The sequence below is a fragment of the Crotalus tigris genome, unplaced genomic scaffold (assembly GCF_016545835.1).
Source record: "Crotalus tigris isolate CLP2741 ecotype Arizona unplaced genomic scaffold, ASM1654583v1 scf7180000020766.1290978, whole genome shotgun sequence".
Taxonomy (NCBI): domain Eukaryota; kingdom Metazoa; phylum Chordata; class Lepidosauria; order Squamata; family Viperidae; genus Crotalus; species Crotalus tigris.
In genome coordinates this window covers 693120-837298 of record NW_024098168.1, presented here as the reverse complement: position 1 = coordinate 837298, position 144179 = coordinate 693120, and positions in this window count along the sequence as shown.

Sequence of the window (144179 nt, the reverse complement as noted above, 5' to 3'; positions counted from 1 at the left end):
TGTCTGCATCTCTCTCAAGCTTCAATTATATTTGAAGGAACTGCAAGTTTAGGAATTAGCCTTAGCCCAGGGCTAAGCAACCTGATGGCTTAGAGCAATGATAAGGATAAGCAATCTGCTGTGTAAGAAGAAAGAAAGAAGGAAGGATAGAAAATGATAAATGATAGCACCATAAAATGAAAGTGTGAAGATCACCTCATTCAGCGTCTGTTTTGGCCTTCTCATCAGTTAACCTCAGCTTCTCCTTCCCTCTCCCAAGATTATCTTCAAGAGGACATGGTTTATGACAAACAAAAGGGACATCACTTCTGGACAAGTTCCTATTCTGTTTCTATTACTTTTTAGATATAGCTCTTGTCTCAAGTGAACTGCATGAAGATGGCCCTTTTTTTCAGATTGTGGGCAACTGCCTGAACTAAAAGTGATTCTTTTTTTTAAGCCTGATTTTCACAGAGTTCTCTTTGGCAAGATCAAAGGGCAACAGTACTGTATATAAGAATTCTTCCAAAGGAACTCTTCAATTTAGAACCAATATACAGGTAGTTATTGCTGTGTATTTTAGGGTAGAGCTCTTCTGTCTTTTTTCTTATTTCTCATATTGTGCACCAAAGAGCAGATAATGCTCTTCACTGATAATGGAAAAGCCTGCAGCTAGTTGCTTACATTACAGTTGCTTGAATCATTAGTAGTCTAGGAACCAACTCTGTTATCCTCCAAGAAGCATCTTTGACCTTAAATCAGCAGGAACTTGCTTCTAATTAATAGTAGATGAGAGATCACAGGGTGCATTACCCAGAAGCAGTCATCTGATTAATTCCAAGTAATCCAGAACGCCATCACCCATATTACAGAAATAGCTCAAGATAAGGCGTTCATTTAGCAGCTGGAAAACTGCATTTTGGAGAAAGCTGACATTTTCAAAAAGTCCCATGGCTGAAAATCATTAGTGGATGGTACACCAAATCTTACATCAGCTTCCCAAACTTCTTCCAAGGGTTCGGGTTGTTGCCTCACTGTAACTTGCTGTTTTGCTTATCCTGCACTTCATTATCACCCAGGCAAGACTCAGATCACACAGGAGATCCATTTTCACCCAGGAGGTTTCCATGCTAATGGTGGCAATCCAGCTGGGCACCTTTGATTTGAACACCTTATTCTTTTTTTCCTCTCACTTCGTGCAGCCAGACCTAAGAAGGAGGCTCTTCTTTTCTTGAAAGAGCAGAGCTTCAGAAATAAGTGGTGTGCTTCTGAAGGCTAGAAAGGTCAAGTTCAATCTGTGACATGTAATCAAGAGGCAGAATGGACCTAATTCAATTTAAGTTCTAATTCAATTTTGTACAAGAAGTTGTTTCCAAGTAAGTAGAATGAAAAGTCATTCTAAAGGTAAAGCAGCAAGGAAGCTCTCTACTCTGTTCCATTAACTGAAGCAGAGATTTTGGGCAAATGAGACTTAAGGGGAAAAAAAAAACCCTTATCAAGTGACCATCGAAACAATTATGTAAGTCAGTAGTAAAAGAAATTCGTAACAACAACCAACTCATATTGAAAGCATTGTCTTGGCATGTATTTGCTAGTCAATCGCATAAAACTTTACTTCTTGGATTGATGGAACTTGAGTTTAATGGAATTTACTCTTAAGTAAATACTCCCGGTGTTGCAGTGCTGTGTTATTAACTATTGCAACATATAGGTACTTTATAAACTGAAATAAACCTATAAGCTAATTTGATACAGTGTAATCAATTTAGTGTAATATAATCAATTGCCAGGAGTCAACACTGACTTGAAGGTACAAAATAAAGCAGCATGGGATAAAGAGTGTAATAATAATAATAATAATAATAATAATGTTGGAAGGGACCTTGGAGGTCATCTAGTCCAACACTTTGCTCAGGTAGTAAACCCTTTACCATTTCAGACAAATGGCTGTCCAGTGTTGGAGTATTCAGTTTCTGGAGGCAGGTTTTCCATTGATTAATTGTTCTTGTTAATTGTCAGGAAAATTCTCCTTAGTTCTATGTTGCTTGTCTCTTTGGTTAGTTAGTATTAGAGTTACCTTCAAATAAAAGAAACCTAAATTCAAAATGCTATTAGCTTTAAATAACCAGATTGGTGTAATAGTTAATACATCAGGTTAGAAACTGGGAGATCATGAGTTCCAGACCTGCCTTAATCATGAAGCCAGCTGAGTGATCTTGGGCCAGTCACTTTCTCTCAGCCCTAGAAAACAGGCAATGGCAAACCCTTCTGATAAACCTTGCCAAGAAAACTGCAGGGACTTCTCCAGGCTGTCTCCAGGAATTGGATACAACTGGACAGAAGAAAAAGAACCAGCCTTACAGTGTCATAATGCCTGTGAAGAAAATGAATTTGTTAAAGGAATACAAGTAATTAAAAAAACTATTAAATAAACTTAATAAAAATATATTGATCAGTATATAAAAACTAAGTCATAGAATAGAAACAGACGTTCAGAACACTTATTGAATCTTGAAAGTTTGCAAGGAAGAGTTCACTGTCAATGGTTTTAAAACAACAAAGAATGTTTTTCTTTCCATCTCTTTGTGCATGTAGATGTGTATGTGTGTGTGTGTGTGTGCCTATCCATAAGCCCATCTTACTCAGAACTGCCCTTTAGAGCACTCTTTTCTTTCCAAATGCCTCACTTAAATCTCTGCACCTATTGATGTGAGAGACAGAGATTTTGGCAGAATACAAATATTTGTGAAGCGTACTCATTAACACCTCAAGGCCATCCATCAAAGTGATTGACATCACAGAGACAACATAATTCTTCCTAGGACCTAGCATATGCTAGAGGTTTCTTTGGACTAATGCAGCACACCTGACAGATGTGTGAGTCATTTGACACAATGGGTAATGTTCATACAAATGCAATTGTTTTGTAATCAGCACAACAGACGTGTTAATCCGTTTTGTCCAAATATTATGATGTTCCATAAACATTATTGGTTTATGAAAATAGCAAGAACAAACTTCAAGCTTTCCTACGAGATAAGATTCCAAGAATAAAGTCTCGCTCCTGTCAGAATGATGCTCCAGTCATTATCTGCAATGTTATTAAGCAAAATAATGATGAACTACCTTGAGAGGCAGGCTTCACATGCTCCAGGCCAGTCCTTTTGCACCACTCTAACAAATGTATCCAGTAAAAGCTAAGTGACACAAATGACACATCAGTTATTTTTCTTTCTTTTTCTTCCATGTATCCTTTTAAGTGACCACAGTTCCTATATAAACCATATTGCATTTATTTATATATTTTTATTTAAATTATTTATATAGATGCCCATCTTTCAACCAGCTCTGGGTGGCTCCCATCAAAAATTAAAAGACATATAAAATCATTTTAAAACTATAAAACTCAACCAATTGAAGCTTTAAAAACAAAAACCTGCTACCAATCAGTTCTAATGTGCAATCATCTAATCTCCCAGTGCTTGGTAGTAAAGTCAAATTCCATTAAACCTGTAATTCATCACCACCACCACCACCATCATCATCATTTATGTTTTTTTTTAATTGATAGGAATCTCTTCCTTCAACCTCTATTCTCCCCTCCCTCCCTATACACATGAAATAAAAATGTAGGCATCCTGGCTGGGTTCACACATTACCACAATGTGGCTAGCTGAATTTTGACTTAGCTGTGACAGCCATAATATGTGATAAAACGTGGTTTATAGCTTATCAATGTGTGCAAATTCAGAATTCAAACCATATAATTGCTTTCAAACACCATGGTTTAGTGTCATTTAGTGTGAACCTCAAGTACATTTTGAATGCTGATATTGCCATCTTTTTATTCTTTTTGGGGGAGAGGGGGAACATAATAGGCTTTGAGGTCAAGTCCACATATTTTAAATTGCTAAGTATGAGATGTTAAAGTCTTCAAACATGTTTTTTAATTGTAAACATTCTAAATCTTGATGGTCTGGAGAAACTCTCTTGCTTCTTATCTTCCCCATGTCCTCAGTGACTGCCCTCAAGTAAGCAGTAGCAAGAGAGCCATGGCAGCAATACATGGAGTTTGGGGGCGAGTCATTAACAGGTCGGATACCTTGCACAGAAGTTGGAGTCTATTGGTTGTGCTTTGTTGCTTCAGATAAGTGATCATCACAATATTGCTTCTTGTTCTCAGACTGTTTCGCATAATTTCCTTTAGAAAACAAGCTGGTTCCACTTCATCGCAACACAAAGTAAGATTACAGGATGCTTGAAAATACATTATGGGCTTGATTCATCCCTGCCGGCATGTTGCAGCTATAGTGCCAGCTTGGGCAACTGTGCCTGAGGGAGGTGGCTCATTAAATGCACCGCTAGCTTCTCCAAGGAGTTTAGTTAAAGCAGATCAGCCTCGATTGGCACATTGGTTTGGGTTAAGATTCACTGTGCTGTGCCTCTCATCGTGTTTTTCAGTCTTGTGCCAAGCTAGGAGTACATGATCAAAATGGGCATCCTGAAAATCAGATACATATTGGGTTGCTTAACAGAATTATCATACAATTGCTGCAGTGGGTAATGACACATAGTTCAAATGGAGCCAGAAATTTGATACACATATGAATGTGGGGAACGGGGGATCGTTAAGCTTTTTTTAAAAAAATATGAAGCTACCATAGGCAACAAGATCAGATCATTTGCAAATGTTTCATGCTTCAGTGTCCATAAACTCAGAAAGATAAATGTCCTCACTTGCAGAAGCCTATGTGTTTGCCTTTTAATAAGATTTGTTTGTTGAAAGAGGTGCTACCAGATGCCTTCTCACTGTAGACTATCTTGTAACCTTCTAAAGAGCCACAAGATGGCGATATGTTTCTTTAGTAACTCTGTACACATAACTCACAACTGAAATCTTAAATGCACCCGGTATAGAAATAAACCACCAAGTCAATAAAACAGTCCAATTGTAATACACTAATTTCATCAGTTAGCATATTCTCTTCCCATCTTTTCTCCTTGAGCAAAGAAAGCAAAACAAAACTGCCAAAACCAAAAGCCTTTCATATCTTTGACATTCACCATGACTAATAAAAATGCAGATTTTTTTCCACCATTATCTAAAACAAAAGAAGGAAAGAATGAACAAACACATGGATGAAAGAAAGAAGCAACATTAATCCTTCTATTGTAAATCTGTCATCTCAGCAAACACTTCGAGCCCATATCTTTATAGTCACACGAAAGAGATGGCATGTACTCTTTTACAAACGCAAGGAAAAGAATATAAAGCTATGGACATAAAAAACAACCAGACTGCCTGTAGAAGTGATGGGATAACTGAGACATTTTCTTATAGTTTCTGTCGCTGAAAGCTTTCCTTTCTCAACCACTATGTCTCTTGTCTTTTATCATTCCTCATCAGAGTTTCCTTTTCCATTAAACCATTTTAGGCAACAGGAGTGCCTAGAATCCTTCAATCTACTAGGTCATATATTGTTTATAGCCTTATAACATGAATGGGCAACATAATATCAGTGGTCACCTAGTTGCATTTGCTCACTCAAAAAATGTAGTGAAAAAGATTCAGTGGTCCACTGATATGGTAGCCAAAAAGAACTGAAATGTGAATTATTTTTGGTGCCATAGAACCAAAAGGTCAGAAGGTATCAACTCCTGATACCAGAGGTGTCAAACTGCCGGCCCGCAGGCCGGATGCATCATATCGAAACCGCGTCCATCCCATTGCTGGCAATGGAAAAAAAGTGGCGATACGTCACAATACATCACGTGACGTTGCGAGTTAAACACCCTTGCCTTATACCATCCAAGACAAATGTCAAATCTCTTTTGCTGCTGTTGTTCTATCAAGGGAAGGAAATCAAATGATTTGGTTCCAGTCATGTAGTTGGCCAGCTGGCTTGAAGGAAGATCATGGATTTTCCACTACTAGCTTGGTAGAAGCAAGGATTCTGAATGTGTGAGTAGTGTGTCTGAATGGATAGGCATATGAATCGATAAGCATATGTGCATCCCTTCATTCAATGATCTATGTTGCCCTGAGACATAGAAGAGCAAGTGTAGGAGGGATTTGTATAAGAGAAAAGTAAGTAGAGCTAAGGAGTCACATCATGTGGAGAACAGTTTCCCTGTTTGAGTGTGATCTGGAGACATTTATAGCTAATAGGGAACAAAAAAAATAGTTGTTATTCTAATTAGATCAACACCTAACTTTAGGTTTAGAGTTGAGAATGTTTTGTTTCCTTCTTGAAAAAGGGCTTCCACAAAACACCTCCCCCCCCCAAAAAAAACAGGGAATCCAATTTAAATGTTTGGAAAACAGTAATACTAGTTAGCATGTGCTAAGGAAATTAATTCAGATTAGCAAACAATAGACTCTCAACAGGAATTTACCAAAAGAGACCCCAAACCATAAATATATCTTTAGTTGCAAATCTATTCTCTCCCAAGCTCTAGCTAGGCAGTAATAAAATATGTTATTGATGGTTAATCATAGGGATAAAGAGAATGAATAGAAATTCTCTTCATGAGCTATGAAGGTGCAGAGTTGACAAATGCTCCAATATATCTAGCTCCAGCAAAGGGCATCAGTGGTTTGGAAGTATTGCAAAGCAGCCTGTTTCAGCAAGGAGTTTAGAGACTCCCACCAGATTCTTTTGATCTCTGCAGCTCCAGGGCAATAAATATTGGGAAAACAATTGCACACTGCTAATGCTGCCCCGAACTTCCATTCTGGAAACCATAAAGGTGACTATACCTGTTTAGTGACTTAATATTATGGAATAAGATGTCTATAATAAATCTTTTACTTTAGTTATTGTACATGGTCCACAGGAAGGTAGAAATGCTGTAAACCTAATTTGTTTTAGAACACATTTGGACAGTAGCAATAAAACACTTGTTGCAGCTTCAGTCAATATACAGATAAGTTCCTTCCTAGCTTTTTTTTTCTTTACCGCTTGTAGATCTCCACGTGTTGCTGAACTACAACTTCCCTTATCATTGGCTATTTGAGATAACGTTGTTGGGAGTTGTAGTACAGAAACACTCCTTCTTGCAGTTTTATCTTAGAATGTATAGCCACCACTAGAAAAAGAATACTTGAAAAAGTATCAGTTGGTGATTTGGTGAAAAGACTCATTGATGGGTTAAAGGATAGGCTGACAGCTCTGGTGCCATCCAGACATGTTGATTTGCATCCTGAAGAGGTTTGAATCAGAGCTCTACTGAGACATTCAACTAAACCCATGATATGCTCAAACTGGGTAGAGAAATATGCATTCACATTGTCTCCTTTTTCTCTCCCTGTTCTAGGCCTACAGATTAATAGAATAGAATAGAAATAGAATAATAACTTTATTGTCACTTTGAATGTATGCTTAATGGCATACATCAAAATAAAATTTCGTTGCATTCAGCTCTCAAAGGGTCACCACCTCCCATATACACCCCACAAATACATCAAAAATAAATAAATAAATAAATACAGAATTATGCATATATTATATGACACAGAGAAGCAACAGTCTAGTGCAGTGATGGCGAACCTTTTAAAGACTGAGTGCCCAAACTGCAACCCAAAACCCACTTATTTATCACTGGGTGCCAGGTGGGCATGGCCCACTGGATTGGCCTGACTGTGGTCATGGCAGACTGGGTAGGTGTGGCCAAGGTAGGTGTGGCTACCTCAATGTTGCTCATGGGGAGGGATGCCTGTGTGGGCCGGGCAGGGTTGGGGGAGATCCAGGGGGTCTCTGGCAGGTGGGTGGTGGCAGGAGGCTCATCCTGAGGGGTGAGGCGAGGCAAGGTGAGGCAGGGTGGGGGTGCCATTGTCGCAGGGCAAGGCGAAGCAGGGGCCGAGGCGGCTACTGCCTGACACCATCAGCCCCCACACACAGAGGCCAGCGAGTGCATGGGGGCCGACAGTGTCCGTCAGCAGCCACAGCCTGCTGGCCCGTCAACCGATGCACTCTGGGCTCCGCAGCCCGCCCCCAGCAGTTCAGAGAAGCTGCCTCTGAGCTGGACGGCTGGCAGACAGCTGAGGAGGCGATGCAGTGGGTCATGCCCGGGAAAAGAAGAGCATGTGAGGCCAGGAGGGATGGGACGGGGGGGGGGGGAGGGAAACCAGCCATGCTGGGATGTATCCAGTCACGTGGGACTTCAGTGAGTTAGCAGGTGGCTGGTTGAAGAGAGATAGTTGCCATCTCCAGGGCAGGGCACGTGCCCACAGAGAGGGCTCTGAGTGCCACCTCTGGCACATGTGCCATAGGTTCACCACCACTGGTCTAGTGTGCATGACAAGAACAACGAATTTTGCGAGTTTACCAGATGGATGGCATAGGGAACAAAGCTATTACAGAATTGGGTAGTCCTGCTAGAAATACTTTGAATCCTCCTCCCAGAGGGGAGCAAGCTGGCAATTTAAAGAAGTGATCTTGGTTTTGCTTGAATGTTAAATGCTACATGATGTTGGACTCTGAATTACTGGGTTCCTGGATTGCTTGGAGAGATATATTTCAAAGCAATTCAAGACAATAGGAGCACCACTTTCCTTCAGCACAGCAGCAAAATGCCTGGATAGTTGGTGAATAAGAGGCAGCACAAGGTTGTCCGAAACCCTCCATGGCTTCAGTTGAGTGCCTGAACAAGGCTAGATTTATCTTATATGAAGTAGGGTGATTAGTTGGAACACGTAGGAAGCAATGGTCAAAGCAGACAAAAAGAGCTAGGGTCTTTTCATGGCTTTTTTAAACAGAGCAGTTTGGGCTCTGGGGGAAGAAAAACATCCCTTAACCACACTGATTCTCCATAATTATATATAACATCCTTACAAATGGAATCAATTTAACAAACTCTGAAATTATTTTACAACGTTTTTTTTTTTAAATTGCATCTGAAGCTGAATTTCAGCTAGAGATAAGACAACATAGTTTTAAGTCCAACTGAAATTAATCTAGCCAGAACTAGCTTTCTGAAATGGCCGACTGAAATCATTCTTGAGTGACACTGATTTTTTTTTTCAGAGGGAGCAGCATTTTCAGGAAGTATAATCATGTATTTCATATGGAATTCCAAAATGACATTTTTAATTGCATCTCAAAATTTACGATGCCATTTTTGTCTGCAAATTTGGGAGAAAAGCCCTATTGTTCTGATTGTCAAAAAATCACTGTGATAATCTTTAGTATGAATTGCTTATGAATTATCCTTGCATTGACCTGTTACTTTGTTTATACATTCTATATACAGTAATTTCCTATCTCATGGTAATGATTCTGGGAAGTATACAAGAATTAAAGCCAACCCTTGCATATATGTTAAATAGATTTTGAACTGATCTTTCTAAACATGTGTCTCTCTAGTTACATGGAGACTATCGTGTCCAAAATTCCCAGCCAGCATGGCCTCTGGCTTATCTGATCTTTTTCAACTGCTATTTTGAATGTACACTATCTACTGACAAGAGCAGATTGGTACAGCTAGATACAGACAAATAATTTGAGGGAAGGAAAAAAATATTTCATCTGAAACTACTGCTGTTTAAATATGGCCATCCCAAACTCTTATGCAACAGAGAGCAAGCTGGTCTTAAAACTGAAACTTCAAAGAACAAATTCCATTGACCATAGGAAAAAGTGAAATCCAGAGGCAATTTAGTTCATAGTAGCTGCTGCTGTTCTTCAGCTCAGTGAATTCTGGCATAAATTTTGAACAGCTCTGTAGAATGGGAACTATCTCACTGCATGAATTTTTAGAGAGCTGTCAGCTAAATCAAAGATCCAAAGGTTAAATCTTGCACTCTGAGACATCTTGATGAATTGTGGGACTTCATACCACAGTGTGCCTTATGTGTGATAAATGGATTGTATTTTTTCATATATGCTAACTTTGATTTAATAATAAACTCTCTTGTAACTGCTTTAAAACTTTGGATTCAGTGTGATGATTCCTGGATGGCCTTGGGATTGACCATTTTTTCCTCTGAGATCAGAAAAATGGTTCTATTCTTGGAGGGGCAATTCAACATCAGATACCCCACCCATCATGCCATTGGCTTTTGTAACTGATGTTTTCCTTAATGTAGCTGGTGCAATGGTTAATGCTAGGATGCGTGGTGGTGCAGTGGTTAGAATGAAAGTATTGTAGGCTAATTCTGCCAACTGCCAGGAGTTTGATCCTCACCAACTCAAGGTTGACTCAGCCTTCCTTCCTTCCTTCCAAAGTTGGTAAAATGAGGATCCAAATTGTTGGGGGCAATATGCTGATTCTGTAAACTGCTTAGAGAGTGCTATAAAGCACTATGAAGCAGTATATAAGTCAAAGTGCTATTGCTGTTTATTTACTTACTTATCTGTCCATTTTATATAGCTGTCTATCTCATCAAACAAGTGACTCGGGCTGGTTTACAATAAAAATATTGATGGTAACATTTTATCCCCAGTCCAGTTTGCTTTTCTCTCTGTGGAATAGCAATAGACATACTTGATTTTAGGCAAGCAGATGAGACAACCTGGCTGCTAAATAATCAAGAATGACTTAGATGATGCTCTTCTACATCACTCCATTCTCCCTGCACTTCCGTAGGTCAGGCTAAAAAACAGCAAGTGGCCAAAGATTGCTCAGCATGTTTGAAGGAAATTGGAATTTTAGTCCAACATTAATTATTACAGCATCTTGGGCTCTTTCTATACTTAATTACTCTAGACCTAATCACATAACATAACTCATTATATATATATATATATATATATATATATATATATATATATATATATATATATATATATATATATATTTTTTAATGGCCAGTACAGGCTCCGATATGCTTTAATAATGATAGTGCTCACATTTACCCTTCACTCAAAGTGTAGGTTAGCCTTCTCAGCCTGCCCTCCAGTCTGCTGATGCTGTACTTAAATGCCAAGTCATTCTATAATAAATCAAGAGTCCTCCATAAGTTGATTGTGGACAAGGGGCTGAGCTGGCACATATTCCTGAGACATTGATAGATGGGCTGAGGAGAGAGTTGATTTTACTGACTTTGCTTTCTTGAGGATTTGGTATGGCCTTCTACCATTCCTTATTTAGCAAAATGCTAACCTTTCCAACTCCCATCATTTTCTCTTGATATCGTAGTATAGCATCCCATGAACTAGTGAGTAGATTTAAAGTTTTCTCTTTGGGTATGAGAATACTGGGTATATTAGCTTGCTAAAAATTAAGCCAGTTATTCTTCTTTTCTTCCTTTTTCAATACTTCACATGGTTGCTTGAGCCTATTATTTTCCAGTTAGAAGTAATTCTTTGCCAGGGACTAAATGTACTGCATAACTGTGAGGTGTCCATGCTGCACCTCTCTAAAGGATCCTTTGTTCTGGCTTCCATCTGTACATGGGCACACATGTGAGGCCACATATGTATATGAATATGCCTGGCAATATCTAGGGCTATAACTATTGGGAAGGCATTGCTAGTCCATTATCAGGGGAACAGCAATTATAATTGTGGATCCATATGGCTATCTTAATTAACTTCTTGCAATACCCAGCCTTCCAACAGAAGGAAAAGTATGTGATATTGTTAAAAAATAAGGATTCAGCCTTACTGGAATAGCCTAGTAGTATTTATTGAAAATAAGTGACATTCCATTCAATTAGCCTGATTCCCTCAAAACTTAGCTTTGTATTGCAACACTTTCCACCTGGATACTTTCCACGACCCCCCCCCCCCTTAATCACTGCACTAACAAAATTGAAGCTGTGTTTGTTACTATTTTCCTTAAATTAGCCCCGTCCTTAAGCTAGATTTTAGAACAATGAAGTGGAACAGAAGAATGAATCCAAATATTTTAAGCAGGCAAATTGCAATTCCATCCCCACTGCATTAGCAAGATCTTCCATTTCTGCTCTTGGACAACTCTTTATAGCCCCAGGAGGAAGTGGCAGCACCCCCCATTCTACCTAATGCTTTGATGCCAATACACTAAAGTCCCTTCTTTAAGCCAGTCTGATGCATCTGCTCCCTTCACTGATATAGGGATATTGTTGGACCAGGCTGGAAGGAACAAGTCAATAAGGAGGATATAGATGGTGCTGATGGCAGCAAGGAGATGGTAGAAGATGCATTTAGGAACATGATGCGACTGGTGTGATTGCACCAAGATCTATCTAATCAATTGAGAAATAAAAAGGATAAGTTTAAAAGATGGATACCTTCATTAAGAGAAATATAAAGTTCTGCATTTAGGGGGAAAAAAAAAGACAGATGTACAGATACAAGGTAGGTGGTGCTTGGCTTAGCAGTAATACTTGTGACAAGGATCATGGAGTTTGGGAAGACCACAGAATTAAATAACCCATCAGTAGGCTTCAGCTGCCAAAACAACTAAAACATTTTTCGGCTTCCTTAATATAACTATAGAGCCAAGATCATGGGAAATGATATTGCCATTATACTGCACTAGTCAGACAGTATCTGGAATATTGTATTCAGTTCTGATCACCACAATGGAAAAAAGGATGTTGAGTTTAAGCTTAAACAAGAGATGGCTAAGGGTAGACATGATAGCAGTCTTCCAAAGGATATCACAAGACAGAGGGTGTGGATTCATTCTCCTTAGTTCCTGAGGGTAAGACAAGTGAGTAGAAACTGGAGTATTTTAAAAGAGGGTAGATAACTATTTTCTGGAATGGTCTGAATATCCATGCAGCAGGCAGGGACTGGACTATACAGTATGTCCTCCAAGGTACTACCCAAGTCTATGCTTCTATATACTGTAGAGAGTAGCAGATTGTCTTGACTTCATTGGGAAATGTAAAGGGTAAAAAATGCCTCTTAATCTCCCCTTCTCTTCTCTTTTATCTACACATACCTTCACGCTCTGTATTTTACAACAACATCAAAGAAAATAACACCTACTTTTATTTTAAAATGACAAGTCAAGGCATTTTATGGAGATGAGTACCCTTATAAAGATGTTTTAGGATACTCCTCCTTCAGACAAATCAGTAGCACATTGCTTCCTCCCAGCCATACAAGCTCTGTGCTCGTATGTAGACATTTTATATATGACAATGGTGAAAAAAGCAGTGTCTCAAAAGTCTACTACAATCTGACAACATCCCTTTGCTGATCTCCAAGACCACTTTTCAGAATGAGCAAGCTCAGAATTTTCAACCTTTTTGGGCCCTGAAATGTCCAGCCTCTACAGTATCTCAAAGGGAAAAAATAAAGTCTGGCTCTTATGCTTTTGGAGGGTGACTTTTGGTGTGTGAAAAATGCCTGGTAGAGATCTCAATATAATGAAAGTTATGGATCTATGACTTATGGTCATGTGAACATACAAGCTGAGACTTGTAACGCCAAGTCTTCTCCAAGACATGTGTTCATCTAGGCATCTTTACATAAAACTGACACACACTGCTCCATGGGAGCAGAACCCTATGGACTCAGGAATCCCCATCTTGCTTGGTGGTCTCTTGCATCCAGTTTTGTATGTAGTGGTCTTCTCCACCAGAAATTTGCATAGTACAAAAGACTGATATATAAATACCACACCTGGAGCAAAGCTTATCTCAGAGGCCTCTTTCTTTCTTGAAAAGTCTTGTAGATTGTAAGCAGAATTCCTAATTAAAGCTATTAGTGCTTTAATTTCAATTAGAAATGAAGTCTAAAAAAGATGGAAACAAAATTCTGTACTCTGGATATGCAGCAATTGTGTTAACTAAGTCTCTATAAAACAAAGAATGTGCAGCAAGAATAAGAACATTCCATACAATGGTCTCTGAATAAATGAAAGGGAAAATTATCATTTTCAATGATAGTGCTATTTATATTTCAGTGAAATTTATGTATCAGTACACCACAATCAAATACATGGATGTCAAATGAAATAAACTACAATGCAACTGTTCAAATAAATAGTTTGAGAGTAGTTTTACTATCCCATGAAGTATGTATTTTGTCAGAGGACAATCAGGAAACATAAAAGGAGTCAATATAATAAAAGAATGAATAATAGTTAGGGTCAGGGTTATGTTTAATCAAAAGGAGGAAATCTGAAATGGATATTTACATATTTCATTCATTCATTTATTAACACCTGGGTCTTCTAGTGACAGAAAATACTTTCTTTGGAGAAGATCCTAACTTCACTTCCAAGGATTTGGAACTCCAAGGATTTAAACTCCAGGAGAACCATTGGTATTCAGTATAAAGGAAATACAATGGTCTGAATCTGTATTGAAGTGGTTTACTCTGCCTCATTAATATGGATTCTTGTTCTGCATATCTCCTTGCCCTTCTAATCTCCTTGCCCTTTTAATTCTGTTGCAATCATATTTCGTGCCTCATGCTATATCATGCTGCATATGCAGATCTACTGGGCCCACAAAAAGTGATTTTTGTAGATAAGTCACAAACAAAACAAATGAAATGGCATAAAGCAAATGCCTCTGGTGTCAGTCTGGCAGTGCAGGTAGTATATTAAGAGGATCAGAAAAAATAAAGGCATATACAGGAAGCACTCAGAAGCTAAACAGCAATCTTGGAGAACAAATCACTGTCAATATCTACTACCTGAGCTACAAATATTTTTGAACATTTCAAACCAGTGCTGCTGCTGTGGCGATAGTTGCTGGTACATTAAAGTTATCAAATAATCAAGTAACTTTGCTTGATCTGGTAGATGAAAGTTAACATTCTCTTAATGTTCTGTAAGGTAACAGCTTTAATTTTTTCCATTTTTCAGATGTGTTAGGAATATTACTCCAGAATTATGACCAGAATTACAACCAATGTGGGTATATATACATTTCTTTCTCCAGAAAGAAACTGAGATCTTTTCTTTCACATGAACATAGAAGCCTACTGTGCACCCAGTAACCATCTCCATACTTTTTGATTGAGATGTCTGTAACCATCCTCAATATGAAGCAGTGTTGCCCTTATAGAAAGCAGTTGCAAATTCAGGGATTTTTGTAATCAACCCATTTTGAGATTCAGGGATTGACAGGCTCTCTCTCTGTATGTGTGTATATGTGTCTGAGAGAGATTGTGTGTGGGCACAGAAGAGTTCCAGCCTCACTGTGTATTTGCTACTAACCTGAACTAGTTTAAATAATTTTGCTCCCAGGCAAAGAGAGAAAATCCTCTTCCCTAATCCCTTGAGCCATCAGCAGTAGCTTTGTGAAGATTTGTGGCTTAATGGTTTAGCCTGAGAGTGGTGTCCTTTCATCACTCCTCTATGATTTATCAACTGTCTTTGACACTTTGACCAAGACATGGCCCTGAGCCTTTTGTGGAACTCTTGGGTCCTGCTCTGGCCAAGAGCATTCTGTGCATTTGATTTAAGTGGGCATTTTCAGTTGTCCTCAATGCATCTCTAACCTTGTTTAGTCACCTTCTTTCCCCCTCAGTTTGGCAATGTCCCCCGAAGCTTTTCAATTTCTGCATCCTATCATTACCCAAAAGCTATTGCTTTTATACTGATGACACACGATTTTACCTCTTGCTGTTTGTTTAGGAGTTTTAGCGAAAATGCATTGCCTTCAGGAGGAAAGCTCTATCTCACTCAGCATTTTCCCAGTCTAATATATTTTGTTAATTATCTCTCCTTTTCTCTCCCTCGTAAAGAGCTTTTGAATGGCCATCTCAATGTTTTCTTTTTCGATTATGTGTTAAGAGCATGGTCGTTGTTTTGCAATTTGTCAATTCTCGGCTTTCCAGTTCTCTTTAATCAGACAATAAAATGTGATTTTATCATCTCTGAAATGTTGCAAAGGGGGCAGGGATTAAAACTCAGAAGGTATCAGCCTGCTAGTTCACATTGGGTCTGGATTTAAGGTTAGCATTGTGGGTGCTACTGCAGAACGCAATGTGCTGTTGGAGGGTGGGAGGATACGAACCTGATGTCTCTCTGTGGCATCACCCAGCAAGGTGCAAATGAAGTTTGAAATAAGAACTCCCTGTCCGCTCAGTGTACCGACAGAAAACAGATATTCTTTTAGCCTCGCTGCTGAGAGGTGTGATTTGCTGTAATATTAATCTCACACAGAGCAAGAAGAGCTCCTCAAGTTTTACAGATGGAGAACCGAGAAATATAATACGTCTTATTGGACCATCTTGGCTCCCTGTTTTCCCACCAATCAGGGAAAACCGCTGTACCCAAAGACTGATATTTAATCAGGCAGAACTAACCTGGAGCTGAGGTGATAAGTGTGCTCGAGGACTTTGCATTAAAAAAAAAAAATGATGCACCAAAGGCAATGAAACGTACACACACAAATAAAGGCAAACAAGGTTGCGAGGAAAGATAAGAAAGCAAAAAATTCCAAACACAGGAAGAACATCTTGTTTATTTTAACATCTATTGCTTTGTTTTATTAGGCCATTCACTTGGGCAGATTCTTTAGAGCAGCTGTATCGATTGGCACCTTTCTACACTATAGCTTGTCTCTTGTGGTAGCATCCCTACCGAGTGGGATATAAAGAATAAATGCTCTTATATTCAGAAGGCTACAAAGCAGAAATATGAGTATTCCTTCTTAAACTTGCAAAACCTCTGTGACAAGGTATATTATTCCCTATTATACCATTTTAGCATATTGCCTATGACATTATGGTTCTAAAATGGATTGCAATTTTGGATTTTTCTAAACTGAGAAATAGCAATAGTAGAAGAAATTAGGGCCACATGATACATTTTTCTGAATACTTAGTTAAGGCAGAAGGGAGGGAATGAGACAGGTCTCTGAAACTAAGACCAAGCACCAACATTTGACATGAAGAGCTTAAAAAGGGGAATATACTCATAGAGGGATACAGGTATTAATGGCCAACTAACCATCATGCTGGCTATAATACTATAATAGTTGTTGAGGAATATGAGTAGGAAGGGACTCCTACCCTTATATTCTGCTTTGGGAACCCATAAACTTTGGAGTAACAGAAAGCTTAACACAATGCTAGACAAAGGTTTTGGTCTGCTTCTCACTTTGTCTTTATGTTCATAGTCATTATATGTTAAGTAAATGGCTCATCTGTATCAGGGATAGACAATTAGAGGCCAATAAACAACAAATAATTTTGTCATGCTTGACAAACTCAAACTAGTACAAACAATTTTTGTACTTTGCTCTAAGAAACACAATTGGCTTAAATCTCTATTGGTTGCATATTTACTATGGTTAATTATTTCATGAATTTATATATTGCTGTTATGCTTACTCGGAGATAAAAGTGATGTGAATTTCAATATATTGTTTAGGTTTCAAGAACTAAGAAAATCTTGCTGTATCAGCTTAGTGGCACATCTAGTTAATCCTATGTTTTAGAAAGATGAACTAGGTGTATTTAGCAAATTCATAGGCATAGATAAGAAGGCATTGGTCTTCCTTCTACCATTGCTTTTCATTAGTTGCTATTCTGGACTTACCTTGTGTATTGTGGAAATAGCAAATAGCCATCCTCAATGGCAGTATGGTCTTCAAGGTTTTGGCCAGTTCTTTTCAAAAGTCATTCCAAATTGATGCCCTTCATAGCATCTGATGTCAGTGAGTTCTATTAGCTTTGATGTTTTTGCTTCTAGATCTGAGCTTAGGTTGTTTGTAATATAATGATTAATTTTCCCCAGGTGCACATATTAGCAGTTAGACTTACATAATGCTTCATAGTTCTTTACAGCCCTCCCTAAGTGATTTACAAAGTCAGCATATTGTCCCAACAGTCTGAGTTCTTATTTTACTGACCTCAGAAGGATGGAAGGCTGAGTCAGCCTTGTGCCAGTCAGGATTAAATTCCTGGCAGTGAGTACAGACAGCTTGCAATACTGCACTCTAACCACTGCACCACCATGGTTCTGTAACTACATAAACAACCCAGAGCCATTTGGGATTTAGACAGCCTTTCAAATCTAAACCAACCAACCAATTAACCAACCAATCCATTATATATTCCATCTGAATATTAGTACATTGGAATCTCATTCACATTCCAGAAAAACAAAGAACTATTAAACTTCTCAAAGTGTCCGGTGAAGGTAAGAGGATTATTGCAGGTCTTGTAGCTCCTCATTCTCTGCAGTTAGAAGACAGTGTTGCATAGGTCATGTGATCTCATGTGCTGCAATGCCATGTGGCCTTCAGAGAGTATAAGGAAGGATGCTTCTCTGCCCCTAGAACAGACATAAGAAGAAACTGATAGTCCAATTGGTTCTATTGGAAAGAATAGAAGGTTTTAGCATTCTTCTCAATTTCATAATAGGCAACTTGGAGTTAATGTTGTAGAGTTATATGAAGTCTTGTCATTGAAGAGTTACAGGCCCTATTATAATAATGCCTTATCCCAGCAGAATTACACACCAAAATGCAATTCTGGACTCTGGGTCACACTATAAAAACCAAATGACTCTCCCCCCGTCAAGACTGCAGTTGACCCATTTCTAATCTGTAGGTTATAAAATATTGTACATAAAATATATGTATTTGATACTCAAGCTATATTTCATACTCAAGTAAAATATATTTTATTTTAAGTTAAGTCTTATTTATTAAAATATTAAAATTTATTAGATGTATTTCCATAATTTTTCAATAACAGAACAAGGTCCATGTGTGCAAAAATGCTAAAGAAACTGGGAAATGAAAAAAAATTGCTATCACAACTTTATGGGCCAGCTGAAAACTATGCTTTTTTTTCTGGAAGAAACTAGGAACATAGATACTTGACAGTATAATTTGCCATTCCATTTGCATGAAGAGTGACAGAGTGATATTTTTTTTATTTCAGATATTCCATAAATTCTGAATATCAGAAAGGATCCTCATTGTGACAGTCAAGGCAGACCATGGAAACAGGATGTGAATTGTTGCAAAAGATAATCCGATACAGAAAAAGTGTATTAAATAGGTTAATAGAATCTGTCTAATCAGATAATGGAGAACCACAGCATAAATTGCTTTCCCCTAGAATAAATATGGCTCCAAAGGTTGGTTTAAATTTTGAATCTTGCATGTACTGCTCTATTGGAAGAGGGTATAACTTTTAATTCATTATTTTTGCTCATCTGTTCATGAAAGTGTTTGGTTTTATATGCATAGTTTTGTTGAATGAACATTTTGTTATCAGTTTTACTCTGTTCTTGTTAAGAACAGAGGAACTATAAATCATTTTCATGTGGATAAGCTTCGGTATTTCAAATGTCTTTATTTATATGCTGTAAAGGCAGGGACACAAAACTAATAGATTCATATCCACCTACTATGAAATTATGGCTGACTTTATTATTAAAGACATCATATTTGTAAATCATACAAACCAAATGGATATTTTAATGGAAATCCAAGTACATAGCCATCAACAGGAATTTAGAGATCATACATGAAAATATATAGAGATGAATATGAAGGGAACATGCTATGTGTTTTAACATCTCTTGAACCATTGCTTTGTTCTATTTATCTTTTATCTCTTATTTTTGTTTGATTGTACCTCAGTTCAGTTTTTGAAAAGTACAAGTAATATGATATTTTTTATAATATGGTACTTTTGTAATATGAAATAGATAATCTCCTTGGATCTTTTACTTATAATGGGAAAAACAGTGTATGCAGATCCTTCTACAAATTAGCCTAGAGACAAATGACTGAAATTAGCTAAAAGTCATAAGAAGAACAGATGTTATAGTAGAAGTATTGTGAATTTCCGTTATACAACAGTAGATAATGTAAGAGAAAATAAAGTGCAGCATAAGTAAACACTTATATGAACTGATTTAATGAACTATTCAGAGGTGTCCTTTAAATCTAAATGTCCGTAGAATCCAACTTTATATCATTTGCCTAATTATGCAATCATTTTGCAGAATAAGCTCAATTCAGCAAATGAAAAAAATGTCCATTGTATCCAGAACTCACTAAATCAAAGTCTGATCAGCCTTTGCTGTTATGTGCCCAGACTGGAGAAACTGTTTGTGTAAGAGATGGACCAGCTACAGAAAAGAAACCCATGAAGTATATCGTGCTTTATTATGACTGATTATTGTTTCCTGTAGTATAGTTTCATCAGTTAATATAATTTACACAGATGCTGATTCTGATTCCAGAAAATATGTTAATTTAATTGAACCGTTTAATAATTGTGCTCTAGATAAAACAAGCTATGAATGGGGGTTAAGATGCGGTGGCAATCTATATTTATTTATTTGTTCAATTTCTATGGCTGCCCATTTTGGTCAATTACTCTGGGTAGCTTACATTTCAGATATATTACTAAAACCTTCATATCTGTTTCCTCATAACTTTCAGCTGGGCAAAACCAGAAGGGATCGGATGAACCAAGGTAACTGTAATGGAAGGTAGGGATGACCCTGGGGAATGAGAGGAAGAGATGCTTTCTAGGTAACAATGAGACAAGAGAGGCAGAAGCCCCCAAATGGCTTAATGATCAGAAGAAGAAACTTAGGAAGGCCGGTCCCTTATGGGTCAAGCAGGGAAATTTGTACTTTCAGACTTGTAAGATTCTGTTTATCTAGCCTGACAATAATGTAGAATTACTTCATTTAATTGTGTTTCCTGTCTGGTTTACCTGGGAGGGCTGACAGTAATAGACAGTTCTGTTGGTTAGCTGAGGAGGAAGGATAATTTCTAATGCTCTCTGCCAGTTTCTCACAACAACATCAATGGGAAGCTGGCAGGAAATTAGAAGTTGTTTCCATTCCCACTGTTTTTTTGCCCATCCATGATCATTTTTTTCCTCAGTTTGGGTAAGGAAATATCTCTGACAGGATGGTACCCAATGGGTCATGTATTGTCTAATACTCATACCAAAAGAACGTTTGTTTTTCCAGATGCCCACTTTAGATCTATAGTGTCTGCATACTTACAGTTATTCTAATGTATGACGTGGTACCTATAAGAATTGTAGCACATTCCTTGAGAGGCAATGTGGGAGTTTATTCAGAAATATCAGCTCAGCTGGGGCTATCACATGTTAACCATGGCAGTCAGTGAAATCTATATCTTGCTGAACAACTAATTATCACAGTACTGTCTTATATTTAAGTATATTTACCCATGTAGTATAGCTGTATTCTATTATCTTTCTCATCTCTTCTGCTATCTTGTCCTATTGGTATTTTAGGATTATATTATTTTGTTATTTGTATGTACACTGAGAGCTTATGCATCAGAGACAAATTCCTTGTGTCCAATCACACTTGGCCACTACAGTAAATGTTCTGTTCTGTTCAGTTGCCCATGTGCTTCTGAGCACAATTTAAACAGAGATTTTTGTCACAATAACATTAGCTACTTTTTTGTTTTAACTATCTCAGTTTGCGAATGGAGAGATGAAAGGATCATATAGGAGAGTAAGTAATCTGAGTGATATGCCATGGCCCAGTAAATGTTTGAGTTGAGAAAAGCTATATCATTGATCATTAATATTTCACACTGATAGTTTCAAAGTGGCATGGGAAGAAGTCATAGAGAAATTCTTCCATTGCAGTAGCATTTGAAGCTATTATGTAATTAGCTACATAATCGCTGGAGAAAGAAAAGTACAAAATTCTCATTACCTGTTAATTAGCATTAGTTTGGCTTCAGCTATTGAATATTGATGCTTAATATTAAATTAATCATTCTTTTATTCTTTTAAAATATTAGATATCTCTGCAATAATATTCCCAGATTACTTTTTCCAGTTTCATTTTCCTAATTATTAATGTGGGTGTATACACCTGTGTGTGAACACAGATAGATAGATATGATGCAGCATTTTTTTTGAAATGAGGAAAGATTCAAAAACTATATCCTTAAGGACCAACTTACTGAGACTTTGCATTTAGTAAATCAGTTTCTTATATAAAAGTGTCTGACACTGACATTAATTCAGGGTATAGGTGTATGGTTTTGTGAAGACTTAAGGTTTGAGGCCACTGAGGAAGTATGCAAGATGCCTTTGGGCCACTCATGATTAAGGTTCTTTTCCCATTTTGAAACCACCATTCATTTCCTTCCCACCACATTCTCCTACCATCCTCAGACAAAAAGACAATATTTTAGTCATGGACTCTTGCAGTCAATTTAACTCTCATGAATTTGAAGACTTTGTTGTGTTGTTTCATTCATTTTATGCAAGCTTATCTTTTTTAGCAGCATTTAGTCCTGAGCCATTTTTCTAGAATATATAATTTGTCTTATGTTCTGTAACTGCACGCATGAGAAACATGTCACTTGATTCTTGCTTTATCCTCACAATAGTTACTAGGTTTTAGCATTTTTTTTTGTTTAGCCTGAATTAATACCATGGCACAGAAAGGTTCCAAAGTAATATATTTTGCATTGTACTTGAAACCAGAAACAGTTTTTGCTCTCTGTTTGTGTCTCTGAGCTTGGTTGCTTTCTCGCAGACGTTTCATGATCCAACAAGATCACATCATCAGTGCTAGAAAGGAGGAAGAGAGGAGGAGAGGAGTGAGGAGGGGGTGGAGGAGGAGGACAACAATAGAATAACAGTATAACAGAGTTGGAAAGGACCTTGGAGGTCTTCTAGTCCAAATCCCCACTCAGGCATGAAAATCTATACCATTTCAGACAAATGGTTTCCAAACACTTCTTATAAACATCCAGTGTTGAAACACCCACAACTTCTGGAGGCAAGTTGTTCCACTGTCTCATGAGAATAAGATTCTCATTCATCCAGGTCATAGTTATCCCAAAGGTGCTTTTCCATGAGGTAACTGGACTTTAATTTGAAGATGTTTCACTTCTCATCCAAGAAGCTTCTTCAGCTCTGACTTGATGGAGCGGAATGGAAAGATTTATACTCCTTGCAGACGGTTGATCATTTGCATTCTTTTTAGAGAGTCATTGAAGCCATCTGGAAGACATTAAGGAAGACAGGCCTTAACACTGAAGTTTACAGAACTCCCCCCCCACATGGATCAATATTTATATTTTGATTCTCACCACCCACTGGAGCACAAAATGGGAGTTATCAGAATCCTACATCATTGAGCTGAAGGTCTGCTTACCAGCAAAGATAGGAAAGAAAAAGAACTAAAACACATCAAGGAAGCCCTCAAAATGTGTGGCTAGCCTTAATCAAATCCCAAAAAAAGACCCAGCAGGAGCTCCTCCATAACAGACAAAGAAGCAATAAATAAATGAAGCAATGTTGTCATTACATACATTGCAGGAATATCAGAAAAGCTCAGGAGGATCTTCAGCCAACACAACATATGTGCACATTTCTAACCTAGGAATACGCTAAGGCAGAGTGTGTCCACCCCAAGGATAAAACACCCAGACACAAACTGAGCAACGTAATATATGAAGTACAATGCAGTGAGCCATGTGCAGTTCTGTACATTGGGGAAACAAAACAACCATTTCATAAATGCATGGCACAACATAGGAAAACAAACCCATCAGGACATGATTCAGCAGTCCATCTGCATTTAAAAGACAAAGGCCAAAGACAGCAAAGTTCACATTTTGGACAGAGAGGACCAATCCTTCCATTCCCCACCATCCAGTCAGAGCTGAAAAAGCTTCTTGGATGAGAAGTGACACGTCTTCAAAGAAAAAACAAGAAAGTTCAGTTGCTTTGTGAAAAAGCATCTTTGGGAGAAGTTGTTCTACTGAATAATTGTTCTAATAGTCAGGAAATTTGTCCTTAGTTCTAGGTTGCTTCTCTCTTTGATTAGTTCCCATCTGTTGCTTCTGCCTTGTCCTGCCTTCTGGTGCTTTGGAGAATAGCTTGACTCCCTCTTCTTTGTGGCAACCCCTGAGATATTGGAACACTGCTATCATGTCACCTCTAGTCCTTCTCTTCATTAAACTAAACATACCCAATTCCAGCAACCATTCTTTATATGTTTTAGCCTCCAGTCCCCTAATCATCTTTGTTGCTCTTCTCTGCATTTTTTTCTACAGTTTCAACATCTTTTTTATATTGTGGTGACCAAAACTGGATGAAGTATTCCAAGTGTGGTGATGGCACCAACAATCTAATGCTATTGTAATTCCATTTCCTAGAATCGCTGAAGAAAGCTGTTGAAATATAAAGAAAGCTGTTGAATCTGCTGGCTAGGAATTCTGGGCTTTATATTTACAACATACATGAATCAAGAAAGCGGAACTGAAGCCAATGCAGAAGAATGATTTTCTAAAGAGGAAAAAAAATGCAGATTCTGTTTTTGGACAGCTTTGCAAGCATTAACTAGAATAACTGTATTGTATTGCCTTTCCATTGATTAAATGTAGCATTTGTTCATGCATAACATGGCTTTGTACAGTGTGCAAAGCATGGCTACCCTAAAATCCACAATGCTGCCATATTGCACAAAAGAGATAAGGTAATGTATGTTTGCAAATGTCCACAAAGTGAGGCCAAATGGCAAAATATTGTTTCTTTAAACAAGCAGAGCATTCACACACACGCACACACACACACACACACACACACACACACACACACACGAAAAGGAGAGAGGAGAAAACCTCATCACTTTGTGATTCTCTATGTATCTGACTTGTAAGTCACTGAAAGAAAAAGGACTGAAAGTTTTCATAAGTAAAGGAATTTAGTTAGTAGGCTGCTTCATCCTAGCATAATCACCTCTCCTAATGATACCTGTCATGAAGGTAGAGAAGAACAGAAGAAAAGAATTGCCAGCAGAGATGAAACAAAAGACTCCCAGCCTGTGTTTCTTGTCTGTTTCACTTTTGGATGTGAAGTTTACAGTCCAGTAGATGGCAATCTACTCCTGCCACTAAAATAGCATTGTTTTATTTACAGAGCCATTCCTTTCTTTTCCCCTTGCTTATTATAATTCATAGAAAGGTTAAAAAATAAGAGATATTCTGAATTCATAGAAACCTTTGTTCGATATAGAAGAACAGGATCTGACAAGCAAAGTCTGTTGCTCTTGTTTAGTCTGTCTGTCTGTCTGTCTGCCTGCCTGCCTGCCTGCCTGCCTCTCTCTCTCTCTCCCTCCCTCCCTCCCTCCCTCCCTCCCTCCCTCCCTCTCTCCATCCTTTGTGACAACCCCTGAGATATTGGAACACTGCTATCATATCACCCCTTATCCTTCTCTTCATTAAACTAGACATACCCAGTTCCAGCAACTGTTCCATATATGTTTTAGCCTCCAGTCCTCTGATCATCTTTGTTGCTCTTCTCTGTACACTTTCTAGAGTCTCAACATCTTTTTTACATTGTGGTGACCAAACCTGGATGCAGAATTCCAAATGTGGCCTTACCAAGGCATTATAAAGTGGTATTAACACTTCACGTGATCTTAATTCTATCCCTCTGTTAATGCAGCCTAGCACTGTGTTGGCTTTTTTGGCATCTGCAACACACTGCTGGCTCATATTTAAGTGATTGTCCACTAGAACTCTGAGATCCCTCTCACAATTACTACTATTGAGTGAGGTACCACCTATACTGTATCTGTGCATTTGGGTTTTTTTGCCTAAATGTAGAACCTTACTTTTTTCACCATTGAATTTCATTTTATGCCCAATGTTTAAGTCTGTCAAGATACTTCTGTATCTTAATTCTATCTTCTGGATTGTTGGTTATTTCTGCCAGCTTGGTGTCATCTGCAAATTTGACAAGTTCCCCATCTATCCCCTCATCCAGATCATTGATGAAGATGTTGAAGAATACTGGGCCTAAAACAGAGCCTTGGGATTCCCTATTGCATGCTTCCCTCCATGTAGATGCAGTTCCATTGAGGACTACACATTGCGTGTGGTTGGTCAGCTAGTTACAAATCCATCTGGTGGTGATGCTTTCTAACTCACATTTTTCTATCTTATCAAATAGTAGGTTGTGGTCTACTTTATCAAATACCTTACTGAAGTCCAAGTAAATTATATCCACAGCATTCCTCTGGTCCACTAATTTTGTCACCTTGTCAAATAATGCAATAACATTTGTCTGGCATGATCTGTTTTTGACAAGCCCGTATTAGCTTTTGATTATGACTTTGCCTGTATGACAGACTATCTGTTTATGATTTAAAATGCTAGACACTGGATTCCATATTAACCACAAGCTTCTACTATTAAATCCATTATACACACAGAAGCAGAATCTGAATTTGTCTTCCTTTTCAGTAGAACTGAAGAAAACAAAATCTAATGTGCTAAAAATAAACATCCAGAAGTCCATCTATTTGTTTATTTGTATATGAAAGAAGGCTTAATTATTTTTGCCAGAGCTGTTTGCCATCAGTGTTCAATACCATTTTTGTATTTTTGGAATATAGACAGTGATCTTTAAAAGAAAACATTAAAAAACATGTTCAGGGAACTTTTTACTATCAACAGTATAGATCTGGAATGAAGATATGACATATCTAGGGCAGAGAGCTATTTTGACTTTTAGAAATTTAGTATAGTTGTAGGAAATTACATATTGAAAATACCATAGGAACAATTTGATGTATTGCTTATAGTTGTTTTTGGAATATAATATCTTTTTGTTAAGAAAAAAAAGCCTAAGCTATCAAGTTGTCAGGTGTCCAGTCTGAGGACCCAACTTGGACCAATAAACAGCTATAGCATTTCTTTTCGAAATTCTAGATTACTGTTATGTATACTCTTTAAAATTCTTTGTTTAGATCTATATTTCTGTCATTTTAAAATTGGAATGTATATACTTACATCATTTGTGTAAGCACTGTTATCTTCTGGAATTTTCCATTTTCTCTCTATCCATATTGCAGAACTTCATTGAAAGGACATTTAAATCTATCATTTTTGTAGCAGGAAGTGATAGATTGCAAAATGCAACAAAGATCATTTCTTTCAGAAAGTCCTGTTTCCTCTTGTTCTTGAGGACATAAAATTATTTCTTTAAACAATCTAGATGTCACTCTTTCTGTCCTATTCACAGGTCTCTCAGGATTGATTCTGAGAGTCATTGAGGCCACTTGGAGGTTTGTGCCCACTGAGGGGGATACTGAAGGTACAGATAAACCTCCAATCGGCCTCAATGACTCTCAGAATGAGTGCTAATGATAATCCTTCCATCATCCTTCCATCATCATCCATTCAGTCAGAACTGAGAAGTGAAATGTCTTCATGAATAAAGTCCAGTTGCCTTTTGGGAAAAAAAGCATCTTTTGGACAACAATGTGATACTGAGACTGAAGTATCAAAGAGCATATAGGATTGCTGAAATGTTGATGCTTTGCCTTGTGCAAATGAAAATGCATTTCATTACTTTAAAATTATATAACCTTTTGACACTATTGATATGTTTGGAATAAATAATGCAAGATAACTGATTGTTCTCTGTAGCTTTGCCCTCATTATTTGAGCTGTGGCATCTATTTCTGTTGTATCACTACATCTTCTCTGATAAAGATATAGCCAAGTTATTTTATTTCTGATCATCACATCATTTTTCATTTTTAAAAAAGCATGACATGCTTCAAGGTTTTGTCCATTACAAAAAATATTGTTACATTTTTGCTGTTTTGCTTAGACAGCATATGTGCAAGTAAATTTAACTGCCAGCTGAGATTACTCAAAGGAAAGCATGAAGAGACTAAAACCTTAAATAATTATTTGTAGTGTTATTGCTTCGGGCGTGTTTTTCACCCTTTGGGTTACAGTATTGCCTTTTGAAATACCAAGATGCCATCATCTATAATAACATGTGACACCATCAAGATACACAAATCTTTCTTAGATCACCCTTTGGTACACCTCTGAAATTGAAAAGATACAAAGGGTAATATCATAAATCTGAACCTGCCAACACACTGTTGAATGTATACTTCTTAGAACTTTTTTATCCAGCTGAATGTTTTGAATTCCACTATTGGTATCAAGGGTTGAAAGCTTACTGTTTCTAAGGGCTTCTTGATATTTTCTTCTGAAGTAAATTGTATAAAATGCTGCCTTATCATTACTCTGCTTATATCTTTGCTGGTAAAGACATTTTTCTTCTGATTATATGTGCAAGTTCTATACATACTCTTAACTAGTTTCTACAAGAAATAATTGACCTCAACTCTATGTTCCTTCATCTTTTCTTCTGCCAGCAAAATTATTTGCTGAATCCTGAAAGAATAGTAGTCAAAATGGGCTCATGGCAAAAAGAAGGAATATCCAGATGTTTAGTAGGATCCGGTCTATATTTCAAGATGTTATCTTCCCAAAAATATTCATGCCAAGGGCTCTGTGAGTTAAATATTGAAGAGAGGTAAGGCCCTCTGGCAGGAATCTTTGAAACACTTCTAGAAAATGAAAACTTTACATTAGTTCATCTATGGAGATTCTCAGTCATCTAGGTCATGGTTGTCCCAAAGAAGTTTTTTCCAAATGGCAGCTGGACTTTCTTTGTTTTTCCTTGAAGACACTTCACTTCTCATCCAAGAAACCTCTTCAGTTCAAGAGAAGCAACCTGGAATTAAGGAGAAACTTCTTAACAATGAAGAAAATTAACCAGTAGAACAGCTTGTCTTCAGAAATTGTAGGTTCATTACTGGAAGTTTTAAAGAAGAGATTGGACGGCCACTTACTTGGACTTCAGTAAGGCATTTGATAAAGTAGATCACAACCTACTACTTGACAAGATAGAAAAATGTGGGGTAGACAGAACCACCACCAGATGGATCCGTAGCTGGCTGACCGGCCGTACTCAGCGAGTGGTCCTCAATGGAACTGCATCTATATTGAGGGAAGTGTGTAGTGGGGTGCCCCAGGGCTCTGTTCTGGGCCCAGTACTCTTCAACATCTTCATCAACGATTTGGATGAAGGGATAGATGGGGAACTCATCAAATTTGCAGACGACACCAAGCTGGCAGGAATAGCCAACACTCCAGAAGACAGGCTTAAGATACAGAAGGATCTGGACAGACTTGAACTCTGGGCACTAACTAACAAAATGAAATTCAATGGTGAAAAAAGCAAGGTTCTACATTTAGGCAAGAAAAACCAAATGCACAAGTACAGCATAGGTGGCACCATGCTCAATAGTAGTAACTGTGAGAGGGACCTCGTAGTCCTAGTAGACAATCACCTAAATATGAGCCAGCAGTGTGCTGCAGCTGCCAAAAGGCCAACACAGTGCTAGGCTGCATTAACAGAGGGATAGAATCAAGATCACGTGAAGTATTAATACCACTCTTCAATGCCTTGGTAAGGCCACACTTGGAATACTGCATCCAGTTTTGGTCACCACGATGTAAAAAGATGTTGAGACTCTAGAAAGAGTACAGAGAAGAGCAACAAAGATGATTAGGGGACTGGAGGCTAAAACATATAAGGAACGGTTGCGAGAATTGGGTATGTCTAGTTTAACGAAGAGAAGGACAAGGGGGGACATGATAGCAGTATTCCAATATCTCAGGGGCTGCCATAAAGAAGAGGGAATTAAGCTATTTTCCAAAGCACCTGAAGGCATGACAAGAAGCAACGGGTGGAAACTAATCAAGGAGAGAAGCAACCTAGAACTAAGGAGAAACTTCCTGACAGTGAGAACAATTAATCAGTGGAACAGCTTGCCTCCAGAAGCAGTAAATGCTCCAACACTGGAAGTTTTTAAGAAGAGACTGGACAGCCATTTGTCCGAAATGGTTTAGGGTTTCCTGCCTGAGCAGGGGGTTGGACTAGATGACCTCCAAGGTCCCTTCCAACTTTACTAATATTACTATATTACTATATTATCTGAAATGGTATAGGGTCTCCTGCTTGAGCAGGGGATTGGACTAGAAGACCTCCAAGGTCCCTTCCAGCTTTATTCTGATTGATTAATTGGTTGAATTGTGGAAAATGGAAGGATTTATACTCCTTGCAGTCATCTGGTCATTAGCACTCTCTCATTGAGACCACTTGGAGGTTTATCTGTGCCCTCAGGGTCACCTGAGTAATGCAAATGGAACTGCACTGTTCTTGGAACTGCTGAAAGGACTGTATTGTAAACAGGAGACAAGTGATGTCATATCCCTTCCTTTCTGTTGAGAGAGGGCTGTCCATTTTTAATGTATATGGCCTCTTTGACCCCTCTTTCAAACCAGTGATCCTCTCTATCCAGAATATCAACTTTGCTGTCTTCAAAAGAGTGGCCTTTGTCTTTCAAATGTAGATGGACTGCTGTATCTTGTCCTGATGAGTTTGTTCTCCTATGTTCTACTAACAACCACCATAAATGCATGGCACAACATACATATATGCATACATACATACACACAGATACATATATACTCATATACATATTGTTCAGCAAGTCATTGAAAAGCACAAGTACACCATGGCTCTCTGCATGACTTTCCTTGACTATAAAAAGGTGTTTGACTCAGTATTCCAGCAAGCAATAATTAAGGCCTTGCTCAACCAAGACATAGATATTGCTTAGATAAACTTTGTACAATTAATATATGAAAAAACAATGGTAACAATTTGCCTTAATGATCTTAAAGTGGAAATCAACATGGAAAGAGCTGTATGACAAAATGATACAATATCACCTATCCTTTTCTCAGCTTGCCTTGAAGAAGTATTTTACAAACTAGACTGGGCAAAAGATGAAATAAAAATCAATGGTGCCTATTTAAATCACTTAAGATTTGCAGATAATGTTACAGATAATGGGTCTCTTCTCACAGGACCCAGAAGAGCTACAAAGACACATACAAGAGCTGCACAAAGCAGGAGAACCATTTGGCTTAAAAATAAACCTGAAAAAGAGCCAGGTTATTTTTAATAAATTTACCAAAGAAAGAAAGAAAAATTATATCTGGAGAACTAGACATAGTAGACCACTACATATACCTTGGCCAATGGATCTCAATGGAAGATGACACAATAAAGGAAATTGAATAGTTTTAAGTGTGTGTTGGCAGACATTCAGCAAGCTAAGCATAATTTTCAAGAACAACATCCCCCTATTCCTGAAGAGAAAAGTTTTCAATCATTGTGTGTGATCTGCTCTAACATATACCAGTGAAACATGGACACTAACCTCACAATTGATACAAAAGTGAAGAATGGTGCAAAGTGCCATGGAAAGATGGATGCTCGGCATTACAAGATAAGATAGAAAGAACAAACAAAGGTATATGATATCATCAAGAGAGTAAAAGAAATGGAAATGAGCTGGTTACATAACAAGAACCTATGAGCCGAGGTGGCGCAGCAGTTAGAGTGCAGTACTGCAGGCCACTTTAGCTGACTGTGTTCAGCAGGTCAGCGGTTCAAATCTCACCGGCTCAAGGTTGACTCAGCCTTCCATCCTTCCAGGGTAGGTAAAATGAGGACCAGATTGTTGGGGGCAATGTATATATATATAAGATATATATATATATATATATCTATATATATATATATATATATATATATATATTGCTTACTGGTGTACACCGCTTAGAGAGTGCTTGCACTTAAAGCGGTATATAAGTCTCATAAATAAATAAATAAATAAATAAGAACAATTGATGGCAGGTGGACCAAGACTGTCATAGAATGGATCCCACTTCATAAAAATTGTCCACGAAAGAGACCTAAAACAAGATTGATCGATAACATCAGCAAATATTATGGATCCAGTTGGCAAAAGAAAGCTCAGGACTATATTGGCTGGAAACATCCTTCATCCTGCAGTGAATAGACAATGGCTAAAATGCAGCTAAATTTTAAATCAATTCTAAATAATTCCAAATTTCAATATATATAGTAGCTGAAGTATGTACAACCCTAATAAGTAATCATTAGCACTTTAAATTATTTCTAAATATGAGGCACAAGTTAGTGCAATTCATATTAGAGTAGATTCACTGCAGAACTGATCTAAGCCCCTATTCTGGTTGAATTCATATAATGACTTATTTATTTATTTATTTAATTTTATTTATATGCCGCCCAATCCCAAAGGACTCAGGACTTGATTAATCATGCTTTTTAATACACTTTGATTGGCTTCACATTTAAAGCACATTAAATATTATGGATAGGTGTCAAGTAAATATCTGATAGCTATATTCATATAACTAAACCTATCTTAGTTTTTTTAAGCATAGTACCACATATAGTTTTGTTATTCTTATAATAAAGTAGGATTAATCCATCTGGTTGTGCCTCTTATTGAATTATCTCACAAGGCTGACATTTTGATGAGTAAACAAAAGGAGGAGGAATGGGTATATTGTGCAGGAAAAATCAGACATGAAATGGGCGGCTATATAAATTCAATAAATAAATAATCAGTTTTCAATCTTTTATTAATTCAGGGGTCTCTGAAGCTGAAAATGCTGCTGGTCCAAACAATATTATTAATAAATGTGGTACTGGTAATTGTAAATATTACCATTAGATTTTATTTGATAGATGATAAGTTTCTCTTAACACAGAGTATGTTAAAAATTCATTTTTGGCATCTATCATTTGACCCAAAGTCAAAATAATAATAGTAACAACAACACCAACAACATCACCAACAATAATAAAGTTGGAAGGGACCTTGGAGATCATCTAGTCTAGGTGTCGGCAACCATAAATACTCAAAGAGCCACTTGGACCCATTTCCCATAGAAAAGAAAACACTGGAAACTGCAAAACTTGTGTGTGCATGTGCACATGCGCCGGGGGGGAGCTTCATTGAAGAGTTTAATTAAAAAGAAATAGAGGGCGCTGTGCATGAATTCTCTCTCTCTCTCTCTCTCTCTCTCTTTCTCTTTCTCTCTCCCCCCTCTCTCTTTCTCTCCCTCTCTGTCTTTTTCTCTCTCCCTCTCTCTCTCTTTCCTCTCCCTCTCTCTCTCCCCCTCTCTCTTTCTCTTTCCCTCCCTCCCCCTCTCTCTCTCCCTCCCTCTCTCTCTCTCTCTCTCTCTTCCACCTCTCTCTCTCCCTCTCTCTGATCTTCTGCTCACCTGGCAAGCTGGCTTCATGTTGTTCTCCAACAAGCTGACACACATTTTTATTGGGCTGGCTCTTTCCTGCCCTTCCTGCTTCCTGCAGAGACACAGCCAAGGCAGGAGCCCTGCCCAATAAGCTTGTCAGCTCATCAGAGAACAGCGTGAGGCCACTCTATTTTTTACACACACACACACACACTCTCTCTCACACACACATGCACTCACACACACACACACACATACACACACACAAACAGATATTTTCCCATATTACCATATTTCTTCCAGTTTTTAAAATTGGGTTTCTCCATAAAATCTATTTGGAAAAGGAAAAATATTCAATGTTTTTTTATTAAATATTACATCTCATAACTGTCTAACTGATATACTGTAAATTGTTTCCAGAGATACCAGAGTTTTATTATATTTAATTCCTAATATTGTTCATCCAACCAAAATTATATATGTATATTCCAAAATTGCCCAGATTCAAAAATGAACACAAATGATTGGCTTTTGGTATTTAATACTTGATAACAATAGCACTTAGATTTATATACTGCTCTATAGTGCTTTACCACTCTAAGCGGTTTACAGAGTCAGCATATTGTCCCCAACAATCTGGGTTCTCATTTTTATCAACTTGAAGGATGGAAGGATGAGTCAACCCTGAGCCGGTGAGACTTGAACTGCCAAACTGCTGGTAGCTGACACTCAGCAGAAGTAACCTGTAGTATTGCATTCTAACCATTGCGGTCCTCACGGCTCTTCACAATGATGTAGCTCCAGATTCAGAAAATTTGCCTCATTAATTGGTAATTGGATTTCCTCTAAAGATATTTTTGGAATCTAAGAATCAAAAAGAAATTTTATAAACAAAGGATTTATTTTCTGAAAATGTTTTCCAGTTATATAAACTGGAATATTCAGAATATGAATTAACCCGGGAATAAGATTCATTTTGAAAGCATTCACCTTTTCCCAAGGGTAAAGTTTAATGACTCCCCTCAATTGATATCAGCAGAAACCTCTCTATATTTTATTAATATTACCTGTTACTCACTGAGTTATATCATTTGATATAAACATACCTAAATATTTGATGGATTCAGTACAACCACAAAATTGACCTTCCTTACATGGATGGGTAACCCAATTTTCACCTATTGGCATCAATTTCAATTTGAATCAGTTAATAGACTATCCTGCTATTTTGCTAAAGGATCTATCTTTTGCAGCAACACTAGAATAGTAGTGTGAGGTTTAGAAATAAAAGAATGCTGTCTGTAAATAATGCCAATTTGTGTCCAACTGAGTTATATACTACTCCATAGATCTATGTTGTCTAATTGCATAAGCCAAGGGATCCACACAGATATTAAAAAGCAAGGGTAAAATGGATATCCTTGTCTAGTTCCTTTGAATAATGGAAAAGGAGAAACATTCCATTAGCTTTTACTTTAGATGTCGGTGACTCATAATATTTTAATCCATTTTATAAATTCCAAAGGAAACCCAAATCTATTTAGTACACCAAACATGTACTGTTTATGCACTTTGTCAAAGGCTTTTTCAGCATCTAATAATAAGATGACAAATTGATCTTTAATTTTTATTCAAGTCTATTAGATCTACAACTAATCCAATGTTATCTGCTACTTGCCTAGTTTTTATAAATCCTGCTTGATCTTTCTTAATAACAAATAGAATCAGTTGCTTTAAACTATTTGCTAACCCTGCTACACTAACACTTTTTGGAAACTTGAGAACTTGTTAGAGGCTCTCCTGCAAAACAAATTCAGTGAAGACATGACCAATATCAAGAGGCCAATTGTTGAGGGTTTTCCCTATTACCCTTCCTACTCCCAAAATATTCTATCAACATCAGTGCACTTCCAAACAAAGAGCTGGTGGCAGGTCTTACCATTTTTATTTTCTAACTTTGCTTTTCAGATCTTCATGGTTGCTAAAGGTGTTCTTGGGAAGAAATATGACACTTAGATTGGTATTTTGCCTTGGTATATGACAGCTTTTCATTTTTTAAAATTAAAATTAAAGAAAAATAAATTCCGATTAAGCAGAATACTTGGTAAATAGTGTCACTAGGCACACATGGGTCACTAAGAATCTATTCCTAGGGTATGCCTCTTTTGGGGCATATTGGGAGTGTGGAATAAAACAGGGAGACTCAGAAAGTCAAAACAGGATCTGGTTAGCTGGATCAGGAATTAGTAATATGCATTTTTTTCCCCCGGAAGAAGTTATTCACATTTATGAAAGAACTCCCTAAAGTTATTTATTCTGAATGTGATTCAGGATCATGTTATAGTGGCCAGATCAGCCTTTTTCAAAACAGGTCCACTAAATTATGCTAGCCATAACTTTTAATAACTATTGGTAGCTGAACTGACTCATCTTTATCTTGCAGTTTAGCTTACATGAAGGTTTAGTATAATAATCAAAATGTCCCATCTTTGATATTTTATTTTCTAATGCTATACCTTCTAATACAAATTTTCACATGCATTACCCACCATGTGCTAGATAGAAATTTATCTCACGACTGTTCTGGTTTCTGACAGAAACCTCTTTGCCACTTCTTCTTTATGAGATTTTTGTCAATGCACTTCTGTTTTTGGTCTAAAGATGGCTGCCCTTTACTTTCTGAAAGGATTATTAAACTGTGAGCAGTTTTTCAGTTTGGTCCTATCTATTTCTTAGTTGCCATTTTCTTTGCCCTACAGATTTCTTTGACATGCTCTACATTTGAAATTATTTTCTCTCGGTAACCACTCTTCATCTGCCTGGCTGCTGGAAATTTGAATTCAGCAGAAACATTTGTTTGAGAATAGAAACATAGTGCTGAAAGATTACTAAGTATTAAGCATCAGAATATCCTATTTTTCTTAGATGCAAAGTGCAGGCTTAGTCCAGCTATCATTCATATATTTGAGGTAAAACATAAATTTATTAAGAAATACATGAGGACAGAAAAACTTCCCTTCAATCTAAGCTGTATATTGAAGAAAAGGAAGCACAATAGAGAGGAAGAGAGAAGAAATGTGTCTTGATGTCTCCATTTTCAATGTCTCTTTGGATGCTACATAACATTCTGGGTATGGACCTTATAAAATGGATCCACACAACTCCAAGCCATCTCTGGTTAACAACATGACCTAAAACATCAGATCTCCAATGCCTACTGCCTTTAAGCCTTAATGTTTTCTGTTTTCTTCTACACCACAAATAAAGGAACATTATGGTTTACCTGCAATGATAATGGTGGTGTCACACTGTCCCTTTAGGATTATTTTAAACTTGACCTTTTGCAAAGTTTGAAGGATTTCAACTTACAGTGACTGAAAATGAAGTCTTGTTGTAGGCTACTTATATCTCATGATTTGTTTCTGCCACAGATGGTTTCATTTCATTTTCTTCTACAATTGGGACTATCAAGATCCTTGAAGAGAATAATAAAATATAATATTAAGACACTATGATTGTTGTTGTTGTTGTTGGATTTACTGAAAACAAAGCTGGAATGTATATATTTCTCTTATTTTGGAAGGATTTGGATAGGTTCATGACATGGTTTTGTTGAGAGTTTGTAATCGGATTATGCAGTTTCCAGTGATAGTTTAGGTTTTGTTTGAAAGGAACAGTTCATATGAAAACACAAAAAGCTGCAAATGATAATTGAGCAGGGAATTTATGCTGGTCCTACCTCAGGGATACTCTCTATATCCTCCATGCATTCAGCCAGGAGGTCTGTATCAGTATTTGGCTGGAAGCAAGTTCAGCTCTCCGGATGTTGCAGGGCAATTTTGCCAACCGTGCTGAAATTTGGTAACAGCCGGTAAACCAACACACAATAGCTTAGCTCCAAATTTTGACTTAAGTTACTATAAACCTGCTTTATTATCTGATCCTGTTACATTTCATGGAAAAGTACAAAAAAACCGCACTGCGGTATGAATGTATGTATGTAATTGGAACCAGTAAATTATATTTTCTCAAACTGGTGCTCTCTTGATATGTTGAAACAATAAGCTCAGAAGCATGATGTAGTATGGCTTTGGCAATTACAGACCAAATATATCTGAAAGTGTGTCAAATTGGGGACGAGCTCTTATTTGTATATTAAGGAAAGTTTTTCCCCAAGAAAGAAGCCAAAAGATTATTCTTCGTATCTATAGTAAATTTTCAAATTGAGACTATTGTAACCCTACATTTGCTAAGAATGGATAGATATCACCCAGTAATCAGATTTGGGTTTTTTAAATGCCCTGTTGATTTTTTCCTCATAAAGTTTCAGTATAGCATCTGCTGTACCTAAAAGCAGACAACTTCCTTGGTGCTCACCAGGTTCAACAACGGCCTGATTTCTTTTTCTTTTTAATTAGCATGCTGTATAGTAAAACACCAGCCTGTAGCATCATTTTTATTTGCAGCAGTGCCTTTTGTTCTGATAAAGTCTGACTGGGATTGTAGAGGACATCCTAGGGATTATTATTATTATTTTTTGCGATAAATGAGACTTTTGTTTCTTGACAATGCCCCCTGCAAGGCAAGTAATTTCATGGTGAGATGGGCAGCAAACTAATTTAATAAATAAAAAAATGTGACTAGGCAAGCCCATAAATGAATGGCCATGGCATTCATTTTGTGAGTGTCCCCACTGCACATTGTCAAAATTCCAAAGGAACCTCTATCTGCCTCCCAACGTTATCTATCTTTTTACCTTTAAATGATGTTGGCGAGTTCTATCAGTGTGTACTGTATAGGAATCATTTTGTTTGACCTCTAGTATCCTTTTGCAACAAATGAAGCAAAGTTGTTAAAAGTTTCAGTGCCCATGTGCATGGTATTTAAAACACTGCCATCAGTGACTGAATTATTGGAGCTAATGTATAATTAATTTTTAAATTAATAAATAATAAAATGAACAACTTGCTGGCTTTAGGGAAAATGTGACAGAACAATTAAGGAGTGACAAAAAGGCAATGAATTATTCATCCATTAACATAAAAAAGAGACTTTGGCCTTCATATTCAGAAAACAATACAGTCCCTCAGTTTAGAATGAAAGGCCCATAATGATCAAATTTATACTGAAAAAATATTATCATAGCACACAGTGCAAGAAAGCCAATAATCCTAAATAGTTTGTAGAACTTGATGTGTATGAAGAAATGAGGCTTTACGTGTTTTTGTTTTTCAAATCAAGCTACAGTAGATCCCCAGCAGCATTTTTTTTGTTCTTGATACTAGCAGAGCTATAGAAAGAAAAGAATAAAATAGGTTGAAACAATATGTTTTTGCTATTTTGCTTGAATTCTTTTAACAGGCAAGTTGCATTGATTCAGTATTTTAGTTTCCACTGTGAAAATCCTGGGGACATGCAAGTCGGTAAGAAGTTGCCTTATAAATAGTTCAAACGTAAAATAATAAACATTTTGGATAGCTTCAGCTTTTTACCTAAGAAATTGCAAAGTCACAAGTTCACTGAATGCAAGGACAATTATCCTTGCAATGGGAGACAAATATGAAAAAGCAAGAGAATGGGACAAACAGAGATATCTCCCTCTCTCTATCTCAGAATATGTAGCTTTTTTTTCCAGACCCAGAAGCATTTTGTTATTGTTTACCAAAAGGCTTATCCTCAAAATTGATGGAGTTATTAAAAAAAACTAATTTGGATTCCATTTCAATATAATTGAATTTAAATCAAATTAATTAAATATCATTCATAGATTACTCCCCACGTACTTAATATTCTTCCCCTTTCATTACATCAAAATGCAATTTGGTGGCAACTCCTAGGGGGCTGAAGACATAACCAGAGCTTTAAATGGTTGCCCTGATCAAACCACTTCAGATCTTCCTGACCTCTCCAGAACAACATGAATTGGGCTAATGAATAGTTGAAACATCACTATTAGCAGAAAGCAGCCTTGTTAATAGAACTATGTTCAGACCTTCTCATCTCTTGATAGAGAATCATAATTTCCCCACTGATTTTTGTTAAAGAAAATTGTCTGTTTAAATAAATACTTTTTATGTAACTCCAACTCTTGGTTGTAGTAATGATGAAAATCAAATTGTGCCCTTCTTATCCTCTAGGCTGACTTTTCTGATAATGTAGAAATACGCTCAGAGCTTCTTGAAAATAGAACCCATAATTTCCCGTCTAGTGACAAATGCATTTCAGTTGCCATCATTCACTCTGTTACCTGGAAGATATTTATAGTCTCTGAGAATGCCCACTGGTTTGCTATAAAATCTTTGTTTATCAAACATATAATAAAATTAATGCTGTAGTTTTTGAGTCATCATTGTAAATTGTTATCTTCCAATCCTTAAATTAATGGACAGGGAAATAACACAATGATCACAGAATTTTTCTCCATAATGTGTAAAAAGAGAAGTTACTAAAATTGTTTATACTTATATTATGAAGGGAAAGTCATTTCTTTATGTATCTTTTTTCTCCTTTCTTTTCTACACTTTCTATTTTTTATTAGTTCTTTAATTGTAGTGCCCAATAAAATTACTATAAAAGTAAATTTTAAAAAAATATCAAAAGGGCTCTAATGTAATATTATAGTATTTGTAAGTTGTAGTATTATTATTGTTATTTCTGAAGAAATACTTTTGCATGTTTGTGTTGTTCATGGACAATCATAATCTATTCCTTGATCTTAATCTCCTTAAATAAAGTCCTGATAGTTGATTTCTTCTCATTTTTTCTTTGCCCCTTATCACAAAATTCTTCACAACTTAAATGTTCTCTTTTGTAAATCCAGTATAAGAGAATTATCCAAATAACTTTTTTTTGGTTTTGTCAAGTACTAGCTGGTTTCATTTGTACATCCAGTGTAACATCTCCTTCCACATCATTCCCACAATGTCATTTTTAGATCCACTTTCAAATCAAACTAAGTCCTACCCAGTAAAGCTTATCTTTTTTTTATATCATCTTTCAAACATAATCTGTCTATAATATCTTGGACCATGGTCACAAATATCCTTCAGTTTTCCTCCATTTTGTATTTTTAAGTTTAAATGAGCTTCTCATTTGACACAAACAGAAAAAGATCTACAAGATTCTAATACAACAAGAAAAATGGAATTATTAGGAGAACTATTAAAGTTTGGGGGACAGAAAAAAATTATCTTACTTATTTCATCTTTTGTATCCCCAACAACTTTTGTAAAAATACAGAAACTGTTGGGAAAGCAGATTACATCAACTTGGAAAATTACTTGGCAAAAGAAGAAAATCAGCAACAGATACAAGAGATTTGACTCGCCCTACCAGAGGGACTATTATGTGAATAAACATTTGTTTGAATATGGCTAAAAGAACAGAGAATTTTGAACATAAAGGGGCCTTATAACAAGAAGGATAATGAGATTTAAGTAATACAGTATGTTTTATAATATATTAAATATTAAAATAGTAGGTTGATGTAACTTTTATTAATATATTACACTATAAACTGATTAAAAAGGATGTTATACATAGATAAAAAGACAGATAAAAAGTATAGGGTTTTTATAATGCATGACATAAAATAATGGGATGATGTACCTAAATGGGAAATTTAGACATTGAGATGACTAATATGAAGAAATTATGACTGATAAGAATTGGATTGAATATAAGAGAATTTAAGCAAACAAAAATCATAAAAATAGGATGTATGCTGAACTAATGAGATGATGGTTATGAGAATAATATAAGCTGAAAAATGTTATATATAGAGATTATTATTATTTGTATAAATATAAAAAATGCCTATACTTATTCATTTATATATTGAAAATATTGAGAATTATATTTTAGCTAAGGTTGAAGAAGGAAAATACAAATGGGAGAAGGGAAGATCAAAGAAATGTATCATTAATTAATATATTAATTATGGAGTTATCAAATTTAATCATTACTGCCTGTTAATTAATTATTACTGTCCTTTTTTTCTTGTTAAAATATAAACCAAGAGAACACCAGGCACTGGAGATTGTTATAGTTAAAAACCAATAAAATATCTATTAAAAAAAATAGAAAATGAACTTAACTCAGCACTGCAAATTTAAATTGAATGCACAGGGCTTCAAAGTCAGCCTTTTAAGTGCAGACATACCTTTTTCTGAATGGTTGACTCTGCCAAAAGAATGACAAAACATGCACTACTTCGAAGTCCCTTTAATGAGATGTCTTCTTAAAGCAGCACACAGAAGTCAGAAAAACTAGTGCAATCTCATTTCCGAATGTCAGAATCCTATAAATATCACCAGATTTTTTTTTTAAATTGAAGCTTAATTTTTAATGGCCTATGAACATCAGGTTGCCAGCTGTGATTTAACTTATGAAAATTCCTTTTTTTGTCTCAATCTTTCAACCTAACAAATTTAATTTTATTTAATAAAGTGAGAGTAGCTTGTAGCTTATATATTTTTGTATTAGTCTGTAAATTTTGATAATTTTTATCACACGCTGACTGAAATGTTTTTGGTGAGATGACTTTTCCAATCTCATTGCTGCTTTTCTACAGTACCTGCAATATAATTTATTTTTAAATCTTAAGAGTGCATCAAAAACATTTCCCTTAAGTGCTGTGTGATTTACTACTAGATAATGGTTATAGAATTTAAAGGCTTTTCTCTTTGCTTTTGAGGAACTAGGCAAGTGATGCTACCATCAGAAGGAATGAATTGACAAATGAAGGGAGAATGAGTAGGAAGAACAAATGAAATGTGGAGTGAGTTGATTCCCCTATAATTTTAATCAATCCTTTAAAAAAGGGGGCTTTTAGTGATTCATTAAAATGCCTGTTTTGTGGCCGTTTATATTGTTATTGTTTCCATCAGTTCACAATAATTGCTTTTGGAGTGCCCCCGATATGGTATGAGTGCACATATTTGTATATACGCACAAATAGAAACAACAATTAATATGCATGTCAAGCCTATCAACTACTTAAAAAAGAAAGGAAACAAATATGTTACATTTTGTTATACATTTTGCATCCTATAAGCTTTTTATCGATGAATTTCTGTAGCAATCTCTGTAGAGAGCCGCTGAAATGGAGAACTGCAGTACCCATAAACCTAATAAACAGCTTAAGTTGGCACTGCAGATAAATTAAGGTCTCCAATTCTTTGACCTCTGACTTCAAGTTTGGTGATGTGTTTCAGGCAATCTGATTCCTGCCAGATTAGGTTCATCTTTGCATTTGTATGTGGAACTAGATGAAGATTTTGGACTGAAGAAATCCGGGCCATTCAGTACTGGTAATCCTCAACTTATAACCATTCATGTAGTGATCTTCGAAGTTACAGTGATATTGAAAATGGTGACACGTGACCAGTCCTTGCATTTAGCATCATCATAGTATCTCCATGCTATGAAATTAAAATTTGGCCATTTGACAACAGTATGTGCTTACTACTGTTGCAGCATCCAGAGATGACATGATCATTATTTGTGACCTTCTCAGCCAGCTTTGGAGAAGCAGAGATTGTGGGGGGAAATCTGGATTTGCTTAATGACTATGTGATTCAATTAATGACTTTGGCAAAAGAGATCATAACTTTGAGCCTGACTCATTTAACACCCATCTTACTTAGCAAAGGAGATTCTGGTCCCAATGATGACTGTAAGTCAACTACTACCTCTAGTGAGGAGGGAAGGAGCAGTATGGGGAATGAAGCTTCCGGGGAGTAATTTATAACATAGAAAAGGGGTTAGACTATCTACAATTGTCTAATCTACACTATCCACAATACCACCTCTGAGCATCCTTCCTATTCTCCACAAAGGAAAAGAGGCAGAAGTCTTCCCCAATCACCTTCTATTTGATAGAAGAGAAAGTTGGGCTTTGGAGAAGCAGAATATCAAGAGTATTTAGGCTTCTGAACTTGGGTGCTAGAGAAGACTTCGAAAAATACCATGGAAAGCCAAGAAAGAAAGAAATATTTAGTAATCAAATAAATCCAGAGTTCAAATTATTAAATTATTTAGATACATTGTGCAAAAATCTACCTCTCTGGAGAAGGCTCTAATGCTGGAAAAGGTAGAAGAAAAGAGGAGAAGAGGATGACCAGCAGCAACATGGACAGCTTTCATTATAGTGGTGATGGGTGTATTGTTGGAAGACGTGAGGAGACCTCTCAACCTGGAAAGCCATTTGATATACTGAAAGGGAAAAGGAGCATCATGTGCATGCTCATACTGACATGATGCACACACTAGTGCAGGGGTCCCCAACCCCTGGTCTGTGGACCAGTACCGGGCTCGGCATGCCAGCAAACAAGTAAACCCCCATCCGCAGGATGCAGGCAGCACACAAAACCATGCACCTTCTGGTCTGCGGAAAAACTTCTCTCCATGGAACCAGTCCCTGGTGCCCAAAAGGTTGGGGACTTCTGCACTAGTGTACATAAAAACTTTGTCCTTAATTCCCTTAGATCTCTGTCTTAAACAGACATCCTTTACATAATACAATGTACCTTAGCAAATGAAATATTTCCATATCAGTAGCAACAAGCTAATGCTTCTAAAGTCTATTATTAGCAAAACATTGTTAAAGGAGAACAAATATTTCCTTGCTTTATTTAATTATTGAGTTGTTTCTGAATTTAAGAAGCCTGTTTTAAGCACAATCCATTTCTAGTGAAAAGAATATATGTTTGCCAGAGTCAGCACAGTTTTCTTCCTACCATTAAATATAGCTTAACAATACAGTTCATCATTAATTCTAATGGGGAGTTTAAATAGTTATATGTGATTACAGTGATTGACATGACAATATTAAACTATAAAGAAACATTCTTAACTGGAAAACATTTGAAAAATCAACGTCAGCTTTCATCTCATAATTAATCTTAAACTGCTAACTGCAGAGATATGGTGTACTAGATAATTTTTAGAATATGGTTATATCCGATTTTTTTTATAGTATTGTAAGATTCCACCCTTTTTTGCCGATTCCAATCAAATTCTCTCTAATCACATTATTATTTTTAGATAAGCTAAATGATTCTATGCTTTAATCTTGAAAGTATCAAATCATTTTAATTAAGTCTGTAACTAAAATTAATAATCAAAATCCAAAGTAAAGGTTGATTGTAGTGCACATTTAACATCAGTTGAAATTTTGTGATTTTGTAGACACTCCTATTGGGTAAAACTCTTTTGAAGAGCACTATAACTGAGTGCATGGATTGGAATGGTGATATCTTTTTCATAAAACATTAGATGGAACAATTTCACATTTGCCTGATTGATAATTTGTACTTATGATTAAATTAAGTTGCATCAGAACTGAAACAATTTCCTACGGTATATCACTCTAACTGCTCATGTTCCTTAAGATTACAAATGCAGGATGGCTGTTAGATCTTACCAAGGAGACATGGTGATCATCTAGAGCAGGGGTCCCTAACCTTTTGAGCACCAAGGACTGGTTCTGTGGAGAGAGGTTCTTCTGCAGACCAGAGTGGGTGTGGTTTCATGTACTGCATGCAACCCGTTTGTTTGCGTGGACCAGTTTCTGGCATGCCACAGCCTGGTGCCGGTTCATGGACCGGAGGTTGGTGACCCCTGATTTAGAGCAGAGGCAGGGAACCTTGGCTCTTTTATGACTTATGGACTTCAATACCCAGAATTCCTGAACTAGCCATGCTGACTCAGGAATTCTGGGAGTTGAAGTCCACAAGTCATAAAAAAGCCAAGGTTCCCTACTCCTGATCTAGAGTTTTGAAGCCCAGATGTGGTATTTCTATTATTTGTAAGTTTGGTGCTTTATTACTCAATTATATCTTATTCTGCCTTTCCTACTAATTGTGGATAGTGCTGATTATGCCACCTTCCATAGCTTTCATTGACCGACAAAAGCCAATAGGTTGGGAAGTTTTTATTCTTGACCAAGTCAATTCCTATCTGAATAATAAATCATACTTGGATGACTCAGCCGTTTCATATAATTACACACTGGGAATAGGGCCCAAATTCAAGGGACATATAGTATATATGGTATAGGAATAATTTCAAATGCTGCAAACACCTTCAATTGATTATATCTATATCTGAAGTTGGAGTTGCTGATCTCTAGGTAGAATGATAGAGTTGGAGGAGACCTTGGAGGTCTTTTAGTCCAACCTCTTGGAGGTCTTTTAGTCAAATGGGGGAATCTTTAGACTATTTCAGAGAAATGGGTGTCCATTCTTTTCTTGAAAACATGGAGTAATGGAGAACCTATGACTTCAAATGGGAGACTGTTACGCTGTTTAATAACTATCTCCATCAATAACTTCCTGCTTATTTAAAGTTTGGATTTGTCTCTTTAAGGCTTCTATCTTTGGCTGCCAGTAGTTTGATTCTCACCACCTCACAGTTGAGTCAGCCTTCCCATGTCAGTAAAACGAGGACCCAGATTGTTGGGGGCAATATGTTGACTCTGTAAATCGATTAGAGAGGGCTATGAAGGACTATGAAGCCATATTTAAGTCTAAGCCTAAGTGCTATTGCTAATCTGAAAATTAAATCTATAACCTTTTCCATGTAATCTCTCTTTATGTACTGGAAAACTGCTGCCATGTTTGTCCTTAGGCTTCTCTTTGTCAGGCCAATCATGCTCTTCATAGGATTTAGGTGAGTTATTTAAAATTATCATTTAAAATACAGGTAAACCACTTGACAATGTTAGATATAATATTGAGGATCAATAGATAATATTGATAATATATATTTACAAATTATTCTATTCTATTCCTTGTTAATATCACCCACTGTCTTCCTACAACATGTTAAAGAAATACCTTTTTTACCAGAGATATCTGATATTTACCTCCCATCTGTTTTAATGGATAGCCCCTGGATTTAATCAACATGCATAATAGCTTCTTCTCATGGTTGCTCTCCTAGAACAAGTAGGTTTCGGTGAGAAGATATTGCCTATAATTTGTGCATCAGTACTTAGTTTAGAATTTGCAGGATGGATATCAAAGAACGAGAACATCAAGGGAAACATTGGGATGGCCACAAACTTTGAAAGTTTATTAAGAAATTGTTTCCCCGTAACACTGAGGGTTTTGTTTAATCTTCAGAGTGAGCCCAAATTGCAAGGACAATCTCTGGTCTTGAGTCAAAAAAGAGTTACATTCACTGGGCAAATTTTATATCCCTGCAACCTCTCTGTCCCTCTTCAACCCCAGAATTGCTTAGTTGAGGCATCAAAAAATAAGGGTTGTGTATTAATGAGAATTGGGCAGCTGCTACAACAAAAGAGGGAAATAATTATCCGGCTGGGGTTGGAGCAAACTTGCAAGAGTAAATAGAAAGAACTAGCTTGTCTAAGCAGCTCCTTTTCCAGGTGTTAATTGAAAATGCAAGTCAATCATAAGACATAGGGCAAGATTTCAGAAACTGCTTCTGCCTCCTTCGCCATTTTTGAAATAAGTTTTATTTTTATGTTTTTTTTCTTGTGCTTTAGTTCATTGCTTTTTCCTTCCGGTGTTACAGGCATTTTAGCTACTAGCTAACAAATCAGGACCAATTATTATTTTGTATGGCAGGTTTTTTTAGAAACCTAATATTTGCAGTGTTTCTCAACCTTGACAATTTTAAGGCATGTGGACTTCAACTCCCAGAATTCCACAGCCAGCAATGCTGACTGTGGAATTCTGGGAGTTGAAGTCCACATGCCTTAAAATTGTCAAGGTTGAGAAACACTGAACTAATGGAACTTTTCTGTTTGTTTAAGTACTCCAGTGATGGCCATCCAGGATCAATCTGCATGCATTTCTGACCAGGTGTGACTCACTAAAATTCTTCCACTTTCAGAGTCCAAGAGTTCCTTTTGCTTACTAGTCATTGATTTCCATTCCCAATTTGTTCTGGAAGCTACTTAGAAAGGTAAGGTAGTGGAGTTGAACATTTTCTCGAGACGGGCTTTAGCCCAGTGCCCTGTTTTGTCACAAATATATCAAATAATTTAATCCTGCTTTGCCTTTCAACTCTCCTTTGCTCTCTTTCCATCTTTTCCCATTCCCCCCCCTCTGATTCTACCTTCTTTTAGAGATGAAATACGGATCAGAATAATTCACTATAGCAAACTTTATATCCTTGTTAAACTTTACTCATCACTGTAAATCATCATTTGACTTTTGGTTTTAAAAATTAGAATTCAAGGTTCTTGAGAAAATGGTGTGCTCATATCAGTTTTTTGTTAAAGATTCCTGTTTAGTAGATAACTGACATAAGTGGAAATTAATTTGGTTTTAATATGTGCATATGTGAAGCAAAATAAAATAGAATTTTAATATACTTGTCTTTTCTTGGACAAGGAAACCCACAGACTCAAGACCCATACACTTCCTGAGTGACCAGCAGGATGAATTGTGTTGTGTATAATAAGTATATAATAAATTCAGAAGGAATTTATTATAGAAAAAGTTGAAAGGATCACGCATCTCGGTTCTAATCTACATGAAAGCTGGGACATGACCGCTGAAGTAAAGACAAGGATAGAGAAAGCTCGAATAGCATTCTTCAAAATGAAAAAGTCTTCTGCAATCACGACATAAGCCTAAGAATGAAAATCAGGCTTGTCAGATGCTATATTTTTTCTATTCTGCTCTATGGAGTAGAGAGTTGGTCTCTGACAGAAGGCCACCTGAAGAGACTAGAAACATTTGAAATGTGGATTTACAGGCAGCTGTTATGTATAAGCTGGGTTGACAAGATCAGAAATGAGGAGGTGATAAGCCGCCTGGGAAAGCCAAGGGAAATCATCAAAACAATTAAGAAATGAAAATTAGAATATTTTGGACATGTGATGCGACACCCATAAAAATACGGCATACTCCATTTAATCTTCCAGGGAAAGATTGAAGGCAAATGAGGTCCAGGCAGAAGAAGAACATCATGGCTTCAAAATCTAAGGGACTGGTTTGGACAAAACTCAGCAGCACTTTTTCGTGTGGCTGCTGATAAAAACAGGATCACCAACATGATCGCCAATATGCAATAATGGATATGGAATAATAATAATAATAAGTATACAGTTTGACTCTTTGAACTGTAAATAAATGCACATCTCTGACTCAAGGGTGAGAAAGAACAGAAAAGAATGGTAGAATGAATAAAACAGCTTTATATAAACACAGCTGATGAAGATGGGATTGTTACAAATGATACTTTTGTTCCTGCTGAGCCAATACCAGCACCTGCAGTTAAAATAATTATTTAAACCACTTCCCTTTTGAAAAGAACGAGTAGTTAGTGACATTCTTGTCTTGTTATGGTAAATTAACATCTGCGTTTAATATGATTCTTCTTGGTTGTAAACATTCTGAATTAGAGCTTGTTATCTCCTCTAGGAGGTAAGTTTTGATTATTTCACCAGTTTTTCACAAGATAATTGCACATTTTCTTAAAGGACAAGGTGGACAATGATCATATTTTACTGCTGCATCCATTATGAACTGTTTCAGTGCAAACACTCATTAATTAACCAGGATAGGTTTTGAAGACAGCACAGTAAGATAGCAGTAGAAAGAAATGAAAGGGTCCTCATAAGAAAATGGAACAAGAAGATATAACAATGAAGCCTGCAAATTTTTATTCTCAGAAGTAACGTTAGTGCACTTTATGACTTTGGTTTATGTATTTGACCCCATTATTGCAAGATTTTTGTTTACTGAACAATTGATCCCCACACTAAAACTGACCTGGCTGATTTCAATATATTTGCTAGATGTGTACATAGCTTGGATTCCATTGCCCTTTAGAAGAGTAATCTGGGCTTTCAAAACTAACACTCTGTAAGCAGGAATTATCCTTTGGTTTATGCAATTCCTGATTTCAAAGAAGGTCTTTCTGTTGAGGTTTTCATTATCCTGAAACTGTTTAGCACTGGGAATATTTGCACGCTGAGCCAAACCTGCATTGTTTTCAGTAATCCTGTCCAATTTGATTTTTAGTTCCCCAAATTTTTTTCCTTTGCAAAGATTGCTTTCATTGTTTCTAGCTCATTCTCATGGTGCTTAAAATATCTTTAAGATTTCTTTGGTGGTGCAAATTTGTGAGGATTCTTTTTAGTTCTGTAGCAGCCCTATAACATATGCATTTTCTAATACAAAATCTCCAATATCTTCTGAAATTTAGCTGACATGAAGAAAGTTAAGGAACTGCAGATTAGTGGACAAGCTTAGTTGAGTACACTTTTGTAGTTTTCTAGCAAAACAAGTGCCAGTATGAGAAAGGCTACATGTAAGATTTTCCTTGTAATTCATGTGAGTTGGGTCCTAAGTTGGTGATCCAGTGAAATCACATCAGCCATGCGTGGGACATGGAAACATTTAGCATTGTTTGATCCTAGTAAACATAGTTTAAAATTTTCCCAAAAGACAGTGAACAAAATGCTTTGCTATCAGTGAAGTGGTTTGCCTTCAGAATTTGTGGGCGCTCCATCATTGGGAGTTTTTAAGATGAGATTGGACAGCCATTTGTCTGAAATGATAGAGTCTCCTGCTTGAGTAGAAGACCTCCAAGATCCCCTCCAATTCTGTTATCTGTTATTCTTTTCAGTTTCCTGAGATGAGGCTTCAAAGAGGTTCTAAGATGGACTCCGATGATCATATAGTGTATCTGAATTTGCAATTTGGGATTCGATTTTGACATTTTGATACCATTGACTGAACTCCTACTTTCTCCCTCACTAACTTTAGTCTGTGGCTTAAAGAAGCATTATTTCCATGCATCAGTGCAGTAAACAAACACAATTTTTCACATGTTGGATGCACAAGATTTCCCATACTCCCTAAGCTTTAAAAAGAGGAAGACAGTTGAATTTGGTGCAAATTATTTTAAAACGTATCCTATAGTGTTGTATATAATGCTTCAGAGGAAAGGGAGGGACAGGTTACCTTAACCCTTTGCAAATGGAGGAGTGTGGTAAATAGCTTTTGTTTTTGAAGTATTATTCTGATCTTAACACCCAGACACATCCAGCCCTTACATTCTTTAAAAGAGTTTGTTCACACTCAGAAGGCTCTGAAGAAAGACTCAAAAGCTTTCAAACAGCCATTTCACCTCTGAGCTGACATCCTTCCTGATTAAATTCTGCTTTATTGTGCCCCCAAACTTTCCAGGCTCTGATTGCTCAATCCATTCTTGCCACTGAACTAGCAGTCAGCTGCTTTTGAGATTCCTCCTTTGTACTTGTTCCAAAGAGGGTGCTTGTGAAGGGATGCAGTCAAAAGCCTTTACCACAGGAGATTGAGGGCATCACCTCTATTATCCTCCTTGCTCCTGCCAGAATACAGGGTTAGCGGCAGACTCCTCTTTACCTGCACCAAGCTCTCTCACAAAATACCATGGCGTGTGATTGTTGAGGTCCAAGGGAGACATTCTTTCCACTTTTTATGTTTTATTTCCCTCTTTCTTGGTGAATTTTAATTCATGGGTTTTTTTTGAATGCAGGTGCAACCGAGCAATCCATAATACTAAAAAAGACCTAGCTCTTTTCAGTGTCAGCCAGAAAAGAGGTCAATACAGCATTTAAAGAAAATGAGTGCTGCTCACTGACTGGCATGCTTTAATTAGGCCAGTCCTGTGTTTGGACAGGGAATGAAATACAGCTCTTAAATCTGCAGGTGTGTGTGTGTGTGTGTGTGTGTGTGTGTGTGTGTGTGTGTGTGTGTGTGTTTGTGTCCGCGAGGGCGCATGTGTGTTTTCCTAACTGAAATGCTGACATTGGCATTTGATTCTTGCTCACTGAAACGGGATTCAAGGAGACTAAAAAGAAGTTTAGTCTCAAGGGGAGATTGTTAGAAGTTTGCACAGTTAGGATTTATGTCTTTGCCAGGTTAAAATAAAAGGATTCCTTGGCCATTGTCAGCATAATTTATGCCAATTTCTAAAAGAGATCTCTGTAGTGCTTTTACAAAGAGAACTAAATTCCATCATCATTTCTCCTTTCCAAAGGACTGTTGAGCTCCTTAATTCACCCATGAATCAGATTAAGTGTTAAGGAGTCTTTGGCTCTTAAATTCTGGCTTTGAAAGTGTTCCTGCATACTGTATTCTACATACTGCATTCTGTAGAGCCTCCTTTAATTGAAATCATCCCAAACTGTCTGGAATGGGTAAAGTATGAGATCAGTACAGAGTGCTTTTTTAAAGCCTATTGTAAAATTAGTGGGCTCAAATACAATATTCTGAATATTTGGGAGTTTAATGGAAATACATTCCAGTGACTTCCATAAGGGTGACTTCTAAATGGACATGGATAGGGTTGCACTATTAATTTGAAGTTTGTCTGTAGAAATGTTGACGGTGGAGAAACAGATAGGAGATTATAGATACACATAAAAATTTAAGTCTGTTAAAGAGATTGGAAAGAGCCAAATTAGAAACAGTGTGCAAAATATAGGAATGCATTTCCTAATCTTTTTGTTGTAGGTGCAGGTTACTTAAGCCTTCTTTCACATTCTGTAGATTGCCTCAAACTGCCCTTCTTGAATCTGCTTTTACCTTTCAAGGGAAAACACACATACAAGCACACATGCATGCACCTCTCAAATGTAATGTCTCCATTACTGACACAAGTCATTCTTTCTCTAACTAGCAAGCAGCATGACAAAGATAATTAGGCAGGTATTACAACAATATCTGGAGGGATGAAGATTTCACAGACCAGAATAGAGTTTGTAATTCTCCAGGAAACATTTTGGGTAAAGAGAAGGAACAGGCATGTGGATCAGGTTGTCCATTCCATTCTCTGAATTTCCTGGGTGCCTTTCCTCAATACTTATCACTAGTTAAATAGTGACATCATTTTCTAGCTGGGAATGAAAAAGTTGGTGCTATTATTCTATGGAAATCTTAAATTAAATGGAAACATCAGTATGTCAACAAGTAATTTTGCAAGAAACAGCTGAGCTGCAAAGAAGTACATTCTAGATTCTGCTACTGATTAGGTGGCCAAGACGTTCTGGAATGGAACTGATAAACAGGCATATAAGATTGTCTGATATATTGTATAAAAGTTAATTTCAGCTTTTGCGTGCATCAAGTGAAAGTTATGTTTATATTGCAATCCATGTTCACATTCTTCTTTCACCTACTGATTAAAAAAAAACTTTTTCATGAAAGAATAGAAATTGTACCACCCACTGAAAAGTGGCTGACTTTTTTTTTCATCTTTTCTTTGTTACTGAAATGGGTATTAGCTTCCCACCATAGCAGAAATAGTTTCAGCTATTTCTTAGGCTGGAGTGGAAGAGAGCAGGTTTGTCTCATCCATGAAACAGAGAAAGAGAAATCGAAAAGAGCTCAAATTCCATGTTTGCTTTTGGAAAAAAAAATAATTCTGATTCTAACAATCACTGAACCTGAATTAACAGATTGAAGGGTGCTCATCCCATCTTGTTTCATTGGCTAGGACCCCAAACAACATAGGCAGATATCAGCTTCCCCCCCCCCTAGAATGACTATTATGGCAAGGGGAAGACCATCCATCCATCAACTGCTTCTTGAATTTTGTTTCTTTTATCCCCAGCTAAAAAGAACTCTCACCTTGCTGCTCTAATACTTTCAACTACAGCTCTGTGCATTGCAGATCAACATACTCCCTGAGGACATGCAGATCAACATACTCCCTGCCCTAGTGCAGGAGTGTCAAACTCACAACGTCACGTGACGTGGCTTGATGTATGGCAACTTTTTTCCCATTGTCGGCAATGGGGTGGGCGTGGTTTTGGCATGATGTAGCCAGCCCACGGGCTGGCAGTTTGACACCCCTACCCTAATGTAACCTTCCACTCCTTCCCAGGTGTACCAAGCTTGGTATTGCAGGATACAAACTATTTTAATAGTCCTTTATAATTTCATTAATCCATTATTTGAGTGCTTCCTTCTACCTGCCTTTTGTTCTCCTCCATGAAAGAAATTAGAAAGCTTCTTGAAAACTGAACAAAATTGAGCACCTTTATGATTTATCTCTAATTATGAAATCATTGTACTTAGTTTGCATATTCTCATAAGATGAATGTGGGATTCCATACTTTGTTGTTCTTTTTATAGTCTGTGACATCTGTGTAGCAGCTAGTAGAAAAAATAAGTGCTTTCCCCCTCCCTAATTGGCAAGTACAACATGGTTATTATGAAAGCTTTGGCAAAAACAAAGCAGTGGGGTAATACATAATCCAAGATACCATATTACCCAATAGATTTGTTTTCTTAATAGCTTATTTTAATATGATTATACTTACAACTTCAGAATTGTTTAATTAGACTGATGGCATGATCCTTAGATCAAGGGAAGGCTTAGAACATTAAGGTCATGTTTATTTACAAACTTCTCTCTATTCATCATGATTTGGAACTAAACATTATGAAGGTCTACATATATTTATAAATGTGTACTGTCTGAGTGGAATAGCAGAAGGAGACTTCTTTCTCTCACTTCTTAAAAGATATGAAAGAAAAAGATGAGAAGTATCATTATATTGCTCCTCTTTTTGTTTTAGTGGAGCTCTTAAATAAAAAGGCAATAAAACAACTAATAACTGCATACAGATGATTTGTATCCTTACTTATTGTCCCTTGAGAAGTTTTACAGATCATTTCAGCTCAGCCCAACTTACTAGCAATTGTTCAAATGCATTACGGAAGAGATTAGAACCAGACCTTGAATACACTTAATTAAAACAATGATTAGATTTTTCTGAGCTCCCAGAGCAACAACTCTTGGTTCAACCAAGATGTCTCACAAATAGCCATGTCCAAAGTATAGCCCTATTTTTATTTATTTATTTTTTTGGTAGCAAAAGCTACAAATGCATCAAAGTTTAACAAATGCATTAAGGCATAAACTTTGATAGTTTTGATTTACTTCATCTGATGCATTATTCCAAATTGGATGGTACTGTGTGTGTGTGTGTGTGTGTGTGTGTGTGTGTGTGTAGACACATATACAAACATCATACTCTGATTCATACACCCATTTTATCCATAAAGCATAAGACACACATAATTTTATGCACATATAACTGTATGCAAGTTGCTGTTTATTACTGATTTCAAATTATAAATTATATGTTTGCAAAACTTCATGGATATTATTATCTACATAATAACTATCTTTTTTATTCCTATATTCACAAAATTTTCCTTATTTACTCATACAACATTGGACAAAGGAAAAACTTCAAATAGTGTTGTCTCCACCAAAGTAACAATAACTTTTTTGAATAAAATCAGGATGTAGATAGTCATTTTCTGTTAAAGTTATATAAAGCCTTTATGACATGTATGTATATACAGTATATACATGTATCCAAATTCCTTCAGAAGGTAGGAAAGATCACCACATAACCTTAATGAAAAAAACTAATTGGGAAATGTTTAGTGTCCTACAATTTATTTATTCCATTTTTATGATCACAATATACAACCTTTGGATTTTGTTTCCCCCAACTTTTATTTTTTAAAAGTTTTGATCTTCTTTAGGTATTAATGCTTTATTAGTCCCCTTCCAACTCCCTGGCATCTTTCCAGTCTGCAAAATAAAATTAATCATGTTTTGTAAAAATTGTAATAATTCATTTCAAAATGTTCATAATATGAGGCTGGCAAACCATCTGGCTGGATCACTTTTACCTTTTTTTATAGCTTGACAAACTTCCCATATTTTAATGGGTTCATTCATTAATTGTTTCTATCTTTCTGTGATTTTCAGTAATTTTTTTTCTTTAGTCATCAACCTTGCCAGATAAATTTCTTCTTTTTTATATAATTTACTGTAGTATTTGTGAAATTTTTTTTTTTGCATCTTTAGATTAAGGTAGCCCCATATTGTAATTTTAATATCATTTTGTATTATATTTTTCTTTCTTTAACTTACGTACCATTTTCCTGGCTTATTTGCAAATTTAAGATTCTTTTCTTTTATAAAATCCATTTTTACTTCCATTTCTCTTACCGTTAACAAGACAGCTGCTGTTATAAAAGTTTAATTTGCTTTGGAATAATTTTCTTTTTAGGGAATTTCTTTAATTCTTCTTTCATTTGTAAAATTCCCTGTGTTTTTCTCTTGCAGTTTTGTTTTTTAGTTTATTGGTATGCATAATAAAAGATTCATAAAAGTTTTACATAAGTCCCAAACCATTCTTATATTTGTACCTTTATTAAGGTTATTATAAAAAAATCTGTTTTTTTACAATCTTCCATTACTGTTTTTTTTTCTGCAACAATTTTCATTTGAAAAGCAGATTTTATTTTTTAAATAGTAAAGTTACTGGATTGTAGTCTGAAAAGGTCTTTGGCAATATTTTCACTTTATAAAAGTTAGTAGCAAAATTCCTAGATATTCAGAACATATCTTGAAAAAGATCTGTATCTTTCAGAAAAGTAAGAATATTCTTTTGCACCACCAGTTTTGTGTCCCCATGTATCTACAAGTCCTCAATTGTTCATAAGAACAAAAACAAAAAAGCCTTTTTGTTAATTTACCTTCTATTGTTTTAATATTTTTTCTCAGAGGTTTCTGTCCTTTTGTAGACAAATTTCTCCATTCCAATCTTCCACTAAATTCCAATTTTCATATGGAAAGTCCATTCATTTATTTATCAAATTTGTATAGCTGCCCATCTCATCAAAGACAAGACAAAAAAAAAAAAAACACAGGGAATTTTACAAATGAAAGAAGAATTAAATAAGTCCTTTGTAAAAAGTTATTTTATCTTCATTTGGAATGTAATTTCCCGCTACTAAAGTCTTTGTCCCATGCAGAATAGTTTACACCCCTACATACAGTATACATCATAATCATCAGTCAATATCAGTTTTGGTTGAAATTTGGGGCTTATATACAGAATAATTCCATTTATCTTTTTAACTGCCACTGAAATAATTTCTTCACCCAAATTTAACAGACCAAAGATTTTATATCTTTCTTCTAATATGCATATCTTGAAGACAAGCTACATTTTTCCATTTTTTTAAAATAATAAAATAAATTTCTTCTTTTTTGAGAAGCATTTTCTCTGTTATATTTCATGTTAAACATTTAAAATTCATATTAATGTAGGAAATAACTTGTAAAAATTAATACCTGTAACACCTAGCATTTATTATGGAATAAACTGACAGCGTGGTTCCAGTGGTTATCAGCACACTGGATGCCATACCAAAAATTTTTGGATGGCACTTAGAAAATGTGCTATCTGTCAATTCCAAAAGGCTACACTGTTTGGATAGGAAAAATGCTACACCAATACATTATATTATGACATCTAGGTTCTTGGGAACCACTTGCAGTAAGCACCCTCACTGTCATCATGAATAAGGCCCACTCTTGTTGTATCATATGCGAACTTCACAATATGGTTGGTGGCACAGAGAAGTGTGGCTATGTCTGCTTTTTCTGAAATCAACAATGATCTCTTTGTTTTTTCCGGTATTTAAAACTAGGCTATTTTTCTTACACCAGTTCACCAACCCCTCAACCTCCTTGTGGTAAGCTTCCACCTTGTCATCCTGAATAAGGCTCACTACTGCTGTATCATCTGCAAACTTCACAATATGGTTGGTGGCAAACCTAGCACAACAGTCATGGGTCAACAGGGTGAGCAGCATCGGACTTAGGAGAACCTGTGCTCAAGAAAATGGTATTAGAGGTATTTGTTCCAACTCACACATATTGGGGCCTGTTGCTAAGAAAATCAAGAATCTAGTTGCACAAAGGAATATTTAAACCTAAAAGGCTTAAGATGCTGGGAAATGATTGTGTTAAATGCCAAACTGAAGTTGACAAACAACAAATGCACATGAGTATTTCTTTCCTCTAAGTGCTTCAAACTCAGATGGAGAACGGAAGAAATAGCATCCTCCATAGATCGATTTGGTCGGTAAGCAAATTGAAGTGGGTCAAATGCTGGTAGGCATGTTCTTTCTGGAAGCAGAGTTGCTACTCCAGCTTCTGCAATTTCCATCAGTTTCATTCATGCTTTCCATGTTACTATAAAAATAGCGAAAGATTGCCTTTTTAAAATCTCATTCAGATGAATAATAAGAGCATGTCTTGGGATTAAAAAAAAAAACAAGAGAAAGGTTTACAGACAAGTTGGAAGTCCTATAAGAAGAGAGTTAAGTTTTACACTGAAAGTGCTGACACAACAATAAGGAGAAGTGAATGCTCAGGTTGTTTTGTTCTTATATTGATTGTTCAACTTATACTAATTGCTTCACTTGCTGTAGTCTAAGAGCCAGAGTTTCCCTGGAGAGGTAAATCAACATAACTCAATCATGTTGCTGAAACTCTGCTGATTTACTCTAGTTTAGGATATGTCCTTAAATTAAAAATGGAGAAATAAGTGGAAAGGTCCTGTATTCTGGCCCACAAAAATCATTATTTATTTGGCACTACAATAAAAAAGCAACAGGTAAGTCATTGCATTGCATCAGACAAATCAATTATCCCTCTATGGTTTTCTACCTTATATATCCAGTATAATGTATGTCATTCTGGCAGATAGCCCCATTCTCTATCTCTCCTCCTGACTCTCTTGTATACACATATAATCATTCCATCATTTACCCTCAATGAACCCATTGGATATATAGATTACTGCTGCAAGGTTCAATCTAATAATATATATTGCTGTCAGACTTAAGTTACTATCTGCTTAGAATCTATTGATCAACATTGCTTGGGCAGCCATCTCACACTTCCATGGATCTTAGATGCAAGTTGATGAGAAAAGTTTTCTACCAAAGAGTTTTACATAAGCTTTCTTTTCTTTGGTTCTATTTGCTTCATATGTTGAGAGGAAAAAGATGCAGGAAGAAAGATTGTAGATGTAGATTAAGAAGACACGTATTTAAATTATGCAGCAGGAAGGAGGGAGAAACTTAATTCCTTTTTTGCTTAATTTCTTTTTTGCATCTGTCTTTGTACAAAATGAAAAAAAAAGTCCAACTTGTCAAAAGCAGCACAAAGGGAGATAGAATCAGAATAAAGGTCAAAATAGGCAAGGAAATGATAAGAGAACACTTAGCTGCTTTGAATGAGTACAAGTCTCCTGGACTGAATGGTTTACATACAAAGGTATTGAAGGAGTTGGGAGATATGATTTTTGAATTCCTGAATGCAATCTTTCAGACCTCCTGGAACATGAGGAAACTGCCAAAGGACAGTTGTGGTTCAACACAAGAGCCGAGGTGGCGCAGCAGTTAGAGTGCAGTACTGCAGGCCACTTTAGCTGACTGTGTTCAGCAGGTCAGCGGTTCAAATCTCACCGGTTCAAGGTTGACTCAGCCTTCCATCCTTCCGGGGTAGGTAAAATGAGGACCCAGATTGTTGGGGGCAATGTAAATATATATATACATTGCTTACTGGTGTACACCGCTTAGAGAGTGCTTGCACTTAAAGCAGTATATAAGTCTCATAAATAAATAAATAAATAAATAAATAAACACTTCAAAAAGGGGAGAAAGAGTCAACCCAGGAAACTAGAAATAGTTTCCCAAGTATTGTCTCCAATACTTGAGAAAATTCTGGAAAAAATAATCAAGCAATGGACTTGAGACCACCTAGAATGAATAAGGTGACTAATAGAAGCCAGCACAGGTTTGTTAAGAATAGATTATGCCAAAGAAATCTTATTGCCTTCTTTGATAAAGTGAACATATTAGCAGACCAAGGAAAGCTGTGAATATAGTATATTTAAATTTCAGTAAGGCATTTGATAAAGTAGACCACAGCCTACTTCTTGGTCAGATAGAATAATGTGGAATAGACAATACCACTACCAGGTAGACCTACATTTGGCTGAACAACCACAGCCAGCATGTGGTCCTTAATGGAATGACATCTACAGGGAGGAAAGTATGCAGTGGGCTTCATTAAGATTTTTTTCTTGAGCTCCATGCTCTTCAACATCTTCATAACTAATCTGGACAAGGACATTGAAGAAGCACTCATCAGATTTGTGGTACAGAGACAAAGCTGCAGGATGGCGGGATTGCTAACTCTTTGGAAAATCCATTTAAAATTCAGAAGGATCTTGACAGATTTAAGCATTAGACCTTATTCACAAGATGTAGTTCAGTGGTAAGAAAAGTAAGGCAAGAAAAACCAGATGCACACATACAGGATAGGCAGTGCCTGGCTCAACAATATGAGAGGGATTTATGTTCCTAGTGAGCCACTGTTGGCCAACAAAGCCAACATAGTCCTAGGCTGCATACACAGAGGGAAAGCTTCAAGATTATGGGAAGTGATAATATCGCTCTGTACCACAGTAGTAAGGCCACATTTGGAATATTGTGTCCAGTTCTGGTCACTGCAATAAAAAAATGCTAAGACTTTAACATTAAAGAGTGCAGAAAAAAATCAACAAAAATGATAAGAGGTCTGGAGGCTAAGATGAATAGCTAAAGGAGTTAAGTATGTTTAGTGTAATGAAGAAAAGGCTGAGGGGAGACATGATAGCAATCTCCTAATAGTTGAGGGGCTGCCACAGGGAAGAGGGTGTATTTATTTCCTATAGCACCTGAGTATAGGACAAGAAGCAATGGATGGAAGCTTGTCAGAGAGAGTTCCAACCCGGAAATATGGATGATTTTCCTGAGAATGAGAAAACTATTAATCAGTGGAACACCTTGCCTCCAGGAATTGTGGGTACAGAATTTATTTTGTTCCATTGTTTTAAAGAAAGCATTCTTGCGTCCGGCAGGGATTGGATTAGAAGACCTCCAAAGTACCTTCCTGTCCTATGATTCTATGAAATTCTTACTAGTTATGTCAGTAAATCTATAAAATAAGATTTTCTAAACTATAGAAAACTATTTTTTTTGTCTTGTTAAGATTATTGGTTACAAATTAGGATTTTATTCTTTTTTTTCCAGTGTGGTATCACAGATATCAAATTATGATTACTGATTTAGCTAATATATTAGATTTTACAGCATTTTTCAAGATACTTCTGGAAAATTATTGCTAAGTGAAGAAATATCCAAAAACAATATCCCTAGTCTATAGTCTGAAAGGATGAAATGCATGGTACTACCTTAGGTTTTTACTAAAACTCTGCAAAAATGGGGAAAAAAATCTGGAACCCGTTTCGTTGGCTTAAAAAGTGGTCATTTCAGTTCCAAATCTTGGAATCTCCTGCTTTAGTTCAATTCTGAGGTAGAACATTACCTTGCTTAATTTATGGAACAGTTGGCATATCCATAAATATAATTTAAAGGTCAACAAATGATAATCACTTTATTTTCTGGCAGAATTACTGTAGGTAACAGATGTAGATAGAATTGCCTCTTTGAAGGTTTTACAACTTTAAATAGATGCACAGAGTTTTGTGTTAAATTACTTTAAAAATGGAAGGTTGTGCTTGTTATTGAAAGTATCCCTATCTATTTAATGATTTTGTAATTAATTTGTATGAATATAATGTACAATGTTGCAATATATACTCTTTCTTTTTATTAGAAAATCAAGACCAAAGATTTTGGCTGCTCTAGGAAACTTTTAGTTTGCTGAAATTGGTTTCATGTTTCATTGTTGTCTTGGGCTCCTTTCTCTCCCTGAAAACTTTGTTCTTTCAGATAATGGACATTCAGTGCCTTCCCATTTGAATAGAAAGAGCTTAACAGGAATGGTAAAGATGAGTAAAGTGACTGACAGAAAAATGAATTTCTTATGTGACAGGAAAAAAGAGCAATCAATGAATTCCTCTCAATTGGGAATTGATTATTCTGAAGAACTCCTGACATCTTGAGGTGCCTGAAAAGTTGACTTCTTGTGAATGAAGGCAAATATACATGTTACATGATAATGTTGCCGGATCCAATCTGAGTCAGTCACCAGGACTAAAGGTTTATTCTTCCAAGCTTTTGGGCTCATATTGGAGCCCATCCTCAGGGAACTTCTATCTTTCTCTCCAGAAGTTGACTTCTTCATCACTTTTCCCAGTGGAATATGCTCCTTAAGATAATTAAACTGCCTTGCAGTGGTATCTCTAAAGCAAGAGCTCCGTTTCCATCATTATAGCAACAGTGAAAAGAGAGGTTTTTTGGCGGTAAGTATTACAGCATTAACTATATATTTTTATTCACCTTGGATTTGTAATTGTATTCACCTACAACTGACATGAGATCTTCAGTGTAGCCCTGAGTTTGACAAAAATCTAATCAGTCCCATGCACTTTCACATTGGTCACTATGGATACAAAGCTCAATATGAATAAAAACAACATTCAGAAGATACACCCATTAACTCTTCTTTATGTCCCTGTTTATCCTTAGCTTCATCAGTTCTGGTTGATCAATCATTTCTCTTAAAATAAAGACTTGTTTCCAGGTCGAGTTTTAACCAGTCTTCTTTTTGTGATATTAGGCTGAAAACTGTTGCTATTTTTTTTTTAAAAAAGGTAAAACTGATGTATACTGTGTAATTTTTAATTCAGCTTCTTAGCTGCATCTTGATTATTCAATTTATCTTGCATCACTTGGCTTTTCCTACAACTTGTTAGCATTTCAACACACTAGTTAAAGACAAAACTCATAGACCATTGCATTATTAATGGGCAAGGAGACAGAGTGGAGATTAACTTTGGATAGGATGAGATTGACTGGTAGATAATAGAAGAACCAAGGCATTTGTTTGCACAGAACTTTAAGATGAGTAAAATAATTAATGTATGTTTGAAATCTGTGGTATAAATAGGTGGAATATACTTAATGGGCTTAAGTTGGTAGGTCTTTATTAAACACACTCCAGGAGAGAATCATATAAGAAGTGTATAAATTTACAAAGAACATTAGCTGTGGCACGATAACCAGAATGGAGAAATTCATAGAACTCTATCCAGTTAAGACTAATATGATTTGTCAGACTCTGTCATCAACTACTTGAAACAAGTATGCCTCCTATTGATTATAGCTGCTTGAGGAATTAGTATTTTATCTGAATAATAAATTCAAACTGCTTTCATTTCATGCAGCCCAAATAGGTTTATTTTAAAAATGAATAACGAGGATTCAGTCTTCCATATCTGCTTGATCTTTTATTCCAATTAATCAGTATTTTTCAGTTCTATGTTTTAGAAGTTAGGCAGATATTATTTATTCATCAGGAATAAAAAAATCAGGAATGAAAGCTTAAATGTGGATTAATCTCAAAACAATTTGGATTGTAATTAATGGAGGATCATTAGAAAACTTAGTTAAAAGATAATATAATACTTTTATGGTATACTATATTGATTATAGCAAGACACAATGATTGTGTTAGGTCTGCAGGCTATGTGAGTTTACATAGATCAATGGCATTCACTTACAAGTAATCTGTATGGGCAGCCAGGCAAGGAAATATTATAGCTAACCTAAGATGATTGCCAATATAGTTCTCCAATATCAGTCAGGAGAAAAATAAAAGCACCAACAGGAATTTCACTGATATCACAGGCATCATAAATAGCCAAGGAGAGCAAATGATGAAAGCAGTGTTGGGCTGCTGCAATGCAAGCTCTGTCCCTTTTGTATTTATGTTATGAAGACTCATCCATTGGCCTTGGGCTGGAGTTGGAAAATGGAAAGAAGGACACATAACTAAGGCAGAATATCAGCATATAGCCCAAAGGCTCAGAATAAACTAAGACTTGCAACAAATGCCAATAATAATAATAAAAGAGTTTCTTTCAACATATAAAAATACAAGAAAAACCCCAAGGAAACAGTCAGTCCACTGATGGGAGAAAATGGCAAGGAAGTCATAGACAGCAGGGAGAAAACAGAGCTGCTTAATTCAGTTTTTTTAAATCTATCCTGATGCAAAAAAGAAAAAATCACCCAACCTACCAAAAACAGAACCATAAAAGACAGACTAGCAATACAAATTTAAAAAGGCAAGAAAATGGTAAGAGAACATCTGCCCACACTAGATGAGTCCAAATCACCAGGACCAGATGGATTATATCCCAGCGTTCTGAAGGAGCTGTCAGACATGATCTCAGAATCGTTGAATCATATCTTTCAGAGTTCCTGGAGAATCGGAGAACTACAGAGGACTGGAAAAGAACTGATGTGGTTCCCATTTTCAAAAAAGAAAAAAACAAATAAACCACATCCAGGAAACTATAGCCCAATCAGCCTGACATCAATACCTGGAAAGATCCTGGAAAAGATAATCATGGAACAGATCTGTGAACACCTAGAAGCAAGGAAAGTTATAACCACAAGCCAACATGAGTTTGTCAAAAACAGATGATGTTAAAGAGTTCTTATTTTATTCTTTGACAAAGTGACTAAATTAGTAGACCAGCAAAATGGTATGCACATAGTACACTTGGATTTCAATAAAGCATTTGACAAAGTAGACCACATCCTCCTTCTTGATAAGCTAGAAAAATTGGGATAGACCAGGGGTTTTCAAACTTGGCCCTTTTATGACTTGTGGACTTCAACTACCAGAAGTTTTCAGCCAGCGTGCCTGGCTGAGGAATTCTGGGAGTTGAAGTCCACAAGTTATAAAAGGCCCAAGTTTGAAGACCCCTTGGGATAGACAGTATCATCACCAGATGAATTTATAACTGGCTGACAAACCACACTCAACATGTGGTCCTTAAAGAAATACTGCATTCAATTTTAGTCACCACAATATAAAAAAGATGTTGAGAGTGCAGAGAAGAGAAACAAAGATGATTTAGAGGACTGGAGACTAAAACATACGAAGAATGGTTGCAAGGATTGGGTATGTCTAGTCTAGTGATTGGCCAGCCATTTGTCTGAAATGATACAGGATCTCCTGCTTGAGCAGGGGATTGGACTAGAAGACCTCCAAGGTCCCTCCCAAATCTGATATTCTGTTATTCTATATATGTCTCATGAAGACTCATCAATATGGAAGTGATCTTGTGTTACAACACTGCAATGCTGCTGTCATATTGGATAGGATTGGATCCTGTGAATATTATTATCAGCTGTAATTGTTTTGTAAGTCATCAATCATATAGATCGGATTTCGAATCAACTATTCCTAAAACATACATCTTAGCAGCATCTAGACTAACTAGGCATCTGCTTTTATGCTGAAAAATCAGGATTCTTTTAAGTCTGTCCTTTGCTCACCTTGTCTTTCTGGTTGACTCACCTTTTGCCTATTTTGTGCTATGTGCTCTGCCACTGTTTTCTTTCTTGACAACTCATGATGTTTTTGCAGTTCTCTAAGAAATCTACATGATACTGAATAGAAAATTCTGGGTAACAAGGAGGTAGCTGATGCAAAGAAAAAGCTGATATTTATTCAGCCTTTATTGTTTCTCTTGATGGATGCCAGAGCAAGTTTGTATGTATATATGTCTCTGTGTGTATATATATCTCTTAATATTGTCAAGACCATTGCTGCGATGACCAGCTAATGAAAAGCTCCAAATACAATATGTTGGGGAGAGGGCATGGAGCAAACAGAAAACAGGGAGAAAACAGAGCAAGTTGTGTGTGTATGTATGTGTGTGTGTCTGTGTGTATGTATATATGTATATGTATATGTTTATGTATATCTCTGTGTGTATATATATGTGTGTGTGTATGTGTATATGTATATGTATGAGTGTGTTTATATATATATGTGCATATATGTATATATCTGCATATGCATATGTGTGTGTGTGTGTGTGTGTGTGCACATCACTGCATCCTGCTCGGAGACACAAGAACAATTATTGCTAGTAACAGCTTATTCAAAATGCTAGCCTCCAAAAATTCATTTAATAAAATGGTATTGAGAACACATTTATAAAAAAAGTGATGACCTTATACATTCTACAGTCTGTATTACTGTGGAAATTAGTAGGAAGAGAACGAGTACTATTTAAAGATACATTTTGTCTGAGAAGCACAAGCTGAATACTTAAAAAGCTAGTACATAATCTTGGACATTTTCTCCCAAATCCTCTGTGATGTCCAAAATGATAAAATAACTGCTGTTGACAAAAAATGTGAAGCACTATAGCCCAATAATATGTGGATTGGAATGTAAACATTGATTAAAAAATGTTCAATAGTTTAGACATTGCTAAAAATTTGGCAAGTTGTAAAATGAAGGCAAAACTTTATGTGGAATTTTTTAGTACCATATTCTATATAAAAAATTGGATTACATTAAAAATACCCTTATTTTTCCCTATGGGCAACCAATGATAAATTATCAGACAAATGAAGAGTAGTATCTCCAAGTTTTTATCAAATGGCCAGACATCTTCAAATAACATAAAGATGAAGGTTTCTGATTTTTTCTTTCCATCATGGAGAAGGGCTTACACAAATCCCCCCCCCATTATTTAGAGAAATTAAATTGACTACAAGTGGACAGTTGAAGGAAAACTCCAAAGCTGCAGCAACGTTTCAAAAGACTGCCAAAGTCTTCTGTAGACAACAGAAAGTTGCAAACAGAGACAAGATAGGGCATAAGCACCACACATAAGCACCTTTCAGTGTTCTGCTTTTAGGTAGTTAGGGAATACTCAGATAGATGCATGAGCAGTCTGATTTGAAATTAGACAATTGCTTTCCATAACAAAACAAGAGTTTTACAGAGAAACAGCAAAGGGAGGAAAAGAGTGTGATTCTAATCATAGCATTCAGCATCCAGCATGAGCAAAACTTTGCACAGGTTACATTACCAACATCACTGTTACAAGGATTTCAGATCAAAACAGGAAAACCATAAAACAATAAATGTTGGAAATGCCATGAAAACGAAGCATTCTATTGTATGTGGTGAATATGTAAAAAAAAATGTTGTCATGCATACTATTTAGAGAATTTTAAGGATCCAACTCAAAATGAATCCACATTTTTTTAATTAGATATACTTTTAGAACATATCAATAAAACATATGATAATTTATTAAGATACATACGCATGGATGCAAGGATAAGCTTTGTCCAATCTGTATACTGTACTGCTGAAACTCTTGTTCCTGTAACCTTTAACTGGGCAAAAAAAAGTACATCATGGGGGAGCAATTTTTGAAGCACGGTACCTTAAGTGAGCTAATTTATAGAATGTGTGCAAAATCCAGGACCTATGACTTCCAAGGGAATGATGTTGTGGCTGCTTCAATGCTACCAAGCTGCTGCTATGATCATGGGATGCTCATTCTGAACGTTCTGTTGACAGTTTCTGAGCCACTCTCACTTGCACAATCCCCCCTGCCCCAGCAGCCATCACTTACCTGCCTATTGGAAAGGGACGGGAAGGGGAGGGAAGAAGAAAGGAAAGTCCATGCACCCTACCAAATCCATACTGCTTCCCCCCAGGAAAACTCTTGGATATCTTCATTCTACCATCCCAAACCATGCTGTCCTCCTGCATACCATCCTTGATGTGCAAAGCACCATTCATGCATTCCCTAACACCCAAGCCCCCTTACACAAAGAGCATCACCCCTGCATATCCTCCCTAACTCACGTGGCATCTCTTGTACACACTGATTAATTCTTCCAGACCTCCTAACCTCTTTATTGTTTTATTTTTCATATTCATCTTTTTTTAAAAAAAAAATCATTAATGCCTATTTTAAGAGCAAAGCTTGTTTTGTAAATGTTACTTCTTTTTCTATTTGTAGTTCTATATGTTTTCCAACAGGGTAACAAAGAAACAAAGTTTAGGCCATGCTTCTTGTGTTCCTTATTTCAAGAAAATTATCAGAAATTCAACTGTCCGTTATCTTCTGAAAACAGGCTTAATTAATTAATTCTTTTTATCTTTGACATTAACACATACATTTCTGCTTAGAATTCTAGTATCCACTTGTAATGAATTCTAATAATGCTTCTGTTTTGCATATTTATCAAACCTTTTGTGGACTACTTGATAAATTCTCCATCTTTGTTCCAGTGAAATTGTCATGAGTTCATTTAGTTAATTGTTTAAAACAAAATAATACTTATTTTAAGAGAAAAAAGAAGATATTTCTTAAATATGTTGAATACTGTACAGAATACTACATATAGATATACTTGCAATAATTATCAATTTAAATCAGGAATAATTTGCCCTATGCATTTTTATACATCGAAAAAAAGCTATTTTTTCTTTAAATAGTGCTTGAAAGTAAATATGTATATAAAGGATTATTGTGGTGCAAAGTAGTCCTGTGAAAGCATTAATTTCATAACTGAAAAACTGAAAATTACAAGAGTTATTTTTAGAAGCATAGAATTGGATCCAGGCTAAAAAACAATGCACTGAAATCAATGGTCTAGTCATTTTTAATTTTTTAATGTTGCATTGTTTAAAAAGTTAAAATACAAAACAAAGAAAAAAAGAGGAAACAAATCACCAACAATAAAAAAAACATTAGTCATAACTTTAATTGATTTTAACATTGGTATTGTAACTTGACCTACTTCATCTAATATATATGCTTCATAAAGTAATGTTATTCAAAATAAGATGTAATCGTAAAGGCCATCTCACTGGTGCCATTGAAACTAAGAAAGATCTAAAGCATATTGGGCCCACTCCTCTTCAACTTCTATATAAACTCCATGATGGGTTACCTGTTCAACGCAAACTGTCACTCAAAACTAGCTGGAAGCCACACCTCTGTTTTAATTTATGCAGATGCTATTGCAATACTCTCAAGTGCTCAGATTGGCCTTAAAAGAGCTTTAAGGACACTAACACAATATTGCAAGGAAGACCAGCTAAGACTCAACTACAAAACATCAAAAACTTGGTTCTTGACAAAAGATCCAAAAATCATTCCTAGAGCATAGGTGGCCCAAAAACTAAGCAGGTCTCTTATTTTAAGTATCTGGGAGTAGTCCTACATTCTTCCAATAGTAGGAAACCCCATGGAGACTGAAAAGGCACAGAGAAGCTCATCTGCCATCCTTAAATTCCTCCAGACAAAAAGTGGCTACTGCATCACTGCAGTACTCAGATAATTTGAAACCAAGCCAATAGCACAACTTCTTTATGGTGCTCAGCTGGGACTCTTTTCCAATTTTACATTATTAGAACTTGTTCAGTCCAAATTTCTAAGATTGGCTCTTCAGTCCCACAAAATATGTGTCTAATGCCACCCTGAGACTAGAAGCAGACCTCATGAAAGCAGAGGCTATAGTGCAGGCGATCCTATTCAACTACTGGCTCAGATTATCCTTCCCCCTCTTGGCTTTGCTCCACTGTGAGGGATGAATTTCAGACCATATGGAAAAAGACAGTAGCAACTAAAATCTCATCCTTGGGCTGCTCTCAAAGTCTTCTATTCAGAATGGGATTTGAGCAGGCCAAAGCACCCATTAAACAGCATGTAGCAGACATAGAGCACTGATTGGACCTATCTAGATCCCCAACCTTTATTGTTAGTGAATCCCACAAGTACTCTGCCACCCAATGGCATACTTAACTAACCTTGAAGTAAGTAACTACTAGAAGTCCTTTACTCTGGCACAATGTCATGCCCTTCCCTGAGCTGTCCTTGGAGGCAGATACAGAAAGATCCCCTAGCCAGAGACAATGCCCCTGTGTATTTGGATACACAGAAACAACAGAATATGTACTTCTTCAGTGCCTATACTACAGAGACATTCATACTACTCTCATCTCATTATTATTGCATAAATATCCATGGTGCACAGGACAATTTTATACCGCCCTGCAGCTTTCAGATACCAACCTTGCTATAACACATAATGTTGCTAAGATCTGAGCAGCAGCATTTAAAATTTGTCAGAATATGACCTGTGTCATAAATTGGTTTTAATGAGTACCTAGCTGGTTATTTTAGAGTGATTTGTACTCTGATAGATTTAGTTTGCCATCCTCCCTTAGGCCAATCTACTGTTTCTACCCCTCCTTTTACATTCTTTTTAGATTCCCTTTAGATTTTAGCTTTTCTATTTTTTTAGCTTTTTATATGTATTTTTTGTTTTATTTTGATGTATCTTTTATGTTTTTAAATTTTTATATACCTCCTCCTTATGCTGGTCTTTGACCACAATAAAGGTTTGATCGTTAATGGATTTAATCCACACAACTGGAACAGACTACATTCAATTTTCTGCTGATGTGAGAAATCTATTACAGCATCCAGATATCCCAGATATTTGTCAATTAAACTGTTACATGTAAGCTCTAACAAATGCCAATAAGTTATTATCAAGATAAACTGATTAATATTTCACTTCATGGATTACAATGTTTCAAACAGTATTCAAGCAGTATATGTAACATAGTACTATAGTATGTTATAGTACTTATAGTATTTTACATTTCATAAATAAAACATTACATTATATTATTCCTTTTATCTTTATCAGTAACATTATTACAAAACAAAGGATGGAACTTGTCCATTTTAGACTGGTTAAAGTGCAGTACTTTAGGTACCACTGGGTTTCTAATTTTAACAATGTACTTTGAACAAATCAACAAAGATCAGTACTATAAGGTACAAATGGTAAATGTATGGTGAAATTTCTTTGGAATCAAGATCAGCAGATGGCGATTTACATGGATATACTGTAGCTATGCAGATTACCTGGTATAATACAAAACCAGCTTGATGTTGCCCTTCTTCCAAATATACTATATACACACAACCACTACCTTAGCTTACAACCCTGAATTTCTAAGTTTGTCTTTCATCCAAGAATTAACTAGGTCTGACCCTGCTTGGGCAAGATGCTGGACTTTGCTGAGTTATCATGGACAGTACAGCTGTCATTTTATCGGATCAAAACAAGACAATAGGGTTATTATGATTCGTGACTTTTCCCAAAAAGCAAATAAAGGATTTGATCTTATTCTTTTTTTTACTTCTGCTGATTTATATGCTGTAACTTATTTTGAATGCTGTATTATACCATCAAAATAATATTATTAATTATTATGATGGAATTCTAGATTGCAAATAGGAGTTTTTTTAGGATTATTTAATATATAAAAATCCTCTAGTAATAGTGTCTACCTCAGCCTGCTTCTGCATTTTGATTTATATCTAAATTAGCATTCAGGCAGGGCTGATCATATGAATCATAGCTCATCCTAACTCGGTTCTGACATATATTTACTTTTTACCGTATTTGAAAAGGTTTTCTAACTATTCATACATGTCTCATGGTTGGGGAGAGGTGATAGATATTGCTGATATACTAATGGCTAAGGGAAAACAGATTAAATCATAGGGTTGATTGATTTAAATTAAAGCAATTAAAATGATGATTAATTACCATGCAGAAGACTTTTAATCACTGACTTAAATCCAGTTTCCTGCTCTGTAAATTATGCATTTCTTGAACAAGAGTACATGCCAATAATATGCAAGAGAATAATTAAAAGAGTATTATTTATGCTCTCTAGGACTATGGCCCTAAATGTTTCTTAATTCAAACTACTTATATTTTGCACTACAAATTATAATTGTGTAGTGTCCAGTTATGTCATTAGGCCAAGCCATTGTCAACAAGTCAAATAAGGACCCACTAGACATTTCATGAGAGGAAATAATTATACCGAGGAAGTATTGCTTTCACTAGCTGAGCCAAACTTTTACTTTAACTCTTTTTTTGTCAATTAAAGGAGCAAACAAACAAAAGCAATAGAAATGATAGGGAGGGGGGATAAAATACATTTGATATAGAAAAAAGTATTAACAATTTGGCTTGGAGGCTTTTTTGAAATAGTTGTCACAGCAACAACGGTAGTGGCTTTTCAAGGGAATTTCTTTCTTTAACAAATTGCTTTGCTACCATGCTCTGCCAACTTTCCCCACCAACCATGTGTTTGGAAAGATATAACATCCTAACACAGCAACCCTCAAACAGAGACAGCAGAGGAATATGGCAGCTTCAGACCAATTAGAGAAAGACTTTGTTCCCTATAGCCTCAGAAAAGTTGTGGCTATTGTTTATCATGAAGAATGCTGCCATCAAAGATAATTATTGTGAAGATTTTTTTGTGATCCTGAGAACTAAGTCTGAAATATTACAGACTTTCATGGCCCGAGTAGGCTCCTATAAAAGCTGGACATGTTTTCAGCTGGACCCTATACTGTTGTGAAATTTTTTTTCACAATAACTTCATTCCTACAAAAGGATACATTTCTTTTGCATGCTACTGATGAGGTCTCTCTCTCTCTCTCTCTCTCTCTCTCTCTCTCTCTCTCCCCCCCCCTCTCTCTCAATATTGTGAATAAAGAAGGGTGTCAGTGATTACTCAACATTCAGACTCACATATTTGTCCCTTTCAATTCATTTCTAATAAAAACTGACAAGAATGTCACATATCATCAGGCTATACTAGACTGTACCAGAAGACATGACCAAATATCAGGTAATTGAGTTGAAAGAAATATGGTGTTTGGAAATAAAAGTGCAATGATACCATGCCTGACTAAACCTTTAGTTAAAGTAAAATAGCACTTGACTGTATCATTTCCATTCCCATCTCCTCATACATCACCCTAGCACCCCATTAGAAACAGGAATCCTGCATCAAAAGGGATAAAGCAGCCCAGACATTTGCTATCCCTAAGTTGTTGTGCTTCCTCTTGCCCTCCCTCTCTTCCTGTTGTATACCAATCATCCCATTGGAACCCATGGGGGGCTTACTTATAAAACTTTCAAGATATAATCATAAACAATAAAGTATCCACAATATAAATTATGAAACTTCCACAGAAACATTACTAAATTCCACATCCATCAAAATAACAAAAACAAAAACAACAACAAAAATAATAATAATCTCCCAGTGAGGCACTATCCTGATGTAGTTGTGGGGCCTGTATACTCTGAGGAAGATGAGAGCTATGCCAGAGGTTTAGCCATACTGGACAGGGCTCATCAGAGGAATCAGAGAAAAGAGTTTCTCTCCCATAAAAAATATGTTGAGATGTAAATTTCAGAAAGCCATACTGGCTCAGATGTTCCCCAGGTTAACAAGGTCCGTTGGAATTCCTGAATATCTTGTGAAAATTGAGCTACATAACTCAAGAATGTTGGCTGAACAACCAGGGACAGCAGCTGCAGAACTACTGGAAGAAAAGGTGTTTACCCATTGCAAATACACAGTGATTGAAAACAGAGAAATAATGATCTGTTATTACAGATCAAGTCCAACAAGAAGAGGATATTTGGAACAAATCACAAACAACCACAAACAACATCCAGAATCAGAAATAACAGAACAGAGGCTAGCAGATCAACGTCGATTTATAATATGAAATAAAGTATTCACAGAAGCAGAATTGGAAAAATTGCAAAGGTTTACCCAGGGCAAAGAAATCAAAGCCTTGCCAGAAGTAACCCAGAATGTAGAGGAAAACCAGGAGGAGTTGGCAGTAGAGGAATCCAGCAGAGAAATACAGCTGTTTTCATTTGGAAACCAGGCATCTCTGCCTCAGGAAGAACAAAGCCCTCTAACTAAAGAAATAATAATAATAATAATAATAATAATAATAATGATGATGATGATGATGATGATGATGATGATGATGATGATGATGATGATGATGATGATGATGGAAGGGACCTTGGAGGTCATCAAGTCCAACCCCCTGCTCAGGCAGGACATCCTATACCATTTCAGACAAATGGCTGTCTAATCTCTTCTTAAAGACTTCCAGTGTTGGAACATTCACAGCTTCTGGAGGCAGGTTGTTCCACTGATTAATTGTTATAACTGTCAGGAAATTTCTTCTTAGTTAATGGAAGACACAATGGAAGACACAATTGCAGATCGGTGGTGAGAGACTGGGAGAGGTTAATATCAAGAGAGATTCACTCTGACTACTGTTATTTGTCATTGTACTGTTTCCTCTGTCAACAATACTGAATAACTCAGGCCATGGATATCAAACATCAAAAACATCTGCCAGACTATCCCACCTCCTTTATATGGACGATCTGAAGCTGTATGGAAAAGCTCCATCTGAAATAGAATCACCGCTCAACAGAGTCTGTATATATAGCCAAGATATTGCAATGGAGTTTGGCTTGGACATATGTGCCACACTCACTATCAAACAAGAAAAAATAGTGAAAAATGAAGGAATTAAGATGAAAATAACATTAAGTGTCTGGATGAGCATGATTACTACAAATACCTATGTATTATTCAAGCTGAAAACATCAAGCACACTGAAGTCAAGAAAAAGAATTTAAAAGATTAAATTTGCAGACAACACCAAGCTGGCAGGAATAGCCAACACTCCAGAAGACAGGCTTAGGATACAGTAGGATCTGGACAGACTTGAACACTGGGCACTATCTAACAAAATGAAATTCAATGGTGAAAAAAGTAAGGTTCTACATTTAGGCAAGAAAAACTAAATGTACAGGTATAGCATAGGGGGTACCTTGCTCAATAGTAGTAACTGTGAGAGGGATCTCGGAGTCCTAGTGGACAATCATTGAAATATGAGCCAGCAGTGTGCTGCAGCTGCCAAAAAAGCCAACACAGTGCTAGGCTGCATTAACAGAGGGATAGAATTAAGATCACATGAAGTGTTAATACCACTTTATAATGCCTTGGTAAGGCCACACTTGGAATACTGCATCCAGTTTTGGTCACCACGACGTAAAAAAGACATTGAGACTCTAGAAAGAGTACAGAGAAGAGCAACAAAGATGATTAGGGGACTGGAGGCTAAAACATATAAGGAACGGTTGCTGGAATTGGGTATGTCTAGTTTAATGAAGAGAAGGACGAGGGGGGACATGATAGCAGTGTTCCAATATCTCAGGGGCTGCCACAAAGAAGAGGGTGTCAAGCTATTTTTCAAGGCGCCTGAAGGCAGGACAAGAAGCAACAGGTGGAAACTAAGCAAGGAGAGAAGCAACCTAGAACTAAGGAGAAACTTCCTGACAGTTAGAACAATTAACCAGTGGAACAACCTGCCTCCAGAAGCGGTGAATGCTCCAACACTGGAAGTTTGGATGACATTCCACCCAAGACCTTCTGGGAGAGCTCAATTTTTACTGCCTCTCTGAAAGACATGACTCCCTTTTTACAACCCTGCTAACCTAATATGAAGGAAAAACTGTTCCCCAATATCAGTGCCAAAAAATAGAGTTATCAAGAGCTTCTCCCATGATGATAAAATGAGCTGGATTGATTCTGGTTGGAGAAAGGGATAACAACAACAACAACAACAACAACAATAATAATAATAATAATAATAATAATAATAATAATAATAATAATAAAGTTGGAAGGGACCTTGGAGATATTCAGGTCCAGCCTCCTGCTCAGTAGGAAACCCTATATCATTTCGGACAAATGGCTGTCTAGTCTCTCTTAAAAACTTCCAGTGTTGGAGCATTCACTGCTTCTGGAGGCAGGTTGTTCCACTGGTTAATTGTTCTAACTGTCAGGAAGTTTCTTTGTAGTTCTAAATTGCTTCTCTCCTTGATTAGTTTCCATCCGTTGCTTCTTGTCCTGCCTTCAGGTGCTTTGGAGAACAGCTTGACTCACTCTTCTTTGTGGCAAACCCTGAGATATTGGAACACTGCTATCATGTCCCCCCTCATCCTTCTCTTCATTAAACTAGACATACCCAATTCCAGCAACTGATCCTTAACATACTATTGGTGTCAAATTATATAGGGCTTTAGAAGTCAGACCCAACTTTTAAAAATATGCCAGAATCCTATAAGATGGCATGCTTTTCTTCTTTCTTTCTTTCTTTCTTTCTTTCTTTCTTTCTTTCTTTCTTTCTTTCTTTCTTTCTTTCTTTCTTTCTCTCTCTCTCTCTCTCTCTCTCTCTCTCTCTCTCTTTCTTTCTTTCTTTCTTTCTTTCTTTTAAAAAGAATGGATGCTTTGCAAAAAGCATAAAATATCTACAACATAATTTAAATATAACATACCCTCATACACGTTAATGCTAGTTTATGTTGATTGCCTATTGAAATAATCCTGGTGGCTATGCAGAATACTTATTATCAAATATTTTTTATTACCTTATTTGCCAGCTTTTACATAATTTGCCTGCATGCCTGATGTATACCTTCCTATTTCATTTTTATAGTGCTAACCTTTCAATTCAATCTTAGTTGGAATTTATAGGGTCAAATATAATTCTCCTTTACCAAAGTTAATATGGCTTTATTCCCGTTCAGGAAATTAAAAAAAAAAGAAAAGAAAAAGGAAAAAATCTGAATTTCTGACATATTTTTTGCTCCTTCATTGCAAGGTCTTGTGGTAGCTCTTTTCTCCATTACCCTTTAGCTATTCGTTACCTGATGTGTGAATGCCTGTCACAATTCTTCCTATGGGACAACTGTGTCTTAATATTTTAGCAACAGCGCAGCAGTGTAATTATCTTTAAATAATTCAGCATGTATTTCATCTGTGTGGAAGTGATCCAATCAGTCAAAAGAGGAAAAACACATTTCCTGTCAAACTTTAAGCCCCACACAATATGTTTCTGTCATCTTTGAACTCCTCGAGACCTATTCATTAAAATATTTTCTTTTCCAAATCTTCAAGATAAGTGTATCTGTACATCTCTGTATCTATGTGTATGTTACAAAATTATGCAGTATTTTAGCCTTTATCACAAAAGTAGATTCAGTACCAGAAAGGTCTGTGACATTTTTGCTTACTTAAATCCAGCATCTTCCCTCTCAGTGCTCCGGGTTCTTAATCTAGAGCTAGGCAATTTGAGTTAGTTACAGATGATAGGATTGTAACACTTGCTTAGGGCTGTATCTTTTCATTTTGTACTTTAATCGTGGTGGGTTCTCTCCCCCCATCTTTGTTTTTATTACATTGTAGTGATTTCCATATTAAAAATTTCACAAGGCATATTCATGCCAACAGAAAGTTAAAGTGGGATAGATCATAGTCTGTTTCTCTTTATATATAAACAAGCCTAGATTAGGAAGAAAATAAGAGCACAATTATAGACAATTATCAAATTAGAATTAGATTAACAATTTCTGAACCTCGAGGGCCAAGTGAGAACTGCTGTACCATACTGATAGAAATTGCTTGTACTTCCAATATCCTACTTTAAATATGGTTATTTTAAAGTTTACCACTACCCTTAGTTTAACCAAATCTAAATACCTAGAGCTATAATTAATGCATTTCCCCCCTCTCTTAACCCTGTGTCAGGTTTTTTTTAGCCATGTGTGTGTATATGTTTGTTAGACTTCCAAATGTACATTTCTTTTGTAGAGACATCTATTTTCATAGTTTGGAAAGTGCCATGTTCATTTATTTTATTATATAAATAAACATATTTGTGAATATTATATTATTTATTATTTTTATATACTTATATAACATCTTTCTAATTTTTTTATAGGTAACTTAAAGCACCATACATACTTAATACTCCTTCCTTCTCCTATTTTCCCATATTTCTTTCTTCTCCCACAACAGCCTTGTGAGACGGGGTTTGTTGGAAGAGAGTGACTAAGCTAAAGTCACCAGCCACCTTCACGCCTAAGGTGGGATTAGAAGTAACAGTCTCACAGTTTCTAGCCTGGTGCCTTAACCCCTCAACCAAACTGGCTATATAATGAAATTTCATTTAAAATTATGTAGTAGTGTCCAATTATGTCATAAAAGCTCTTTGATAATCTCACAATATTCTGCATTTCTAGCAGGACCATTTCTATAACCAATCAAAACAAACCCATATTAATCAGAATAACGACATGCTGCATTTTATTTACATTGTATTGTATTAGACAAAAGATTGAAGAAGAAACCAGTCACTTTATTTATGTATTAAATTTATATATGCTACCCATCTCACTGTCAAACAACACTTTGCAATGCAGTGTACTGAATCAACTGGCAACCACAGTTACTCTCAGTGCTCTCTAAACTTGGCAATTTTAAGACTTGTAGACTTCAACTCCCAGAATTCCTCAGCCAGCCATTTTGGCTGGAGAATTCTGGAAGTGGAAGTCCATAAGTCTTAAAGTTGCCAAGTTTGGCAGCCCCTGCTCTAACTCATACTTAGCCATCACTGTATTTGAGGGTTGTTTTTTTTAACCATATGAACATTTCACTGCTCCCCCAGTGGTTTTGTCCTTTCAGGTTAGAACAGAAGTATAGGCTCTGTAACTGTATAAACCATACAGTAATAAACATAAAATTCCTGCTTCTAAAATCTCAAATTGGGTAACTATGCAATTATTAAACACCACACTATTAAATTTGTAAAAAGCCATTTGTATACTTTATAGCAGCAGTGCCAACAATTCCTGTGAATTAGGGCCAGGAAGGATCTTATTTCACTACAGGTGCTCAATGCAAGTATGGTGTAGTAATCCTCTAATTATGGGTTATACTTCACCCTCTTTCTTACAATCGTATCACAAAGTGGAAATTTCCAATTTCTCAAAGGTCTGTGTAATGCATGTTTCCTGCTGATCAGGTATTTTAGAGCAATCTAAGTTTAAAATTATTATATTTTAGGCAACCTAAAAACACTTGATAATGACTCATCCAGATTTTTCTTGAATCACCTTGGTTTCACCTTCCCAGGCACTCTGTAGTAATAGAATGCTTCCCATTTTAAATTGCTATTTTGCAGTTGCTTACCTTGCTCTCTTGCATATATATATATTAAAATTTAAGTCTGCTAGGTAACAGAGAAGCCATATTTATAATTCTAAAGCTTCTTGCACACTCTTGTCACACAATCGATTCTGATTTTGTAACTCATACTGAGGAATCTCAATGCAAGGAAACAATTTACAGAAATAATTATAGGCATTTGGCTTCCACCATTGGTTTCCAAGGTTTGCAATTTCTGTGCTAGGGAATTTTCCAGTAATAGAAAACTCATAGTTGTGTGATGAAGACAGGTTATGTAAGGCTGAAAAATTGCTACATTTAAAGAAGAAGAATAAAGGAATAACAGTTGCTTTGGCTACCTACACCTCTGAATATCAATTAAATTTGGTCTCCCATTATAATAATTTCCCCATTCTCAAGGAAACAGAGAAAGTGGTGAATACTATATCTCCTGTTTCTGATGTGTTAGTTATACTGCGTTTCATACAGGGACAGGCCTTTTAAGTGATTTGAGTGTCTAATACAGTGGCTACCAACCTTTTGGGCACCAGGGACCAGTTCCGTGGAGAGACGTTTTTCTGCGGACTGGAGGGAACGTGGTTTTGCATTCTGCCTGCATCCCGCAGATGGGGCTTCACTTGTTTGCACTGCCTGGTGCCAGTCCATGGACCAGGGCTTGGGATCCCTGGTCTAATGAGTTCTGAACACTAAAAGTAATGCTTTTCTGTTGACAGAACTAGCATTCTATAGCCATGTTCTAGTACTATGCTTAAATTATCTATTCTCATTTCCATTTTTTCTGCCCTCTGTAAGAATGGTAACCTCCATTATCCTTGAGATACTCATCAGTAGACCCTAATAGCCCCTCCCCCAGTAAAAGCCCCTTCAGCAATTGTTATAACCTAGGGAAGCAATATCTATGCATAAGCGTTTTATACAAAGGGCAAATGCTGAATGGTGGCACTGGAAAGTAGAATTCCATAAATTCCATCTTCTAAGTACCTATCCTATCTTTAGATCTTATGAGACATTTTTAAATGTATTTAGTTTTTCAAAATATTCCAGCCATATTGACTGATCATGCATCAATTGATTCAATATACAAAATAAATACATTGGTTTTGTTCTTATTTTTTGTTACAGCATTGTATGTAGCAATCATATTCATCCTGACAATAAAGCATCAGAAGACATTTCACTTCCTCTACCCAATGTATTATTTCAGTTTTTATTGAGTGATTTTCTGTCCTCAGTGTGTCTATTTTCAAAGCTACAGTGATTCAGGTTAATATTCTCTGTAATGCTATCCATCCTAGTTAATTGAGATTATGTTTTTGAAGGCATTCCTTGAGTGATATACTGCAATTGAAAGGGTAAAAGTAAAGGAGTCCCTGTGGATTTTACTCTGCTAGTTATTGCCAACTATAGGTGGTGGTGTTCATCTCTGTTCCAAGGCCATTGAGCCAGCACTCTCCAAAGACACTTCTGTGATCATGTGGCCAAGCATGACATCATGGAGTGCTATTACCTTCCCACCCAAGTGGTACCTATTTATCTACTTACATTTGCATGCTTTCAAACTGCTAGGTTGGTAGGAGCTGGGGTAAGGATGGGAGTTCACCCCGAGTAGACCTTGGGTCTTGAACCTGGACTGCAGGCTTTCCAATGGACAAGCCCAGCATCTTAACTTCTGAACCACCATTCTATTTGGAAATGGGTAGATAAAAATGCCAGATCCAGTCTGAACATCTGGCTGATTGTAAGACAAACCATAATAACAATTGTTGATATGAAAGACAAAAAATCTGGACAGTGGACATGGTGAAACTGCAGAATAGAAGAGAAAGAACTGCAGAATATAACAAAAACCTGCAAATAGAAATCAAACCACTGTGGCAAAAGAAAGCAAAAGTACCAATAATAATAGGTGCCTTGTGTGCATTCCCAAAACAGCTGGAACATTGGCATTGACAAAAACCACCACCAGCCAATTGCAAAAGGCAGCTTTACTCAGAACAGCTTATATTCGGTGACAATATCTTTAACACCATCAAACAGCAATATCTGCCTATCTCAGATCCTTAGAAAGGACTCAGTAGGTGGATAAAAAGGCCAAATCCAGTTTGAACATCTGGCTGAATGTGCAACAAACCATTATAATAATAATACACTTGCCCCTGAACTGTGTAGAGTTAATTTATATTTGCTAGAATGATACCAAAAGGAGTAGTGTGCCCATTTAGAGCACTTTCTGGGCAGTTTACAATGTAGGAGCATTATTTGCATCTTGGCCTCAACAATCTGGGTCTTCAGAATGATGGAAGACTCAGTCAACCTTGAGTCCCATCAGGATCAAACTCCATGCTGTGGCCAGAATTTGCCTGCAATACTGCATTCTAACCACTGTGCCACCAAGGCTCCTATATAGGATATAGTTTTAGCTATAAGTAAAGGCTGGGCCTATAATTTTCTCTTTGCAGACAAGAGTGATTGCAGGAAGGAGGCACCTATAGCTTCATGATTGAAGCCCATCCCTATCCACATGCATTGTCTTGAATTTTGATCCACCTGGGGAACATAATTTACTTATTTGTCTGTTTATTCAACTTGGGACAGCTGGTGTAGTGGTTAAGCTTCAAGGCTAGAAACCAGAAGACTGGGGATTTTACAGTCTTCTTCCTTGGACCAGTCACTATCTCTCAACCCTAGGAAGAAGGCAAAATAGCAAGACTCTTCTGAAAATCTTGCTAAGAAAACTGTAGGGACTAATCCAAACAGTCAGCAGGAATCAATACTGACTTGAAGGCATGTAGCACACGCATGTGCACACGCGCATTCACACAAACAACTTGATACTACTTAATTCCAACCAACTCTGTGTGATTCCTGGCATAAAAACAAACAAAAACAAAAAACAAAAAACAAAATTAAAATGCAAGCAAAAAGACCAACAACATATAACAATAAATAATATAGTGTGGTTTGCAGTTCACTTCTAAATATCTGACAATAGAAGGCAAGGCTCTTAGATGGTATTTCCAAGTGAATTAATGCTTACCTGGAAAAGAAAAGAAGGAAATTAACCAGTAAATGGGTAGAAAAACAATGTTTGTCTTTGTGTTTGAAATTAGTGCTCTTTAAAACAGCATGCCATTCAAATAAACTGGAGTTTACGTAGGAGACTTTATTAGGCTGCTTAACTGATTAGCAAATGAAGTCTGTCAACGATTATGACAAAAATTGCTGGAAGTCTGTCAAATCAAGAGGCCAGAAGTACAGCAATTTTATCTCTATTACCCTACACTGTATTGATTTCAAATTGGATACAGATACAGAAAGGAAAGCTTAAGGCACCTCACTCTCAGTGGAAATAAGTCTTCTGTTTATTACAGACTGTTGGAGTTTAGATTGATTAGATATCAAAGGAAGTGTGTATGTGTGTGTCTTGCACATGTGTATGTGTTTTGCACCCAGGATAGGGTTTGCAAAAAGGGTGATTGTAAAACCAGCATATTAAAGACTTTTATTTTGTTTTATTTTGTTATTGCCCATCTTCCTTCCTTCCTTCCTTCCTTCCTTCCTTCCTTCCTTCCTTCCTTCCTTCCTTCCTTCCTTCCTTCCTTCCTTCCTTCCTTCCTTCCTCAGCATATTAAATTCTCTTGGGGTCACCCTGTCAGTGTCAATTCTTTGGCCTGGATTTAGTTGCATCAATCCTAATTGAAATTCTGCAGAAGTCCAGTATTCTGTGGAGATTGCAGATGAATGACAGTGCAGTGGCAGAAAAGATAAATATGCTGGCAAATGAGATCCTGGATCTCCACAGAGGATGGAATAAATTACTTTACCAATAGAGTGGAGGTAATATGTTGGAAGAAAGAAAGTGAAATCGAAGCAAGCTTAATACCTGTTGTTTGTTCAAGATAGGGGTACAGGGGAGTGAGCACACACAGTTAAGATTGAGTTAAAATAGAGATTGCTATACAACAGCATTTAGTCCTCCCCCCTTTCTTGCTTTTGTATCATGAGGAAGGATTAACACAGAGAGTTTAATTCCATTTTATGCAGGAGACTGTTTGCATGGATTGGAATTCATGTGGCATTCTACATGTAGCTCAAGGCCCTCTAGAAACTGTGGTATAGCATATTGATTAGTCATTTGATAAATATGCCAAATGGCACACTGAGCTTAAGGTGCTTCATGCAAAATGTATTTAAATGACCTTGGCTAATTAGTTGAATAGCTAGGAGGCACTCCTGTGGGATGAAGAGTCACATGTTGTGATGGTGAAGATTTAAGAGCTGGACTAAGTTAAATTCAAACAATAAATGGAAATTAGCCAAATAGCTTGCACTGAAATTCACTATTCCCTACCTCTACTTGGAACACTACAGAAAGGCAATTTTATCAGTTCCCTCCAGAGATAATGCCATAAATGAAAAAGCTGAATCTCCATATATTTGCTTTGATTCTTCTTTTTCAAAATGTCACCCTGTCACTCCCCAAGCAATCTTGTCCTATTATCCTCTACTAAATATTTCTTCACCCTTGTATCTTATTTATACAGTATTTTCTTTCCGTCATTACCAGAAGATAAATCACTACATACCATCATTTAGCAAATTGGTCTGAGTATATCCAAAACATTCTGTTAACTGTTCATAAAAATGGGAGAGCTATTACCCCAGGTTACATTAACAGAAGGATATATTATGTCCATGCTAAATTACCTTGGGACAGCTTATGGTAGCTTGGATATCTAAGATAGTGGAAATCTTTAATATGTGCCTCACGTTTGCACAAATACTTTATAAATTTCAGATGAGTCTAATACCTGCTGTGGAGTGCCAGTGATACAGACTCCAGAGATCTGTCTCTTATCCAGTCACCATAAAAAATATTCTCTTAGCAGCAGTTTGTAGTTTGTGACATGAAGATCTTTCCACTAGAATCAGCAGACATGTCACTTTATACTAGGGATAAGATTAATCCTTTTGTCTTGAAAATTATGCCAGAGAAAATATGTTTTACCACACTGAAGTTTGGGGCTGTAATAGCCTATTTGCACCCTACAGTCTATTTCCAAGAGCAAAGGAAGGTGTGCTGAAGAGATTTGGGAAGATTAACTCAATAGTAAACACATAAGGGAGAAAGATGTGAATTCTTTGCTCTCCTATTGAAACCTCTGTTAAAAGTCTGGTTTATGGAACTCCTTTCCACAATTAGCGTAAAATCTAACTTTATATATATATATATATATATATATATATATATATATATATATATATATAGTAATATATATATATATATGTTTTCTGAGGTTTTCGCGGGTGTTTGTATGTAGGTCTTTGGTTGTTCGGGTTTTCTCCCGCATAAAATTGGAAGTGTCTTGGGACTTCGTCGAAATGTCGCCAAGACACTTCCAATTTTACGCGGGAGAAAACCCGAACAACCAAAGACCTACACACACACACACACACACACATACACACACATATATATATATATATGTATATATGTCTTTGGTTGTTCGGGTTTTCTCCCGCGTAAAATTGGAAGTGTCTTGGCGACGTTTCGACGAAGTCCCATTCGTCATCTTCAGGCTGGTGTTTTCAGCTTCGTGCTTTGAGCAGCAATGTGTGGTCTTAGCTGTTTCTTCCTTTTAACTGCCAGTGGGGGTATGAACTGATTGGGTGGGAGCTTGGCTGTGTTCTGATTGGGTGGAGGTGTGTTCTGAATGGTTAGGGGCTTGGCTGTGCTCTGATTGGCTGGGGGAGTGTTCTGTTTGGTTGTGCTCAGGTTAGTCTGAGTTGCAGAGGGGTTTGAGATTTTGGGCTGCCTTGCTATTTTTTGGCTTCGCGTTCGTGGTTGTGCTTCCTCTTCATGGAGGGTGTCAGTTTGCTTCATGTATGGATTGGAGGGGTTTAAAGTGGCTAATGATGCAGCTGTGGTCTGGCTTCTGGTTTGTGGTCGTGCCTCATCATCGGTGTGGCTTTGGGTTTGTTTTTTTTTGCGTGGATGTGTGGTGGTGACATCCTGTGTGGTTTTTGTGAGTGTGGGTCTGGTATCATTTTTTGTGTTAGGGAGTCGTTTGTCAATAAGGGCGGGTTTCCAAATGGCTGGTAGGCGGGAGGTATCATCTCGCTTGTTCATGCTGTGTGGGCGTTTTTCTATCTCGATGGCTTCTCTGATTATTCTGTTATTAAAATGTTCACTTTTGGCAATGGTTCTGGTATTTTTAAAGTCAATTTCATGTCCTGTGGCTTTAAGGTGTTGGACCAGGGAAGATGTTGGTTCCTCTTTTTTGACTGAGTTCTTATGTTCTTCAATGCGTGCACTTATTCTTCTGTTGGTTTGTCCGATGTATGTGGTGGGACAAGTGGTGCATGGGATTTCGTATACTCCTTGATTTTCTAATTCAATTTTATCTTTGGGGTTTCTAAGGATGGTGGATATTTTTCTGTTTGTGCAGAATGCTGTTTTGATGTTGCGTTTATGGAGGATCTTACTGATTCTGTCTGTGGTGCCTTTTATGTATGGGAGGAGGGCTTTGCCGTTTTCTTGTTCTTTGTCTTGGATTTTAGTGGGGGTTTCTTTTTGGATTAGGTTTGTAATCTTATTTCTATGGAATCCATTGGATGTTAGTACATTGGTGAGAGTGTGTAGTTCGGGTTTTAGGTGTTGTTCGTCAGCTAAGCATTTTGTTCTGGAGATGAGTGTCTTGGCTACAGAGTTGATCTGTGCTGGGTGGTGGTGTGAGAGAGCATGCAGATAGCGGTTTGTGTGTGTTTTTTCTTCTGGTAGATGGTGTGTCCTAGGGAGCCATTGGATTTCTTGTAGACTAAGACATCCAAGAAGGGAAGTTGGTTGTTAGCTTCTGTTTCCATGGTGAACTGTATTTTGGGGTGTAGGCTGTTGAGGTGTGTGAGGAAGTTGTCCAGTTTTTCTTTCCCATGTGGCCAGATTATGAAGGTGTCGTCTACGTATCTGAGCCAGAGTTTGGGTTTGTGATCCGATTTTTCTAGAGCTTGGGTTTCAAAGTGTTCCATGTAGAGGTTGGCAATGACAGGTGAGAGGGGTGATCCCATGGGTGCTCCTTCTGTTTGTTTGTATTTTTGTCCATTATAGATGAAGTATGTGTTGGATAGGCAGTGGTTGGTCAGATCTAAGATGTGTTTGGGGGGGGGGTTATATTTGTTTTGAATAGCTGTCAAGGCTTCTTTGATAGGCACTTGGGTGAAGAGGGATATGACATCGAAGCTCACTAGTAGGTCGCTGGGCTGTAAGTTTTGTTTCTTTATGATCTCTATAAACTGGAATGAGTTTTTTACGTGTGAGGTGATGGATTCTGCATAGGGCTGTAGTTGTTTGGCGAGAAATTTGGCTAGGTTTTGTAGAGGTGAGCCTATGGAGCTGACTATAGGTCTGAGTGGGGTTCCTTCTTTGTTGCCAAGACACTTCAAATTTTACGCGGGAGAAAACCCGAACAACCAAAGACCTACACACACACACACACACACACATATATATATATATATATATATATATATATATATATATATATATTGTGTGTGTGTGTGTGGTGTGTGTGTGTGTGTGTGTGTGTGTGTTTTCTGAGGTTTTCGCGGGTGTTTGTATGTAGGTCTTTGGTTGTTCGGGTTTTCTCCCGCGTAAAATTGGAAGTGTCTTGGCGACGTTTCGACGAAGTCCCATTCGTCATCTTCAGGCTGGTGTTTTCAGCTTCGTGCTTTGAGCAAGAAAAAGGAAAATCCAAAAACAAGTTGATCACCATGAGAAACAATAAAAGAGTTTTAATAACCGAGCTTTCGTTGGGAGTCATCCAACATCATCAGGGTTCTAAAAGGTAGGCGCTGGGATACACTTTTTTATAAGATGTTAATAGCCTGCATCTGGCTTCTAGAACATGTCAACGGGCCCAGCTGATTGTGCCGTGCCTTAGATATTTCACATACGTCATTATGTTCCATTTCCTTCATTCGACCGTGTTTTTCCCATTAGCCCTAGGGCTGAGAGGAATCCCCCTCCCTTTACATGCTGATTGTCTCCCTCCTCCCTCGCTCCTCTGTGCACGTTAAGCAGCAGACAGCCCAGGTTCGAATCTCAGAAAGGTATGTCTGGTTGAAAAGAACTAAAAATTTTGAAATATCTATCCCAGTTCTCCCTTAATTCTTTGCTAGCGATCCAAATTTTAGAAATATATATGGTGTCGCAGTCGTGACTGCTGCCTGTGGACGGCTCTAGTTTGAGCTGATACAAGGCAAAAGATTTCTCTCTCCCATATTGGGCAACAGGGTGTAGCACACAGCTCTCCCTCTCTCTCTCTCTCTCCCCCCCCTCTCTCTCTTTGCTCCTCGAAGCACGAAGCTGAAAACACCAGCCTGAAGATGACGAATGGGACTTTGTCGAAACATCGCCAAAACACTTCCAATTTTACGTGGGAGAAAACCCGAATAACCAAAGACCTACACACACACACACACACACACACACACACACACACACACATATTCAGATTTCTTTTTGCTGACAAAGATTTAAAGAATTAAGTGGGCTGAAAGGCAAAAGTGATTATATATATATTCTGGGTTTTTTTTAGTGAAAGAAAATTTGCATTGCTGTTTGAATGCATCTTCTGCTAGCATATGATCTTCAGACTACTTAAAGAGCCAGCTCATTGAAGTGGCACTTAAATCAGCCAAATCTTTTAATTTTTTTTTTCAGGCTCTAGCTTTAATGAATAGAAGAAAGGAACTCTGCTGTCTTCTGAATAATTCTTGAAGTGTGCATAGCCCTATTTTGTGTATACTGAATCTTATATGCATCATTCTCTAGTATTTTTGTATGCAGCTTCCCACTGTCATGGTTCCGACAAATGAAACTCTTCAAAGAACTTTGAGGCATTGTTTACCTTAAAGAATCTTTATTCAAGTTGCAAGGCATCTGCATGTACATGGTCGAAGCCAAAATCTGAATTCCTCTCCCCTGAGCACATAGTATCAAAGCACAATTACCTCCTTCCAATTAACAGTCATAAATCACATTCTCCAATTAGTTTGAATTGCAGGCTTTCCCTCCTGTTCTCTAATGCCAATTCTTATCATCTCTTATTTCAAGCTCTAAATGCACACACTAGTATAATATTGTTATGTCTAACTAACTCCCACCACATTCTGCCTCCTCCCACAGCATCATCTAATTCTAAGAGTAAAGCATAAGAAAAAGGCTGCATCATCATATGTTGTCAAAACAAGAACATCCAATGTTAGCAATGTTGACACCCATTTTAAAGCTAAGACATATTTTAAGAGAAGTACCAACGTACCTTATGAATATATGCATATCCATGCCACAACAAATCATCTGTTTGTCTGTCCATCCATCTATCCTTCTGTATGTACCAATCCAATAATTGACTGAGTCTGAGCAACTTAACTTCCTATCATGTATAAAACAAGATTAAAATAGCAACACTGAACAATAATAGACAATGTAGATAATAAACTATTCCTATGCTGAGGAAAATAGTCACCATAACCACTCATTAGGAATCTTTCTTAATAATTTCCATCTCAAAGGCCTGTTGCAATACTCCAGTTTTAGTAGCTTTTCTGATTCTCAGTCATGATGGGCCAAACTGAATCTACAAGAAGATGCTGTTCCAGGGCTACAATCTGGTTTGGCAAAAGAAATGTACTACATATATTTTACATGCAGGCAAAAAACCAGATGGCCACTAGACAATGGCAAAAAGCTAGATTGTTTTTCATGTCTCTGCCTCCCCTTAAAAAGGATCTGTGAGGGGTTCCTCTGAATAGAAAGCTTCTGAGTTTTCTACTGGGAGGATTTTTTCACCCCAAAATTTCCTGCTTTGTTCTTCATCTCAAAGCCAATCAGTTATTATTTCTTCATCGACACATGCACCATTTAGCACCTTATCTGTCAAAATGATTTTGCCCCTCCCATCATTTTTTTTTATTGTAAATATTTATTAAGTTTTTAAAATTTTACAAAAACAAAACAACCCATCCCCAACCCTCCCCAACCCTCCCATTTCCTCCCCCGACCTTCCCAGAGCTGAACATAGGCTTAATTAAAATTTCTTCAAATAATCTAAAAGAAAATATAAACCATGAATAAATCTAAATACTAAATACATTAATTAAACAAACTATAAAATAATTAACAATAATATATGTATAAAAAAACATAAATACCAGAAGAATAATACTTGAAAGAAAAAAGAATAAAGAAAAAGAAAAAAGAAAAAGATAAAAGAAAGTATAATAAAAATAAAAATAAAAAAGAGAATAAAATCTATAAAATATTTTAAATTTTAAATATAAGTTATTGAAAAACTAAATAGTATTTTTTAATATCCAACTTAATATCCAACTTATATTGTATAAAATCTATCCATTTTTTCCATACCGCAAAATACTTCTCCTGCGATTGATCCTTCAAGAAAGCCGAAATCTTTGCCATTTCCGCCAAATAAGAAACTTTAAAAACCACTCTTGCAAAGTAGGCAAAGATTCCTTCTTCCAACATTGCCCTACTAGCAGCCTTGCGGCTGTAATTAAATTTAACATCAGTGTAGTCTCCTTAGTATCACAATCAATAACGATACCTAACAAAAACAATTGTGGGGTAAATTTTACCCTCCTTCTAAAAATTCTTTGAATATTCCACCATATCTTAATCCAAAAGGCTTTTATATTTTTACACGACCACCAAATATGATAATAAGTAGCATCCAAACATCCACATCTCCAACATTAAGCTTCTGAGTTTTCTACTGGGAGGATTTTTTCACCCCAAAATTTCCTGCTTTGTTCTTCATCTCAAAGCCAATCAATTATTATTTTTTCATCGACACATGCACCATTTAGCACCTTATCTGTCAAAATGATTTTGCCCCTCCCATCATTTTTTTTTTAAAAGACTCCAGCCAGCAGGCATAGCCAGTTCTATTCTTTCCACCAATCCAACTTTGACCAATTCTAAGCATATGCTTTCTTGAGATGTTGGGGATTTGAAGTCCATACATCTTAAAGTTACTAAGGTTGATACGGTCTTAATCAGTTTTGGCCTCAGATTAGACAGAATGAGGCAATAATCTCAGAGGAGATGGCAAGGAGAGACAACTAATTTCTAGTACCCCAGACAATGCTCTCAGTTGAACTAACTCAATTGTCATTTCATTCAGCTTGAAATGGGGAATGAGTTCCATCTTTCTATTTCTTGAGCCGTCCTACTCTTTCACCTCTCTTTTTAAAGAGATGGATTGAAGCCTCTTTACCATGGCAACTGTAACCAAGGCAATACCATTGTCTTATGCCTATATGTACTAGGCTTGGGGACTACTTAGTAATATTAGAAACTTATATATCATTATCAGAATTTTATAAATGCTGAAGTATATGAAAAACAATCCCATTGTTGCTTAACAGGAGTCACTTCTGGTTTTACATACTTCTGCTGTAAATTCAAGATTAAAAATATATTAATCCTATAAACCATCATATGTTTAATTATTAGGGGCTGGGCAAAAAACTTTTACAACACAGAAATGATTCTGATGAGGAGAGAAACCTTAAAAGCATCATCAAAAAACTTTCCATGCAGACTATTGTTTTCAGGCCATTGGCTTGATAGGGTTTGAGGCATAATAATTAAAGTCATAAACTAGAGCATTCAAACTTTCCCAATGCTTGGGTTGCTGTAATGCTAGTGTTGCAGATCAAGAAATTTTGTTGGATGGTGCTAGCTAAGCCATTATTTCTCAGTTTCAACTCCATCTGCCTTAAGGGCACAATAGTAGTTATTTATTTTCATCACTGTTCAGAGGATTAGCGAGACTATGTTTTTAAAGTATTTTGAATACTCTAATGCAATCACACATGCAAAACATTTCATTATTAAATCATTAGTGCCAGCATGACCCAACACTGAACTTTTGACCGTATTGCAGGAACGTATTTCATTATAGCTATACTTTGTTTTCTCTTGGGTATTTGTTTTTCTAACCTGGATATTGTAACTTGTTTTATTTTCTGTTTTTAAAATACAATTATGTGAAGCTTACTCATTTTACATCAGGTCAAAAATTATTTCTGAGCTTGACACATTAGTTCAATGTGTATCATAGGACTATAGACAAATTGGAGAAATATCACATTTTTAAAGAAAAAAAAATCTAGTTTACAGGTATATTGCTGGTTGCACAGCATTCTCTCAACCCAAGAATAGAGTCAAGATGGACAGCTGTTTCAGCTTTCACAGGTTGGGAATGATGCTATCAATAAATATACACATCTGTTTCCCATGTAGACAAAATATATTTGGCTTGACAAAATATATTTGGCATCTCTATCTGTTGGAATGGCACCTTACCTATTCACAAGTTGTCAGGGCCTTGCCATATGGCAGAAATATCAAATGATAAAATGTTTATTTGGCCACCTTGTATTCCTGTCAAAGTGAACACTGCTTTTGCTGAAAGCCAAGTTGTTGTTAGTATTACTATTGTTCAACAAGATTTCATAAACATTTCTAAATGTTGCAGATGCATATTATCTAGATTGCTTCATGTGACTTTTATTTTAAATATTTTAAATTTATGATGGTTGTGATAGGGGGTTGTAGAGGATTTGTTTATATTAACATGCCCCAGAATTGTTTCAGTACTACAAAACTGCTCAGTGCTTCCTCTTCTATATATTTGTGTCTACAGTATCTGTGTCTCTGTGTGTAGAGAAAAAAAAAAATCAGACAGACAGTGGAAGAAAGAGAAGGGGGCTATGCCCTAAACAGAATTTATTTTGTGGTGTTTTTGCAATAAAAGATATGATAACAATATTGTCCATTTTACCAACAACCAGATTAAGCAACAGTAAAGAAAGAAGGGGCACAATATAAGAAAAAAAAATAGACTAAATGAAAACAGAAGAATAAACAGAGGGTACAAAAGCATTTTGACTTCACATGAATTTATGTTGAGTCAGAATAGGACTGACCAGAAGATGCAAGATGCATAAAGCACATCATAAAAAATGATTTTTTGAACCAATTATATAATGCAGATAATTTGATATGCCATCCGTTTATACTATTGAACAGAATAGCAAAAGTCCGTCATTTAAAAAAGTACAGGGAATGAAAAACTTCATTAAATAAATGTTGATAGTGTTGACAAATAATGCAAAATTGTCAACTGTATGATTTTGAACTTAAAATAATGCCCAATACCCAGTGTCTTTCCCTCACCCCCCAATGAACAATGTCAAACCAAATAATGAAGAGCTGGAGAAATGTCTATGGAGATTTTCAAATGTCTATGGATTCTTTCCCCACCAGTCATTAGAAGTGAAGAAGCTTCTTGGTTGAGAAGTGAAACGTTTTCAAAGACATTCAATTGCCTTTTGGAAGAAGCATTTTTGGGAATACCTGGAGATTTAATGAAGGATTGCCTGGATATCACCCGGCATAATCAACAAAGTATATTGTTAAGAAAAAAGAGAGTGCAGCCAAGGATGATTCAATATCAGAAGTGAAGAAAATTGTTAGAGATATTAATGCTGATCTTGTCATATCAGATGACATCACAAGATACATATAGAGGTTGCAAGTTACAATATATAATAATTGGACTTTTTGAAGTTTCAGTACTCAAAATAGATCTTGGCAGGGATCTTTCTCTAAACTTACTAAAAAAATAGTGTAACTTTGTTTTGTCACTGGATTAAGCTAGCATGGGATCTGATAATTCCAGAAGTTATAGTGAAAGGATTTAAAAAAAATACTATATTTCCAATAAAGTAATGGATCCAAGAAGTAGTCTCCTGAGTCTGAAGAAAATGAGAATACCAAAGATGGTTAATTGGGGGGGGGAGAGATGACAAAGGGAATAAGAAAATGTTGAACAGAGTGATAACAAAATTAGTGATGGAAAATTGTAAAGACTGATGGATGAACGAAGTATTGTAGTAAATTTTATATTTGTATTCTGTTGTACATTGATCACAAGTTCCTCATTCTAAAATTGTGTTTCATCTTTTTTTACTGTCTACTTTCCCTTTTAAATATAGTGGGTTGCTTATTAATTAAGGGACCTAATTTTGTATAGAGTTCCTATAAAGGATGGAAACATTCATGATAAGATATCTCAGTCATACATCCAAATATATGCTAGCTTGAATCTGTTCTCTGAGACCTCCCCTCTAATTTCCCCTTCTTGGCAATTTCTTCAGGCTACATGGACCTGAGTTATTGATCTTTTATAATATGAAGTCAAAAGAATTATAATACTTGCCTGATATTAACCTCTTTTATATCAAGGACAGCATTGATGCATATTCATTATATATTGCATTCAAGAAGCAGGTATTTTATCTACTCTCCTGCCCATTGTCATGAGTATTTAATTTCAGTTGTAGACATCCATTGCTTCCTTCAGCTCTGTTCTGCTGAAGGTATTCTTAAGCCATGTATAGCCATATAGTATTAAAGTGAGGATACATACTTTATACAACTGACATTGCATGATTAACACAGGTGTCAGCTCTACAAATGAGCATGGCTACAGCCATTTTCCTTCTCATTCTAGGTTGCCACATAGAATGGAGGGAGGGGGGTTGCCCAGGTGCTTTGTTAGTCAAAATAATTTTTTGGCCCATGGGAACCAAGGTCATTGGCTGCTCCCAAGATTAGGGACTGGGCATTGCATAAAAAGCCTGCCAAATAATCATATTGGGGAACATAGTTGCTTGCATATTTTTATGGGTGGGACATTTAACTTTGTATCAGGAAATTGTTACTTGTGTATCCAGACTTGGTTTAACTCTTGACCATGCTGACTTTGTAACTAATAAACATATTTTTTGAGGAATTTGCAAGCCTCAGAGTTCTGCTTTATTTGTCTCTGTCTGTTGGAACCATAACAACAGGCCTGGAAACGTGGTTGTTTTGTCAATAGTTTGCAGTTTTGTTTTTATTAATACAATATTAGGTCCATCTTGCAGTGGTCACAACCCACCTGAACATATATTCTTAAAATGACATTAAACAAACAAACTGCTAAAAACAATTTTTAAGAAAGTAATAATAATGTGATCCACAGTGCAATCTCCATTCTGGCATTCTTAGTTCAGAGTTGAAAAGCTGTAAATTAGGCAGCTAATAAATTTAACAATAAGTAAGTAAGTAAGTAAATAAATATATTGCATATGAACACGGGTATTGGAGATAGTTGCTTTTAAAACAGTGTTTGTTAGGGGAAGTTTTTAGATAAAATTATATTTATAATGAAAGTTACTTTTAAGGTGAAACCAAGACAGGTAATATATATTGAATATGAAAAATATGGACATTTTATTTGTGTTTTGAAATAACAATGTGTAGAAAATTGGATGGAACAGACTAGTAAGTGACAATAGACAACAACAGTACAGAAGGAATTTAGATTGATTTGCTTAATCCCTATTGGCTAGAACAATATATTGGCTCCTTTATCATTGTCATCATCATTATCATGATTGTCCCACGTTTCATCTAAAAAGCTAAGAAATAAAAGATTTATATTATCTCATTTGTTATCAATTTTTAATCAGTTGTTTCCTCCTCCTCCTCCTACTCCTCTTCTTCCTCCTCTTCCCCCCTCCTCCTATTTTCTCACTGTCTTCCTTCCAACACTTCTCAAAAACATCACTGTTAAGGGCCAATATCAATTCTTGGTGAAGTCTTTTAAGCTTCAAATTCATAAAGACTAACATTCATAGCAAAACAACTCTTTTAGGAACAGCTCAGAAGTTTCTGACTGCCATGATTCCCATGGGCCAGTCTAGGTTAATATCTGCCCCCATTTATCAAGTGGACCAGTTGTTTTTTGTATTGGGAACAGTGATCCATAGTGGTGAAATTTGAAATTTGATCAAGTTGCAGCAGTTGACACATCACTTGGGCAGATAGAGTGGGTGACAACATTATGAAGCAAATGGTAAAACTCTTTTACTCTTGAACAGGCATGTCAAACTCATGATATCACGTGACATCGCGCAACGTATCAGAGCTTTTTTGCCATTGCCGGCAATGGGGTGGGTGCAGCTCCGGTATGATGAAACTGGCCCGCAGGCCAGCAGTTTGACACCCCTGTTCTTGAATATCTCTCTGCTCCTGTCTTCATGATTCTGTGATTTGAACAATGAATGGTATCAGTTGGAATTGATCAGATTTGGAAAGATAACAAACAAGTCCCTGATCCAGTTACTTACCTTACTCTCTTCCTCTTCATGGTGTTTTATATAAGTGAAAAAAGGGTGGCTTTTTTTCAGATTTAGAGAGAAACAGAGAACATCTGTTCCAAACTATCATACTCCTCCTCCTGATCCAGACTTCAATTAAATGCATATTCTTTCCTATGCAGTATGGCAGAACAGAATGAGGTAACATTTTTTTGTTGTTGTTTAGTCTTTGCTTTATAAAATTTTAAAGCTATAGAGATTTTATATTGCATCTTCCCCCCAAGAACTGTTATGACTATGTGCAGTGTAAAAATACCTCTTATCTATGACATAAATGACTGGACACAATAAAGAATTGTTGCAATTCACATTTAATCTAGACTGGAAATATTCCATATCAAATACAGGATGTAAGAGTCAAACATTACTGATAAAAGAAGGGGAAAAAACACTGCTGATTATATTAAAGGTCTCTCATTATATTCAGCTTATTTTGATGTAGATAAAACTGCCGGCTGTATACAGTTGTAATAAAAGGTGAAATTCTATTGCTAGAATGCAACCATTGATTGACACAGAATTCTCTTTTATATTGTGCATCTGTTGCATGTCTTAAGGAACATAACTTGATTCAGTTTTATTTACTTGGACAGTAGTGGATAATGCCCACATGGCTTACTGTAACTGGCAGAAATTCTCTAAGGACTCAAATACAGACCCATGTAATCTTTCCAGGCCAAAGTTGTGGCTTGTACCTAAGACATTTTGCATGTGAAATGTATGTTTTACTTTTAAGCTAAGTCCTTCTCCCCTAAAGAAATGCAAATACATGGAAAAGTATTCTGCAATTCCTGCTTCGTATTTTTTCTATTTGTATTTTTTGGTTGTTTTAAAATACTTTTAATTATAAGTTTCCCAATGTCATTGGGAGCTGGGGAACTTATAAATTGTATAAGCAAAGCAATAAGTTTTATGTAACTTTGAATGTCAATTTCAGTTGAAATCAGTCCTGTAGATTTTTGTTCTTTAATATTTTTGTATGCATTTTCATATACATACATTCACAGGCACACTGCCCTTTAAGGAGGAAATCAGCTGCAAAACAGAGGTCCACCCTCCCCCTTCAAGTTTGGAAGCTGTCTAGACTAGAGGGATACCATGATTGATGACATCAAAACACAGTAAGAATTCAAGCAAGATGAGGAGTAAATTCCTTTTCTCCTCATCTTACTAAAGATATCCACAAAGACAGTGTGGATTTCATGCCATATTCAGACCTAAAACCAGACTGGAAAAGATCCAGATTATAGTTCCTCAAAGGCTTTCTACAACTGTAGCCCACCTTCCTTGAATGATGAGACACTAGCCCCAAACTGCTGGGTTGAGCAATGTACTGGGGCATACTATCTAAAGCAGGGGTCTTCAAACTTGGTCCTTTTATGACTTATGGACTTCAACTCCCAGCATTCCTCAGCCAGCATGCCTGGCTAAGGAATTTTGGGAGTTGAAGTCCACAAGTCATAAAAGGACCAAGTTTGAAGACCCCTGATCTAAAGTCTCTCTGTATATATGTATCCATCCTCTCTCTCTCTCTCTCTCTCTCTCTCTCTCTCTCTCTCTCTCTCTCTCTCTCTCTCAGACACACACACACATTCCTTTCTTTTTAAATTTTTATTATTAAATACATATTGCCTGTACTTAAGTAATATGTATCAATTTAGTGAAATCATATTAATTTTTGTGTGCATTTTTTATAGTATAGTTCTTGGCCTATGCCTTGTATTTGTAGCCCTTGGCATGAAATGGTTCTAATTTAAGAACTTACCATTTGCCAAGACATTTTGCGGGGATTTGAATGTAACTCATTGGCTCTAATCCAACTCATCACTTTAGCCCAATGGATTTCTTCAGTCCATATTTTGACTTCAACATTCAATGTTCCCCTCAAAACATTAAAAGCTACCTGCAGAGGTAGATCAGTGGAAATAAGCTAGGTTTCTCATGACCACGCTATTGAGTGTCAGGACTAGCTACCAGTGTTTCTCAACCTTGACAATTTTAAGGCATGTGGACTTCAACTCCCAGAATTCCACAGCCAGTATTGCTGGCTGTGGAATTCTGGGAGTTGAAGTCCACATGTCTTAAAATTATCAAGGTTGAAAAACACTGAGCTAACCATTGTGCAATACAGATTGCTGGACGAACTGGATCTTTGTTTGATCCTGCAGGATTTTTCTTATGTATTCACATTCTTTTTGCAAATCAGAGGGCTGAGGAAGACATAGTGCTAAGGCTGCCATTAAAAGTGAAATTGGCCATAAATCTATATATCTGTAAAATTGCTCATGATCTCAGAATTCTCAGATCTTAAATTCTACTAAATAAAAGGTTCTTGCTTCTAGTAGAAAGATGTCCAAACCCATATTATACTCATTTGATGCAAAGAACACACTACTGAAAATCCACAGGAGTTCTTTGGCTCCGAGTCCAACATATTCTTTCACTCTTTTGTTATTTAAAATATATTTTGGTGCAATTGTGGACATACTGAAAGGAAGGTCAAGGCATTTTTTAAAATCATATTTACTGCAGTGCTCTTCCCCTTAGCTAAATGGTCTTCTGTTTTTCCCATGATTCATTTCCAGAAAATCCCTTTCAGCAGGATAATGCTCATTTAATTCTCCCCTCCCCCAACAGCTGCTCAGTAATTTTATATCATACAACGGAAATGAATTTTCTAGACATGAGGTAAAACAAGTCTGCTTCAGCCAGATTTGGCTGTACTCACAGAGATGTTCACCATTCTGTTGAACATATTCCACAGTCATTATCTTTTATAGAAGGTAGAGTGCAAAAGAAAAAAAGAGGAAGGGAACATTTTGTCCGTCTCTATCTCTCTTTTTCTCTCTCCCTCACAATAGGGTCATTCATTGTAATGGAAGGCATGTGGTGAAATCTCCTGTGCAGCTTTGAAAACCTCTGTTTAGGATTTTTTAAAGCCTCCATTTTATTCCAATCTAATGGAATACGTCTCCCTCACTATTAACATAAGAAGTTGTCAGAGGGATCAGATGAATATACATAGGCAGTTATAGAAAATAAAGTGAATTTATTTTGTTTTTAAAGTTTGTAAGACACCTTTCAAAATCAGAGGGCTTTTCATGATTTATTATTTAAAAAAAAGAAAAGAAAAGAAGGGAAAAAAGGATATGGATGCCTAATTCATACGTCAAAAGTATAACTCATAAACTGGGAATATAATAATAATAATAGTAGTAAAGTTGGAAGGGACCTTGGAGGTCATCTAGTCCAACCCCCTGCTCGGGCAGGAAACCCTACACCATTTCGGACAAATGGCTGTCCAGTCTCTTCTTAAAAACTTCCAGTGTTGGAGCATTTACTGCTTCTGGAGGCAAGCTGTTCCACTGATTAATTGTTCTCACTGTCAGGAAGTTTCTCCTTAGTTCTAGGTTGCTTCTCTCCTTGATTAGTTTCCACCCGTTGCTTCTTGTCCTGCCTTCAGGTGCTTTGGAAAATAGCTTAATTCCCTCTTCTTTATGGCAGCCCCTGAGATATTGGAATACTGCTATCATGTCCCCCCTTGTCCTTCTCTTCGTTAAACTAGACATACCCAATTCTCGCAACCGTTCCTTATATGTTTTAGCCTCCAGTCCCCTAATCATCTTTGTTGCTCTTCTCTGTACTCTTTCTAGAGTCTCAACATCTTTTTTACATCGTGGTGACCAAAACTGGATGCAGTATTCCAAGTGTGGCCTTACCAAGGCATTGAAGAGTGGTATTAATACTTCACGTGATCTTGATTCTATCCCTCTGTTAATGCAGCCTAGCACTGTGTTGGCCTTTTTGGCAGCTGCAGCACACTGCTGGCTCATATTTAAGTGATTGTCTACTAGGACTCCGAGGTCCCTCTCACAGTTACTACTATTGAGCATGGTGCCACCTATGCTGTACTTGTGCATTTGGTTTTTCTTGCCTAAATGTAGAACCTTGCTTTTTTCACCATTGAATTTCATTTTGTTAGTTAGTGCCCAGTGTTCAAGTCTGTCCAGATCCTTCTGTATCTGAAGCCTGTCTTCTGGAGTGTTGGCTATTCCTGCCAGCTTGGTGTCATCTGCAAATTGATGAGTTCCCCATCTATCCCTTCATCCAAATCGTTGATGAAGATGTTGAAGAGTACTGGGCCCAGAACAGAGCCCTGGGGCACCCCACTACACACTTCCCTCCATATAGATGCAGTTCCATTGAGGACCACTCGCTGAGTACGGCCGGTCAGCCAGCTACGGATCCATCTGGTGGTGGTTCTGTCTACCCCACATTTTTCTATCTTATCAAGTAGTAGGTTGTGATCTACTTTATCAAATGCCTTACTGAAGTCCAAGTAAATTATGTCCACAGCATTCCTCTGATCCACTAATTTTGTCACTTGGTCAAAGAATGCAATAAGATTTGTCTGGCATGATCTATTTTTGACAAACCCATGTTGGCTTTTAGTAATGACTTTGTTTGCCTCTAGGTGTTCGTTGATTCGTTGTTTGATTATCTTTTCCAGGATCTTCCCAGGTATTGAGGTCAGGCTGATAGGTCTGTAATTTCCTGGATCCATTTTTTTTCCTTTTTTGAGGATGGGAACTACATCAGCTCTTTTCCAGTCCTCTGGTAGTTCCCCTGTGTTCCAGGATCTTTGAAAAATATAGTTCAGTGGCTCCGATATCACATCTGCCAGTTCCTTGAGAACTCTGGGGTGTAATCCATCTGGTCCTGGCGATTTGAACTCATCTAGGCTGGACAGGTGCTCCCTAACCATTTTCTTGCCTATCTTAACTTGTGTTTCTGTTTTGTTTTTTATGGCACTATTTTTGATAGGTTGGTCTGTTTTTTCCCTTTGTGTAAAGACAGATGCAAAAAATGAGTTAAATAGTTCTGCTTTCTCCCTGTTGCTTGTCACCTTCTTGCCACTTCCACCCACTAATGGACCAATCATTTCCTTCACTTTTTTCTTGTTTTTTACATGTTGAAAGAAGCTTTTTTTGTTATTTTTGACTTTGGTCGCAAGCCTCAGTTCATTTTGAGCCTTGGCTTTCTTCACTTCATCTTTGCAGGCTCGGGCTATTTGCTGATATTCTGACTTAGTTATGTTCCCCTCTTTCCACTTTCTATACTTGTCCTTTTTATCTTTCAATTTGTCAGAGAGTTCTTTATGCAGCCATGCTGGTTTCTTTTGAGAGCTGTTATTTTTCCTCTTTGTTGGTATTGTGCTAGACTGTGCTTTTGTTTATACCGTTCTTTGAAATAAGGATGAGGGAGAAGGCCAGATGGATGATTTGGCTGAAGCTCTCTCTTCTGAAAGGAGAGAAATGGAAATATCAGCAAAATGGCAGGGCTGCAAGACCAGTTTAATTTAAGAAAGCATAGATAACTGAATGGCATATTCACACTCATTTGGAATCAGAAGGCATGCCAATTTATGGCATAAAGCATAGATTGTGTATTGTTTCCAGCTGGCTCAGGGAATAAGGAATAAAATGGACTTGCCTGATGTTCAGCTTTTAAGTAAAATCTGCATTAGAAAGGTTTTGTTTTGTTTTGAAGGGTAAAATGACAGGAAATTTGACCAACTAATTTTTTCCCCTCCTCTCTGTATTTATGTCCACTACAATATAATAAAAAAATAAGCTGTGGAATTGTGGTTTTAATATTTGTGTAAAGGTGATGTCTATAAAAAATATTACTGAAATAAAAGTTTCATTGTGTGAATTGAAAATATACAATATGAGGTACAGTTAATCCTAGGAAATCCAAATAGGTGCTGGAGAGAAAATATTTTGTATCCCCTTTGACAGGTATAAAAATTATTGCTGAAATAGCTCTTGATGTGACAAATTCAGTTTGTTTTCCTAGCATTGACAGTTTTTCAGAAAACAGAGTTTCAATATATTTGGAGCTGATTATGGGATTTTAATGTGATTTTCCAATGAAACTAGAAATATATTAACTGATACATTTTTTCTGCATTTTATTCTCTATATCATAACTCTATTTTAAAATAATTTTTCAAACATGTAGAAAACTAGCCATTTGTAGCATTACTAACTTTTGGAAGAACCATCATTCAGTAACAAATAATTCTGCCTCCTTGGTTCAGTTCTTGGCTTAGCCAGTGTTTTTGTCTTGTTCATGTAGCAAATGATATGAAAATTAGAAACCTGGAAGCTTAAACAGTAGCTATTAGTAAGAATGGGCCAGATGGGTTAAATCTCTGGATCCTAGACAAGATAGGACTACCAGATCTGGAGTGGAATTATCCACTTGATCACTGACTGTGAGCAAATAGTTCTATTTCTTTGCTTTCTTTATGGTCATCTTATAGCTCTGCTGTAAGGCAAAAGCTTTCTATCTGACATGATAGTTCAGTACAATGGATGAGTTGCTGGAACATAATTTATTTAGTATGTATATACACGAGCAGTGATGAAAAAATAGGATTGTAATATAGTTGAATGGTGAAGAGCCAGATGAAAGGACAGATTTGAACCTTGAAGTAAAAGGAGCATTATTAGTAATTATTACTTAATTTCCTTTGTATTTTTAAATCTCCAGAGCAGATTAATTACATTCTAAGAAACAGAAGAAGCTTCTTTATATTGACCTTTGATGCATTACACCTAAGAAATCCTACAGGTGGAATGAAAATGCCAAAGGGTAAGAGGAAGGCAAATATTCCTATATATTATAAAGTAATTGGCTTCTAATAACCTTGAGAACAGTTATGTACTATTTGCTTATTGCTATAGAATTAAATAATGCCAAATCACAAGCCTCTTGATATTTTACAATAAAATACAGGCAGTCCTCAATTTACAACAGTTTGTTTAGTGACTGTTCGAAGTTACAATGGCACTGAAGTGACTTAAGACTGTTTTTTACACTTAAGACTGTTGCAGCATCCCCATGGCCACATAATCAACATTCAAAATGCTTGGCAATTGACTCATATTTATAATGGTTGCAGTGACCTCATCAAATTTTACACAAGAAAAATCAAGTTCTGAGTGAATATGATTTTTTTTTAAATCTTCAGTGCTTTGCAAATAAATCACAACAGTTCTGAAAGAGATCTTTCTGTCAGCTAATTTTTAGAAAGGAGCAGATATTAAGCAGAGTGATTGGACAGCATTTCTGTAACACAAGAGTTCAAAAGTACCAATGCTTACTATTTTTATTACTATGCTGTACACTAAAAAATGTACTCATGATTGGTCAGGTTATATGAATCATTCTGTTAGAGTCTGGATTCTTTTATTGTAAGATTCTATTAGAATCTCAGAAATGTAATGTGCACTACCTTTGTAATAGTGTAACTAGGGCAGATTAATATTTATCATATTTCTTCAAAACTGTAGAAAGAGCAAAAAAAAGTAATGCTGTAGTAAATGCTGAGGTAACCACATTCATCTTTCATAGGCAAGTATGTCAATTTTTAACAGTTTAGATTCAATAATCTTCTCAAAAAAGAAAAAAAATGACTACAGTCCAGGAAGACAATCTTTGCTGACTTTAGAAACCAAATACATAAATGATAGACTGATCATAAGAACTGGATGCCCCAAAGCAGATTTATAGCTGGAGCTGCCACTTACTCAATAATGCTATGTTATATAAAGATTACCCATTGCATCCCCCGCCTTTTGTTTTCAAGGAATAATAAAAGAGTTCTCTCTGCCCTTGGGAAGACAACAAGAAATGAACTCAGTGAGACTGCTAAAACTTTAATAAAGAAATGGAGCAAAATGATGCCACCAAAGGCAAAACTATTAATCAGGATTGAAGTCTGGAATCAGGAGATGGCAGTATCAGACAGTTGCCCCAGACTTAGGAAGACCAAATGCTGTGGTCTGCTCAAGCCCTATACATACCTACTAGATTTCTTGCTAAAGAGAGCAAGTAAAATTGCTTCAGGGCCTGAATACACAAAACTATACAGAGGTCCTGAGATATGAAGGTGGTGATATTTCAAGTTTGAGAATTATAATTTTAGACCTGTACTTGTGTACAGCTTCAAAGAAATATTTAACATTGACAAAGGTTTTAAGAAAACTCCACTTAGAAGCTGCTTTGCAAATCAACTGTGGTCCTCTTGTTTCTGAAGCCAAAGTGAGGTAATCATGCTACTTCTTTTTTAGCCTGCTGAAATACTCAGCCTTCTTTCATAAAACATGGGCATGAGGAGAAAGATGAGACCATTTTGTAGCATTGGCCTAGTGATCTCCCAGGCTGGATGATTCCTGCACAGCTTATGGGGAATATTCACTGAGTTTCTAGCCTAAGACTCTCAGTGTGCAGCAAAGGAAGTCCCAAGGGTTAGCCTGGAGACCTTTCAGGTGCATTCTGGCCAGTAGATATTGAGGAAGTTGGGGGGGGGGGAGAGAACCAGTGGCCTTGCCTACTGCTAACATCCTTTTCACTTACATGTTGATGGTTATCCAGACTCAATGGCTTGAGAAACTGTTTTGAGATTGTCCATAGAACAGTCAAAACTGGCCAGTAGAGAACATTAATTTCTTCCTGGCTGCTTTTGCTGAATACTATGGAGCAGAGCTCAAAGAAAATAAATAGCCTTGAAGACTTGACTGAGTAGTCTGGTGATGCTATAGAGTATATGTGGACTGAAGCTACCTAACTTGAAACCTGCTTACATACAGGATATCTTTCAGAATGTGCAGCTTGAATGAACATTGAAGGCAGTCTGAATCCACCAGCCTGGAACCACTTGTTTGAGGCCAATGTTTGAGGAAAAGGCTGAGACAAATTAGGACTATTCCTAATTTCTTGTGCCTGGTTTGCTCTCCCTGTTAAAAGCTTCTCTCTGTTTTGTGTGAATGGTTCCCAGTACTACCTCCGCAGCGTGAATTGCTTACACAATTTTTCATTATGTAAAATTTAATCTGCTTCTCTAAACTATGGATATATTTTATATTTTAGTCAACACAATTGCACACATATAAAAATGTATAAGAAATGTACCATGTACAGGTTGGCATTGGCAGCAATTCACTTATCACAGTTCCCAAGATATATCATTCATTCATTCATTCATTCATTCATTCATTCATTCATTCATTCATTCATTCATATATGTTACTTATTTATTATTCTAATAAGCAACTCAAGGTGACAAACATACTTAGTACTTCCTCCTCCTATTTTTCCAACAACAACAAAGGGTTTTAGCAACAGGCAAGGCCACTGGGACTTCCTCCGTTAACTTCCTCAATATCTACTGGCCAAAAGAGTCTCCAAACTAACCCTCAGGATTTCCCTTGCTGGACACTGAGAATCTTTAGGCTAGAAACTCACTGAACATTTCTCATAAACTGTGCTGCAGTCATCCAACCTGGGAGCTCACTAGGCCAATGTTACAAAATGTTCTCATCCTTCTCCTCACACCCAAGTTCTGTGAAAGAAGGCTGAGTATGTAATGGTAAGGCCAGCCTTCACTGTGCTACATAATTAGTGTTCTGCATGCTTCAACATGTTGATTTTCAAGAAATACTTTGTCCCTCAGTTAAAACACTACATACAGTATGCTTCTTTATGAACCTGAATAATAATGCTTTATAAGTAGTTTTAACTACTCAACTTCTTAAAGTAGCAGGTTTCCATAAAAGCTTGAAAAAAGTTGTGTCTGCTTTAATTAGTAACAGAGATATTGTATTTGAGTGAGTTGTAAAGCACTGGTGAATAATGTTTGAAGCATGGTACAACTTTAATGTGCAAGGGTAGATGACAACCATTTCTAAACTAGGGGCTTCATTTTTTTCTAGAATGACGCAGAAGTTCTCTGTGAACTTACAATGGTAATTATTGTGAGAAGAAAACCAAGGATACTTTCTGAGTTTGTTTTGACAAGTCTGTCACCAGAAGCAAAGCATCTGGAATATGCTTTTACAACCTGTAGGCACTTCAGAATTTCAACATAAGTCCATGTTCACAAAGCTTATTACTGGAAATTTCAAAGACATCTATAGAACTCATTAAATGTGATGATAAGGCTGCCTATGGCTCTAGGCACAGCTTGCTTTGGTTCCCTTTCTATCTATATCAAATATGAGCAGAATGGTCAACTACAGGTTGAACATTCCACCTAGTAAAAACAGTATGTTCCATATTGCTTTTTTTTCCACAGGACAGTTTCCATCCTGTACATATAGGAATAAGAAAGGCATGAATTTTAATCTTAAAATAAGGTATAATTCACAAAAGTGTTTTTTAAAAATGCTTTTCTTACTTTCTGATAAATATCCTTTCAAAACTGCCTGATCTGATGTGTATGGATTTAAATTCTCCTGATGTACAGATATAAACTGGCAAAGATGTTGGATTTTTGAAAAAAGTGATGTGGCAATTCTAACAAGATACCTGCTTATTATTCACACTTGTCTGTAAATAGAATCATTTTGGATGTTCACAGATGTAAAATCCTAGTAATGTATCATTGAATAGTTTCATATATTTAAACAGAGACAGCTAAGGTGTAATATGTTTGGAGCTTCATGTTACTTAATGGGATTATAAAGGCATATTCATTTCTTCTTTCTGTTGAGATTTTTCTCCTGCAAATTAGTGCTGGATAGAAAGGTAACCCTGGTGGACTTGTAAGAATTTTCCTTAATGGAAAATGATGTCTTATTTTAATGCACTGATTACTGATTGCCAAAGCTGCTGTTTTAGATTAGGAATCAAAGAGAGAGGGAGAAGGGAGGGAAGGAGAGGGAGAAAGAGAGGAATAAAGGTAATTAAACTGTGACTAGAGGCCCTGTAAAAATGAGGGAGGAAATGTAGACAATTCTGCCACCTATCAGTTAAAATGAAAGAAATGCAATTTTAACTCTAGGATTTAAGTAAAAGTAATAGGTACAATGAAAAATATATTACTATTCATTACTTTGGTGAACAGAGGAAAATGCCTCAGATGAAAAGAGTTAATTCCTGCCACATAGCTGTATAAAAATTATGATAAATTATGACTAATTTAAACATCATGGGATTTTTATTTATTTTGCAACTGTTGTTAAAATTAGTTGTAGCACTAGTAATAGTTTATTGTTGGTTAGCCATTGGACCATATCAAAATATACAGTATGACATTACAAGACTGTATATAAAAATAGAGCAAAATAAAAAATAAATTTAAAAAGTATAAGAATAAAGAATACAAATCATATTTCTGTATCACCCCTACAATTTACCGCAATCAGACCCAACCATGCAAATTTCAACTGCTCAAATAAAGGGCTATATTACATGTAATTTTTGAATTCTGACCACATATGAAATATATTGCCTTACTATAAGAATGCCAATAGTCCAAGATAATGACCTTTTTTCTTTCTTATACCATTGACATTCAGATAATATATGTGTTACGTCTTCTATCTTTGAAGCAAGTAAGCTCATTATAAGGAACTTGGTTATATCTTCCATATTGAACTATAATATTCAGCTGCAAAAATCCTGCTCAAGTAAATTCTGCCCTAAGATGTTTAGGCATTTCTGTGTTTAAATATTCAGCAATTTGTAAGATATATTTGGAGCAGCTCATGCATTCCAATGTACCAAATTTACGATGATAGCCATGTCTTTTTCTAAGCTTCTATATCCAAAATTCTTTGTGCAGCAAACTTTTATTTTTTTCTCCCATTGTACAACAGACAGGAAGACCACAGCTGCTAATATGTCAGTTGTACAATCCAAGTAGTTTTTAATTGAAATTTTGTCTATTCTAACAGGCATGATGTTGGGAGTCTGCCAGTTTGCATAGCATTAATTTTTCACCAATAATTACATGCTCTGATTTTAGGCAAAGAATAAATTATACAAATTCCCATTTCAGGTCTGATAGCAGCAAATAAAGTCCTTTATTTCCAACACCCAAGATACTTCTCAAATGCTATGATTGTGTTTATCATAGTAGTAATATGTTTTAAGTTTCAAACTTCAGTTCTATATAAGACCACAAGGATAACCTTGGGCCTTATATAGTTTAATAATTAGGGCTAAGGAAACTGTACACCTGTGTTTTCTCTTTTTTTAAAAAAACTTAAGCATTACATTCACTCATGCCCTTGCTCTAAATAAGTTCCTTTGATGATGAGGGAGTCAAAGTACAGTCTCAGAGAAAACTACCCTAAGTAAGGAAAGATATTAACTTGGTCTATTGGTTCACTATTTAATAGCCATCTATGGCTATGATGTCACATTCCAAAAACAATGACTTTTCACTTTGATTTATTAATAATCAAATGTTAAAATTAGTTATATTCCTGGAAACAATGAGGTAGATGAGTTGGGGTTTGGGGTCTGAATGCAATAGTTATATACAAGCCACGTAAATTGGGCCAAAATAAAATGAATTAGTCATTCCTCTATTTCCCCATCAAAAGCTAGCTGTCACTGATCACTATTTGATGCATGATACCTGATACCTAAGGAGATACTTACTGGGGGGCCCAGTTATGATCCATGAAAAAGGGCCAGAAGGAATCTACCTGTCTGTTGCCTAGGCAACATTTATACCAGCCGTGCCACTATAATTTTTCCTAGACTGCTTCTGATAATGGCAGCTTGGCAGGCTCCTGCTGGTACTGCAGTTGCCTTCTAACCTGCCAAATTAAGAATGAATACATGAGTGTATGTCTACAAGTTGTAGAATGAGTTTTCCTTTCTGGACAACCTTTCAACAATCAGAAGCAAGAGCAGTAACAAAAGCTGCTTTTCAATTATTTTGGTATAAAATCTCTGATGTGCTGAGGGATTTAGTTCCTACAACCACATTGGCTGAGAGCCGAGATGCTCAGTCCAAAGCAACTTTGTGAAAATTAATTGTGCTATGCTGATTTATCATCATCAATGTCTATTAATCAAGTCTCTAACCTTAGACCTAACAAATAGGAAATTCCAGTAAAGACAGCTTAAAAAAAAATCCCATTAAATTACATTGTGCTTTTAAAACTCAATTATCATGAAATCGATCTGAAAGTTTGTTCCTACTGGGCTGAAGAAATCATGTATTCCCTCTCCAGTGAATGCTGGATTTTTACGCTGTTTGGTGATTGATGATGGTAGCTATAACACTGTACATAAACCAGAGGAAAGGCTTTTGAGGTCAACTAATGTAATCTAGAAACAGTGGGGATCTATAGTAAAATGAGTAAACTTGGAAGCATTTATGTATGTGTGTGTATGTATTCAAAAGTCTGCAGTTAGTCTAATGGGACATATGGAGCTCTGCAAGGTTTAAGAATTATAAAAAGAAACCTGGCATGAGAAATGGCATCAGAGATTGTGAAGCACAAATCTCAGTGGTTAAACAGAGAAAAAAAAGTAAGATTCAAAGAAAGACCTTTAATGAAAAACAAAACAAAGTACTGGATAAGAAGCCCAATTACCAGTTGATTGGCCATGTATTGTTTTATGCAAGACATCTATAACACTCATGCATTGTAATTTATTCCCATGCTTGCAGACTGCAACATCTGTAAATGTTATAGGCTAATGTAGGTAGGATGGATTGACTTTCCCATTGTATTAAAAATTCTACTTTGTTTTTCTTCTAAATTCAATAGATATGTTTCTTTTAATTAAATTTCCAAAGCCAACTTACATGGTTGTCATGAGTCTTTGCAACATATTTGTTATGAAAATGAAGTATTACTAAATTATAAAAATACATCCAGTAACTATTGTCAGTTGTTCTATGCTCTGTGTAATAGTTTCTTGCTATTCTTATTATTACAAATCCAGTTAAGTGGTATTATGGTATGCTTCATAGTATGAAGCTTGATATTTTCAGTTTTCTTAAACAGGTTTATTTAATACACAGAAAAGAGAAGTTGAGGGTAGGGCCAGATATTTATTTGGAAGTACTCCCTAGGAAGATATTTTCATTTTAAATACAATCTGGGAGGAAGATTTCATTTAAAATTTTCATCAGCCTTCTCTATTTTATAATATTTTGTCAATTAATGTATCTTTCAATAATTTAGGTATACCCTTTAGATAGAGTAGGTTTTTTTCTTCCAGAGTTTAGCCTGTTTTTAAAGGACTAACAGAATTTATTTTTTTAAAAAAGAGTTCATTTTTTTCCTAGTAAACAAGGAAACATTAATCAATAATTGGTAAACTAGATGTTGGATTTTTCTGTAATTAATTACTATTTCAGACATCACACTTCTCCCCATTTCATAACAATGTAGTTTAACAGAAATTGTAGACAAACTAGTGTATTTAAGGTTAGAAATGGGATGTTGCATAGCTTTTGTTAGTATTTGATCTGTGCACACCTCAAATGTATGAAACAAAACAACACCGTTTGTGTTTAAATTAGTAAATCTCTCACTTCTTCCTAACTTTTCCTATGTGGTGACCTATTTTGTGGTCAAATTCACTAATCTGAGGTTTAGTATGTGTCTGTCATAAATTAAATGATGTTTAAATAACGAGAAGTTTACATCTAGAGTAATCTCCTAAAATCCCTGAAACAGCTGTTTGTTGTGATTTTGGCATTCAAATAATTTTCTATAATTAACCCACTTGCAGGAATGAATTCACCGAATGCTTAACAAAATAGACAACTTTCTGTTTCATATTAATCCTGATGATGATAATAGTAGTTCATAAAATGATATAATATTGTCCCAAAACATATGCTGTTGGACCAAAATCCAGGAAAGCATTATAAAGTGAAATAATCAAGTTACAAAAAAATGAAAAGAACAGGTACAAGGAATTCTAAAATGTTATTCTTTAATTCGGTCAATGGAGAAATACATTGGAAGACTTCCATGATATTGTTTCTATACCTAGCAATTCCTCAATATTTTAGCTTAGTTAGCTTAGTAATAAACTGTTTTCTATATCATAATAAATAATAATATTCAGTGTTAATTGGTTCCAGAAGACACAATGAGTACTAAAAATGCTGAGTACCAAACACATTTTTCCCTTAAGGAACAATGTAGTGAATCATAAGGCAGCCGTCACCGTTCTAGCTTATGCATTGAGTACCAAACAAATGATGAGTACTGAGACAAAATGTTCATGTCAAAATGCATTGAGTGCCAAATTTGATGAGTTTCAAAGCAGTTGAGTACCAAGGTGCCACTGTATATCTTATACTATAATCACTGTCCTGAAGTCTCCAAAATTTATCATCTGACATACAGAATATATATGTATGACCAATTATCAAATTCTAACTTAATATATAACTGAATAGTACAGTTAGCAATAGGTACATTTTTTAAAAAATCTTGTGTTTTCTTGCCTTTAAAATTTGATGAACCATTTTATTTTTGTGCTTTGTAATGCTTTATTTGTCTGCTTCTCTTTGCACCCAGAAAAGAGGAAAAGAAGGAAGAAAACAAAGGGGGGGGGAGAGACTAGAATTGATACTAGAAAATATTTACACCAACCTGAAAGCTATGATAATTTACATACAGTAATGATAATTGAGAGAGCAGCATCTGGTTATGGCCATAGGAGGCTGAATTATTGCTTTCTCACTTCAGTGTGCCTAGCTGCAAGTGTTAGAGAATCCCTTTATTTTTCAATCAGAAGAGCTCAAGCTTAGCTCTAAGTTAAGCCTGCTTATCTGATCTCCTTAAATCATCCTTAATATCAAGGAAGAAGTGAATCAGATTTGAAACTTGTGTACATTTAACCATAGGTACTGTTGAGACTATTTTGAAAAAATATTTCTGTTAAACATTCTTAGCAATAACAAGCTGTAAACACTGCAAGATGTATGCACTCCTTATATCCTATCTTTGCTTCAGCCATGCATATATTTACTAGAGCTCAGTGTGAGACAGTAGAATAAAGGACATGCAATCACAATAAGGTATTTTATATCCTTTGAATTGAATATTTATGATATGAGAGCAACAAGGATTTAATTTTATTATTGTTCTTTACCACAATAAGGTTGCAAAGGTATAGATAAGGAAACCATCAGGATGAAGGTGAGGGAGTGAATAGGCTATAAAATGTACCATCTGTGACTGAAACCGCATCTGTGGATTGGCCATTGGGAAAGAGAGAGGCTTCATTTTACTAGCCAGAACCCTTCTGCAATTTTCTTGTCGAGAAATATCTTTACACACTGTAACACAGATACGACAGCTTGGATAACAGCTCTTAGCTCTACTCCAGCAGGTTTTAGATTTTCCATGCTATATGCCTATGCCTGTCAAGGGGAGCTGCACCAGACGCAACAGTTCTAAAAATGGTTCTCTATTGTGCCTGCAAAAAAGCAATGCCATCTAGACACTGCCACAGAGGGTTGGCATTCTGCTTTATTCCTCCATGACAGCTGGAAGCCTCTTGGCTAGGCATGATGGTAAAGGAAGGCAACTTAATAGCGGGCATCACTATAATCTTCCAATCAATTCCTCCCCACCTATCATGTTTATTATACTATAGCATATGACACTGGCCAAAACAGAAGCTGCACACAATGAATGTGCACGCCTGGAAGGTTTCAGTGCAATTTGGAATACATTTCTCCTACTCGCTTTGCTACTTCCTGGCATTGCCAGTTGATTTTGGCTCATGGAGTTCTCAAAGGAAAGACATCTACAGATGCAGCTATCTTGGCTGGGATATAAGCTGTCCTACTAATTGCTGAATACATATGCTAAAGGAGATTCCCCAGATGTGGTACAATGGATAGGATGCATATGGAAATCAATTCAGAGCATTCTGTGTGATTCCCCTGACATTCAGTTGTGGAATGACCAATAATTTATGAAATCAATAAATATAAAGAAAGAGAGAATGGGGATAACATTGCATCAGTTCTCAGTGACTCCTCTAACTAGGAACCCCCCCCAAAAGACTGATTCTTAAGAACTAAGGTGTACAATTCACTCCACCTGAATATACTGCCTGTCATGAAATGAATGGGAAAGAATTGCATTGCATTCTCTCTTGCTCTGTACTACTAATGTGTGCACTTTCTTTTTGGCATTCCATTAGAGCAGGGGTGTCTAACTGCCGGCCCATGGGCCAGCTGCTTCATACGGAGGCCGTGTGCACGCCAACTATAGCAATGCAAAAAAAGTCATGATAAGTCATGACACGTCCTGTGACGCAGCAAGTTTGATACCCGTGCCCTAGAGCCTTGTCTAATATGATTCACTGTTCTGGAAGGCTGCAAAGGACAGCTAGGAATAAAATAATTCAATACTTAAAATCACATTGATGGTAATATTTTTTGATGTACATTAATCAACATTCATGACATGTATGTCCCCTAATTCTAGTGAATAATTGGGAATTCTTGTTTTATGAGTAGCAGATACAAGGAAACTTCAACTAAATGCAAATACCTTCATGATCATCAAGTCTTCAGTTTCCTTATGGGAAATTTAAATTAACATCCTCAACTTTGGCAGGAAATAGTTCATAATCTTCAATTACTCTTCTTTTTGAAAGGATCTGCAGATTAAGGGATTGCTCCTGGGGTACTAAGGACTTTTACTCAAAGAAATATTAAATACCCAATTGTAACTCAGGTAGTATATGGAAATATGATAAGTAAGAGGTTTCTTTTTTAATGTTCTATCTCAGTTTAGTTATGGTCATCTTTGTATGTTCCCTGCATATATTCAATGATTCTATAATTCCCCTTGAGTTCAAGTTTCCTGAATAACCACAAGGTTGTGCTAGACAAAATGGGCTGAAACATTTTAACAGTCCAGAACATCCAGATAATATCCAGAAGTGGATCAGGTAGATACTCCCCCTCCATTCAGCAAACTATAAGAAGGAGGAGGAAGTACAGTAGAGTCAGATTTGCAAGAGTTTGTTATTATATCAATCTCAATAAAATTAGTTTTAACCTTCCTATAGATTTGATTTCATGGCCTGGTCTACATTGAGTGGCTGATACTCTATCTTTTCTCTGTAACCGAATCTACATTTATGGGGACCATGTTTCCCTTACTTACACTTTGATCATCATCACTATTATTTGTGGTCCCCATTGATCACAAAATGCACAAGAAATCAACAAGTCAATGAAACAGATGGCAAAACATAAAAAAATAGCATGCATAAAAATTCCCTAAAGTTATAGAAAAGAAAGTGTAAGGCCAGGATAGGTACAAATGGAGTTATATAGGGAACATTTTATTGCTGAATACATAAATGATTAATTGTGAATGCAGTCCATTATTTTGTAATCCATACAATATTAGGCACCTGATATTGTATGGATTACAAAATAATGGACTGCATTCACAATTAATCATTTATGTATTCAGCAATAAAATGTTCCCTATATAACTCCATTTGTACCTATCCTGGCCTTACACTTTCTTTTCTCAGTTTTCTAACTCTATGAATATTGCTAAAGAAGTAGAGAAATGTATACAAGTGCTTGAAACTCTTGCTGCAATAGAGGACAATTCTACACATGTTCAGTTGTTTCACCTTAATACTTTTGAGTCTGTTTTTGAAAGTTCACTGTTTGTCCCCATTTTGCCTAGAGGAAAACAGCATTCTGGAATTTAGAGCTCACTGAAAATGGAATTTAAAAATATTGTACCCTTATGGAATATTGAGATTTTTTTTGATAAAGGGCTTCTTATTATTAACAGATGATGTCTGTCTTTCCAGAATTCCTAACATCAACAGCAGGACTAAGAAAATACAAGACAGGTTCCACTAGGCAATAGACCAATTGTACCCTAATTTCTTTTCTAATTCATATTGTTTGTTTTAGACAGTCCACACACCCCTGTCCTATTTGTTTTTTTGCTTCAGGAACTAACACCTGATAAAGGTTATATTACCTCTGTCATGAACTTTTGCCAATTTTATTTTATTTTATCTTATGTAAAATATTGATTTAAGCGTCACACAAAGGATAAACAAGCAGCATGTAATGATGTAAAGTTTGAAATTCATGTTAGTGGATTGGAAGCCAATCTATCTCCAGCCATTGTGTGACCCTAAGCCATTTACTCTGCTTCTTAGCTTAACCTACCTCTCAAGTTAATAGTAGTGGTGATGTGATGGACATGGACAGTTTAACAATCTGATAAATGCGATAAATAAATAAAACACCATAGTATGTACACCATTTCAAATTCCTAGAGGAAAGGCAGAATATCAGTCTAACAAGGGTGTTATAACAAGTAAATAGCTGAAAACATGGCAGCAGTGAAATATCATGGAGAAAGCATTTCAATTCATTTATAAAATACTTATCAGTTAGAGGAGCAACCCTGAGTATGCTCAGAGTTGCTCTTTTGTGGTATTATTAGTAGGCTACAATTATAAAAGAGAGAATTAATACACTAGCATGAGTGATGAATTGAATGATCTTTATCTTCTCCCCTAAAACTTTGGGTGCTATATTAGTCAAGAGAATGGAAATCAGTGTTCCTCTCCTCCAGGAAACAAATTGGTCCCTTCCTTCCCCCTATTCAGCATTCTCACTAAGTATATTTGTCTTTTCAATCTTTTCAAGTCCTACAGTGTCTTTGTGTACCCTGAATGAACAAACAAAGAATAAATGAAAGGCAAGTTTAGAGTGGAAAAGAAAGATCATAAGCAACTTGAAATCTGGTAGGAGGTGGTCAGAGTTTGGGGGAGATGGTGATGGCAAAACTAGAGACCGATACTGAAGAGAAGGATTTTATAAAGCAAATTTAGATTGCACCTAAATAAGTTGAGCTGCTATTCCCTACCATCACCAGGGATGTTGTGGAAAGATATTCTATCCACGACACTCTGAGGAAGAAGTTGATGCAAGTTAGAATTCCATTGCTGTTGCCCCCACCAGCAGTAGCAAAAATCTAATTTAAAAAGTTCCAGTACCACAATTAAAAGAGAAGTTTTCTTTTCAGACAAAAATAAAAGGAAAAGGAAAAAACAAAACAAAAACAAATCGGATCAAATTAGACTAAAGACATAGTCCAAGGAAAGTGGTCAGAAGGTCGCCCAAACCTGCCATCTTTACACTAGTCTAGTAAATTGCAAATTTTTGTTTATCTGCTTTGCAAACAGATGGAGGATAATAAAGTGAATATACATCGGGGAGAGGCTATTAGTTGTGGCTCTCTGATCTTAGGGAACAACTTGCCATTCTCTGAAGCACAGGAAAAGCAATATAACTCATAAATAAAAAGACATTCACACAGTTCATCAGCTACAATAGAATGACTCAATGTGTTCATTTATGCCTGGTTTAAGCCTGTGTTGTAACATGTCAAGGTCTTTTAATAAAACATGAAAATTTCAGAAATATTCATGGGCATCAGTAAGATGCTTTAAAATAATCCCAGCAGTTGTACTGCACCCAAGGGCAAAAATGCAACTCCCTACTTAAATTTTCAATTTCTAACACAGATATATAATTCAACTATAAATTTCAAACCAGCAGCTTTTCAGACTGAAGTTTCAAGGTTAAAAGTAACATGGTGTATAATGCAAATTCCCAAACAATCAGATTCAATGAATATCATTGTCGGCTACATTGTACACAGTAGACTAATAAAAACAAACTGATTGATCTGTCTCATTATGGGCTTGATGTCTTCTAAAGCACTAGCTATAAAATAAGCTAACTGGAAAATCAAAGCTTTAGTGACCTCAGAGGACTCTTCTTCTGGTAGTCTGGTCTAAATTGTGTTACTTGAAATTTAGAGATTCTTCTGCCAACATATTTAAATAACAAATCCCTAGCATTTTCAAATAGGCATTTCCTCAAGCTTTGCTCTTGTTCTTCAAAAAGAAATGCTGAGTAACTGTGAACAAATCATCATTATTGGCTGGATATCTCCATGCCACAGAAGCCCAAGTGCTGAAATGCACTTCAGTGCATTGGATGTAAGCTTATCTTTATTGGGGATAAGCTGTTTAATTATTCAATCAATCAATCAATCAATCAGAATAGAGCTGTGAGGGACCTTGGAGATCTTCTAGTCCAACCCCCTGTTTAAGCAGGAGACCCTATACCATTTCAGACAAGTGGCTGTCCAGTCTCTTCGTAAAAATCTCCAATGATAAAGCACCTGCAACTTCTGAAGGCAAGCTGTTCCACTGGTTAATTGTCCTCACTGTTAGGAAGTTTCTCCTTAATTCCAGGTTGCTTCTCTCCTTGATTAGTTTCCATCCATTGTTTCTTGTTCTGACTACAGGTGCTTTGGAAAATAAATTGATCCCTCCTCTTTGTGGCAGCCTCTCAGATACTGGGATACTGCTATCATGTTCCCTCCCCCGAAGTCCTTCTTTTCTCTAGATTAGCCAATCTCAAATCTTGTAACCGTTCTTCATATGTTTTAGTCTCCAGGTCTTTAATCATCTTAGTTGCTCTTATTTACACATTTTCCAGCATCCCAACATCTTTTTTGTAATGTGGTGACCAAAACTGAATGTTCCAGGTGTGGTCTTACTAAGACCTATAAAGCAGCACTAATACTAATATTAATAATATTGAACTCCTAAACTTTTCAATGTCTCAGGAAGACTAATTGTTCTTCATTTATCATATTCTTTTAAAATGGAGATCAAACCTGGAACACTCTAGACTGAGGCATCTCCTTCTGACAGTTCAAGTTCAGGCTTGCTTACAAACACTTCACAAATGATATGATTATGGCAACCAGTTCTAGGCTGCTATAATCCAAATCACTACTACTTAACAGAAAAGAGTTATAGTTAATTCTTCGCTTCCATCTGGATTGCCACACTCCTGATCTGATTGCCCTAAATATGCATCTTAGATTACTTTAGTAGAGCTTTGAGACTTTCTTTTTAGAGAAACATTTTTCCTGTTTTTCTCGATCCACTATGTAAAACCAAAAGTTAACAAAGGACATAGGTTACCAAATTTCCATCACATATTGCATTGGTAACATAGAGGTTATCTTGGAGGGATCTATGGCAACTCACCACGATCAACTCACTGAGGCCAACTCACTGTGGGACAACTCGCTGCAGGACAAGATTTACACTAATGTTGACGAAATAGTGGAATAGAATAATTAAAGAAAGGATGCCAAGGGAGGGAGAAAATCAAATGTGAATAACAAAAATTAAAATAACTCTTTAATTATTTTAGATAATTAAACTGAATTGTTGAATTGTCCCACAGCAAGATTTTCCACAGTGAGTTAGCCATGGCAAGTTGGCCAGGGCAAATTGTCTGTGGCGAGTTGGCTGTGGCAAGTTGTCCCATTCTAATCTTGGAGGATCTAAATATAGAGTTGTTTCATGCTAGTATTGTCTTTTTTATATAAGCTGTGTATGACCTTTCCATCAGACTTGGAAAAGTGCTTTATTATTTCTCATACTGTTATGGAATAGACTGGGCTACTCTGTTTTAAACCTTTATTGGGGATTTGAAATCTTTTTATCCCCTTATTAGAGATATCCTAGAACAGGGGTGTTGTTCTATCCCAGCCTATAGCCGTCCTTGTTAAAGGCACAAGGACCAAACCCCTGTTGATAAAATAGGCGGAGACTTTAAAACAAAACAAACCCCTTTTAATATGGGTGACAAACCTGCCAAATAGTCCAAAACACAAACAGAAAAACTCAATCCAAATGAAGGAAATAGTCCACAGGAAACACGATGCAAACAGAAGAGTAGTCACAAGCAAGACAAACAAACCAGGATCCCAAGAAGTACTTTGCAAATGGTTGCCTTCAGCAACCAGCACCACCCACACCTCCTCTTTTTATACAGCAGTCCCAAGGTATTGCCTCTCAGTGCCTTCTCCTTTTACCCTGGAGTTGCCATATTGACTGCTGCTGATTTACTCTCGCTAATTGACGACATGTGCGTGCATCAATTAGCATGTCCATTAGGTGTGAGTCCTCCGAGTCTGACTCATTCTCCTCACATAGCTGAGCTTCATCAGGAACACGACTGGAGGGCCCAGGCTCTGCATCAAACCATGAGTCCTGTAATTCATCAGAGCCTCCCTCTGCCCCTGATGGCCCTTCATATGCCTCCTCCTCCTCAGATTCCTCAGACTCAGCTGTTGGGAGCACAGGCTGGCACTGAATCACAACAGGTATCAAACTCACAACGTCACATGAGGTATCGCGATGTATCATGACTTTTTTGCCATTGCCAGCAATGGGGTGAGCATAGTTTCGCTATGATGCATCCGGCCTGCAAGCCAGCAGTTTGACACCCCTGTCCTAGAGCAAAGACTTGAGTAGAGGCACAAATTGGAGAAAGAAATGTGGTATGCACAAGGCTGTAATCATGAAGTCATTTCACTTCATGATTACAGCCTTGTTTACCACAGGAGAGATTACTATGTGGATATCTTAGATGTTGTAGACTCCACTGCAACATAGTTTTTTAATAGGGATAGATGACCATCTGTCAGGGGTGGGTTCCTGCACTAAGCAAGTAGATAGACAAGATGATCTGTGAGATAACTTTCAAATATATATTCTTTAATTCTGATCTTTGTGTCTTACGTCAAAACTTCAGATAGGACAGAACTCAGCAGATGAGTAAATATGAAAGAACCTAAATTGATTAATTGATTATGTGCCTTCAGGTTGTTGTCAACTCTTAGGGACAACGACAATTTATTTATTATTTATTTATGAGACTTATATACCACTTTAAGTGCAAGCACTCTCTAAGCGGTGTACACCAGTAAGCAATGTATATATATATTTACATTGCCCCCAACAATCTGGGTCCTCATTTTACCTACCTCGGAAGGATGGAAGGCTGAGTCAACCTTGAGCTGGTGAGACAATAGATTTTCCTTGATCTAAGAGGACTGCAAAAACAAACAAATTTGTTTTTGAATGAAATGTAAACTGGGATAGTTTTTATTTTTAAAGTCTCCGTGATTAAACTGAGATAAAATGAGAAGGTTCTCCTCAACTCACAGTTATTTGGAGCAAGTTACTCTTGGATTTTTTTAATTCTCTCCTTATTGAGTTGAAGGGTCCCACTATCTTTGTTGGCTTTTCAAAATGTTCTAAAAAGATTGAGCTATGCAATGTTTGGGATTCAGTTCAAAAAATAGTTCACCTAATGTGGGAGTACTAATTTAAGAGGTGTCTGAAACTCTTTAAAGGTATATCTTTTCCTATGATTACATAACATCATCAAAAATGCACTTCCTAAAATAGGCTTTGAATGTGTGATTATAAAGATCACTATGGTAAAGCAGTTTAAATGTCAGATTAGGATTTGAATAGTTGAGGTTCAGGTCTACCTTCAACCAAGGTTGACTTTGGAATAACCTTTCTTTCTCAAACCAGACTACCTCATAGCATTGTTGCTATAGAGGTAAAAATAAAGAGATGAAAAGTAGGATATAAACCTAATGAACATGTTTATTGCTTTTAAAATTTCTGGTTTTAATTTTGATTTTATTTATTTATTTATTTATGAGACTTATATACCGCTTTAAGTGTAAGCACTCTCTAAGCGGTGTACAACAGTAAGCAATGTATATATATATTTACATTGCCCCCAACAATCTGGGTCCTCATTTTATCTACCCCGGAAGGATGGAAGGCTGAGTCAACCTTGAGCCGGTGAGATTTGAACCGCTGACCTGCTGAACACAGTCAGCTAAAGTGGCCTGCAGTACTGCACTCTAACTGCTGCGCCACCTCGGCTCTTATGATCACTTTGTTTATTGTAGACTTTCATGAGATTTTGATAGTCAGTGATATAATAATTTTAACAGATGTATAAACATAAAAGGAAAGGGTCCTGGTCTCATGAGATATGATCACAAGTGAAAAACAAATTTTGAAGAGTGGTAAATATTGAAAGATTAAGGCAAACTAACTATGGACGGCATATCTGAAATCCTTATGGATGCCTTGAAGCTAAGTCAGAGTCAAAAGGAAGGACATTTTATATGCTTCTAAGCCAATACGCTTGTGTTTTCTATAAGACTGCTACAAAAAATATAGTTCACCGTATACTGAACTCACACAGTGCTGATTAAAGTAGATAATGCATCTTTTAGACCACTAAAATTGGCAGAGTAAGTCACAATATATAAGCAGATAGCAAACCCCATACTCATTTGCACTGAACATGATACCTAGTTGGGTAATGAAATTTCTGTCAGTAAACAAAAAAATCATACAGTACCAAGAACTCAAGCTTTGCTCTTGTTCTTTTTGCCTGTGTTTCTCTGTGAGCTTTTTTTAAAGAAAAGCCTAGCAAGCTGGCCCAATGAGCATATAGCCATTTAGGACCCTAAAGTCCCCAAGCTGTTATCTCAGTGTTTCTCAACCTTGACAATTTTAAGGCATGTGGACTTCAACTCCCAGAATTCCACAGCCAGCATTGCTGGCTGTGGAATTCTGGGAGTTGAAGTCCACATGCCTTAAAATTGTCAAGGTTGAGAAACACTGTATCTAATTGAGCATATTCATTGCAAGGGTATGGCTCCAGTTCACCTCTCTTACATTGGAAAATAGGACAACCATCACTAATAGGAACAATAGCACAATCATGATTGGGAGGGAAGAAATCAGGACACTGCTGCAATAGCAATGGAGGAAATAATCATATTAATAGGAGCGAGGAGAAAATGAGAGAAGAAGGGAGATGTAAGTAGGGGTCATTGATACTTAATGGCATGGCTGAATAAATATAGGAATGGAAGATTGCTTAGGAATCCCAGATGTTTAAACTTGGCTTTCTTTGGAAGAAAGGTCGATTTCATTATCAAGGAAATAAAGAAGCCTGAGGCGAAATAGAGAATCTCAACTGAGAACCAACAGCAATTGCTAAGAAGATGGATGGGACTGAAAAAGATTGGATCAGGAAAAACCTGAAGAGGAAAGTCCTTCTGTATGCCCAGCACTCCGCATCTCTTTTCTTGACCACAGGTGATAAATAATTGTGTTGAGTTTGCTAGAAAGTGACATGCAATATGGAACATTAAAAAAAGCCTTGATGTTGGAAAATGTCACTATGCTTACAGAAACATCACTTGTTTAAGTTTCTCTTGTTACAGAAAGTCAATGGAATATAATTGCATTCAGACCATGGGGTCAGGTGTAATTAACAATTCAGCATAAAATCCGTTTAGAAAAGCTAACAGCAGTGCCATGTCACTGTCCATCAAAAAGGGTACTTTGGAAAAGGGACCCTTGGAATTTGTTCTTCTCCACTGCAGAACAAAGTATTTGTTCGAGTTTTAGCTTTCCATCTTTTAAATAAGCTCATTTAAACTAATAACATAAAAATAATTCTCAGGTTATGCTCTCAATCCATGATCCAGCAACAACCACAAACCTTTTCAATCACAAATTCAGTCTGAATGTATATGGTTATTCTATATTAATATTTCATATGTAGGAAATTTCAATAATATAGTATCATTCAGAAATCTACTATCTTACATGATGATCATATGGCATCAAAGAGAGCCATTGATTTAGATAGGTGGCTATAGAAATTGAACGAATGAATAAAGGGATGAGCAACCTGGCGCTCTAATTTAGTTTTCTAATTTTAAAACTGTTAGGATCAGTTTGGATAGGAGGTGTCACTTAATCTTTATTCCATTATTTTCTGGGTAGGAGGGTGGGAGTAACTGGAGCACTGCTTCTCGCTTCAGGGTTCATCAAATTTCTGAAGAGCAATGCCAGCTGTAGACTACCCCATGGCCATATAGATTGCCACTTAGAAAAATAAAACATCGAATTTGCCAGTTAAATCCACTTTTTGGATCCAATTTTATGAGTCAGTGTATTGCACACTGTCCTTTTCATTTCAGAAAGCAAGTCAATGGGATCTGGCAGTGGTGAGATGGGGCTCCAAGATGTTCATATATTGTTCCTATTTGGTTTTGCTTTCCATAATTCTGCTTTCCTGATTTTTTTTTTTTTTTTTTGAAGCAACAGCATTGTTTTAGAAAAGGGGAACATATTCTTGGCTGAGCTTGGCAATTTCTCACTGGTTTTAATGTGAGGAAACTAATCTCATTGATCTACTAAAATTCAAGTGTATTGATCCATTTAGGTGAATCTTTTGGACTTAGACTTTTACACTGGGTAATAACACTTTCCAACTCTGCTAAGTTGTAAATGCTAGCCTCTGGTGAAATCAAGTCTATTAAGGATGTAGAGAGGAGGCAATTTCACATAAACAGTTTAACTAGCTCAGGCACTTGCTGAATTACCTTCTTTTTTTCCTCCCCTAAATACAAAACTGTCAGCTTTTTGCTCAGATCATTAACCAAGGGCAAGACCTTAATGTCATTTTCCTTTGAAACCCATACTTTGAAAGTGTCACTTCTCTGAACTTATTGGGGAAAGTGCATCGCTATATAAGTGGAAACTTGTCTCCAGTTAAATGACAGTTCTAAACTGCCAACCCCCCTCATCCCCACACTCAAAACAACATTACAGAGCTCTGAGTGGCCAGTTGTGTGATTGGGAAGGAGAAAACAGAGATTGGTCCAGTAAAGCCAGCTAGGAGAGCAGTAGCATATCTGAAATAAGTATTGTATATATGAGATAAGATGCTCAACTTGCATAGACTTTTTTCTGGAAAAGAGCCAAAGTCAACAAAATAACTTGTTGCACATAAGCAGACTTCTGCTGGGGATGGATGGATGGATGGACGGATACTTCTCAATCAGATCTCTATAGGTTAGCAAACATGCTTCCTTATGTTTAGCTCAAACTTATATACACAGACTGTTTCAGCCAACTCATCATTTATGGCTTATTTATGCACATAAGTCCAGAGAAGGCTTGAAAATTGTTGATTTCTTGATAGGAAGAACCCAGAATGTTTGGACTGTATGCTGGGAAGAAGTAGGGAGTTCTTGTCAACATGCTACCCCTGAGGATTTCTCTCTAGCCAAGTGATTAGCCTAATCAGCTAACTGGTAGAAATAGGAAACTGGTTCCCTGCTGGCACTTCTATGCCAGCACTGTTTCTAACTCCCCAATCACTCTGTAAATCATTCTGAAGCTAACCTGCAGAGTTTTTTCTCCACATCTACTATCCCAAGACATACAGTTACCTTTTACCATGCAAATAGAAAAATCTCCTTTCTTCCACATCACATGTTTTGCAACTGCTTTTCACTTTGTGATTGTTTATGAAACAGTGAGGCAGTTGCTATGGGAGAGAACATGGATTTTTAAGCTAAAAGGATAGGTAAGAGTTTTTATCACCCCAAAAATATCCTGTCTGCAATCTCTGTAAATTTGCAACGTTCCAAATGCCTACACTGCAACTACAGATGTATCGCAACTGTATTAGAAAATAACCAACTTTGTTTAGGGCTACCAATTTTGGGCTGCTAAAATCTATTGAATTGTTAGAATGGGACATGTCAAACTTGGGCGTCGGGCCTGTGGGCCGGCAGTTTGACACCCCTGTGATGATCAAAAATAAATAAATGTAATTGCTTTGCTGCCATCTAGTGGTCATCCAGAGCTTTTCAGCCTTTGATATGATAGCCCAGTGATGGCGAACCTTTTAGAGACCGAGTGCCCCAAAATTGCCCCCGCCCCCGCTCCACCCCGTGCCCCGCCCCAGCTCTGCCCCCATCCCCCACCCCACCACCTCCAGGGCCCGCCGCAGATCGCACAGGCAGCCAGTAGCACTATGGCAGCCATACCCTCTGCCTGTACCCTGCAGCATCAACTGCATGATGGCGTGTGAGGGCAGAGTCTTGTCTACGCTGCCTGGCTGCCATGTTCTTGGCTGCGCTGCTCCGTGTGGGCCACACTCGGGGGTGACTCTCCTTCAGGGGAGCTGCTGGAGAGGAGGGGGTCATGGGGGGAGGCAAGGCTGGGGCAATGGCATGTGTGCCCATAGAGAGGGCTCTGAGTGCTGCCTCTGGCACCCATGCCATAGGTTTGCCACCACTGTGATAGCCTTAACTTAGCAGCTGAATTTAATTTAACTTACATACTGACACTTTCTATATAGATTCCCTGTGATTTACACCCATATTAACATGTTACTCCTTTTTGGGTTAGCAAAGTCAAGAAATAGAAGCAGAAGGGGTTCCAGAAAGGCTTTTTATTGTAGAAGAGTACAATAATGGAATCTTGAAAACCTGTCAAAATTTCTTAGTGCTCCATCTTATAGCAAACAAAATCAAAACAAGGTTATTTGGGTTTCTTTCTTACACTTTCCTCTTCCTCAGGACTGCGTAATTTTAATAGTTTACTGCTCTCTTCTTTCTTCCCAAGACCTAGTCAATAGCATTTCAAAAACATAAAACCTTAAAATCAATATCACAGACCACACAAATGTAAAACAATGGTACAAATGACAACTATTTATCAACCTTTAAATGATTTCCACATCATTTTCAATTTTGCTAACTTCTGAAAAACCCAAGAGAGAGTGCTAATCTGGTCTCAGGAAGGAGGATACTCATAGCATATGGGTTACAATGGCAAAACATAGAGTGGGCCTCTTGTCCCCTTCACCTCTTGATACTGGAGTTTGATTGTGCAGATGGTGAACACATTTTTATGCAGATAATGTAGTTTTGCAGGTAGCAATAGCAATAGCACTTAGACTTATATACCACTTCACAGTGCTTTACAACCCTCTCAAAGCAATTTTACAGAGTCAGCCAATTGCCCCAACAATCTGGGTCTTCATTCTACTGACCTCGGAAGGATGGAAGGCTGAATCAACCTTGAGCCAGTGAGAATCAAACTGCTGGCAGTCAGCAGAGTTAGAGCCTGCAATAACCACTGTGCCACCATGGTTCTTCCTAGCTACCAAGGAACTAAGCCATAATGAATTTCTAGGTTAAAGTCAGGGCTTGATATACTATAGAAGACTTGATATACTAATAGAAGACTATTAACAACTAGTGTGGATCACGCTGTACAAGTATTATATGACTATGGTTGACTGCAAAAAGAGATGATGACATGAGGCAATGGAAGTTCAGAATTAATTGTGCAATAATGCAAAGACTCTGCATGAAGTTGCCCTTTCCAAACAACCAATAAGATGTTCCTATGTCTTTATGCTAACTACAGATCAGATGCCCAAACTTTGGCTGATTATTGTGGTGGAATCTCTAGCTAGAGTGTGGGGGTAGTGTGAACAGAGGGCTGATCTTAGAGTCCTTTCACAGCAGAAAGTAGCACAGATATTACTTTGTCCAGAATCCCTTGTCTGACCTTTCCCAAGAGAATGCAGTCAGTCTGGTGAGCTTCTTGTAAAGAGGCATGCTTCAATAAAGAATTAACTTTGATCAGCTCAGGGTGTCAATTTAGTTCCTTGTGCTTAACATTATAGGGATAATTAGATGATAAGGATGATCACATGGTACAAATTCAGAAAGACACTTTATAACATTCCATCAAAAAACATAGTTCCCAGTTTAATAGCCAAAACAGTAAACAAATATTAAGAATCAAGAAAAAACAAATACTACAACCACATTTGTTTAGAAAAACCCCTTAGGATGTGATCAAATGTATATATATATTATTTTATTCTTAAAATAAATCACTTAGGAACTGCCAAGAACTTACATAATACATGAGTCAAATTAAAGTCCTTTACCTTCCTTTTGGAGAGCCAATGTGGTGTAGTGGAGAAAGGCATTGGGTTAGAAACTGGCAGACCATGAGTTCTAGTTTTACCTTAGGCACAGAGCCAACTGGGTGACTTGGCTCAATCATTCTTGCTCAGCCCTAGGAAGGAGCCAATGGCAAACCAGTTCCAAAATCTTGTCAAGAATATTGCAGGGCTGGTCTAGATAATCATCAGGAGTCAATAATGAGTCAAAGGCACCATAAACAAACAAACAACCCCCCCCCCTGGGGTAACCCAACCTGGAGCAAAACCAAAAAGAAACTCCTGCTCAGAAGAACAGAATGGTAGGGATAAATAAGGGTAGACAAATATTTGTAGGTTTATTACCAAGGTCTCTAAACACAACTGCTAATATTATTAGTAATTTGAATGGTGCTCTGGCTCAGATTGGGAGCCAGTCAATATTTCTGCACTGTGCTAAGACATAAGAATAGCATGGGAGGTTTCAAACAGCTCAAATAGTATTGTTCCTGACTAAAATGAGGAGATTGGGAATACTTGAGTTAGAAGAAAAATCTGTTCTGTTCTGTGGTCAGGTAAATGCGCACAGGATGCTTGCTTGAATTAGAGGTAAATTTATTCAGCTGTCAAAGATAGGATATGAGCTTAGGAAGCTAGGAATGGCAGTACTTATAAGAACAAAGGACTTTGATCATAGAATATTGGACTTTGATGTGCAGTACCTTAAATGTGTAAATGGAGATGAAGTCTGGGAGAGGAAAGTCCATCCCTTGTCCTGTGGGTTATGTGAACTTAGATGTATAAATCTCTTCTTTGGTGTACAATTTTATGAGGGGTCTGGCATTGGGATGCAGTTTTGTGATCCCTTATCTTGAGGGGATGATATTGTTGTGATTCCGTGCCAGCCTGTGCTCCCAACAGCTGAGTCTGAGGAATCTGAGGAGGAGGTGAAAGAGGCATTTGAAGGGCCATCAGGGGCAGAGGGAGGCTCTGATGAATTACAGGACTCACAGTTTGATGCAGAGCCTGGGCCCTCCAGTCGTGTTCCTGATGAAGCTCAGTTGTGTGAGGAGAGTGAGTCAGACGCAGAGGACTCACACCTGATGGACATGCTAATTGATGCTTGCACATGTCATCAATTAGCGAGAGTAAATCAGCAGCAGTCAATACAGCAACTCCAGAGAAAAAGGAGAAGGCACTGAGAGGCAATGCCTTGGGACTGCTGTATAAAAAGAGGAGGTGTGGGCGGTGGTGGTTGCTGAAGGCAACCACTTGCAAAGTACTTTTTGGGATCCTGGTTTGTTTGTCTTGCTTGTGACTACTCTTCTGTTTGCATCATGTTTCCTGTGGACTATTTCCTTCATTTGGATTGAGTTTTTCTGTTTGTGTTTTGGACTATTTGGCAGGTTTTTCACCCATATTAAAAGGGGTTTGTTTTGTTTTAAGTCTCCCGCCTATTTTATCAAGGAGGGCTATAGGCTGAGATAGAACAGATATTTTGTGTTTGTTTGCTGGTGTTGGCTGACTTCTTGGAGAGATGCATTTAATCAATTGCAGCCCGGGTGTCAAATGTGGATGAAAAGAGTTTAAATGGTTTGTCTGTATCTTTATTTGAGGTTTGCCAATGGATCAGAGATAATTCCATGGGTACAGTATAGGTGGTACCTTGCTCAATAGTAGTAACTGTGAGAGGGATCTTGGAGTGGTGGACAATCACTTAAATATGGGCCAGCAGCGTGCTGCAGCTGCCAAAAAAGCCAACACAGTGCTAGGCTGCATTAACAGAGGGATAGAATCAAGATCATGTGAAATGTTAATACCACTTTATAATGCCTTGGTAAGGCCACACCTGGAATACTGCATCCAGTTTTGGTCGCCACAATAAAAAAAAGATGTTGAGACTCTAAAAAGAGTACAGAGAAGAGCAACAAAGATGATTAGGGGACTGGAGGCTAAAACATATAAGGAACAGTTGCTGGAATTGGGTATGTATAGTTTAATGAAGAGAAGGATGAGGGGGGTCATGATAGCAGTGTTCCAATATCTCAAGAGCTGCCACAAAGAAGAGGGAGTCAAGCTATTCTCCAAAGTACCTGAAGGCAGGAAAAGAAGCAATGGATGGAAACTAATCAAGGAGAGAAGCAACCTAGAACTAAGGAGAAATTTCCCACAGTTAGAACAATTAATCAGTGGAACAACCTGCCTCCAGAAGCTGTGAATGCTCTAACACTGGAAGTTTTTAAGAAGAGACTGGACAGTCATTTGTCTGAAATGGTCTAGGGTTTCCTGCCTGAGCAAGGGGTTGGACTAGAAGACCTCCAAAGTCCCTTCCAACTCTATTGTTGTTGTTGTCATTGTTGTTGTTGTTATTATTATTATTATTATTATTGCCTGATCTAGCTGATGTGTGTGTGTCTGTGTGATAGGGACTTTTATCTTCCAATACTTGTCAAGAGACTGTTACATTAACATAAGTATAAAACAAAAAAGAAACACACTAATAAAGCCTTTGGTAGAACTATCTTACAGTGGCCTCTACTTTAATTGCACTTCCTGATATCATTTAGGAAATGCTGAAAACTGAATCCTTTCAAAAAGTATTTATACATTTCTTCAGTAGTGGGAACATTCTTAAAAGGGTCAGTGTCTTGTGGTTAATATAAATCATGCTTTCATAGGTAAGGGATAAGATTTTATTTATATTCTGTTGGCAAGTCCCATGAGGCTGGCAAAGTCAAGGAAGCAAAAATGAAAAGGATTTCAAGACGATACCTTGAATATTAATCTGAAGTAAATACAGAAGCTTGAAAAAATATTCACATAAATTCCCAGTTTTGTTATAGTCTGTAATTAAGGCAAAGCCTTTTTGAAATGTTTTTATCCAATGTTTTTGTTCACATGCGGAGTAGGTTGCCTCTTCATGGATAAGCTAAATGCCTTCTCTCCTCTCTTTTCCACACCTTCTCATATCTGTAAATGTTTGAGAAAAGCTCAAAATATTGGAGAGTTCAGGGACCTGTGTCAAGCCCTAAGAGGTTGGTAAGGATAAAAGACTACTTGGGTTTCTGGAAAGATCTTTACTGCTAGAAGGTTAATATAATAGACTCTTGAAAGCCTATCAAAGTAATTCTCCCAAGCAATTTTGACCTAGTGTAATTCAATTAAAGTTACTCTGGGTCTCTTTCATACATCTCTCTTCCCCTGGACTCAAGAAACCTCCTCTATAATATCTCTATTTCTTTCTTTTTTAAAAACTGTTTTGCTGTCCCCTCTCTGTTCCTAAGGTTTGGATATTCCACCATAACCTGCAAGAGAAATACACAAATCATAAGCTTTAATTTCAGGCAGATTGTGGTCACATTTTGGGGGCTTTCTTGGAAAACTGAACCCTGCTCTCCAAGTGATTGTATAAAAGTAACTGGCATTTGCAAACCAGGGAGATCCGTGAAATGTAGTACCAAACCTCTGAACAATTTAAATGAAAATTCTTGAGATCCACTAAATCCTTCCCATTGGTTTATACTTGTGTTCTTGAACTATGTTGTTAAATGAAAGGAAGGATTGCTTTTCTTGCACTTCTGAATCATAAAGCATTGAGCATTGTGCAATGGAGGAGTTACCCCTAGAAAATATATTCCCAGTTGCACAGGGAAGTTCTGCCACATGTTAGGCTAGAAGTCATTATGTTTATCTAATTATGGACTAGGGGTTTTCTTTTATATGTTGGAAAACAATGTTTGTACACACAATACTATTGCAAACAAACAGCTCCAATAAGTGGGGGCAGGAAAAAAAGACATAAAAAAAATCAAGCATAAGGAATAATTATAGCTATGTTTGAGCAAGCTGCATGTCTGGAATATGGTTATGTAAGAATAAAATATTGAGATTATATTCTTTGTTTTCAGTAAGCCTTGCTTAAAATCTTATTTATCATTAGACTACCTAAGCACCTGCTTTTGATTCCTTGCATGTTTCATTGCCATACCGTGAAGATATGGATCATTTGACACAACTGCTGTATGAAAAGGATCAATCTGCCATATGCAAGTAAGTTAGAAAAACAGTGACTTTTTGTGATGAGGAAAGTGTTTATTGGCAAATGATTACATTTACTACTTCTTTTCCGTTGTGGAATTAACTGATAATTTTTCATGTGGCACACTATTAAAACTCACTCTCATACAACACAATTTAAACTATAAAACAGAGTGCAAAACCTTTCTGGTGTTCAGGCTTTCCTATATTTCTTTTCTGTTAAAGATATTGATCATCAGGAATGAATCTTAGGAATCAATAGCAAATAGTTTAAGATACATTGTCAGGCCAATCATTTGCTAAATATGACCTAGTACTGTTTAGAAAAGTTATCAATGTTCAGTGTTTGTATATGTTTTCTTAAATGTTCGAGATTAATATTGATTCAGGTTTCTTAATATTTTTGTATATCTTTGCTTTAACTTTTTTTTTTTAGCTACCTAGTATTCTGTTATTTCTATTGTAAGAGTGGACAGGTATGGAGTGATATGCCTTTGATTTATACTGTATGCCTCAAGGTCATTTTAACTCTATGACTTCAGTATCATTAAAAATAAAGTAGATCCTAATAAAAATACATACTTTTGAAGCATGTCTTATGAGAGGGGATAACAAGAAAGTTTATTTCTGCCATGTCAGTTTTCAATACATTTCCAACATTTTATTCCATGCTTTTACAGAAGATAAAATCTTATGGGGAATTGTCATACGCTTAGAAATATTAATACTACATCATCCTGTCATTTTACCTCTGTGGTTAATCTTACGGGAAAAGAATTGTTATTGCTAACAATCTTAAGTTCAATCTAAATGTATATTCAGATCCGTATTTACAACTAAATGAAAATAATAATTGTGGTGATGGAATATCTGCTTCTATGGCTCAACTTTGCTTATATGAAAACGCACATTATATTGTTTATATCATATTAACACTGTTAATCTATTAGCTTCTACTTTTTCTTCTTGTATAAGAGGAGATAAGAGATCTTGTATAACCTTCCAAATCACACCCATTTTCAGTCAGATATTATCTTTTTGTTCATTTGGAAATCTCCTCTTCTATCTGTCAGGCTGTTGTCAGTTTTCAAAGACAGTGATTAGTCAATTACTACTATTCACCCAATTCTTGATCGTCCATATTTCTGGTAAACTATCTTGTTTAAATGTTTTTGCATGCTCTTTATTCTTTACTTCTTTTTTTTTAACAAAACCAACTTTCTTTGCTATGCACTCTTTATTGATATCCTTCTTCAGTGGTGGGATTCAAATATGTAAACAACCAGTTCTCTGTGTGGATGCTGCTTCCAGAAGTCCATTCTGGGCCTGGGCAGCAAAAAATTAGCTACTGATTCTGCCAAAGTGGTGCTAACTGGCTGAATCCTACCACTGTCCTTGTATAAGTAGCAGCAAGCATAAAGAGTTACTGCCCTGGATTTGTGTAGGGATGCATTTCCTGAAGAAGCATGAGAATGGGATAAATTTATACTATAGTAAAAATAGTATAAAAACTCTCATTTTTAAAAAGTCTGATAATTCCTACATTAATGTTCATATTTTAATATGAACATATTTCTAAAACATTCTGCTGGTGTTTTAAGAAGCAAGTCTCATCTTCTATACTTATGTATTCACACATATATACATAAGAAATTATTTTGTGAATTTATGCTTCCATTTCCAATTTACATCTTCAGCATCAAAAACACTTCACATTGTTATTGCCCTTTGTTTCTTCCACTGTATCCAGATTATTGTTAGGTTGGCCAACAGTGGAAACAAATTTCACATCAACTTACTTAAACAATGTAATATGGGGAAAAAAGATTCAGGCAGGATTATAGTTTCTGAGAAAAGGAATCACAACCCAACGTTTGTCTTTTATCTTTGCTTTGCTTTGCTTTCTTTCCACTGAAGTTGAGACGTGATCTAGTGCCTCACAATTTTTATAGCTGACAGCAGTGTTTCCATGCTATTTGACTGCAGTTTCAGCTGTAAGGCCTTGCAGTGTATTAAGTGGCTAAAACAGAAAGGGATAAGAATGACTGTGGCCTTCAGAAGATTCTATTCATTTAATATCTCCATAGCAATTAGACTTCCTTCCTCTAGTATAATTAGAATAATTTTAAATTATTCTGATGACCTTTTTACTAGCATACAAGGAACAATTGGAGCTACTCAAGAAAATGCTTGAGTTGTGTGCTTTAAAGATAACATAAGATAGCATAATATCTTTGCACCCACTGGAATACAAATAGTAAAACACACACACAATACAAAGTAAAGGACAAGCAAGTATCTTGTAAAGCATAAGAAATGAGAAATTTGCAACTTTCTCCCTCCTGTACTCATTTTATTAATTTTATTATCCATTTGCTATTATAATTTGGAGTGTTTTCATTTATGTACCCCATTATAAGCAGGCAATGTTTCAATTTATAATTTTTGGAGATTTTGTGGGAGGATATTGTGGTGAAATCATGACTTTTTCACAAAGCTAATATCTGAGAATATTCCTTCAGATGCAGTTCAACCTCAGATGTTACTGAGTCTGTTTTTGTTCAGTTGTTCCTTTTAAGTTCAGCAATATAACAACAACAACAACAACAACAACAACAACAACAACAATGTGGCAGTGCCTGGAGACAGCAGAATAGACGAGAAAGAACTGGAGAAGATAACAAAATACAAAGACTTACAAATAGAAATAGAAAGACTGTGGCAAAAGCAAGCAAGGGTAGTACCAATAGTAATAGGCGTCTTGGGTGCAATCCCAAAACAACTGGAGCACCGCTTGAACACCATTGGCATTGACAAATTCGCCATAGTCAATTGCAAAAGGCAGCCTTACTACGAACTGCTTCCATCCTGCGACGATATCTGTAATACCATTGAGGGAAGTCAGCTCCCCAGAGAAGGAAATATTAAAAAGGCAGAAAAATATATTTCCTTCAAGGATCTTAAAGAGGCAGAAAAGCATGCCCAGTTTTCCTTGATAGCCCCAAATCTCTCTGTCCCAAGCAGGAGCCAGCTCTATACAAATGCAGATGTAAACCAGCTAGGAGATCAAGAAGACAAAGAGACCTAAAATCTTCATACCCCACCCAAACTCTAAGAGTCATTAGCCCAGCCCCAGGGAAGCAGGATATGACTTTTGGGACATAATAGGATTAAACCACAGATACCAAGGCCCAGAAAAGCACACTCAGATTTAGTTCAAAGTTCATGCCACAGGAACAGGAAACTATTCCAAACAAAAGGCTTTCAGAGGGTATAAAAACCTACTCCACATGTGCTCAGCCCTTGATTTCTCTCCTCCTTCCTGCCAGAACCATCTTTCAGTCTGGCTCTTCAATAAACTGTAAACTTCTTTCCAAAGCAGTCGCCATGTTGTTTATTTATCCTCGGCTTGGATGAACCAGGATGAAGACTTTTCTTTCAACACCATCAAACATCCACATCTGCCTATCCCAGGTCCTTGGTAAGGACTCGATAGGTAGACAAAATGCCAAATCCAGTCTGAACATCTGACTGACTGCGATGATTAATAATAATAATAATAATAATAATAACAACAATAACAAAACAACAACAACAACAATAATAATAATAATAATAATAAAGTTGGAAGGGACCTTGGAGGTCATCAAGTCCAACCCCCTGCTCAGGCAGGTAACCCTATACCATTTTGGACAAATGGCTGTCCAGTCTCTATAGATTATTTCTTCTGATAATTTTATAGATCATAATGTTTTGCCTTCAAGTATACATTCTGTCATGGAAGGCACAATGGCTCAGTGGCTAAGGATGTTGAACTTGTCAGCTGGAAAGCTGACAGCCTGAGTTTGAGACCTGAGCACCACATGACGAGATGAGCTCCCATCCTTGCCCATCTAGCAGTTCCAAAGCATGCAAATGCAAGTAGATAAATAGGTACTACTTCAGTGGGAAGGTGAGAGTGTTCCGTGCACCTCAGTTTATAGTCATGACGATAGAAATGTCTTTGGACAATGCTGGGTGTCTTGGCTAAGAAATGGAAATGAGCATTGCCTCATTGGATCTGGCTGGACAGGGGAAACGTTTACCTTTACAATGTCTGTTAAGACCATTATAGGTCTGTTGTTCTGTTTTGTTTGTCCACCATTTTGTCTGCAGTTTGGTTTTACTGTTCTCATATATTTCTATATTGGATGCATCAAGTAAATGCTATACAAAAAGAAAGAAAGGTATTATGTGGAGTCCTGAGTGCTCTTGGTTGTTTGTTTGTAGATGTTTTGTTACCCAACTAGGTAACGTAATCAGTGCACAGTGCACAGCATTACCTAATTGGTAATACAACTGAAAGTGAACAACTAAGCCCAGAGAACACCCAGGACTCTACAGTTCAACCCTGAGCCAAACATATTCTCTTCTACTGAAGTCTATTTTCTCATTCACCAGCTAACTTAGCACCCTTATTCACTCTCTCTCTTTCTTTGATCCCACCAATTCCCTTTTCTCTTTTTGGCTCCTTTCTCTAATTTCTCAGCTTAGCCTTTCTACTTTTGACCTGATCATCCCACTAGAATTCCATCACAATAATGTGATTTCAATGTTCTTCCACTCATTCTTCTTCTTCAATGGCTTTCATATTTTATAGGGAATTCCATGGAGATTTGTGATACAGAACTTGGATGTCTGTCTTTTCTCTAATGTGCTTGCAACACATAGCTATCTGCCAAGTTTCCAGTGTTATGGGAACATAGGTACAACTGTCCATATTGTTTGTTTACTAATACTTAGAGTTACCTTAACCAAAGGCTTTGTGCACATAGCTGATTTCTGTTGTGGGTATGAGCAAAATGAAAACAGAGACTCCTATTAATCCATTTTGATTAATCTGGCTTTACTATACTAGAATTAATGTTTGTTATTTGAATAACATCTGGTCTGTTATAAATAATCTTCTTAAAAGACAACATTTGTTATGACAAGCTTTATTTTTAAACAACGGAGAGTGTTTGAATGTCTTTGGCTTCCAGGCAAGGATGTCTAACAAAACAAAGCTCTATTTTTTCCCATAGTAACTGTCCAACAATTAATCCAACATACTGTATATTTTTCCAATTAATAGATCTTGATGGGAAGGCTTAACACACAGTTGCAAAGAGTTTTTTTCCCCTGAATTAAATGTTATCAAAAAGTGAGTCATTAAGATAAACAAGAGCTCCTCAATGAAGCCTAATGAGATTTGAAAATGACAACAATCTAACTGTTCATTCAAAGTGAAATATTGAGAGACGAGATGCTGCTTTAATGAAAAAGCAACTCACTTACATTTATGCGTCCCATTATTAGCCCACCAAATACATAAAAATACCTTTGGCGTCATTCAGAGATTGCACTTTTAGTTCCTGCTCACTAGGCATATTGGGCAATCGCATTTTTTTAATAAAATGATTCAGCAACTCTTGAAGCGCATCTCTTTATCTATAGATCATGAATATCACAGCTTCAACATCAGAGAACATTTTCAAAAAGCTTCAAGGGTTCTTCTCCTCGTCCCAGTTATCCAAGTAATGATCCTTCCCATCTCATAAGTCAGCATTTGCACATAACTGCTGGAAGACAGTAGGTAGAAAGTATAGCAAGCAATTATGCTACAGCTAGACAGTCTTTGACCACTTTTCTCCCTTTTGTATTGGGCAGGCTGGCTGGGGCTGATGAAAATTGTAATCCAAAGCATCTTTGGGGCACTGTTACCTATCACCTTGTAACATTGCTGGAGACAATTGGGAGGCCCTTCCAATTATAGTTTTCTGTGCATTCAAACACAACAAATTAAAGTGAAATCTACCTTATGAACACACACACACACAAACACATCATTGCAAAAAAAAAAGGAAAGGAAAGGAAGGATGCCTTCTTGCATCTTCTTGGTAAACAGTTCACTCTTATTACTCTTTGCACAATATAGCATAATACTGTAAAGGCTTTCTATTGTTTATGCAGCTTATGCTAGCTTGTTTTCAAGCTCCAGTGCTCCTCAGCAAAGAAAGGTGAGAAAAATGTTAATGGGACAGATTGGATATATTCATGGTCCATATTGTTCGTAATGTTTGCCAACTCTTGATTAAACAGGTCAACAAAATTCTGCCTTCAAGGTCAGTTACATATGAAAAGGATGAGAATAAGGGTGAGGAAACTGCTCTCAAAGATAATCCACAAATAGTTCAAAGATTATTGGCCCAGATATTTTAAAAGGATAAATCTCTGAACTTGGAAAACAAGGGGAAAAATATTAAAATATTCTAAGAAAGATAGCAAGTTTTAAAAATGTTCAGATCAGTTAATGGTAACATTAAAATGTCTTTGGGGTCATATCTTTCTGGGCTGTTTAGTGCTTTGCTGAACTCTGTCTTTCAAGTTCCCTAAATTTTAATTTATATATGAGGATTCCATCCCCCCCCTTTCATTTTCAGGCATTTTAGAAATTCTTTTTTTTAAATAAAATAAAATAAAAATCATGGGGCAGTGACTAGAGTGTTTGGGGAAATATTAAAAGTGTGGTGGCTGCCATACTGTGTTAGAACATGGCACAGAGATGGTTGGCCCCCATTTGGCAGTCCAAAGCATTGTCAGTGACAGTTGGAGTAGTGCTCTGTTCTCAGCCGAGAAGTGGCAACACCACTAGCATTCAATCTGTGAGCACTGGAGAAATGCTGCAAGAGTTCTCAGCCAGCCTGCTTAGTTGGGAAGAAACACAGCACTTTGGCTGGAGGTATATAGATGCCTGGAGACTATCTGGGACTCTGGAATGCTGGATAGTCTCTGACGCCAGAATTTTGGGTGGCCTTAGGCTGGCAGTCACCATTTTGGCAGCCTGTTAGTATCATGGAAGCCTTGGCTTACCAAGGGACCTCCAAAGAAGGTAATGTGCATGTTGTAGGAGATCTGGATCAGCAGCTGCTGATTTAGAGCTGTCTCCAAGTGAGGAGCTCTCCAGCTGCATTTTGGACTTTCTGTTTCATTGGGACCATTCTGAAGACAGAGTTGGAAGATTGCTTCCTGGGAGTTTAGTGTTTTATTATTATTTGGAATTAGATACATACACATAACTGTAGGTGTGCTGGACCAGATGCTTGATTTGATTGCTTTCTGGGGATTTCAATCTTCAGTGAAGGTTTGGAGTTCATGGACATGAAGACAACTGTGAACAGACTCAACCTACTGAAGAGCTGAGACACATGATTGATCATATACTTGATTTTTTTAAATTGATGATTGCCAAAACTTCCTTTCTCCACAGTGGTGAAGAGTCTATTGTTTTTCCTTTTTCTTTTAATTGCAAGCTGCCCAAAGTCACTGATAAGACAGATCATGCTTTTTTCTAAGAAAACAACTTTTTTCAGACCAGTAAACTGTTTTTAGCATTAAGTAGCAGTGTTTTCAGGACACTCAGCCCCAGGAATGAAATTAATAGTTCAAACACCAAATCAATGGGGAGGAAGAATTTGTTTTCCCCCTATTCCAAGATAGCTTACATACTTTGCAGGCAAAGCCCAAGGGAGGTTCAGATGCAAGACAGTAAGTAGTAAGAACTTGATACTCCATTGAAATGCAATGCTTAATTCACTATTAGCAGAAACTTCACAGAAAGAAAGAAAGAAAGAAAGAAAATCTGACTGCTGCAAAGCACAAGAATGAAGTCATGTATGTCAGGCCTGGAGTTTAAACTCCAGATCCTTTGTTCCCAGCCTTTGCAGTCAACAGTCTTTGGGTGATTCTTTGATTATGACCAACAATCTACAGAAAATGTGTGTTGCTACATGAACCATTGTATGATCCATGGTCTTCTGTGCTTGTAGCTAGACAATCGAACGAGTAATATTCATCTGCCATCTTATATTTCTACATTTAGAGACAGCTATTAGTTAGTAATCCATCTGTTATCTTCAATTTTGTCACATAATCTAATTTCTCTGGAAATTATGCAATCTATGACAGTGGGATCTGCAACAAAATGTTGCAATGTACAGGGTTTATGAAGTTTAAGTTTGTTATTTATTATCTTTTTTTTAAAGGTATTCCTTTGGCTAAGGAGAAACAGAAGCAGTCAAAATAGACAAAGTGGATAAATGAGTTCAGGAAGACATTCAACAACCTTATGGATTCTTGCTGGAGATAAGGGATACTGCACATTGTGAATTTGTTGATGACTCAGTTGCACATAACTAATTCCATTTTCTTTCATCTGCTCAATTGGTCATTATCATTACTTCTTTATAAAGAAGTAAACCCAAATAAAGGGGTTTCCCAACTTTTTCTCACTTTTTTTTGGTAGTTTATCAATTTTGAGGGTTCTCACAGTTACCGAAACTTCCCTCTGGTATGTGAATAGTACTGTTTTCTTTATGAGAACTGGTCCTTGGAGAACTGAATTTACTCTTATTACATGCCATATTTCTAAAGACAAGTGCATAAGATTTCACCACAGTGAAAAATACCATGCTTTTCCTACTTAGAAGAATGCCTATTAGTCAGAACTGGTTTATACTACTGACTGTAATAGCTTAAAAAGAACCTATCAAGAAGCACTGAGGGAGATGTTAGTATCTTCTTGGCTCATATGCAGCCATGCAACATGCTTTTCACTTTATTACAATTTTCCAATTAGCTGGTTGTTTGAAAATGCTTGGATTCAGTGCGTGAAAGGCACAGTTTGCTGCTGGTGGTTTTAGAAGACTGAGACAATCACAACATATTGAGATCGTTATGGGCAAACAGAGCAGAACCACCTATGCAACCCTTTAATAATTAAAATTTTCTGCTATGCTGAAACTCCTTCCAATTGGCACAGTAGGGTCAGAACCTTAATCATGTTTCATGTGTTGAAATGGATTGGCTGTTGAAATGCCATTTATTGAATGTCCTAATTAAAAAATATTGTGAAAATGATATTCTTCCCTGCATCCCTGTGTTTAATGTAATATTTCTTAAAAATTTACTGCATTATAACTTTCCTTCCTTATTCTTAGCTGGCATTTATCCACTGGTAGTATTTCTCTTTCTTTCTTTCTTTCTTTCTTTCTTTCTTTCTTTCTTTCTTTCTTTCTTTCTTTCTTTCTTTCTTCCTTCCTTCCTTCCTTCCTTCCTTCCTTCTTCCTATTGCCCCCTTTAACCTCCCCCCCACATATCTAGTATGTTGGTCAAGCAGTGTTGCCAATGCTTCAAATACCTTGACTAAGAAACTGAACTTCAGTACTTTTAATTAGGAGTGAACTAATTGTCAATTTTGGTTTCTCTCAGCATGAGCCTCCATTTTGTAAAGTACATACATATTCATCACAGTATTCCCTTTTGGGGTAAGCAAAGCTTAGAAAAAACCCTCCAAGAAGTACTAAGTAATGAAATTGGAATCAGGATATAAGGGAAAAAAATTAACTTGATTAGGTTTACACCCTATTATTCATTTAAATTTTCTCTTGTTTTCCATCCCTACAAACCAACCATTCATGCTTCCATCTGCTGAATCATATATTGCTTTTTTTTCTTTCTCTAAAATTCTCACATTTCTTTTTTAAGAATTATCAACTTCATGCCATCATGAATTTCTTGGTCTTCCCCCTCCTCTTAAATCATTCACTCTTCTTTTATATATCTTGTTTGCATTTTGATTGTCATTCATTCTTGCTCTACAATCAAGTCATCTCAACATGCATCTTTCATACTGGTCACTTCTTTTGGAACTGAATTCAGTCACTCTTGACCCTTTTTCTCCTTATTTTATCACACTTTTGAAGAAACTAATTTCCTATACATTCCATCCATGTATTTTCTTCTGACATATTCTCCCTTCAGTATAACAGGATGAATAGAATCACACATGCACATCTATGTGTGCTTACTTACTTCAACAAATTGCCATTCCCCCAACAGACTACACGGTAAGCATTATCTTTCAACCAGCCTTGTACATCTTAAAATTCTCTATTTTTATCTCTAATAAACATTCTAGCTAGCTCCAAAAATTCACAAACTTCCTCTAAAATGTCGTCATTTAAGTAAAATTGGAGTTTTTCATTCCTTTTTCTGTATTGCATGACTACTTTGGTTTGTGATATATTTATTTTCAGGTTCAAATTCTTCATTGAAAAATTCTACTAACATTCATGCATCATGAATATCTTAAGGTATATAGACCTTTAGATATCCAATCAGCATATCTCTAACATCATTCAAAGCATTCTTTATTCATTTAATCAAAAATGCATTCAGCAACCCAGAGAACACTACACTTCCTTGCCTTGGATTACACACCCTCTCTTTGGAAAGCATAGCAATACCATGCACATTAGGAGTGTACATAGGAAGTGTATATGGAGTGTAACAGAAAGGAAGTGGGGTGATTCTTTGAGGTGGAAGGAGGAGCAGTTGAAAGGTGGTGGCTCTGAAAACAATTATATCAAAATATTCTGACTTTCAGAGCCTGATTTCCTCTTCCCTCCCACCAAATATACTCTGCCCTTAACTTTTCTGATATAGGATGGAACCTGAGACAGCTTGATCCCACTTTGCCTATAGCAGGGGTAGGCAACCTTGGCTCTTTTATGACTCATTTTATGACTCATGACTCCCAGAATTCTAATCCCACATAGCTGGCTCAGGAATTCTGGGAGTTGAAGTCCATGAGTCATAAAAGAGCCAAGGTTGCCTACCTCTGGCCTATAGGATACAATCAAGCTTACACTCAGAAAGCAGGTGGGTTGCCAGAACTAGGTCTTGTTCTGACAGCTGTGGGACTAAGTTTAAACAGACTCCATCATTTGCAAGTAGGGAGTAAGATAAGGAATCTATTTAAAGCTAAACTAATAGCTCACAAATTAATCTGTATTGTATGCATGAAGAATTTTATTGATGGGATTAATTTGTCATTTAAGAAGGTCATAGCATTCCTAGATTTGAAATCTATTGACTTACTGGCTATATTGATTGCCAGAAGGCAGCATATAATCACTTTTGTTCTGTTGGAGACTCTCCAGACATATGGTATGTAGCCATAGATCTTTTTATGGTGTTCAACCCCTCTACTAGGAATTAAGCTCATAAACTATTGCATTTTTAGATGACTGTACACAGTACAATGTGTTGACTTTAGGAGTTACCTAGGTTCAGGTGTTCAGCAATGTCACAAGAAGGAACATTTGTATAAAGGCTATAGTTAGATTGTATATACCAATGGTAAATACTAGGGTTATTAAATATCAAGTTATTATCAGAAAAGACTATTGCCTTATTATTTGAGACCGCAAATTATTTGCTTTGTCAATGCACAAAACATAGATTGTTCCATGATTAACTGAACAATTAATGGCTCTTTGTATGTTTAGTTGATTACAAACTGTTCATAACATTGCAAGGACTATTCAAGGTTTATATATTTTTGGTCCTGTTGGTCTGTTTTTTAAACATTTTCTATATGAATATATGATGAAGTTAAATGTTTTTCATTAGTACTGTGGCAAGCTTTCCTCCTCTGTAATCACCCACATTTTGCATTTGTATTATCCCATTTTTATCTTTATGTTGATTGTGATAGTACTATTAGTGTAAAAAACAATTCAGGTTTCTTTTATTTTTCCTTTCCTTAAATTAGTCTACACATTCTGCACATAATTCCTTTTATCACTTGGCTTTCTTTTTGTTCTGTAGTTAGAAAGATAAGATTGATGACAAGGGATGGGGTATTAGGGGCAGTGGCTCAATTGTCAATCAACAATATCCTCCCTCCTTCTCCTTCTCCTTCTCCTTCTCCTTCTCCTTCTCCTTCTCCTCCTCCTCCTCCTCCTCCTCCTTCTCCTCCTCCTCCTCCTCCTCCTCCTCCTCCTTCTTCTTTCTTCTTTCTCTCTCTGTCTCTCTCTCTGTCTCTGTCTCTCTGTGTCTCTCTCTCTCTCTCTCTGTGTGTCTCTCTCTCTATCATCTATCTATCTATCTATCTATCTATCTATCTATCTATCTATCTATCTATCTATCTATCTATCTATCTATCTATCCCAATAACCCATCTTGGTTTACTTCAATCATGATACTGTTCCTGTTGTATTTTTCAAATAATTATAATTCAGCCCCTGTATTTGAAAATCTATATGTATACATAACATAAAGGTAAAGGTTTCCCCTATCCAGTCATGTCTGACTCTAGGCAGCGGTGTTCAGCTCAACCCAGGCTGTCAGCTTTCCAGTTGACAAGCTCAATGTCTTTAACCATTGAGCCACTGCGCCCCCCTCCATATAGCTATATATCTAAAACTGAATTATTGATACCTTAACTATTAACTAAATGTTTATCCCTGCTTTTTGAAAAGAATTACACATTACAAAAATTCCCATGCACTAAGCAGTAAGTTGATATAGTTGAGCTTTTCGAATGAATGGTAACTGGAAAAAAAACTCATTACTTTTTCATAATATTCATTTCTAAAAAAGCAAATCAAGTAGTGAATAATCATAGTTAAGAGAATGAGCTTTGAACTGGAAAGCTGCCAATTCAACTCTCATTAGATAATTTTTGGCAAGCACCTATCTTTAGGTCTTAGCTCACCCATCTACAATATAGGATTAATACAGATGATTGAACTTACATAGCTTTTGTAAGAAATATTGAGATTTTTGTATAGAGCTCTGCACACTAAATAAGAGACATTTAAATATTAAAGATTAGTAATCAAGGGCTTTCACTCTTCTATTTCTCCTCCTTTAAATCATTGTGGTAGTATTGAAAATAATAATAAAAATGTCATTTTGAATATCCTGACTCAGAATAAAACTGTTCTATATCTAGATTTATATGGTCTACTCTGACCAGCAGTAGTTGTCTCAGCCACTTTTAACTAGAGTTGTTCGGGATTTACTAGCATGCAAGACATGAGCTTAATCACTTAGAGGCCCTTCATTCCTTCAACAGAAAATGTCTACAGATAAACATCCTTTCATGTGCATATTGTATATGCCTGCCCCAAGATACTGAGGTTAATAGATTAGAATAACAGTGTTGGAAGGGACATTGGAGGTCTTCTAGTCCAACCCCCTGCTCAGGCAGGAAATTCTATACCATTTCAGACAAATGGCTGTCCAGTCTCTTCTTAAAAACTTCCAGTGTTGGAGCATTCACAAATTCTGGAGGCAGGTTGTTCCACTGGTTAATTGTTCTAACTGTTGGGAAATTTCTCCTTAGTTCTAGGTTGCTTCTCTCTTTGGTTAGTTTTCATCCATTGCTTTTTGTCCTGCCTTCAGGTGCTTTGTGGCAACCCCTGAGATATTGGAAGACTGCTATCATGTCACTCCTAGTCTTTTTGTTCATCAAACTAGACATACCCAATTCCAGCAACCATTCGTTACACATTTTAATATAGGTTTTAATCTTCATATATTTGTTCATGTATAAAAAACTATGCTCAAGTAAGATTAGAAATTCATCTTCGTTCCATCTATTTTATGATAGTGCAAACATGAATGCCTAACTTGAGAACCAAGTTTAAGGGACAAAAATGTAAAGTTAGTTTTAGTCCTTCTCCCACTTTTTCCTCCCTTCCTTGCTGTTTGAATTAGCATTATCATCACTAAACAGATCTTCTGTAGCTCTGGCAAGTTTAGTTGGATTTCAGCATGTATATCTAAAGAATATTGAAGAAAGATTAATATATATCTCAGTGCATGAGATGTGAAAAATGGATGCTGTGGTTTATATATTTTCCAATTTATGGGCCATCTAAAAAGCCTCATTGCACATTGTATTCAGGCTGGTAGCTCTGAGCCCCTAGATTTTTTCTCTTTTCCAAACACCAAGATTCTTGAAAATGATCTTGAAAATGATATAGCACATATTTATATCACAGAAAAAGATATATTTGGGTTGCTTGTAGGCATTACTTAATTTTTGCTATCTTGAAATTGAAATATATGTGTCATCCTGAATAAGAACAAACAACATGTTCTCAAGATAATGATTTTTAGCTGAGTACGTTTTGAAGTTCCAATATCAGACATCAAGACTTACAGTTGAATAATAGAAAAAGTGTGTTTGTGTGTTTGTGTGTGTGTGTATGAGAGATGCAGCCTTATAGAAGATAGATCATATGAAGTAGCATGCTTCATATCCCAAGCCCTAATATTGCTCTACATTCAGAAGAGACACCAAAATACTGCATCTCTCAATTCCATCTGCATATAGTATATTGTATATAAGGAAAATGGATCACGTTAAAGATAGAGCTTCTTAAAATTAAAGATGATCTAAGTCCAGCTTCTCTCTAAAATGAACCATCTTAAAGCACTTTAAAGTATCTTCCCACAGTATTTCACTATCTCGTTTTTGAAAATGAGAAATTGTGATTGCAAAGGAAAGGATATGAGTGATTTTATATATTTCCTCAAGATATCCTTACTGAAAGTTTGATTTCTCAGATATTACCCATGGCACTATACTACTATATTCAAAGCTACTATCCTCCCTGCAGTCATGATGGATCTGGCCAACAATGTCTAAATGTTGATTATCAAAATATTAGCATTTCAGTTAGCACATTATGTGCATCTGTAAATCTATTGCAGGGATGGAGGGAACACTAATCTACTGTTATTACAGTTATATTTTCAGTGGTGAACACAGATGTTCAGAGATTTGCTTTCAGTAGGATATCAAGTGCCTGAAATCAATGACATTTGTATGGATTTCTAAAAATTTCAAATTAATACTGTGTTTTGAGATAGTGTTCCCCTCAGGAAAAAAAAATACAAATCAAATTTATGGAACCACTTCCTTGACAAATGCACAAATCAAGATTAGCTCTCTCCAATAAATTTAGTACTTTAATTTGACAACTTGGAATATGGGTACAGTTCTCCATTTCAAAGAAGTCAGTACCATTTAGTTTTAGTCAAGAGTTATTTCCCATGGGAAGTCTGTGGGGAAGTCTATTACAGAAGGTGAGATCGGTTTGTGGCAATACTTGTGATCTGTCTCCAATCCCAAAGAAAATAAAGATCAGCATCTTAGCCAGATGGGAATGTGACCATACTGGTATAAGCAGGTTCAGTAATTAAAACATTATTTTATTCCTTTATTTGGTAAATTTCTTATCCTGTACTCCAGTCAAAGGCTTCTCAAAACAATGAACTGATGCAAATTTCAAAAAAGTAAAACAAATTGGTGCAATAAAAATGGAACACAGCAAGTTAAACATATCAGTGCCAAGCCAAACAAATAAATAAAACCAGGTTTAAAAGATCCAGGCAAATTTTAAAAAAGGCTTCACCTGGCATCAGAAACACATCGGGTTCAGTGCCTGTGGAGATTCTCAATCATCCAGGTTATGGCTGTCCCAAAGGTGCTTTTCCCAAAAGGCAAATGGACTTTCTCAAGGGTTTTTTTTTTTGGTACATTCTTGTTTTTTTCTTTTCTTTGAAAACATTTTGTTTCTCATCCAAGAAGCTTCTTCAGTTCTTCATGAACATTTTCAAATAAAAAACCCCCAAAGAAGTCCAGTTGCTTTTTGGAAAAAGCACCTTGGGACTAGGCAACCTTTCCTGAAGAGTGCATTCTATAGTCAGATGCTACAAGAATTTGCTAAACCTTAGCTCCCATTGGACAGTGGCTCAATCAATGAGCCCACACTAATTCATAAATAAGAAGCTTCTCACTGAGTAACCCTATACAATTCCACTTGTCCCTTCAAATCTTAGAATAGCTGAGATCTCTTTGGCACTTGTGATTTTAGTATCTATGAAATGCAGCAAGATCATACTCTGTATCCCCACTTCTGACTTTCTGGAGGTCCCTTTATCAGAAGAAGCCTTCTGAGGTTGGCAAATGCCTCTTGAAATCTA